The following is a 128,381-nucleotide window of genomic DNA, read 5'->3' as shown; positions in this document are numbered from 1 at the left end:
TCTGGTCTAGGGAAAGCTACCCTGGTGGGGAATAAGATAGTGAGCTACCATCTAAACCTAAGGACAGAAACAGAAGACCAGCAGGAAGCAATGTAAACAAAAATTACATAGACAGAGACCACGGAGTGTTGAAAAAATATCAGCCTCTTGTGCTGAACTAAGTGCAAGGTCAGTGCATTGATTGAATGCTCATGACTTGCCCCCCTCTCCCATGAGGAAGTACTGAGTGGAGATCTGTGAACTTAGGACTTGTATCACAAGTGATTAGACAACACTAACCCTTTGCTGGAGGAGCTTGGCCTCTGTCCAGGACATTCAGACCAATTCTACCGGTCCTACAGAAGTGGAATTTTTAATGTCTATGGTTATAGCAACTGTATGATGGGAGTTCTAGCAATATGCAGGACCAAGTGCACCCTTAGTGTGGTTGTTACAGTCTGTCTAGATGAGTTAGGCAGTGAAACCCCTCAGCCACACAAGCCTGTGCCTCCAGGTTTGTAGGAGGATAGTGGAGATTCTGGGTGAATACACCACGGAGTTATACATGCCCCGGGAATCTGCCTTGTTCTTGGAGGAACACTACCCCATCAGGACCACATGTAGGCCCTCACCATATGATCTAGTGAGCTAGTAAACAGATGGGAGTTATCTCATATGCATTTCTCTCCACTGACTGCATGAAATGTGAAAGATGGAGTAGGGTGGGCAGTTGCAAGTGTATTCTGATACTATTTACACATCTCTTATTATTCCATTGAGTGCAACATAAAACACCTAGGGTATGTCTAGAAGCAGACACACTTCTGTCTGCTGTTTGAGCTGGCTAATGAGAACCAGTCTATTATTCCTGGTTTGATGCGTGTGTATAAGTCCCAAGTCATTATCTCTGTCAAGCACAAACTTTCCACTAAGAAGAGAAAAGAAAAAGCTCTTTACGAATGAAAAGGACTGTTGTTTTGTCCTCAGAAGGTCCTTTAGTGCTGGCAGAACGGCTACGACTGTGCAACAGCAGGAGGAACCCTGCAAGGATATTGTCCTTCACACACAAGTGAACCTTCTCCAGGCAAGGACACTGCAAGGCCTGAGATCTGACCCTACGATATCATGTTGAGTTAGACTAGTTTTCCCTGGGCTGTGGTAACTGAGGCAATCTATGTATGCACTTAAGTTCCTACTTCATCCTTGAAATTTCTTACAGTCATACTCCCCTTCATGCTTTATTTTTATGTAACGTTGAAACTTGCACCAATCAAGTTTTTATACCTTTAGAACAGGGTTTACTTCCCAAGATTAAGTTGTTGACACTAGATTTTTGAGCAGTTTCCAGAACACATTGATCAGATCCTGTTTTTACAGGCTTCATGTGAAAGATTAAAACCTGGTTTTATTGAGTAGCACAAAAGATGGCAACAAATGCAGTATATACACCATTATAAAACACTCTTTTTGAAAGTTTTTTCCCTAGCATTCATTTTAACAAATACTTGAGAAACTGTTACTTAGACCTGGAAGCTTTTGCTTGAAGAGCCGGCAAATAATCTCACCTTGGAGTTGCAGTTACACTTTCCTACTTGGATTTATGGCCAGGAAGAGATATTACTGAGCGTTCTGCAGTCTTGCTTGGATTTTGATGCTACAGAACTACTAAGCACCTGCTAGCACTTTGGAAAACTAAAACTGTGAGGAAGGGCTGATCCCTGTCCAGTAATGCAGACGGTAGAGTTAAACACACAGTTCTGGAAGCCCCATCAGACAGAATCAGCAACAGATGGTTACAGAAAACTCACATTTCAAATATAAAATAACAGTTATCTGTGACATAAAATTATAAAACAGACAAGGGCAGCCCAAAACTTCTATACTTTGTTGGAAATAAATTCAAGCCTGGAAATACCAAATTCTCTGCTGCAATTGTTCAGACTTGCTCACTGATGAAAGAAATAAACTTATATCAAAGCAGCAAAGAAAAAATTTCTTGCTGAATATCCAAAACTGGTTTCTGAACAGGCAGGGCACCACTTCTGGTCAGTTGTGCTTTCCAGGTGTATTTACCACTGCCACCTGAAAAAACAGCGTGCCTTCCACACTCTGGAGGATGTTTAAGGCAAAAGCCCTAAATGAGGGACCTAGGGACACATTTTCAAAGTGGCTGGACTTGACCTTAAGAAACTGGCTTTTATTTGCACCTACAACATGCTAAGTTCTGCTCAGGCAAATACAAATTCTGACTTTTTGTGGCTTGAACAGCCAATACAATATTGTAGGAAATTTCACCTTGAAACTTTAGGGAAACCAGAACTCTTACACTGCTTTTTGACAAACCAAAAAAATTACAAACCACTTTAAAAAGGCAGCCGCAAGCCTCATGGTTGTCTCTGCTAAGAAGCACAAATCATGGGTCAACAGAACTCCCAGCAGTAAAAATCTTCTAAGAGATGATAACTTGCCCCAAAGGAAATTACTTACCATAGGGATAGACTTCATTCAACACAGTGAAAGAGAAGTCAATCACCACTGTCTGTTCTGCACCTTTGCAAAAGCCAAATATTCCACCAGGACTTATCAGATTTGCATCATTTGTGTCATATATGCCACTACAAACCTCACCTCAGAGAGGTATAATTTAAGTTTGTCTTCTAAATAAGCAGGGCAGTGATCTATTTTTTGTGATTTACACACCTATACATTTTCCAGTATATCCCTGCACAGCAAAATCAATACCCTTCATAACAGTTATGCTTTTTTCTTTTCATTTCAAATGCCTGTGACCAGTGCATAGCCATTGATTTGATAAAGACTGCTGTATTCTGATTGTCAGTGTGGGAAAATTTTAAAGCAGAAGGCTACTCAAACAGGTCATCCTAACAAGGTAAATTGTCCTCTCAAGATGTATCTTCCCCTCCTTCTGATGGACTAAAATCTCTCAAGGATCTATACTTAAGTATTTCTAAAAGTATTTTTTATTTTGTGGTTTCACTTCATACTGACAAAACAAGCATGTCTTGATTGCTGGATTTTATTTAACTGCATATTCTGATTCTTCACTTAGGGGCAGTTATTACAACTTTGAAATAAATTTTTACAATCTCTGTCCAAATAGAACTTGTCACTAACTTTTTCAGAGTTAAGAAAGTTGTCCATTAAGCAGGTTCCAATGGCCCTTTTCTGCTGTGCACAAGCCTTTACGGGCAATGAATTGGCAGATTAGGATGTTACAAGTGCTCCTTATTCAAACTTCAGTGAGGCAGGAAATATTTCATCTGAATTCTGTGACAAAATGAATCATTCGAGGCTAACTTTCAGGGTAAGCACACGAACAAGTAACCAGAAATAAGGGGATATAAAGCCTTATCTCATATATACTGACTTTTTGTATATGTTTCTTTTCTGCACTCTGTGCGTGAGGCCATTTGAGCTAGTTCTGCTGTCTCCTACTGCGCAAAGCTATTTTTTTTTGTGTGAGACCTGAATGTTTCACCAAATATACAGTCTTTGTTATGTTGGTGAGGTGGCTGATGTCAGCAAAGAGAGCAGCAGGGGATTTGTTTGTGCAACAAAGTTGCTCCTCTTATGGAAAACACTGGGGTTGTTTTCACTGGCATCACCCTTCCCTCTACAAGCATTTTAAAGGTACAGCTCAAACTGTGCCAGTTGTGGAAAGGAGAGAGTAAAAAAACACCCTTGCGACTTGAGGGAACTTTGCTGTTACATAAAGTGTTTGGCAGCTGCAAGGACAGCCAGAGGTGTTCTGTAGCTCATGATGTGGGGCTATCACATGCTTGCGCACATGCTTTGCAAAGCACACATGCTCCAATTTTCTTGTTTCATTTCATACGGGCTGTCAGTAGCAGCCCTGCTCCATTCAAGAGTGTGCTCTCCTGTAATATGGAAACACAAAAGCTCTGACTAGCATTTCAGCTTTCTCCTGACCGCCCAAAGTTAAGCCTCAGGTCACTCAGTTTGAGAGGAGATGCATGCTCAGGAGAGACATTAGCTGTAAAGACTGCAGAAGGCCATGTTAGGTGACAGCAATAGAGAGAAAGAGAGGCTTTCAGGGTTAAAGCCTCCACCACAAAGAGGTAGCAGCTGACAGCCACAGAGCAAACAGGCAGATTGAGCAAAAGCAGAAAGCAGAAAAGACAGGCAAATCTGGAGGCTAGAGTTTTCTGTGCCTTTTTCCCCTTTGAGGATGAGCTGCTGCTCCTTCCTCTGTCGGCGTGAGGGAACAGCCCTGGTATCCAAATAACAGCTGCAAATGCAGAGAGAGTTCAGTGGAAAGCCCTCTGTGGGAGGATGAAGAGTCTCATACATCTGAAGACATGGCAAATACTCTGAAATAAACCACTGGAGCAGGTATGACTAACAGGCAGGGACACAGGGACCCTTCACTCCATGTTCTGGACGTGCCTGGTTGCTGTGCACTTCTCCATCAAACTGCTACATCAAGACAACCTGCCAGCTGAGGCAGGCATTTCACTCTCAGACAGATCCTTCTTGTGCTTTTGCTGCCATTCTCGCTCGCACAGCAAAGTGATGGTCCTGCTCCTGCTGGAGTTTGTGGCTACTAGTGTGAAATAGGGAATAATAAGTATTTATTCCCATAATTCACAGTTATCAAGCTGAATCCCAGCCATATAGCAGCCTCATACAGTTGTACCAGCTGGACTGTCAGTTGCGGTTGCTTAATAAGACTGTCTTTTGAGCACTGAAGAGTTAATAGTGGTAGTTGCTTCTAATTTGCATTCCTAACTTGCTTCATCTGGTTCTTGGTACTCCCTCCTCAGCTTGGGAGGAGTTTATCTTTCTGGGCAGTGGGTGTTTGCAGGGAGCATATACCACCTAGACACCAAGCCAGGCACTCCTCTTTGGAGTCACTTGAAAGCTTCGATGTACTCCACAGGAAGAGAAGACAGGCCACCCTTCCCCCAGTAGTCAATGGCACGTACTCTGTAAAAGCCGGAGACTGAGCTTCCTGCAAATGGAAAGGTTAGAAATGTTCACTATGAAAGGCTGACACCTGTGGTGCTTGCAGCATGTGGAGCAGGCACTACTCCCATAGAATGTAGGTTTGTGGAACGGGTTGGGGAAACGATGAAATAAGTTTTGCATCCTATGTGAATGTGTCTATGCTTGTCTAACTAAAAACTATTACAAATTCTTTATGGCCAAGTACTGTCTCTTTTTCTCTGTTGCGCCAAGGACCTCATCTTTCCTCGTAAGTATTTGCAAGTACGCTTCTGTCCTAACAGTTGTTTTGGAAGAAGGCTATGACATCTTCTGAATCCACAATTACTAACTTCCTTTTTTCTGACTTTTCTGCCTGAATTGTGTCTTCAGAACAGGTTATGTGGGGAGAGGATCAACAAACAGCAGCACAAGAAGCATGCAGTCTGACTGAAGCCCCTCCACTCAACTCAGGAAGCAGCACCACTTGCTCCAAAGGTGTGTTAGTTGATGTTCTGTGTCTCTCCTGGTGTTCATCCTTGATATAGTTTGAACAACACAGCCTTCGCTAGCAGAGTCCTTACCCTCACAAGTAATATAAATGTTTTTTCTCAACTATCCACTTGAATTTTATGTGTGGTTTTGTTGGTTTTTTTTTTAAACAAATGCCAGAAATAATAAGTGAGAATGAAGTATACAGCAATAAATGCTGCTGAGACAAGATTCCTGAGACTTTTTCAAGCAGTCTTCTTTTTGTTGTTGTTTGTTGAAATAAACAGTTAAATCCGGCAGGTTCCCCACATGTGCAGCACTAGATGGTAACAAATCCTAATTTCAGAGATTTGCCTTAGCCATGATCTATGATCTTCGCTTAACTGTGTAGCCTTTACATTACGATAATAGCTCTGAACCTTACTATGCATCCACTGCTGATGCTAAGCTTTTCCAAGCTAAGATGAGCTTATGCTTCTGGCAAAAACCTCTCTGAACTGTTCTTTATTAGCATTACTCTGAGGCAAGGTCTGTCTGTGTTTTACACAGCTCTGATCAGTGCTTACTAGTAATACTTGTTGGAAGAGTGACATTGCAGATTAGACCACATTTGGCTAAAAAAAACCCAAAGAACAACAAAAAAAAAACACCCAAAGAAAACATTGCTACTTTTTTTCAGCGTTTTTCATCTGAGTACATTTCTATTCCATCTAGGCTGTACTTGAGGAGAAATGACCATAGGCTCTGAAAGAAGCTTTGCCTGTTGACAAAGATAAAACTCAATGCCCTTTCTAAAGCACAGGCAGGTAGTTAGGCTAAAAAGAAAGCTCTAGGAAATGAGAGGAAACAAAAGCCTTTCCTTTCTTAAGTGTTCAGATAGTCAGGAGGAACCATTCTGCAGGAGGACTCTTCTGTTCTGACAAGGGAGAACTCAACAGCTTAAGATTGCCAAGCTATAACAGGGTTGGTCACAGGGACAGACGCTCACAACAACAGTAGAATTGCGACCTTCCCCTAGAACAGCTCAGAACACTATAAATGCAAGACAACCAACCCCTTCATAAAAGATGGATGTGACCTCCCACTTATTTGTGTGTTGGTGCCGCATCCTTAGGCAGTCTAACACCTCAAGATGCAGTAGTACAAACCAAATGTTAACAAGGCAACTTGCTCCTGTTGTCCTACTGCAAAAGCATTGCACAAATTCAGGCCCATACCTATAGGACTGAACCCAGACTGGAGACATGCACTGTGGCAAGTCTACTAGTAAGAGCACAACACCAAGCTCTGGTCACGTGGAGCAATCACCAGCTACAAATAGAGACAAAAGTGCTGCTTTGCCTCTCAGAGAGCTTGCCAGGCCTGCACCTGGGCAACTGGTTTCTGTGGCAAGGAATTTGCTCACGGCAATGAGCAATGAGTACTCATGGCAAACTAATAATGTCCTCATGACTACTTGTCAATCATTGCCTGTCCTTGAGAATAAGGCTTTCACTGAGAATGTGGCCCTAAAGGAAGGGTTGTGCTCTTATTTGTTATGGGAGTGTATGTAACCAGCAAACTGCATATATTTAATAGTTACTAGATGATGTTTCACGCACTCATAGGTGGCACTGTTAACATGACAGGTTAGATACCATCAGTATTCTTGCCTTACCTGGACTGTAGACCCAGAGAGTGAAAATTGTGTCTTTGGCATTAATCCGCTTGTATGCTTTCCCATCTGGTGAGAACTCCACTTCAAATGTCTTTATACATCTGGAAAAGAAAATCAGACAGCTCAGTAAATACAACTGATAATGCAGTGAGCAGTCAAATCCTAATCTAAGTCCTACTTCACAACAAGGCCAAAAATAGGAAATATTCAGTTGACTCATTCCTACCAAATATGGGGTGGCATGAATTTATAGTATTAGGAAGAACCAATGCTCCACCACACTACAGAATAACACCCAGACTGACTTGCTATACTGGGTACGTGCAGCATCTTTTACTCCCCCAACCAGGGTTGTCAAGGCAGAAGAGTCTAGGGAGACTGGCTTGAAAAGGGGCTAAGTTATTGCTTCTTGAGGGAGTCTAGATATACACGGGATTGCCTCTGACAGTTCACCTACAAAGGGTTTCCAGTCTTGTACAACTTGCTGGAGTAAGGAAGTGGAGGTTTTCTCTTCCAGATAAAATTTCTTACAGGGAGAGTCAAAATCCCACCTAGGTACCTGCTGCTAATATAACTTTTACTGTGGATTTTCCTGTCTGCTATGCTGAAGGCAAGTCCCTAAAAATGCCACTGGATGCTGGTAAGCAACAAGCAGATTCCCATGGCCAGACCACAGATCAGTCAGGGTTGCTCTCAATAGTTACTGCATGTAGATCCTACCGTTCCCTTTGTCAGGCAAATACACTGCAGCATCTTGGGGAGCAAGTAACAATCAATTTGCAAATTTGATGACAGGACTGGTGGCAAATTAGGGAGAAATGTGCTGGAAACTTGGTTATATCCATGGTATTTTAAAAGCTACTTACTTTGAATTTACACAGCCATCATCCCAAAACACAATGACCTGCCCCTTTGTGAGAGGGATCAAACGGACACCAGTCACCTGTCCAAAGACACATGCCCATGTAAGAAAACTTACAAACCAGTCAGCAAAGCCGTATTTCTGTATTTATCCTTCATTACTAACCATTTGCTTTGATTCTTTCAATTGACACCAGGAGACAAATTCAAAATTTCTGGCTTTATGCCTTTGTAGCCTATGTCTCCATCCTGCTAACCTTGCAGAAGACCTTTGCAGGTTCTGGGCACAACTATGAATGTGAGTGTGACTGAATAAGGAGATACAGATGTCTAATCTAAATAAGCCATGATTCCATTTTAAGTTTAGTTATCAATTGGAAAGAGCCTTGGGTGACATGGTTTAGTGTGAGGTGTCCCGCCCATGGCAGGGGGGTTGGAACTAGAGGATCTTAAGGTCCTTCCCAACCCTAACTTTTCTATGATTCTATGATTATTAACTGGAGAGCTGCTGTCAAGCTTGGTAGAACATGATGCGATTTTAAAAAAGATACTGTACTTTACAGTACTGCATTATGATTTTCCCACTGTGGATAAATTTGCATTTATCTTGCTGATGGCTCCTATCGCTGTGTAGTGCTTTATCCTGAATCATGCCTTGGAGAGAATTGTTTACTACTTTTAAGAAATAATAGGCTTAGGTGCTTGTCCGGCTCTACTTAGTGAGTTAAAGCAGGAAGCACTTTCTAATTTGGTAAGTCTGACAGAAGAATACAACACATACCTGATCAGGAATAGATCTGGGTCTTGCACAAATATGGATAACAAAGACTGATGGAATGGGAAAGTCTTGCTTCAGTGTCAGGATGCCACCTTCAGGAAATGGGAATGGGCCTGTTACCACTGGATCCTGTGAAGCCAGATCAGTGTTGTGAGTAATCTTTCATTACAGCACCTAAAGGCAAACTGTTAAATCAGTGTGAAATGACTGTGTTTACTTTGGGACTAAATTTCCAACACAGTTGGTGTTGATAACCGGCTTATAGCCACCAAAGTTCCTCTGGCTGGGAGACTTTTCTATCTTGCCTGTTTTCCAGCTCTTCAGGAAACGGAGGCTATGTCCACCTCACAAACTGAGTTGATCGCAAATGCTCTTTAGGCAGGATCTGTCACTTTTAGTAACCTCCCATGGATACATTTCAGGCTAGTGATCTTTATAAACCACATCCCCGTCTCTCAACTAAGGATTCCCAGTGTGCAGTGAAAGCTATTGCTAGCTACAACAGCCACCAAGCTGGTCTCTGAGAATGAGGTTTCACCAGATGACAGGAGTACCTAAAACCCTGCTGCTGCCTTATGGAGGGAAGAGCTGATGGCTTCTATAGTATTGCACAGGCCCTAGCAATAGTAGGTTATGGTGACTGGGAACAGAAGACATAGTACTGGACACCAAACCCAGGACACAATTACTGGCTGTGGGCCCTTCAGGAGATAAAGTTGGCTTTCCTTATTTTTACCCATGGGTCTGAATGCATAAGGAAACTTTGGGAGAAGGAGCTAAAGTGACAGGCTGCTCACATATGGTAAGTAATGTGGGCATGGTTTTTCTCAGTAGAAAGAAGTCCTCAGAGAGGACTTACTCCTCAGTACCCTCTGGGGTCCATTCAGAACCAGAGGATGAGGGGAAAATGCAGGCCCCACTTTCAGTCCCCAAGAGATGCCAAGTGTCTTTTGAACTTGCACGGGGTAATTTCCACCGAGAGCTGCTTGTTTTCTGTTATTGAGGTGGGTCCATTTCAACTCTTTAATGCAGCAATTTGTCCATTCTGTAACATACAGAGGGTCACGTGACTTATTTGGGGATGTTGAACAAAAAAGTCTCAGAGCTCACTGAAGTTCCAGAGAGACGGTAGAACTTGATCTGGAGCAATTCTGCCCCCTTGGTTAACGGAGGAAATAGCAAAGAAGAAGCTGGTCATCTACATTTAGTCTCTTGCATAAAATAAACGTGTACTAGCTACGTTTCTCTGTGTAATTGCAAGTGAATTTTCATTTGTATATACGACACACGTGACTGTGGGCTAACAAAATTACGACTACTTGAGCTGATTTCATGTTCTCTTTAGCTGCAGTTAGCCAATTCATGAGTATTTTACCCATACAACACTTCAAGCAAACACATGGTCATACCTCAGCATCTCTTATTTCCTGGAACTGTTCTGGGAAAGGAAAGTCAGGGCTTCCTAACTTTTTCCACTTCAGGTAGGGATTGGTTTGGTTGTTATCGAGGTAGTACGTCACATACACCAGGTCTTTAGGAACATAAAAAGAACAAACTCTTTACTTGGATTTAAGGATTAACAAGAATAAATTTAGCAGAAGTTGCTTAAGACTACCTTCTCAAAAGCGATTTCAGAACTTCAGAGCCTGGCTTCCACTGGAAAGTCACCAGGCTCAGGCTCCTGCAAAATTCTTTGATTAATTTGCCAAGTTTAGATTTCAAGCTATTACTTCCATAACTAGAATTGAAACCCTTTTATTTTTTACACATCTGCTGCACATATTTGTTGGACAACTGCATCAACTGTGTAATAATGTGGTCATGTTGGCTGTCTTTGAGTCACCTTCAGTAAGGGAATTGCTGCCCAGCAATATCCAGCCAACTGTCCATCAGGACACTGATATTAATAGCTTTCCAAAAAAGGTAGCATTTGTAGCTGCCGTTAAAGATAGGGGCAAAGCACAGGCATTAGGAAATAACCTTTCCTAGAAGAATACCATCACATCTCAGAAAATCTGGGAGTGCCCAAAAGGTGAAAGAGAAAGTTAGCAAATGAAACTCACTCTTGCAAAGAGAGTTTCACTCAACAGAAGTGTTTCAGCTGATGTTCTGTCCTAAAGATCAATTATGTGAGTTGCCTACATGATGTTTATTTACCTCTAAGTTTGGGAAAGTGGATGGCATTCACTGTGACAGTGCTGATGTTGGATGAAGTCCTGTTATCCTCACTTGAATACATCAGTACAGTAGCTTGCCAACTGTCCGAATGTTGCATCTCATTTGGGGTGTGCACAGATGCCAGGACGCCAATTGTGCTGTTTTCAGTGCCTTCCCCTTCACTGTTCTTCACTTCTGCAAGAACCTGTTTTTCTCCTTTAAAAAATGTGACAACTCTTAAGCATCACTGATAGTCAGTCCTGTATCAGCTTCTGATACAGGAAGGGTCAAAACATGGGTATCTATAGATTGAGCTATATTCTAGCTTATTTTACTGGATATAGCATTCAGTCAGGCTTATTTACAACAGCAGATCATGCGCATACTACAGCATTTCTTACACTTAGCAGTTCAGCTAGCAGTACCTAAGCATATAACAGTGAATTAGGATCTATGTTTAGTATGCTACCTATGTCTTCCTGCTGTGAGAAATTCTTAAAGACATTTGCAGCCTGATGTGATGGCACAAGGTGGAAGTACCAGTCAACAAAAAAGGAGTGGTTGGCATACAGAGGGTATAAACAAAGCAGTAAATTAAACCAAATTGACTGTCAGGCAAATCTGCTGCGCTATTAACTTCTCAAGAGGAAATGAAGCTTCATTTTCATAACACAACCGGTAAACAGGGAGTAGGAGCAATCCTGCTTTTACAAATGGTGAGATGGCTGGAATAATCTCTCTTAAAGCAGGAAGCTTCTAGGTAGAAGTGGTTATTGATATGCATTTTCATCAGTGGTTACTTTACCTAGCAGTGCCAGCAAGCCCATGACAGTCAGCACTGGTTTCCGCACCATCTGGACATGAGGTGGTGCAGTATTGTTCATCTGAAAGCGTGCTGTCAGAGTCCGCTGCGTGAAGTAATGGGGGTAGTAGCTCAAGAAGGCATTATCATTACTCAGCAGTGTGTAGTTGATGGTGTTGTTGGCTTTGGAAAAGAGCAGATTTTGATGCTGGATGATTACCTGCAAAGTCATAGAGAAGATGGAACTTCATCCTGAAGAAAATCCAACAAACACACAATGTCTGTATTTTTTCTTTTTTTTTTTTTTAAATCTTTACAGCATATTGAAAAGAGCTGTCAGTCTGCCATATGGAAAAGTCTGAAGAACTAAAATGTTCATCACAGCTCTTGGAGAAACTACTTTTTTGGTGATTAATCACTAGAAAATTTGAAGCATCCACATAGTTTTGCAGGTAAAGAGTCTGTGAAGTAACTATTACTAATACTCTGCATAAATTATATTTTCTTGACTACTACACTACAAATGATGCTTCTCTGTCTTAAATATTAAATCAGTAATCAGGATTTACCATCTGAATTAAATCTAAGTGGTCTTCCAATTCTGGAATTATTTTGTACCCATTACACAAGTGTTTGGGAGCTGCCCCGTATTCTGTTCCTCAATGACTCATTTTACTCACTTGGTGCTAATATGGAATTAGTTCTTCCAGTATTTCACTGGTTGTTGCGCTGCCTTCCTGCAAATGTCAGACCTGCCAAGTTCTTTGTTTACCAGATTGTGCCTGTTGGAACCAAACAGAACTTCAGAAGGCTGACAACTGCAGGCTGAAAAAGTCTCATAATTGTGCTTCTGAAGGAACACAGGGCTCCAGCTCCCATCCACCCAAGTATTAATTTACTGTTGGATATGTCTCTTTTTTTCTCTCTTCATATCACCATGTCATTATAAACACTGATATTTGTGCTCTCAAACTCTCTGCAATGCAGTCATTGAATTGTTGCTTTGGAGAAGACTGCTTTCTGTATGAAGCCTAAAGGAGCTAGGAGCCTTTGTCTCCATTAGAGCAGCTAGTAAGATTTATCTTGTTTCTGGGTGACATACATGCTCTCAGATTTCAGAATTACTACTTTGCACAGGAGCGCTTAGACTCCACATGCTGTATAGGTAGTGGCTCACAGAGCAACAGGCCTTCAGTGGGAACTGCTGCTATGGAGGACCAAAAGCTGTGCTTCCTCTGGGGCCAGGCTACAATGCCTGCAGGGGCAGGAGTACTGAGCATTCTTTTCTCCTTTTGCTTTTCTGATCAGCAGCAGTCTTTACTAGCAGTAATTAATAATTATTCATGTGTATAGATATTGTAAAAAACCAGAGAATGGGCTTAAACTGAGAGTTAAAGGGACTTCTTAATTATAACTCTCTTGATGAGATAAACTTATGAAGGAGCTGGGAAATACTGTCTCACATAAGTGACAGCTAGTGGCAGTGAGATGGTATCAGTAGTATTACATGGAGAAAGGATATGTGGGTATAGTCTTATCAGGCGGATCTGACTGGGAGACAACATAGAATCATAGAATAGTTAGGGCTGGAAAGGACATAAAGTATCTGAGACATTCTCCAGCACATAGAAGGCTAGTTCTTAGTTGTCAGGGGGGTTGCTTGTTTGTTTTTTAAAGGGAAGATGAAAAAAAATAACACCAGCTAAATAAAGTTGCTGAAACCAGACTATTCAGAGAAATAGCAGCTGTATCAACATGGAGCTCTCTTTTTACTGAACCTGTTATTCTGAGGAGCTGTTTAAAAATTGACTATAAGTTTGTTTTTGCAACTGCATTAATGCATCAGGAGACCGTACAAGACTGTCAGTGAAGTGAGTTACCTTTACAACCATAGCTGCATAGGTCACATCAGCTCGCCACAGTTGCGGAATGGACCATCCAACCATTGGATCTGCTTCATCATTGTATATGGCAACAGAAGCAAAATTTGGAAACAATTTCTGAATTTGTTCAACTGCTTCCACTTCTTGTTGCAAGATGTAGAGAGAACTCCCACCTCCCTGCAACAATATTTCATAGCTGCTTAGTGAAAGTGACTGAACACGTAGACATAAACATATTCTGAAAACATGTTCCTAGAGTCCCTGAGAAGCTGTTAGCATTTTTACCTAATCCACTACAGCATATGCTGTTTCCATATAGAATGGAAAAAAGGCCGAGAAGATTATTTCCCTCTGGGAACTAAGCAATGGCAAATTTGCAGCTGAGTATCTTCAGAGATTCAGTAGAATATGTAGCCATGCTTCCTGCTTTATGCTGCACACTCATCTAGAAAACCACTTCATAAATAAGAATAAAATGTAACTTGGATTGACTTGATGAAAAAAAAATAGCCTTAAACTGAAATCTTGGACTGACCTTCTTATGGAGAGAGATGTAGTCCAGCCTTACACCAGTCTCCCCTGTGAAGAAGTTAGTTCCATTGTAGCAATGCCACAGAAGACTCCAGCATATGGGTGACTTGGGTAAGGGGTGGAAAGAATCCCCAGGCCCTCCAAATTTTAGTAGAGGACTGGCTGCTCTTAATCCTTCTGAGCAAGCATCATAATAGTTGAGGAACCCTAAAGGCCAAGCAAATGCATATATCAGAGATGGTAACTCAAATGAAATTCTTGATCTAAAATAACAAATGTTATAACTACTATTGCATTTATTGGCAGGACCTCATAAACTAGGGCTACTCTTTCCTAGGAACTAACAACATGAAAAGATATTGAAACCTCAGCTGTATTCGTGAACAGATGCATACTCTACCTCCTTACCCCAATAACCTTACCTTATATACAAATAACAAACTGTCTTCATGTAATTCCTGTTCTGCTTTCCCTGTTCTGCTATCCCTGTATTTATACTGATGTACAAGCAGGGAAAAAAGCATAGTCAGCAAAACAGACTAACTTTCAGATTCCTTCTCTCTCCCACCTACCTTATTTGTTTGCCAGTATCTCCCCTTTCTCATTGTCACCCTTCCACCCAACTCACAAACCTGTCTCACTTCACTACACCAGTTAAGTGCTCCAAAACATGCTTACCTTTCACTGTCATAGACACATTGTCAAAGTCATGGTGGTCTGGTTCATTCCATGTTTCAAAATTCCATTTCGCAACATGCTCCAATCCATACCTATCTGTAGGAGAGACCCCATTTATCAGTGAGCTGAATATTCAGACAATCCTATTAACTAGTCATTGATCCAGACAATCTTATTGATTAGGGTTGCAGGTGAGGTTCAGCACCCACAGTAACAACAGGATATAAAAATTACCTATTTTCAATAATGGGGGAAATGAGATTTTGGTAGTTTCAAAATGACCTCTCATTTTCAATGAAATGCAGCAATATTTGAAAAAGATGAAAGGTGAGAGGGAGATGATGCAAACTATAGCCTTGTGGTTAGGCCATTTACCTAGCCTGAATTTAAATTGAGGCTTCTGACTCATTATAGAAAGTTGAAGCTGCCATGCAGGAATTATTCAGGTTACCATGTCCTAGCACAAGCCGGTGGTTTGCAAGCACAACATAATGAAGTTAGAAGTCAGTCATCAGAGGCAGGTCAATGTGCTACCCAGAACATACTACTCATTTAGGCAGCTGGTCATGGGTCATCCAAAAAATGGGCTTTTATCCCATTGTCTCCTGTTCTGTGCTGAAATCCAGGATCTTAAAATCAATCACAATACACAGATCACAATACAAACCTTTTGAGCTAGTTAGAATGGATTACAACAGAATAAACAACAGGTCTTTTTGCTTTTTTTTTCTTCTTCCCTTTTTTTTTTTTTAACTTACCTATGTATTTTCTGGCCAGAAGTGTAATTAAGTTTCTCCATCTTATTACTTGTTCTTTATCTTCAAAATCTAAAAAATATCCTGATGGATTCCCCATCAATTCAAATCCTAAAAAAGACAGAAGATTGGTCTCCTTTTTTTTTGGGAATGCCATCTCCTTTTGTTTAACGAAGGGCTTATTGCATTATTTGAAACAAACTTGTTAATAAAGAAATGTCATTAAATGGGCTTTCTTTCCTGTTTCTACATGTCCCAACCAAGAATATTTCAGATTTGAGATTGTACATCCTTGTTATTTGTCAATAGCTATATAATCAATACTAATACTTACCGTCATAAATTCAGGGCTCAGAGAAAAATTTGAATAGCAGATGTTTGCAGAAATTTCTAGGAAGGGAAGCTATAATTTGAGTATCTGCTTCTCTGGCTCTTTTAGGTACATGTTAATGTGTCCAAAGCTTTCTTCTCTTCAAGAGATCTCACTTCTCAATTCATACATCTCAAACTGTTGTGGAAAGCCATGTAAAACCATTTGTGCTGTCTTAATTTCTGTAACAGTATTTTGCTCACACTGTTTACATTTACACAGCCATGAGATAAAGGCAAGTAGAAAAGAATGAATTTTTATAAAAATCAGCTTTGGCAAACCTCTCCACTAATCTTCTGATGATTGCACAATATGGGCAAACAGATGTGACAAGCTGTGTATGTGTGGAGCTGTCCTTACCTGGAATTAGCTTATATTCCCACAGGCGATCCATAAGGTTATCCAAAGCAGTAAAATTGTAGTGAAGTTTTCCATTCATCATTCTAAAGAATACCAGTAACAAAAAGTAAAAATGTAAATATTACAGCAAAGGTGGCACTTGGTTGCAGATGAGCGGTCAGATGGCTGCTGCCTTTTGGCTCTCAATATTTACAGGTAACTAAAGTTCTTGGAATTGCATACAAACTTTCTTCCTCTTAAGTGATCACAAGCAAGTCATGTTTCTTGCATAATTCGTGCCCTTTACCTATTCCAGCAGCAGCAACAGAAGCAATATAATGAGCTTCCTTGCTGGATTTTGTGGTTTTAACATGAAATTAATATGATATTAAGGTTTTTAACTCTTTGCGGAAGTGAAATTTATCCAGATTTAATTTGGCTAAGCTGTTTTTCAATTTCCATTTGATTGCCTATTGTTAGGCCAGCTGGTTTCCACATTATCTCACATGCAGTCTTTCTTAATGTTTTCTTAATTTGCAATACATGATACAGCTTTTTTAGGAATGCTCCTTATGCATTTAGGTCTAGCTGTATGGATTTGTACCTTTCAAAGAATGCTGATTTTATGCACACAATGTCTGTAACTTTTACTTCACCATTATCATTTGCTAACACTGTACTCCCAGGAGCTCAGGCTGCCATCCCGTTATCTAGCTTTGAATACATGTGTTCAAAGACTTAGGAGTAGCCCAATGATGCATCCCTTTGTGTCAGTGAATCTTGCAGGAGCAATGGTAGTAAAATTTGGGCAGGCACCCACATGGGAACACTGAAGTTCTTCTACACAGGGGATGAAAACTGTCATTTGCAATTTATCTGTGATACATTTGAAGATATGCTTTAAATTCCTGAAATGATTCTCTTGCTTCTATCCAGTGAAAACAAACATCATGTACTATGTGGGCTGGTTTATGATTTCCCACAACCTCTGAACTTGTGGCCTGGTTTAACAGAAATCTCCCAGGCCAGAGAATTTTTGCCAGTATGAAGTGCGTAGCAGGAATTAAACATAAACTTCTGTTGGCAATATTCTGGTAGTGTGACTTACTGCGTTTTGGCCAAAGCCACAGCTTTGGCCTGACACCCAAATTCTGACCTCAGTATGCCTTGAGCAAAAGGCTTTGTAAGCACCCTTGGGGTCGGTCCAGCCCTGATCGTATGGGAGAGATGATTAGGGTCTTGCCAGCCTTGCTAGAGTATACACCTAATTTCTCTGTTACAGAGTAGCCTGAGATCTGCTTTGCTGTTTTGCCTACTTCTTCCTAGGCACCTTGCTTCTGCTTGGGTGGAAAGCAAATGCAATGTCCTAGATCTGATGGAAGGGTAGGAAACAATCACAGTTCCTGTAACTGATCAGTGCTAGCAAGGCATGCTGGGCACATGGGATAACAAGTGAGAATGGGGCAGTTAGCAGATCTCTTCAATTAATACTGGGCTTTGCTGTGATTCACAACTTCTTTCTTTCTGTCCTCTCCCATGCACTTCTGAGCCTCTTAGATTGAGGTTTTTCCTCTGTGCTTTCTTGCCAACAAAAGGTTTCAGTGAATTGTAAAAGCAAGTCTGAAGTTCTCAGAGAATTAAGAAAGGCTGACAGAATTGCCTAGTGAATAAAGATGGGAGCTGTGCAACTTAAAGAGGATGGAGTGCCATCAACATCTCTGACTATGACCTAGAAGATGAAAACAGGACAGGCAAAGCAAATGTAAGCGTAAGATATATCCGCTGTACCAGCTCCATCTGTGATGCAGCCAAGCACACAATCTTGGCTCCAGCATGGTCACACTCTTTTACCAAAGACCTGAAGTTAGCTTTTCTCTGTGTCCTACCACCATGACAGAATTGCCATGTCTGCAGCCACTGAGGGGTTTACAATTCCTGCCAGATCAAATGGTGCAACTCTGAAAGAAGAAAGTAGCAGAAAGATATTTACTTTAGTATCCACAAGAGTGTTTTAGAGGTTAGTCTTGAACTCAGCAATGGACATTTGGAACTAAGGGGGGTGGGTTTCTGGCTGAGACAGAGGCTATAAAAACAAACAAATAAAAAAAAATCCTTACAGTCCTATTCCAAAGTTCAAATATTTTGTTGCAAAAGGTAGCTCTGCTCCCTCAGATCCATTAACTATTTCCAGTTGTACCCTGTGTTCTACTGAAATATTTGCTTACATGCACACTTGCAGTCAGGGAGCATAAGAATGATTAACTCTACTGTCTTGTAAAAACTTAATAACCATTTAGGTAATAGCAAATCAACAAGTGTTTTCCAAGTCCAGTCTAAGGTTTATGCAGTACTGCATGAAAATATACAGGTAAATCGGCTTTCTATCTCATGTATGTACACATAAGGTCCCAGCACACACACATTTTTCTTCCTGTATCAATTAAGCAAAACATTTAAACCAGAATGCCACTGATAGCCATGAATGAAGTGATGGTATGTGAGATCCTGTCTTATGTGTGTAGGTGCAGAGGCACTTCTTACATCCTTCGACTGATCTGTCACTTTAAGAGAATTTTTTCTTGCTTGCAAATGGATTAAACAGTGTTGCTTCTACCAATAAGATGATTACTTGACTAACAGGATTTCTGCTTGCTCAGATCTTGATCTCATCCTTACCTAAGCTACCTTTCTGATGTGAAACTCATGGGGTTTTTTATAACCTATACAAGACCACTAGTATTTGGGTTGCTGATTGCTGCACGTGAGGCACAGCAGGACCTTCATAAGCTGGTATTTACAAACATTCTTAATGAGGAAGTCTGGCTCAACTGCTAGGCTGTTACAAGGAGTGCTATAAATGTAATTTTAGGACATGGAAGATTACATCAAAACTCTTACAGGCAGATTTACCTTGACTCAGGATAAATCCACTTGACATTGTCAAAGTTGCTCAAAACAGCTTTGAACACCTGATCTAGGACCTGTTGGTGCAACACTGTGTATTTGCGATAGGGTTCCTCGTAGCAAGCTCACACATATCTATAGCCTTCTACATTGTTTTTTTTTTTTTTGACTGCTTCTCTTGTGATCTCTCTGCACTTAAATCTTGGTTTCTAGACATCACTGTCTTAATTTATGAACATGCAGAAGGCTAGGTCCTTGCCATTCATTTGAGTACTTGCCAGACTGGGACTGCTGTTGGGTATTTCTGATGTGGAGCAGTGATCACTGTCCTGTCTGTGGTTGGCTTTAAAATGTTCCTCACCTGGTGTTTTTCTGGAAGACTTGCCAGAAAAAGTCTTTCTCATCTTCAGTTATAAGAAGCAGCTACACTAAAGCATGTTTACTGGCATTGTGGCACCAATGCTCTTATATGCCCCAGGCTTGAGGCTTCTATACTCCAGAGACTGCTACCTGCTGGTGAAGTCTTTTTCCAGCCTTTGTCATGGCTGTCTCAGTTCCAGACACATTTTTACATGCTGCCTCTTGAGATCAACAACTGTGCTGTGAACATGAAGAGCAGTGATGAGTATGCAAAGGAATCCACTGACCCGTCACAAAATCTTGTTGCTGTCTTCCTTGGAAAGGCTTGCTTCATGGGCATCCTTTGCTGACTCAAAGTCATGTTAATGTTAACATGGTCATGCTAATAGCTTTGCACTGTTTCCCTTTACTGGAGTAAGATTTTTCCAGTATGCAGGGAAATTATTTTCAGGTACAGAGGCAGCTAGTGGACAGCTCGCCAAAGTGTTCTAAGACAGTCATTTTGTACTTATCCATGCCACTTTCAGCCTACTCCCATTCACAAACTTAATCTTTTGTGAGGGCAGGGATAAAGTAGTTTTGGCTACCATCCCCCTGCGTCACAGTCAGATGTGATCCAGTTGGCACACGTGTCTTACATTGTTCCTTAGCCTACAGCTACAGCCTTCTTCCTGTGCCCAGAATCTGCTGTTTTCCTTCCTCCCTCAGTTGATCTTATCCAGGAATATAGTTGCACATCCTGGAAAGCACACACACGCATTTGACCAAATACCTTATCTACAGAGAAGAGAGTAAGAAAAACAGAGACAGGAAGTATCCATTATTATCCATTCTGGGTAATCTTCAGTGAAGTACTGAATCTCCAATTACACTTCAATTTCAGTTTATCAAACCTTATTGTAATGTACTGAACAAAACTGCTCATCCTGACATTCTGACTCAGCTAGAGTGGCCTCCCTTTGCATCTCTGGTAGACACAGGTACCATGCACATCAGAAGCTTGCTGTCACCAGCGTCTGAGAACAGTCTCTCTTCTGGTAGATTGGCCACACTGGCTGGCTAACACGACTCCCAAGGCAGCAGAGCCTGTTTACATCCTCACTGCTGGGAAAGATTGCTCCCCTAGTGCAAATGCAGCCAAGAAACAGGGATAGAAAACTGACTGAAGGTGTTGGCAGAGGAGAGGTTCAAATGACACTTTAAAAGTAAACAACATTTTTCAGCAGGGTATCGGCCAACTTAAGACTTGAAAGGTGCACTCCATGAGGGAGTCACCTAAAAATGACCCTGCTCCATGGGAAGTTTTCTACGTACAGTCTTAGACAGAAGTAAAAGTGTAGTCTAAGATAACTACCCTGCTATGGTGTCTGCTGAGATAATGGTATTAGGTACCACTATCCATTTGACAGGGATGCTTAGCTATGTGCCAGACCATCAGCTGCAGTTTCTGCAAACATATGCTCCCTTGGCCATGGTGCCACAACACAGACCAGTGGTAACACTGACACTGTTATTCTGATAAATAAAAGTATGCATGATCATTAAATTCCCCCTCTCAAGAGTAAATCAAGAGTAAACAGTTCCAGTAGGTGACTGCTACCAGAAGCACTCTTAGATACAGAGTCCCAAGGAACTGCTCACTGCCTTTCTAGAGTCCATAATGCCATTTCAAGGATCATAAAACTCCAGAGCAGACACAAATGCCCACCTAACCTGTAGAGGAGCTCAGTGTCCAAGGCCAAGATGTTCACTGGAAAGATGCAGGAAAAAACACCGACAAACTATACCAGTTCAAATTCATGCTACTACCAGGTCTTCCAGAAGAAGCTGTATTCAGAAGTAACTGTTTTATTTCTTTAGCCAGAAGAGCAGGCCGTTGAAGAGACAACGAAGCACACAAGCTGTGAGCACAGCATTTTCAAAATGAAGGTCAAAAGCTCTGGATAGGATATGTCAGCAAGTTTATCTTCTCCAAGAGGGCAACTTGTTGCCCTGCAATTGTCTCTTACAACACAAAAGGATCCTGTCTCCTTGTTTTTTACTTACTTTTGCAGTTACCAGGAATGAAATTAAGCCAGTTTAAAGTTCAGGCTGTTACAAAGACCTTGTTTGCTCCAAAACCACCGTCTGCATAAGTTTCTTGTTCTGCTGAGTACTTAAAAAACTTCGGGACCTTAAAAGCAGGTCTTAAGGACTGTAAGCACTATGGAAATAATGCCTCAGAGTACAAGAAGGGCAGAATAGGCCTCATTAGCATTCATCTTTCCAGAGGCTACTTTCTCAGCAGTTACTGCTCCAGGTTTCTTCAACCAAAAACCCCCTACATTGCTACTTCAGGTTTAAGCACAAGATCATTAATGAATAACTATGGAATCAGCAGGCTCCTGGGTTATTAATAAACAACACTTCCCCCTTCTGAATTTAGTGGAAACTGACAATACAGAACTCATTCACATCAGAGCTGCTCCTATCACATTCTTGCTGCACTAGCTCTTGTTTTCTCTGATCATTCAGACAGGGTAAATCAGCTCTCTTCCCCATATCCCAAAACAACTACAGTCACTTTAACTTTTGCAGGTTCATGAGCGCTGATTCTTCCTCTCTGTCAGTCCCTAGGCAAAACACAGCCTGTGCTTTTCCACATGCTTTGCAGACCAAAAACCTCATCCAGAAGCTTTTTCAAAGCCGCAAGGCCAAACTACTGCACCCATGCTAAAGAACTAGCATATTTTACCACTTTCAGGCTTATTTGCTAGCATTAATACTCCTCTCCATTTGCCGCTCAGCTATACCATCTGCATAAGCTGAAAATCTGCTTGCTTTATAATTATGGCACAGCTTCTGCATAGAAGCACAATGCTGAAGACTTCAGTCCATGCTGTGCCCAGACGATGCATAATTCACTCACCCTATAGAGTGAATGAGTCTGCCCAGCAGTAATGGGAGAATGCATTACAAAACCACACAGCCAGGCAGCATCCAGCCCTTGCTGATGTCAGAGCTTGTCACAGTTAATCCATCCACACAATCAACTGGCATGATACATGCGCAAAAGGAAGGATGGGTATGAATCTTTGTGGTTTAGGAAAAAACTAGCTTCAAAAATGCAAAATACATAATCTGCGATTTATTGGAAATCACTGACTCTTCTACAAGCCAGCCAGGAGACTGTGCATTCAGCTGAATCTTTTAATTTTTTTAATACATAAAAATAGAATTTACTTTGATTTATACGGCATCTTAATTAGCTTCTTTCCTCTTTGAAATTGGCGTCATTTGACCTTTACCTTTCAAAGCAAGTCACAAAATCCTTGTTGTGATCTGGCTAAATCGCACACCCAGAGAAGTGCAAGCAAACAATGCCTTCAAGCTGATGCGAATCAAGGCCTATGATTTTCCATTTCTTACTCAGCCTGCTTTTGTGAGCACAGTCTCAGTCCTACTCTCAGCAATGAGCATGCTGTGTGTGAAGGGAAGAGAGAGAGGCAGACAAAGCATCAACAGCTTCCTGTGATGAGGTGAGTTAGCTTGCTAGGAAAATATTGTTAAGACTGCTGTGTCTCTTCCCCTCCCCCACTTTCCCCTTTTAAAACAAATTCAAGATGTAAAAGGGTAAACAAGCAAAGAAAACATAGTGATTTAGGAAAAGGCATCAGGCATTTTAGTATCTAGCCTCTCCAGACATGTGCATATATCTGATCAGATCATCTAGGCAGGGATAATTTAGACTGTTGTGAGATCTTGTTGTGATCCCTTGTTGAGACCTGTTGTGTCAACATTAATCCAGGAAGGGAAGTAATCAAATAATGATAAGGTGAATCCAGCAGCAGAAAATGCTTTTGACTGATTCATCACTACAAATTTAAAGGCTCAGTCAGTGACTGAAAGGTAGGCTCACTCACCATGTATGAGCTGGGCTGAGAGAGGACACTTTCATTTCTGACCAAGTTTGATATATGGAAGTGATTTCCTCCTGTTTAACACATGGTTACAAGAAAAATGTCATTGTGTTTTTATGCTGTCCTTCATGATGAAACTCCAAATTATATCATATATAAGCAGAAGTTTTGGCAAGAGAGGATAGGAAGACTAAATCAATAACAAATTTTAAAGGGTAATTTTTCAGATGCACAAGGAAGAGAAATTATGATCAAGTGTTAAAACTAGCTTACTTCAAGCACGTAACTCCTTTTGGCATTGCCTGGGAAAGCTGTCACTGAACTTTTATTTCCAAACAGCTGCAAAACTGTTCTCTGTATGCATCTAGCATTCTAATTCAAGCGCTCAGCCTAATACTGCATCTTCAGTAACAAATCTCCATGGCACACATGTAACTACAGCTCTCAAAACTTGTTTCCATTTGGTGAGATCTGTGTTGAAAAGCATGCAAAGGGGCAACTAACAAACAGTCTAAGAAAAGAAAAATACTGAAAAAGAAAAAGGTGCAAAGATTTGCAGCTAGATTTCTCAGCTGGTGTACTTCCCTGATGTCGAAAGTACAGCTAGCACATGGTGTCTGACCAAGAACAGCTACTCCTGGATCTATATGCATGGCAGATGTATTTTCAGGTGTGTCTTTCCCTATCAGTCCTTGCCTGTCCACTGTATGTCTAAACTTGAATAGATCACTTATTTGAAAATGAAAAATAGAAGTGGTCTTCACTAAATGATACCTAGTTCATTTCCTAATTTACTGATGTTTAACAACTTGCAATGATGAAAAGGCAAAGTCTTACACTGTCCTGCTCTTAATCTTTCAGAATTTTTTGCTGAGTGGTTTCTGAATACTTCAGAACTCCCAAATAAGCACTATAACCCAGTCTGGAAAGAGCAGCTCTTTAAACGGCATTCCAATGTCTGCTCTTGGCTCTTGAATATCAAATATGGCAAAACATCTTTCAATTAAGGAGGTAAAACTACCCAACTGCATTTACAGACAATTTTCAATGGGATGCAAACCTACATGTCTCTCCAAATTGAAAGATGATAATTCTATTCAGAACCTAGTTTTGGCACTACTACTTAGGCTACTGGGGCATTATTAAATATGGCAGTGATAGCTCTTTCACTCCATGATCTTCATGTTCATATATAACCTTTTTTCTTCTTTCTTCCCCCATCCCAAACAACTTCCAGTAACAAGAAAAATAGTGCATTATATTCTCTGCTTACAAACATGAAATTTTACCTCACAATGCAGGACGAAATCCTCGTCTTTTCTTTGCACATAGAAATGGGGTTTGAATGTCTAGTTATGATTACATACGAATGCAAGGAACAGATGAAGAAGCCTCAGAATTCCTGAGGGAATATCCTTGCCACAGTAAACTTGCCTCTAAGATTTACAAATATCAGTAGCAGTGTTCATACTAAACCGATCAACAAGCAGGCTTTGGTTTCACAGTTCTGGCTGTTTAGGGATGAAAAAGCAGGCCGTTTTTTTTACAGGGCAGACAAACTCAACTTCATCACACTCAATTGCAGCTGAAGGTACATGAAGTCTTCCTAGACATTAAGATTCATTAGCCAAGCCCTCTCCATGATGTATTTAAATAAAAATCCTTTTTAAAAGGACATAACTCCATTAATGACAGCTCAACATTGTCTAGGACTGCAATACTATACAGTGGCACCATGTAGTGCCACTAGTTCTATTAAAACAGAATAACAGGGATGAATAAGAAGGCAGAGATTACCAGCCCCTATAATGTAATGATCTTATGTTTATCTTCTACCTATGATTACACTCTACAGGACAAAGATTTTTGCCAGTGCTACTATTTTATTTATGTTATCTCACTGTGAACACCATTGGAGTAATATCATTGGACAGACCCAGACTATATCACAACAGAACTTCTAATCTATACTTGCAGAAAGCTGTACTCCTGAGGAACTGTGCTACTGTGTGCTGATAAGAAATCTGTTGTGGAACTACTGCAGCTACTTTATGCCTCTGGTAAGTGCTAATCAATTGGTTCTATCCTTGTAGTGGAAAACAAGAGGGATTCATAGTAAAGGACAGTTTTACTCAGTTTTGAATATATACATTTGCACTGAACTTTCTCTCCTGCAGCAGGAACAATCAATGTCTCTCCCCTCTCATATACACATTAATTTTTAGGTGCAACGCACACTTGCCACAGCTAGAGAAGAAATGTTAGGTGTAGCACACAGGGGCTTCTAAAAGAGTGGATGCTTATTTTTAGTGCTCCCATCTTTCCTATTAAATAGCAACCAAACGTGTGCTTTTCAGGCACATCACCTGGTCACTATAGTATAAAGGTAAGACTGTAGACTAACTGAGGCTTGAGGGTATTTTAAGTAATGCAGATATTCAGCTTAATTGTTATTTTTGAATTTTTTTGAATTTTTTTTTAATATTTTGAATTTTTGAATTTCAAACATTTGCATAGAAGGAAGAACAAGACTATTACATTTGTACTATGTACTTCTGAAGATTTGATGCTATTGATTGTAACCCAGTATGTAAACACTTTTAGCTATGATTCTGTGATTCTACAATTAATTACCCCTGTGTGACTAATTTAGCATTATTTTTTTAACTATATAATCAGGTTACGTACACATGAATTGTACGTAGTAATGTCATAAATTCTTCTGGAACCTTCTGAAATCCTCAAGTAAACATGACAACAAAGCCAAATGCATTTACTCTCTTTGCAGCATTTATTTCACAAATACCCTCAGGTAGATTCCTTAATCCAGTTAATATGAGGCATCTGTTCATACAGATAAATAGTATGTCACGCAAAGGAAAATAATCTATAAAGTCTCAACTCCTGGTCAATGGTCATCTTCTTTTTTTTAATGTAGTTTCTATTCTTAAAGATAGGTGTTTCGCTTTAGCACGTCTTTGGGTTATTTTGGCCAATTACCATTTTTTCTTAAATACACAGTTGAGCATTTGACATGGAAAGGTGGTCCTTTTAGAAAACAGTACTGCTTTGTTAGTCTCAGTAGAAGTCAGTAAGGATGTCAGAAACCAGAATTGTTGTTGGACTGAAGCCTTGATGAATGGCTTCATGTTACCACGTATGAACTGTTATCTCCATTATTAAAGCACTGAAGAATCTTCTGCTGTCAGTACTTCTGTATATTAAGTAAAGCTTGTTTGTCATAGCATGTAGTTTCCTCAAAATCAGATTATTTCCACAAGTCATAGAGACAGAATAAAAGACAATAAAAGACTACTTCATATCTTTTCCCCGCATGCAATTGTCCCATCCAGAGACCTTTAGCCTCACTTGAATGAAGCTGTGCCTAAACAGTGTTCACATAGTTCAGAATTACAATTTAAAATTTCCTTCTTTTAAAATTTCAGAAAGTGTTATTTTTAGGTTAGCTTGAGGCAAAACAAAATTACAACCAAATCAATATGCTGTGTTCAAGTGATAACCTAAACATCCTGTAGTACTCTTAGGAGCCTGATACTGGGAAAAGCTCTGTTCGAGAGAGATGCAGAGAGGTCTCTTTCAAAAAAATGTTAAGTGAGGCATAACCCAATCATTCTGCAACTTCCAGGATTAAAAATACTGGAAGTTGCAGTTGCCAAATACTGGAAACATGCTGTAAAGGAGAATAGAGTAGGCAAGGTTGCTTTGGTCCTGAAGCAGATGACATGCACATTTTAAGAGGTCATTAGGGAAGATGACTCTTAGTGCTAAGAATTAGGTAGTAAAATGGATGAAAGAGCAAATTTGAGAGACTGTGTTTAAGTCACTTCATTTTCAAGAAAGAAACGCTGCAGGCCTGAAAAGAAATTAACAGAAGCAATAATCTTCTATTCTGTGGCGCACAAGACCAGAGAGACATACTGTCCTACTGCCCCTAGTGTGCACAATTCACACTAGTGGTAACAGCCACTAGTTTTAAGAACCCATGACCATTTTAGCATCACGGAGGTAGGATGTGCTTCCCTTTCTATTCCACCCTCATGCTGGTGTTTTGACATTTAATTTCCGTAATTTTCATGTTTTCTTTTTATTCTTAAAGAGCAGCAAGCAACTTTTTGCAATGGGATAAAAAATGATGCTGGAATATAGCCCTCTGTATACATGCTTGTGCACTGCACCACCCTGCAAGCACTCCTGCTAGTAGGGAAGCTTGAACCATCTCTGTCTATTCAGCAACACAGCCTGTTCTCAGTCCTTGCACTTTCCATCTCAGATTCTTACTACATGCATGTTCATGTCTTCCCTTGGCTGAGAAACATACATATCTCCTAATCCCTTAGTTTGTAGACTAACTGAATGCAGCTCCTCTGAATGCCAGCCACATGCTCTTATCTGTCAATCTACACTGCTTAGTAACCATTAAACATTACCAATCACCTTTGTTGAGAGGACATGGATGATTATTTGTCATTTGAATAGGTCTGCACCTACTCAAAGAATTAAGGTAATAGAGGGGATTAGGTCATTTATATACCTCACAAGAATGCACAGAAAGACAGTCTTTGTCCTGCTGATCTGCCTACATTTTACAGTCTTTGGTTTGTACAAAAGCAACAGATAACTTGAGATTTTAATGCACTGACGTGTAGGAATGGAACTCTGACCTCCAGCAATCCCATCCTATGCGCTGAGCAGAACAGTACTTACTCTATCCTGCAAAATGAACAAATCTCAGGCAAGACTGCAGTTCTATTCTTATATTTTGATTATGTAAAATCAAAACCTAATGCTAGATGAGGATACAAACCAGATCAAACCTCAGATAAGAAGCAGCTTCAAAGGTCAGAGATGTACTAGCCTGAAATCAGCACAGTTTTTGGATCAACGTTAGTTAATTAATAATCTTACACATTATTTAAACTCAAATCCTTAGTCAGTGCTGCATATATATCCAAGTTTTCAGAGCAGTAAAAATGATAACACACTACTGAGCTCAAGATCCCGTAACTCCCTATTATTCCCTTGAGGAATATTTAGCTAATAATTATCCTTTATGTAAATAGTGCAGTGCCTAACTGAAGACTTTCATTCATTCCAACGTTCAAAACCAGAGCTGAACATTCCTGTCAAAAAGCTATCCAGGTAAGAGATTTGTGCGCCCTCCCACACTTCTGAACTCAGGTTTTATTCATTCTTTGTTTTCAAAGGTGAAAACTGCCTCTTTGCAGTTATTTTACACACTGTTGTTTTTTTTAAGTGCTTTCATTATTCTGTTCTTCATAAATATTGCTTATAAAGGTAGATACTGGGCAAAGGTTTGTAAAACATGCAGTCAGCAGCAACTGGTATGGAAGTAATCTTTCTTGAAAACCCTGGTCTGAGAGTTCAAGACAGCCATTTGGCTAGTTTTTATTTGTACTTAAGAAAAGTGGCCTATATAAAGCTTGTCTGGTTCTCAAAGTATTAAATTATTATTAAAATGAGCATTTTCTTAGTGATTAAATTTGAAAGAGGGTTTCCAAAATATTGTCCTAACTTAGTAAACCCAAAATACCAGGAAATTCAACAGAAAAAGACATGAAAATGGGATATCTGTAAGTTTTTCTCTACAACAGCTTGATGTGACTGAAGTCCAGCAAAACAACAGGGCAGACAACAGAGTTTAGTGTTTAGCTTTGTGAATGATGGCTAAGATCTTAGAAAGCTGTCCTGAAAGATTTTTTTTTTTTTTTTAAATAAATAGACCTTCACTTTGGACCAGCTGCCCTTCCAAAAACAAGAAGTGTGATTTTTAGGAACGTTCTTTGATCCCACAGAAAATATCTTTTTAGTGGTCATGCCCTAGGACTCTCCAAAAGAATAACACTGTCTTTCCATCAAGTGGATGCAATATTTTGACCAGCATGTTCTGGAACCCCTGAACAAAACAGGTCCCTGGAAAAACAGTGGAACTACTTGATCATGTATTTCCAGAGTCTGATCATTCCTAAGGATGACCTGATAGGCCAGCCTAACAGCTGCTGGCTGGCTGTGTGAGTTTTGCTGTAGCCTGCTCATCACCCCTGGGATTGTTACATGTCAGTGGCTGTTATTTTACTCACTGAGACACTGGACACAGAATCCTCAGGAAAATATGAATTGAATAACAGCTGGTGGTGAATGCAGGCATTTGGAAAAGAGCCTAACCTGCCTTGGAAATACTAGATCGATTGATAGCTGGAAGTAGAGGTTCTGAATTGGAGATTTTAATTAGACATACATATATCTAAAAGATTGCTTGACTCTCAGGATACCTGCTTAGTATAGTAGTGTTAATTTGTAGAGGATTTAAGACTAATGTTTTGTCTTTCCTGGCTCATAGAAACCTACAATGTTTTTTCCATTTTCACCCTTTTCCTTTTGGATTAACATAAAATTGAAACTCAACAGAAAAATGCTTTGAAGTCAGAATATTTTGCCCACATATAATTAAAAAATATATAAATAATTGAGCCCATCAAGTTTCGTGTCATTTCCTAAAAAAAACCAACCTGTAATATTCTTTATCTACAGCCTAAAAGCTTGCTTGGCCAGTGTTTAAATAAATAGCTTGGGTTGCTGGCACCTTGCTTAAGTCTGCTTCCAAGTACTTCTAGGTCCTGGTGCTATAAAGCTGAAAGGACAGACAGAAACATTCATTTCACTTGTTCTGTTTTCTCACTTAATCCTTTCAAAAACTCAGGTTATGTCAACATTTCTAAGTAATTCTGCATAACAAAAGCAGATTAATAAACCAAAACAGTAGGTACTGAAGAAGTATTATATTATATGCATTTCAAGTATTTTATTTCACACTAGTCATGTCCCAGAGACTAAATGTCCTCATCAGATCTGTTTAAGTCCATCCAAAGAACCAATGGCTGGCTTGGATTTTTATGCCACGATAAAGAATCAGAGTGCCCTGGGGCAGAGCTTCTGGGTACTTCTGAAAAAGTCTGGTTTTGCAAGCATGCCTCTGTACATTGAAACTATGCACCACAAATGAGGCTAATCAGGGATTTTTTTCAAACTCTGTTAACACTCAAAACCAGAACCGTAATGTAGTCGTAGCCATTACAGATCAAGAGAGAGGTTTCTTACATAGCCATTAGAGATCAAGAGAGAGGTTTCTTACAGGCATAAAAGGTTGCTCATATGGAAGATGAGTAACGTGAACAGTTTAACTAAACACCTACAAGTGTTTTAAATCAAATGCTTAACTAAGCATTTGAACTAAAGTTCTCCTGTGATTTATACAACAAAAAATCAATGAAACTTCAGATAAATACAAAACCTGATCTATCTACATTAGGTTTTAGCCGATTTTCCCTAGCTCAAAATAGAGAAAATTGCAAGCACCACTTGGCATGACCTGTATGAAGGTCTTTATCCTAACTCACACTGGAAATCACTATTTCAGCAAAATGAGCAATTCTGCTACAGAATCATGATATACTGTCTGATTTCCACCCTAAATACAGCATTTAAGAGATCTCCTTAGCACAGTGAGGCAGGCTTCCTCAGCCTACACCCTCTTGGGCTTTCTATACATAGAGCTGCAGATTTTCTGGTGGACAATCAGGATGCGGAGACAAAAGACTCATCAGAATAAAGGTTTTTTGGGTTGTTCTGTTTCACAAAGAACAACTCATCCAGCTAGAATGGTTATGTGTGTATTAGCAGAAACTGCTTGCCAAGGAATCTGCAAAGAAGTCCCACTGAACATACTGTGATGAATGTTTCCTCTCCTGCAGAGAGATTTTGTCAGGTCATGGGCATGGTGAAATAACAGGAAGAAAGGTGGGACTAAGGCCAAATGGAAAGTCAGCAATTTTTGGGGCTCAAACGGTCTTTATTTCTCTTTTTCACAGGATAAACTGAGTCACTGCATTTAACTTAAAAGAATGACTGGCTCAGACAGTGGTTCTGCTCAAGTAGGACAAAAAAAAAAAAAAGCAAAACCTTTTTGCTTTTGCTCATATGGTCAAAGGCAACTTCAAAAAACTTAACCATGAAGATTCCAAACATCACAATATAATTAAAAATAACCAAGATTACCTTTCCTTGTAACATTATGGATCATACATACATATATATATATATGAATGTGCACACCAGTAACTTTCACTTGTATTAAACAGTTGAAAAAGTTTCAATATCAAAGTCAAATGCAGTGAGTAGACAGACATATTCTATGCTATACGCTTCTTCATCTGTACATCCTTGCTACAAACAGCTAATTCAGCAATTGACAGGAAGCCTTCACTTGAAGAAAGTGCAAACATTATATTCTGGGAAGCTCTGGGGGATGAGGGGGAGCCTGAAATAGGGCTTGTCCTTTCTAAACCACTTAGTATGGACTAAGCTGAAAATGGGTTAGTTTGGTGAAACAGTAGAGGAATCTATTTGCTGACACCCCCAGGGGTCTTGAATATTGCTGAAGTATTACCATTGTGAAAGGATGGTGGAGTATCTTAGTGCCAGAATCCGAAGGCTGGAGTCTAGTCCTGTGCACAGGAGCAGCCAGATCTGCTCTCCATCCTTCTGTCTTTGGAGCTGGCAAGAGCACTGGAAGCTCACAGCTCACAGCTAAGCTGCACAAATACACAGAGGGTAGTACTCAGCCATGGTGGAATTCTATTTCCTCCAGGTGAAGCAACTAAGTTATTGCTGAGCTCCAGGCATCAAAGCCTGAGAATTCCTGGGTTACACAGAAAAGTGGTTTGCTGGTAACAACGTCCCTTGCACTACTCAGTATGGCTTTACTATGTTATAAAAGCAAAAAACTAAACGCTAACAGTTTCTGGAAACCAACAGCATCTCATTTAGAGCTGAGTGTTTCACAGCTAGCATGATCATTTGACATGGATTCTGAAAATGTATCTAAGAGAACTACTGGTTATTTATAGGAAGGAAGCCCTATTTTCAGGAGAAAAAAAGAATTTAAGAAAATTCCCTCCTGACAGCACTTAGCTGTGTTTTAGCTTGAACATATTTATTCTATCAGGAAAGCTTCTGACCTTTGTCTAAAATGCATCAAACCTAACTAAAAGATACATGCTCTATGTCATGGCTGAACCAAGGACACTTCCTAGTAACTAGCTCTTTTTTTTTTTTCTTTTACAGAAGCTTACCGTTCTGATTTCCCAGTAAGGCAGTACAGCCAAGATATAAATTACTAACTTACAATTTCTACACAATATCTCTTAACAGATTTCCAGAGAAATTATATCCTGATAATTTTATGTAAGAAAAACTATCATCAGCCCTCAGGAAGCTGCACAAACAAGGCAAATATGTGAATATTAATGTTTTAGGGTTGTAGGTTTTTTTTGTAAACACAAATTTATTTGCAAGTAAACTATGTTAATTTAGACAGAGGCAGAAGATAACAACTGTGTAACTAAATATACAAACCTACTGCACAGAAGCCAATGCAGTCTTTTTTATGTAGCCTATTAAAAGCACTCATTGAATACTGAAGTACCCACTAGATTTTAAGTAAGGGGAATACAGGCAAAGTAATTATTTCTTGGCTGTCTAAATACACTTGGATGTTAGAAGTGGGTGGCATTCAAATAGGACTTGCTGTCCTGAAGCACAAGCCTCTTATTCTCCAAACTAAATTAGGTAAGACAGAAGTGTTGCAGTTTTTTCCATCTGAAAAATTAGTGTCTTTATTACAGCTGCTAGCTTTCTGTATTTGATAGACTTTATAATTATAATCTCTTAGATATTTAACTTAGTGTCGTAACTTCTTTTATTTTTTCTCACCTTTGTGTTCTAACAAAGATTAGATCCAACCTATTTCCTGTCCAAACAGATCTTGCCTAGCATAAAAACACAATACATTAGAGTCTAAAGTAAATTTGGCATTGCTGATAACAAATAGGCATCAGTCTTTCTAAATAATAAATTAAATTGTAATTAATTTTCACTTATGATGGAAATAAACCTTACTTATGAAGAAAATTATACTGTGGGAGCTGAAAACTGTTTAATGTAACAGGGATGGATAGAAATCTACTGATTTTAAAAAATATATTTAGACTACTATGCAGTTCATTTTCAACTTGAACAGTCAAGTCTATGCATTTCTAACAAGAAAAGAATCTCTTTTCCGCCTTTTACTAAATTATGAATTATGTACCTGGAACACCTAAACATCCTGTTTCAAGTTGTGGTTAAACTTTGCATGGCCTTAGAAATCATGTTGTGTCATTTACAATAATACCTGCAAACTTGTTGAAGACTTCTGCACTAATTACAGATATGTATCTTCTTATCATTTAAAATTTGCTGGCAAAAGGTATTTGGTAAAATCTTAAAAAAAAAAAATCTCAGCAGGATAGACAGCAGACTTTATAATAAGCCATTTCATATTTGGAGGGCTACAGATCAAAAAACTTGCAGGCTGTTGGACATCTATTCTTTTGCATATCAATTATGTTTCCAGGTGGACTCATAAGACCTTTGTTTTTCCTCAGTTTGGAATTCTACACTTTAAGTGGGTGTTACCAAACATTAACAAATCAAAATACTCTTCTTATCAACAAGAACAACAAAAAAGTATGAAATTTACACAGAGAATGATGACTTCTGTCACTAGAGTCTAAACCTCTTATTGAGTGTTAAAATAATTAAAATAGAATACTGTGCCAGTGAGTATACTTCAAGTTTTAGGAAATGGATAGATATGTCTTCTGTTGTAGATACTAAAAGGAGGAAGAAACAGTTTTTATTTGTAAGTGAAGACAAGCTTTGACATTATACTGGAATGTCACACCTGGCACCAAAATCTTTGTTACAGAGATCCTGGCTGTATGACACTGGGACTTCAGAAGTTCTTTCCTAGAGATTTTGCATACTGTTGTACTAGCACATATTCTCTTCTTCTAGGTCAGCGAGTCTTCCTTATGTCTCAGTGCTTACACATGAGCATCCATGCTTGGAAGTCTCTTCTTTCTTTCCACTGCAAACCAGAAGACACGATTTGCCACTTGGCATAATCTTTTTGACATTTTCCACCTTCCTGCTCCTACTTTTATTTTTAAACTGTTTAAGGTAGGGTACTTGCATGTTACACTGTTTTGCCTCTCAGTCATGTCCCCACCTACCCCTAAATGATTTATGAATACATTAAGCTAATATCAACTTTATTTGACAACTGAGTAAAAATGCAGAGATTGAGTCTGGTGAAAACAGTTGTGTTCATAGAGGCAAGAGACACCAAAACCACCTGCATCTGAAGAACACAATTTTTGCCAGTCTTTATGTATCAGAAAACTGACATGCAGGAGAACCACAGAAAACACTGTTGTGCTTGCTCTGCTGCCCACAGGATTATTTGTTGTATCGTAGATGCTGGAGGCAAAGCTAGGGTAACTATGGGTTTAAACCTGAAAACACTAACACGCAGCACTCTCCTGAGATGGTAACAGATTCCATCATGGTGCATGGTCCATATGCTCCCAAAGTGGTAGCTGTGAGGAGATGCTTACTAATTAGGCACATTATAACAACCTGCAATTCAATAGGTTTGTGTTATGTAGCAGTTTCTAAGAGTACATCAATGGTTGTGTACAAATTTTTGCATAAATCTAAACTATTGCTCTTCAGAAAACTCTGCTTTATAGGTTCTACTAGCAATTTTTTTCTCCTGTGCATTGAGGACACCTGCAGTGATAAATCACTATATCACACATGAGCTCTACATCAATGACTACTAGATGCACTATTAGAAAGGCCATAGCGTACCTCACTAATGTATGTTTATTTCATATCATTAAGTGCTGTCTTTGACCACAGAGACCTCTATAATGGTGCATTTGGAAGAGCCGTTGGAAATACTTGTTGTACAAAGAAATTATTAATTTAACTCAGATTTTTTTGTAGTATAACAAATCGGATTCAATCGAATGCATTCTTAAATGTCTGCAAGAAAGCATCAATCTACAGATTTATTTCTTATGCGTCACTGAAGCCCTGTGGTGGTGTTCCTGTTGGGATGGTGCTTCCTTAAAAGCACAATCAGGTGACAGACTTTTAGCATTAAGCATCTGTGCTAGGAAAGCTTCATGACTTGCAACCTAACACACATTTCCTTCATACTGCAGGAACACATACATGAAGTAAACACTGGGACAATGGAAAGACCACTTGAGGCCACCAGGATGGAAAACACCACTTCTGCCTGTGTTCTCATGGAAAGAAAGACTCATGTCAAGATTAACAGGAAGCAAGTCATGCTAGCTAAACTGAGGAAGAGCTGCTCCTGCACTCCACAGAAACTGAAGAACTTTCTCATGGACTTCCTTCCTGTTTTACAATGGCTTCCCAAATACAAGTGCAAAGAGTACATTTGGGGGGACGTTATGTCTGGCTTAGTGATTGGCATCATTTTGGTGCCCCAAGCAATTGCATACTCACTGCTGGCAGGTCTGAAGCCCATTTATAGTCTGTACACATCATTCTTTGCCAACATCATCTATTTCTTAATGGGCACATCCCGTCATGTCTCAGTTGGCATTTTCAGCTTGATAAGCTTAATGGTAGGACAAGTTGTGGACCGAGAACTTCTCCTGGCTGGGTTTGACTTGAATGATGATGCCTCACCATCCTTGGGGGACGGCTCTCTACAGAATGACACTCAGTCCAACACAACTGCCTTCAACCTCACAATTGCAGGGATGAATGCTGAATGTGGGAAAGAATGCTATGCTATTGGCATCGCTACAGCCTTGACATTTGTAGCTGGAGTGTATCAGGTAAGTTCTTGCTGACATCCAAAGGCAAGGTATGAAGTTCCTAAAGCTTCTTTGCAGGGCTTAAGCTTTGCTTTGACTCTCTTTCAATGAGAGATGCAACACCAGTTCACTTGAATGACCCTGAACTGTTTCCTTCAGGAAGCTTAACCGTAGGCAACTCAGAAAATGCATGAGGTAGGCAGTTTCCTTGGCTATTAGCAGGCACGGGTAAAAAAAAAAAGTCTTCTGCAAGACCATTAATACTGTTTTGATACTCTGCTGCATCTTGGTCTTGCTGCCTTTGTGGGACCATGAATCCAATACAGATCTTACCATGAGGGAAACTCGCAGGTAGCTGTGTACTTCAACAATGGAGAAATAATTCTTGTTTCTAGACACTTTATTAAAGGTGCAGACCCACTCATCTACGTCTACACAGGTTCAGAATGTGCTGCTGTGTTTTGCTAGTGTGTAAGATGTTCTACGGAACTGCTGTCCAAGCTAATTCAGAAGCAGAAAGGACAAGAGAGTAAACAGATTGACTAACCAACCTACTTTTCAGACAATACCTGTGCTGGACTTTTTGAGATTTACCAATATGCTGCCTATCAGAAAGGTAACAAGAGAACACAGAAGAAAGCATGACAAACATACTTACCTAGTAATTGTATATATTTATAGTTATAGATTAATTAAGAAAGAGCTAGCTATCTTCCTTTTTATTAAGGTCACATTTATGAATACCAAAGTGCCCTTGTGAAGCTGTACTTTCCAAAGCAAAGACAAAGCAACTAGTTATGCACAGTATCTTGGGAAAGTTTGTGATTTCTTCTGACACTTCTGACCTTAGGCATGCCACGAAGACTGTCAGTACTTCACTTTCCCTTCTGTTCACAGGGCTAAAATTACAAGCTGTTTTATATAACAGCCACTTCAGTGCCAATAAAGTAGGCACTTAGCTGTTCTTATTCAAGTTGGCACAACCCTTAGCTGTTGTCATTCTAGCTCTCTTTACAAAAGAATGGCCATTAAGGTTTAACTTTATTCACTTTAAGACAGGGAAAATAAAAGGAAAATTGGCTCTGGTATAACAGAAGGATTTTTTGATCCACTGATTTTTACACTGGAAATAAAATTCAGACTAGTCACTTCAGAGGAGTCACTTCAGAAAAATGCTCGACTGACCCTGCCTCAAACTCCTCATTCGCTTCTTGGGTTTGTGGTACCCCACAACAGTAGAAGGAATCACACGTTTTAAAAGCAGACTGGAAACATCAAGAATAATGTTTTGGGACTCACAATTGTCAAATGCTATCTGCCTCCAGCCAGCTCTCTTCCATCTTTATGTAATTATTTGCAGCACCATTTAAGGCTCATCTGTTTTATTAGTTTGTTTGTTTTTTGTGTCTCCTCAGGTTCTAATGGGAATCTTTCGTCTGGGTTTCATATCTATGTACCTATCTGAGGCTGTTCTAGATGGTTTTGCAACTGGTGCTTCCTTAACCATTTTAACAGCTCAAGTGAAGTATCTCATTGGAATAAAAATCCCACGTAGCCAAGGGCATGGGATGCTTGTTATTACCTGGATTAATGTTTTCCGGAACATTTCTCAGGCTAATATTTGTGATGTTATCACAAGTGCTATTTGTATCCTGGTGCTGGTTACTGCTAAGGAACTGGGAGATCGGTATAAGCATAAGCTGAAATTTCCTCTCCCCACAGAGCTAGTAGTTATTGTTGTGGCAACACTGGTGTCACACTATGGGAAGTTAAATGAAGTGTATGCATCCAGTGTTTCTGGAGCTATTCCTACTGGATTTATTCCTCCCAAGGTACCACCTTTCAACTTAATGCTCAGAGTCGCTGTAGATGCTTTGCCTCTTGCCATAGTCAGCTTCGTCTTCACTGTATCCCTTTCTGAAATGTGTGCAAAGAAATATGCTTACTCTATCAAAGCCAATCAGGAAATGTTTGCCGTGGGGTTCTGCAACATCATTCCTTCTTTCTTCCACTCTTTCGCAACCAGTGCAGCTCTGGCAAAAACACTTGTCAAAACATCTACAGGCTGCCAGACTCAAGTCTCTGGAGTAATTAGTGCAATGGTGGTTTTGCTGGTGCTGCTTTTCTTGGCACCTCTCTTCTACTCCTTGCAGAAGTGTGTCCTGGCTTGTATCATCATTGTCAGCCTCCGAGGAGCCCTGAGGAAGTTCCGAGATGTGCCATCCCGGTACCATATGAATAAGGTGGACACATTTGTTTGGATTGTTACTATGTCTGCCTCTGCCTTGATCAGCACAGAAATAGGGCTGTTGGTTGGCATTGTTTTCTCCCTGTTATGCATCATTGTTCGGACACAGAGGCCACGGACAGCCCTGCTTGGTCAGATCCAAGACACCAACTTTTATGAGGATGATTTAGAATATGAAAATCTCTGTTCTGTTCCAAAGATCAAAATATTCCGTTTTGAGGCCCCACTTTACTATGCAAATAAAGACTACTTCCTCAAGTCTCTGTACAGATTGACTAACTTGGATCCTAACCTCGAAGTTGCTAGAAGGAAGAAATATGAGAAGAAGGAAAAGAGGCATCTGAAAAAGGGAGATCACACAACTGCTAATGGACTGGGCACTGGAGAAACCACTCTGCAACTAGTTCCTAAGCAAACTGACTTCCAAGCTCTTGTTGTAGATTGCTCATCCATCTTGTTTTTGGACACCACGGGAGTTAATACTCTAAAGGAAATCCTGAAAGACTACAAGGTCTTAAACATTTCTGTTCTCCTGGCTTGCTGCAATCCCTCAGTGATAGACACTCTGAAAAGAGGAGGTTACTTTGGGAAAGATTTTGGAAGTATGCAGGAAATGCTGTTCTACAGTATACATAATGCTGTACAGTTTGCAAAAGACCAAAAGCTTCCAGAAGATTGCTCAGTTTAATCCTGTGTCTTCCCTAACGACTCACTACAAAAGGGACAGAAAGGGGCAGCTTGCAATAATTAAATTATCAGACACACTGTTCGCTATGTACAGCAATGGGCATGCAAGCCACTCTTCCCTGAAGAGGTCTGCTGTTTGTCAGATGCCACACAGAACAGCCACTGGGGATGCAGTGGAGGACCAGGATGGAACAGGTTGGATTGTATTATCTGCACCTTCACTTTAAAATGCAGGTGGTGTGCAATACGGCAGTTTGGGATTGACTGCCCCCTTGTGCCATGAATGCGTGTGACTCAGCATACACGCCAGGAGGCTCCCGTGCTGGAAGGTCTGCCCAGTGCCAGTTGACAGCATTTCGATGGCTGGCGTGTTTTAGGAGAGCTAAACCATTTCCATGAAAATGCAATTAATCCAGCATCTTGGACACCTAACAGTTTAAATTCCGTCTTGCAAGGTCTTGCCCCTTCCAGCATTCTAGGTGTGCTCCTGAACAACTCCCACTATTTAAATACAAATAAAATGTATAAAATGCTGTGGAATGTAGCATGTCTCGCCACCTTGATTATGTAGGCTTAGACAACCTGCCAAAGAAGAAACCATGATCCGTCACTGGTTCATCTCAAAACCATCATTTCCAAAAATTACTGCTGGAGTCACTTGTGCCATTGGCTTCCATTTGCAGTAATTAGTTACTAAAAGTTGTGAAACCCTCAATGATGCTGGAAGAAGCATGACTCTGCTGCACAATTTTGTAACTTTTTTAACTAGTAAGGGGATAAACAGAAAAATTAATGGTTTTATCTGGCAGTCACACAGTTACCCACGTCGTTGTACCATCCTGTAAAAATAAGTTGCCTTTGGTGGGCACATGCAACTCCAGGGACAAATGAGGACTATCAAACATAAAACCTTAGAACTGTGATTCATCTTAGCATGTTTTTTAACTACCACTGCCTGCCTGGGTGCAAACAGAAACAGGAGAAAAGAGGGTGGGATGGGAAGGTAAATCTGTTATCTGACTAAAAGGGGATTGATGGGTCAGTCAGAACTGCCTGGCTGGTCTTCTCTAACAAAGTGCTAATGAAGATTTACAGTAGCATACCTGGGCCAAGGAAAGAAAAAATTCCACCACTGTTTGTACATAATACAGATATTTATTTTTTTTTCCTTCTATTATATTATTCTCTGATTTGAGGTCCACTAAACCATGTTTTACAGGGCTGGGTTACTTTCTATCATAATTTGCGTTAACTGTTGTTCATTCTGCTTTGTGTCAAATGATACCCCCAGAGTCAGTTGTGCTGTTACATATACATGTTCTCCCTCTACAAATATGCATATATTTAGATTTGGATTGTAACACAGTTAGTACTCAGTGTTACAGCCTACAACATTGGCAGAATATAGTCTCTCTTACTCAAACTTGTAATTACCCGCACAAAAGGTATGACAGCTGCCCTATTTCTCCTTACTCATGGCTGGGTTCATACACAGCAGCAAGAACAGAAGGGAATTCTACCACAGCTGTGCCTCTTACAAACAGCAGATTCTAGAATAGGTTTCATGTATGCAAAAGCCATTTCTCTACTGTGCCATCTAAAATAACAAGTCAGGTCAACATAGCGTGTGACTTGTTTATTCCAACTTTTCAGGTCACTGAATGAAAGAACACTCAAACTGAGGCTCTCCAGGTGCCCTACAGCCTGTCTGGCTCTCAAGAACAAATACTTTGTTAAAGTAAAAGACAAAATAAAAAACCTCTTCACAGGTATTGAGAATAACACAAAATTAGGTAAGTGACTCAATGCTGACACTTTCATGCACCCATTACAAAAAGGCCTATCAATCAGCTGCATGCCATTAGTACTGCCAGAGCAGTAAAACCTGACAGAAATGACTGAAGATGGGCAGCATTTTTCTGCCATAAAAGATTCTAATTCTACTATTCTTTAAATCACTGACATGGTATAACTAGCTTCTCTCTGTTAAACAAGCAAATGGGCAGAGCCCAAGAAAAAGTATGGCTTTGTGTTCACTTCTCTTTGTAACAATTCTTTGATCAGGGAATACCTCTTTTAAGGTCCTGTTAGGGCCTAGCATGAGGAATTGGGTTTCCAGGCGTTACTGCCAGACAATGTCAATATAGACACTCTTAGGCTGTTAAGCCAAAGCAAGCTGTTGTTGGAAGTCAAATAAAATTGTTTCAGTACAAAAAACACATATCCCAGCAATCTAGACTTCTTTTACCTTCATGGATCAAGCAATCACCCTAGAATATAAAGGAAAAAAAGCACAAAAACAGCCTTAACTCTAGATGAATCTCATTTTAAAAGACAGAGGGGAAGAAAAAAAGAGATTCCAGTGCTAATGAATGTGTATCCTTCCAACAGTCTGCACAGAAAAGCGAAGAGAGGCTGCCTTTCTCTTATCCGCAGGCTGACAAATTGAATGTCAGAAGTCTCTTTTTCATCATATTTATTGTAAGAATGGTACCAAAGGATACCCAAGCAGAGAAACTTGGCAATGCATAAGAGTGGGGGTAAGGTTTAAGACTCTTACTAGGAAGACACACTAGACCAGAAGAAACCATAAAAACAATTTTATGTTTCTGTTTCATTGGCAGAGCTGGCTAACAATTAACTTGTTTGTGTAGGACAATGTCAAACACAGTAGGGAACAGCTTTCAGTGCTATGATGTGGTGATGCTGGGAGATTGTAAATTATTTCTAAGGAGTATGTAAAAGGTAACTAAAAAGTCAAGGTTTTTTTTCTAGCACATTTATGTTTGCTATACTGCTTTACACAAAGATTAAGTGTATGAAGACTGAAGATGTTAAAACCTCCTGATTCTCTTCTCTCCTATTTTACCAGGAACTAGGTACTGTGACTTGGAGAGAAGCTGGGGATAGGCTTGTAATTCCAACCAGGTTAATACTAATGTTGAAATAAAATCATTATATGCCTCTTAGGAAAAGTTATATCCATCAGGTAGATTGACTATATTTTTGTTCACTGTGGTGCCTTGTATAAATCATGTATCCAACAAACTTTAGTACTGCTACGTAAGAATAGGAAAGGGTTCTTAACTTGTGGACTGTGTGGGTCCTATGGAGCTGGGCAAAGAGCTGGGCATTTTCACCTCAAACTCTCCTGATGACTAGTGCAGCATGGCCAGAATGTGTGGTCTAGGTGTCAAAATGTCTGTATTTACCAGCACTGGTAGCCAACAACCAGGGAATTGTCCGGTCCATGACACACACTTTGGGCTCCCCCATAACCATGAATGAATGTTCCTGTGTCACATGACCTAGAGGTAAATGTGTAGTTTTGGTTGAAAAATAAAATTAGCAGTTCTTCAAAACAGTTTGCTTTGTGCTATACTTTCACAGGTGGTGAAATAACAGGATAACTTGGAATAAAGAAAAAGGTGTTTGCTTACCTGAGAGCAACTAATTCCAATAACCAATGAATTCGAACTTGTTCAATGCCACCATGTGGAACAGAAGAAATGTAGGCAAGGTTGATCTCTTGGTCTTTGCTCAGGTCAAATAGATCAGCACGGCTGTGAGGTAAAGGAGGGCTTCAGGGAAGGAAGAACAGAAAAGAAACAACACATTGCAACATTAACTAGTACCTCCACTGGGTATCCAAGGACAGCTATACCACCAAAGATCATCCCAGGCTTGAGAAGCACTGTCTAACATAGAATCATAGAATGGTTATGGTTGGAAAGGACCTTAAGATTATCTTAACAGGGACACCTCACACTAGACCATGTTGCCTAAGACTTTGTCCAACCTGGCCTTGAACACTGACAGGGATGGAGCATTCACCAGCTCTCTGGGCAACCAGTTCCAGTGTCTCACCACCCTCACAGTAAAGAACTTTCTCCTCATATCTAACCTGAGCTTCTCCTGTTCAAATTTAAACCCATTACCCCTTGCCCTATCACTACAGTCCCTGATGAAGAGTCCCTCTCTAGCACTCTTGTAGGCCCCCTTCAGATACCAGAAAGCTGGTATGAGGTCTCCACGCAGCTTCTCTTCTACAGGCTGAATAGTGACAAAGCAAAACGGGTTTGCAGGCTATGTGGGGCTAGTTGGCTCTGCATGTAGTTTGGCAAAGCAGAACACAACTCCAGCCCATCTCATTGCCATGCTCAAAGGGAAGTATTACATGCAATCATTCCTACACAGATAGCAACCTTGGGCAGCAGCGGCCTGAAGAAGCCATACAGTGGCAGTCATCTTGTCTCTGAGTAACTAATGATAAAGGACCTCAGGGTTTTTTAGGCTTTGGAGTGCAAGTCATACTTGCTGGAGTCTGTACTAAGACAAATAGGGACTTGATCTTCCTGCTGAAGTCCATGTAACAACTTCAATTCTTGCTCTGCTGTGGAAGCTACACTTGTAAGAAGCAGAATGAGACCCTCACAGCCTACATATTATTTGGCCATGTTCAAGGCACTTAAAAATATCTCCCTGAGATTGCTTCAAGTCACACAAGCGAGACCAAGAAGTTACCAATTCCACTCATACTAAAAATGTATCAGCTATATGGGGTTTTTTAATTGTTCCAGTAAAGACAATGTTAACTGTCAGGTTTTGAGGGAGTGCTACTCTGAGATTCAAATCTGCCTCAGTTCAAGCGGTGGCAAAGACAAAAGTCAAGGCATATTGCATTCACATATTTTTGCTTAGTAGACTCTGAAATTCACTCTAAGCGATAGAGAAATCTAGCTGAAACCAAGATGAGATATAAAAGAAAGCTGGTAGAAGAGTGTGTTTTGTTAGTGGTAGCACCAGCATCTGTCCTTTCCTGTTCTGAGTAGAAATTGCCCATCCCAGAGAACTTGCTCCCACTTGTTTAAGCCTTGCTCACAGATTTTATCAACTACTGATCCATGGCTGTGCCTTTGCTCAACTTTGTGAAACCATGACTAGAAAAGAAGTTTTCACAACTTGCACATAGCTGTGTTACAGTGTGAGCCTTCAAAAGAGCTGGGATCCTACCTTGAGAAATACCAGCGCTGGCCAGGTATCATAACTGAACAGCTGCTGACACATGGAGAGCCCCTGCCTCTGCTGCTCGTCCTCCACCTTCCCCTCACATGCTTTTCATGCTTGCAGTTTTCCAAAGTTTCTTTCACACAATTAAAATCTCAGGTGTTTCTTAGGCTGCAGTTAAAATGGGCAAAACATACTATTCTTTAAGACAGTTTTTCATTAATGTTTCCTAACATTACAAGTATTAAAACAAAAAATGAAACAGCCAAAGGGAAAAAAAAAATGATCCAGACAGCCCAAACATTTCTGTTTTCCCACTGACAGGGAAAACTAATGGAAAAGTTGTCAACTTCTGCTTTGGCTATCTTTATGCATTACACAAAAAAAAGTGCACAGAGTCTTTTTCATCCAAAGCACACACTGCAGATTCCTCTATCCCTGATGTAACTCTTCTTCCTGCAACCGTTATTTTGTCCACTGTATGTCTAAATGAAGGAATTCATCACAGTATCACAGTATGTTAGAGATTGGAAGGGACCTCGAAAGATCATCTAGTCCAATCCCCCTGCCGGAGCAGGAACACCTAGATAATGTTACACAGGAATGCGTCCAGGTGGGTTTTGAATGTCTCCAGGGAAGGAGACTCCACAACCTCCCTAGGCAGCCTGTTCAGTGTTCCGTCACCCTCACTGAGAAGAAGTTTCTTCTCAAGTTTAAGTGGAACCTCTTGTGTTCCAGTTTGTACCCATTACCCCTTGTCCTATTCATGACTAGTTTAGAGTAAGATTTGAACATGGCTGAGGAGGATACCATCTTTTGCTTTTAAGCCTGCCAGAAGCCTTCGTTTATCCCACAAAACTTGAAGCCCGCTCAACCCCAGTTAGATCAGCAAGACAGGGCTTCCTCTGAGACACAAAGCACTACGAGGGTATGAAGTCGTGGAGGCGAGATTTGTGCATGCCCCCTGACTCACTGGCCACATCAGGAAGATGGTGCATGCTTCGAAGTGTCCTGCAAGAACAAACTCCTACAACTGACAGGCAGGGAAGCTTCGCCCTGGCCTACGTAGGGGCTGTGACAGTGGAAACTACGAAAAGGAAAGGGAATGAGTGCCGAGTATCACCACATGTACTGTGCTGGGGAAGGGGAAGGACTTCACATGACCTTGCACTAGAAGCAAGGGCGCAAGTCAGAGGGGGGTTGGCGACCGGCCCTGTCTTGTGGTCTGCTTTGTTTTCACTCTCTGTCCAGTCCCTTGTCCAGCTCCACATATGTAACACAGCACAGGGTGCGCAGCGAAGGGCGGCGAGGTGCCGGACCCCTGACCCCACACCAGAAGGCCGGGAAGGGCCCAGGCTGCTTCAGAGGGGCCTCGTTCGCACTCCCTGGAGACCCTCTGCTGGAGGAGGGCTAGAGGCACCCGGCTCCACCCCGGCTGCTCTGGCCGGCGGCAGGGCTGCGCGCTTACCAGAAGCCAGTGCTCCTCCAGAAGTGCGCCAGGGGCCGCTCGGCTCGCCGAGCATCCACGGACACCACGTACGCCGCAGAGCCGGCGCCAAGCTGCACGGCCAGCCAAAGTACCAGCGCCATGGCGGGCCGGGTCAGGAGACGCCGGCGCCTGCTACCGACGCGCCACGGACGCGACAGGAATAGCGGCTCCCGCCCACGACGGGTCCCGCCCCCAAAGGCAGCGGTGAGGGCGGGGAGCTCGCAGGCGGAAGCGCTGCTCGGGTAGTTCCATAGACCCGCAGAGTCGTAGGGTGGTTTGGGTTGGAAAGGACTTTGGGAATTGTCTGGGTCCAGCCTTCCTGCCATGGGCAGGGACATCTCACACTAGACTGTGTCACCCAAGGCTCTGTCCAACCTGGCCTTGAACACTGCCAGGGATGGAGCACTTATCACTTCTTGAGTAACCTGTTCCAGTGCTTCACTACTCTCACAGTAAAGATCTATTTCGTATATCCAACCTAAACCGATTCTGTCAGCTTAAAGCCATTCTCCCTTGTCCTATCCTATCCTACCCTATCCTATCCTTACCCACTCCTGTAAAAAAGAAAAGGACGTGTAAAAATTAGTAACGTCTTCGCCTGAAGCCCAGGTGTCTGGTCCTTTGGTTGGTTGGTGCGGTGGTGGTGGCCAGTGAGCAGGAGTTACTTCCCTGCAGTTGCGGCACGGCGTGCCGATGTCGCTGATGCGTTTCTCTTGGGTACCACAGGAGGGGAGTATTGTCTTGTCTATTGTCATGTCCTCGTGCTCTAAGTTGACAGGCCTGTAAGAAGTAGCTTCGCACAGTAGTGCGGGTGAACAGCCTTCCCTGAAAAAGCGCTTTAACAGAATTCAGACTATGTCTGCTTCTTCAGTCTAAACACGTTTGTTGATCTTAGTATGGCAAAGGGCTTTAAATGCATCTGATAACAGAGGCGCTGTAGATGGACTTTCTAAATGCTTATTTCTTATGATGTATATCTGAGGACTGAAAGAGCAGCCATTCTGAGTTTCCTAGAGGATTTCATGGTTATGTTTGTCTCTGCTTCTCCACAGCCCACACAAAACTTTAGTTACAATCCATGTCCTGAGGAATAAACAAGTGAAAATGTATAAATCTTGTGCCTTTCTGTTTCTGGAAAGACTTCCAAACCTGTATTTGTTAATTTGTTGAGTTGCATCACTGATATTACACAATCAGCATCGCAGATTTCCAAAACTTGCTGTCAGACCGAATGCGAACAATTTAATTCTAATTCACAAAAAAAAAAAAAAAAAAAAGTGTCTGTTGAATTCTTTTTACCAAGCATTACGACAAATGGTAAGTCAACAGACACATTATAAACAGATATAGAGATAATAAGTATTGCCTCCTGAATCAGGTGCAAAACAGAAGCTGACACAAATCTTGTAGCAGCTGGGAGCATCTGGAATCTGTAACCATAGCTCAAAGATTTGCTTTTGCCCAGCTACAAGTGATTCGACCTTGACCACTTGCTTAGTACCATGCAAACAGTACTAACTGCTGAAGAAGATCCAACAGTCAATGTTCTTTGAATGGCAGCATACAGTACTACTACTGTTAGACCACAGGATCTGAGTTTCCCTTCTGGTCTTTACCTATTCCAACTTAGGCAAAAGAAAGGTGCTGACAGAGCATAAATCAGATTTACCTTTTCAGATTCAGTGCACATACAGAATCAGGCAGTTGCAGACAGTGTGGTTCCCTCCTACAGCTAGATGCAAAACTTCTGATGGGCACTTCTCAGGCCATGCAGCTTCTTCTGCTGGTACATTGCTGCCAAAATTATTTTGTTGCCTAGCACAACATCTCCAATGAAAGCTAACTGAGGAGGGTTCTGCCTGCTCCTTACACAGGCGTGAATCCTTTCTCTTCCATCCTTGTAGGCATGTTTTCCTCCTCATATTCAGAATCAAGCTTCTGACAGTTGGGCTATTCTGAAACCTCATGGCCCTCTATATGGTTTGGGACATTCACACTTTTGCCTATCAAAAGGCATGGGTGATGATAAGAGAAAGTTGTGCTTTTTTCTTTCTAACTTCATGTTTACTCTGTATGAACATTACAAAGTCTTTGTGCATAAGTACAGAATAGGCTTCACTGAGTAAAACAGAAAAGTGAAGTAAAAAGAATAGGCCAGAGTCTTGCTTTCAGCTACATCTTTGTGACATCCAGCAGAGACAGTTTCAGTTATTATAACAAAACTTGTATACCATTTTGGTATCTAGGAAGAGAAAAGCAGAGAAAAGAAGGAAAGCAGAGAAAGAAGAGGAGTGATCACCAGTCCAGGATCCAGTGTTGGTTCTGCCACCTGGAGGGTCTGGAGTCAGCAAGAGACCACCTTTCTTATAGTCCTTTCCTTCTGGCTTACACCCACTATGTAAAATAAGGTGATGGTAACATGCTAATTCTAACATTAGCCTTCTAGAATCTTCCAAAAATTAGTGGGATCATTGGAGTCTGTTGTGGTCTTGAAGCTCCCTCTGTTGGGGTGACATTTTTCTTGGTGCAGATATAAGTTTCAGTTGCACAGCGGCAAGTTGGCTCAGAGAAGTACTGCCCCACCTCCACAGGGCCTCTTTTCCAACCACAACTTCCTTACCATGCAGTGTCAGCCAAATGTTTGAGACAACCAATGCAATCATAGCAGGTCCCTACAAGTGCGTGCCCTGCTCCTCTGTTCAGAGGCAGTAGATGGAGCTGGTCAGGCCGTTGATGGCTGTGTTAGCCCCCTTAGCTCCCGCAGCCTCAGGGAGCAGCTGGCTCTTGCTGTGCTCTCCCACATTCTACCCTTGATGGTATCCACCAAGATAAGCTTAAAAATTGTAGAAAACAGTCACCTGACCACCAAAAAATCATTACCACACCTAAAATCATATCAGCCAAGACAAACCCTAAGACAACACACTGTTAGGTTAATGTAAAGCCCTTGGCCTAATACTGGTAATGACAAAATTATATGTATCAGTTTATATCTGAAGACAAGAGTAGATGTACAGTGCTGAACTGCAGCACAGCAAGGCCCTTTAGTCATGTTGAATCAAGATGGGTTAGGAGGTCACATCTGACTAATAAGAGCCATGCCCTGGAAAAATGGGAATGGATTTACTGAGCAACCCTATCCAATATACACTTGGGTGAAAGCCAGGGTAGAATGACAGATATCACCAATACAGGGAGGTGTCAAATCCTGTCCTTGAATGTATCTAGCTTTGGGATATTAAAGATATGCACACAGTTGGTGTCTAGAATTGCAAGAATACCCACAATACTGGTTAAATTCATTGTATTCTACAGAGGTGATAACAAGACCTCCTAATCACATCTTAGGTAAACTAAGTAATGAGAAGGAAAGCACTTGTGAAGGGCTGAGAAATATTTTAATCAGTCTGAGTCTGGCTGTTTGCGTCTACCCAGACTACACTGTATATTAGCAACAGCATTACCAGAAAGTCTACTGCAAAAGCCGTATAACACTTGTAAAACTTGTCAGCATTGTATCTCTAGACAAAAAGTGAGAGTTGGACAAAAATTATGATGTGGCACCAGAAAAGTAGCAGGCACTGAAAAATCTGAAACCCCTGGGTGGAAATGACACATCCCACCCTACACAGGGGCATAAAGCACCAGATGTTTTCTACTTAACTCACCAACCCTTGCTAATCCAAAATGGGTGACCATGCAACTCTAGGGTATGCCCAGGGTCCTTCAAGATTTCAGCGCCTCAGAGGAGAACACCAATGTACCACATTCCATTTCTAGCTGGGGCTGATAACAGCTGCTTTGTAGAAAAGCAATGGCAATCACCATCAGAGGTTCAGATGCTATGTCTGCAATCTGCACAGCCTGCGGGCAGAAACCTAGTGCTAGAGGTACTGCAGGCCTTGAAGCAAGATAAGACTTGAGAGGAAAGGCAACAATGAGCTGCAGGCTACATCCAGTGTGTAGTCATCCCAAGGGCTGGGAATGAATCAATGAGGAGGAGGAAGCAAATCCCGGGCTCACAAAGCCCACCAGGTCCTGGGGAATAGCTCCAACACTGTCATAAGCTGAGCTTTAAAAACAAGCCTTCCATAAGAAAAGAAGCACTGTGATACATGCTGCATTGCTGGTAAGACTGCAAATGTGAGACACATATGTCTGATCAACAGATACCTTTAGTAAGGTGCCAACAATTGCAAGCATGGCAGCAAGTAGGTGGTGAAGATGAGTGTATATGTCTTGCTGGACTCCTGCAAATGACAGCATCACTGGAGAGCTAGCTTTTTACAAAGGCTGCCCATGCTATAGAAGTTACTAAGATACATGAATTGGAGCACAATTTTGTACTGTGCCTTCTTCATCCTAACAGCAGGCTGTTGAGTCAAGTCTGGTCTCATTCTCTCCCACACCTGTCCCTGTGCTTTCACTGTTGCAAACTACGAGGTGCTAGAACCATAGAGTGCCACATCTCTGCTGCTTGCCAGCCCAGAAGAAAACAAACTGACCCAAAAAAAAAGAGTTGCTTCCCACCCAGCCAGCTGAATTTTCCTCTCTTCAGCTGCCTGGCTGTCAGACATGACACATGGGAAACAGCAGAAGCAGATAAGCAGTGACAGAGAAGAAGAGGAGGACCAGCCCTTGTAGTAGGAGCCCTGGTTAGACTGCATGAGATGTGACTTTAAACAGAGACTGTTCGGTCCATCTGCCCAAAGACCAGCGGCAACCATGTGGGAATGTGCAGTTATCCAAGAAGCAAAGGCTGTCTCAGGCCCTGGAATGCCTCATCATTATTAGGGCTTAGTTATCACCAAAAAAAAAAAAAAAAATCCAGATACCTGTCTGTTGTTTCTTCCCACCTCCAAGAGCAGAATTTATGCTCCCCACCTATTGGCCCCTGGGTTCTCAGATGCCACTTGAGTTTGCACTTCCACTTCCTGCTTAACACCTTCCTTGGGTGTTCTCAGAAAATAGAGTTTGGAGAAAACAAGAATGCTCCTGCAGAAACCTTGGCTGCCAGTGAGGATAAAGGCAATGTCTTCAGTACCATGTATGGAACCCTCTCTAGAACTCAGCTTGAGCCCTGCTGCTCTTCCAGAGCATTAAGGTACTTGAGCTAAGCCACAGTATAAGCAGCCCTGGAGGATTTAGGAAAATCCCCTTTCAGAGACAAGTCACAATGCCAGATTGCCATTCGTACCTGAGCCTCCAGGGTGTAATGCTGTTGCCTGAATTTTGGCTGTGAACTCTTATAGCATACAAAACCAGCAGGGACTGAAGGCATCAAAAGGAAGATAAAGCTGCAGCCAGAGGAATTATGTATCAGCAATCAGAACCAAGCCACTCTGCAGTTTCTTAGAGGTGAGTCCCAGTTTGCCAGTCCTTTGCAACAGGGAACCTCCTGAGTCAGGCAGGATTACACGTGGCGTATACTTACCCTTGCGGTCCTTTCCTAGTTGCAGTATTCTTGAGCTGAGGAGCAAATGTCTGTCTGACTTTCCCTCTGCTAGCTTATTTTGTATAAAAAGTCAACCCAACTGTATTCAAAATTGTATCTCTCTTACAAAGCTATTTGCCACTTTGACACCAAGTATAGCCTTAATTTCTATGTAGCCTTATACCTTCCATGGCTATCACTTGAGCTCATGAGGCAACCTGCTAGAAGATCTTCAGTTAGGAACCCTGTCAATAATAGAGAGCATAAGCACTCTTCTATAATTGTGCTTTATGAAACAGGTAAAGAAAACTAAGAGCATTGGGCCACTACCGCTTGCAAAACAAAGAATAAAGATGTTTGCCATATGATCATCTCACTAATAGGTGTGTCTTGCTCAGAATCAGTCAAAAACCCGAAGGTCAGGAATAAATGCTCTAGCTTTTGTTCTACCAACAAAAAACTACAAACCTGTGGTTTGTCTCTAATCCCTTTGATATCCATCTTGGATAAGCACTACTTAATATTTAATTCCTTAGCAAAGTCTTCCATTAGAGATTCACTTTATTTCTGGGAGGCATAGGGCCATCACAACCAACATGCATCATTTGTTTGACAGTTTTATGGTTCAACTGGAGCAATTTGCAGAGCTGTCCATCAGTATCTTCCCTGCAGCTTTGTAGCGTTTCTATTTTAGTCATGAACTGCAGAACAGAGAAGAGTAACAGGCCATTAAGTGATACTTAGAAACTGAAGGAGTAAAGTTCAGAAAAGCCACTGGAAATACTTTGCGTAATGATTTATTAATTTGTTTTACTTTGTTTTGGGAAGGTTTAAAGCTAGTGCATTAGGAAGGGAGCTGTGCTAAGACATGTCCTGAGCAGTGCAGGACTTGAAACATTTTTGCATCATGGGTCTACACCATTCTCTCCATCAAGCAGTAACACTAACCGTCCCTTCTCTGAAGCTAAGTAGGGGATAACAAACACTTGTAGTGTCTTATTGTGGGCTTGACAGTGCACTATAGAAGGCTAGTAAAAGTCTTTTTGCACTCTCCAAGTGTTTAAGCATCATCTGGTAGGGAAACAGCAGGAGAGAAGGTAAGAGATGTCAACATCTTCAGCTGTTGAGCAGCTTTGCAGGTCTATTGCCTTGCAAAACAGGAACAAGTCTGTGCCCTTCTTCCTCTAGGGTTGAACAAGAGCTGGCTGTGAAGTGGCAGTGCTTCTCCCCTGCGCTCCCCAAAGGTCTCTTAGGTATTTGCGTACAATTCTCAGGCATATCCCCTCTCCTGTGCTGCCTGGATTAGACTCATAGCAGTCCTCGTATCTTCACAGATTTACCTGTGATTACAGCTGTACACAAACCATAAATAAATGGTGACAGTTTGTGATAACCTTCCCATTTCATTGCCATTTGAAATGATAGTGTTGGGATATTCATCTCAGCATTTCATACAGGATCCCCAGGAAGCCCATCTATCTTCTAAAAGAGCAATGACCAAGGCAACAGCCTCTTGCCAGTTGTCCACCATTTTATACACTGCTCTCTAGGGGCTTTTTGTGATGCTATGAGAAGACTGCTGAAACACACAGTGCACTCATCTGAAAAGCTTGGGATTTGCATCTTAGACTTATATTCATGCTTATCCTGGTACAGAATGAGAGAAACAAGTCCTGAAAATTACCTGTACATAGGGGTACCCAGGCTAAAGCAAGAGGTACTTATTAGGTTGCTTGAAAGATTGCTGGTATGCTTGCCCACAGGTTTCAGTACAAGAAGAAGGTGTAGACTGTACTTGTGGGTAGATGATTCATGGGAAAAAAATCCCAGGCAAGGTTTTCCCATTTGTACAATGGTGAAGTGGAAGTGCACAATTTAACTTGAGTACTCATTTTCAAAGAATAGAACTCTTAAAATAATACATGCTAAAACCGGCAATTTTTGAAGATCAAACGATGTATTAAAACACCTTGTGAATTCTTTAGAACGTTTAGACTTCTCGATTTTACTGCTTTCTGAAAACGAACTGGTAAGCTCCTTGAACTGTAGTGCAACTGCTTTCGTCCAAAGCCCAAAGCTGTTAAAGCTCAGTAGACAGGAGTATTGCACACTCAGTTTGGACTTTATGGGCATATGCTTCTGTACCATTACATGCTATAATGCAGATATATCCAATCATACAGGGTCAGAGGATTTAGATTAGCACAGTGCATCAGTTTCAAGTACACCTTGCACTTTTAGGGCCTTCCCAACCTATCAACATGATAAGTAAAAAATTATACACATGCACACACTCAAACACATAGATACATATTCCCCTTGTCAGATGAGTCAACTTTCCTGGCTGTATTTGACTCTATCTGTCAATCAGAGGTTGCTGTCTGCAAACATGTCTCCTTGGAGTGATGACATCCTGTGTTCTCATTTTTCTACATGGTGATTTCATTTAATTTCATAGGATACATTTTGCTGGTTCTAGATTTCAATGTTGCTCCTCACAGTTTCTATCTGACCAAACGAGTGAGAAAGGATCATTTGAGGGGAAGGAAAGGTAATGCAAAGGAGCAGCACTGGAACCTCTATTTTCAGACCTTCTTCTTTGGCAAATAATTCTTATACTAATCAGAATTTCTTCAGAGTCATTGGAATTTTGGCTTAAAAGTGGAAGTATGAAACAAATTGTAGAAACAAGAGAAAAAAAATAGAGCTTGGTAATCTCTTTGACAGTTTTCTATGTGACAAGTAACTAAGTTTTCTGTGGGTACAGGCAACTAAGGCAGTAAAATCTAGAGGTGATTGTCAGACTGGCTTTTAATTTATTTTTTTTCCCCTCCCAAAATAAATAATTTTCTTTTCAAGACAAATCACTTCAAAAAACCCACAAATTAGAATACTTGAAAAATTTCTACTGGCCATAGAGGTGGCCAAGAAAAATGAGGTGTCTTTGCAAAAAAATGTGTCTCTTCTTTTAAACTTCAGCACTGTATGAATTGCAAGGCTTCTGGCCATCTCTAAACAAGGGAGTCCTATTGGTTGATCCAGTCACATTTTAGTTCCAGCAGATGCTAGCTGTCATTGCTGCTCATTCCTCATGGGTCTACGCAGGGAATTTCACCCTTTGCTCTTCCTCATCAAGCTGCAGCTCACTGACAATGCAAATACATTAGACAAGTACTGACGCTTTCTTGCCTGTCTTGGTGCCGATGTTTGGCATGACATCAACCTGCTGTGATGTCCAGCGGATCACAGCTGCTGTTTCTTGTAACTTCTTGCTATTCATCATATTTTCCTTTAATATTTGCATTTGTGGTCCTGGAACTTTACAACTGAATTTGCACCCCTGAAGCCAAGGGATATCCTGCCAATTTATACTTACCTTCTTCACCACTACTGATTCAAAAATGTTACATCTTTTGTAGTATGTATGAATGACAGTTCAAATCTGCTGGTCTGCTCTGCACATTCCAGCTCAACGTATGCTTCAGCTTTGATTATGACTGCATATTTACATTCTTCCTTATGCAGGTAATGCAGACTGATTTAAGATGCTCTTTATGTGCTACGGACTGCTCACAGTTATTAGTTACAGCACTCTGATGCCCAACTTTATTGCTCATTACTATCATATGTTTTGCACCAACTTTATTTCATTAGATATTCATATAGATGAGTCATGAGCTCAAATGCAAATGTACAGTATTATAGCTACAATGCCCTAAAGAATGTAGCAGACAAAGCTAATATAGGACCTGCTGCACAGCCTCTGGAGGCCTGCAAAGGAATTGTTATGTTTTTCCTCACTTCTGTTTCACAGTTTTCTCCTTAAGGAGAAGCAAATTCTTCTCATTATTTCTTCTCATTGTTCATCTAAGTCTGCCCTAATTATTATCCACCTGAACATCTTCCTTGTTACTGGCTACTTTGCAAATTTTAGGACATATCTCATACAGCAGATGGTGAGTCTGTGTCAGTCTCTGAGTCTAGAGGAGATCTAAGAGGCAAAGCATTGTTCTATTGTGTGAAATGAAACAAGAGGAAGAAAAAGCTATCCAGAAGGCAGAGTTAGCTAGTCCCTGCAGAATAGGCTCTGCGGTGTCTCTGTCATAAGTCAATCTCTGCAGCAGCAAAAACTCTTCCAGTCATGACAGAGAAAGCCTTGAAATGGATACCTTATTTCTGGACAGCTAGAGTTAGATGGAATTAATCCCCCAATAAGAAGATTGTTTACTCCTGCCTGAATCAAAGGTAGATATACCTCAGCTCTGTCTAAACCTAAGATGGCATCACAAGGACTGTGGCATTGGAACTGATACTGAACACTCCTGTCTAATCCCAAACCTATGCGCAAAACTTTAAGACTGTCCCCTTCAGACATTGCCTTGCTCATAGTTAATAGTCAGTGGCAACACTTGTGTAACTAAAGCAGATGATGTTTTTAATTAACTTCTCCACTTCCTCCCTCTCCAGGCACAATGCTCATTATGAGGCTGCTGTTACTCTCCTTTCTTCCTTCCAAGTACTCTTTCAGAGCACAGCAGTGTCCTGGGTTCAGCAGTAGCAGTCATTTTTCTCCATCTTGGTAGCTGGTGCAGTGCAGTGTTTTGACTTTCGGCTTGGGAACAGAGATGATAACAATGATGTTTCGGTTTGGCCAAGGACTTTGTGAGCCTCATGCTCTGCCAGGGAGGAGCGGAAGCCGAGAGAAGGCAGAGACAGGACACCTGACCCAAACTGACCAAAGAGGTATTCCATACCACAGCACGTCATGCCCAGGATGTAACGGGGAGTTAGCCGGAAGGGCTGGGAGACTGCAGGGTTGGAGGAGGTATCGGTCGGTGCTTGGTCGGGCTGGGGGGGCAAGTTATCAGACAGCTGGTGGTGAGATGTTGTATTCTCTTCCCTTGTTATTTCCTTTATCATTGTTATTATTGGTGGTAGCGGTAGTGATCTGTGTTATACCTTAGTTACTAAACTGTTCTTATCTCAACCTGCGGGAGTTGCATTCTTTTGATTCTCTCCATCCCTCCGGGAGTAGGGGGAGGGAAGGAAGGGGGGGGAGTGAGTGAATGAGTTGCCTGACTGGGTTTAAACCACGACAAGCAGATAAGAAGGTTTCTGACTATAATGACGCCAGGCTTTCTCCTTACCCTTTTTGGCCAGAGGCACGAGGTATTGATGGCTCAGACTGTCCTAGAAATGTCTGAATTCATAAAGTTCACAAAACCATTCACTAACTGAAGTGTACAGCTCTCTTGTAACTGTCAGTCATATAACAAAAATAAAGCACTGCTACATAAAGAAGAAAGTCAGTCAATTTTGCTGATGGCCTTCACATCTCCCTCACTAATAACAAAGATGTCCATAGGAGAAATGCCAAGTCCAATCCACCAGTCTACCAAAAGCAAGATCCTGCCACTTGGCTCTCATTAGCCTGAATACACCCATTTGTGCTTTCAGTCACAGAGTTACTGTTTTCTTAGTGGAATTGCTCCTCACATGGCAGAGGATAGATATTTTTAAAAAATGCTTTCTGAATTACTGTAAGATTTGGACCTTAATTTGTTACCCATTTAAATGGGAATGACCATAAACGTGAATGGTCTCCTTTGGTAGCCTTGAAGTAATCTCCTTCCAGATACAAACTTAGGCCAGCCCCAAAAGATTAAAAATCATGACTTTGGCATCCCAAAGTTTAAGTTTAAGAACCACTGAAGCTTTGGTCACTTACACTGGAGTGTTTTCATTCTTTGCACCTCTGCAGGGGGACTTAAATTCTGTCAGTCCCACAGGTGTCTTTTTCAGTACACCTTAAGAGCCAATAATTAAGTAATGGCAAAACTTGATTAAAAATATTTTCAGCTGAAGTCAGGATTTTGTCCAAGAGGTTCTGTTCGCAGAAAGATAGAATAATTTTCTAATGGTGGCGGAGCTCTCTTCCTGTCTTTCATATAAATCAACTGAAAACGGAAATATTTTACATAGGAGGCATGTCATGATAAGATTTCGTCAGTGATTCATTTGGCTTTTTGCTTTTCTGAAGCTGCTATATGTCACTACAGTCATGGTGTGCTCCTTTCTCCTTGCCAGGAGCTCTGTCAGGGAGTTTAGTTTACTTCTCTTCCATATTTTCCAGTTTTTACCTAAAAGGAAATTAAAATGTGAAAATGTGCACAGTTTTATGTGAGACACTGGAAATGGCTCAGAAAAACAGCTCTGGGCTATTTAAAACAACATTGGTAAGACTTCTTGACAGAATCTGAATACAGGTTCTACGGCATAGTCCAGACTCAGTATTAGCACTGTGATAACAATTTTCCCTTTCACAAGGTCAAAATTCACCAGAGACTTGCACCAGTTCCTTCTGCAGAAGAAAAATGTCCCCTGGGAAGAATTCTGACTAAGTTCTCAGCTGATGGGAAATCCAAGCATGCTTACTGAGCTTTATTGCACTTCAAGGATCTGACATCAGTGCTGCTCTAAACCTATATACTTCGATGGGCTTTCATAGAGTTAAAAGAAAAAGATAATTGTGATTTTTCAGTTCCACATGGAATTTAACATGGCTATTGAGGTCTGCCTAAATTCCTACCTGTTTAGGTCACTCATTTTGCTCCAAAATTTCTCAAGATTTTGTGTCTAGTTTTTACCAGAAGGGCTTTTGCTGACCAGTTTCCAGTGAAATCTGATGAAAAACATGGATGCCTGATTGTCCAGGAATTATCCTTTTGTGATTAGTTCCCTGAAGTCCACATTTTCCAGTTCAGCTTTTGTTGATTCCCATGACTGCCCAGCACTTTGGCTGTTCCAAGCACTCATGTGACCAATGAGATTTTTTTCCTTCATGCTTTGTCTCCTATTCCAGATCAGATAATTGACTCCTCTCAAGATGGGCTGTCTCTCAGTGTGCTTGTGCTGAGCTCAGGCAAAGCTGATCTTTTTGACAGTGGAATATTTGGCTGACCCTGTGTCACAGCACTGCATCTTCACTGCACAGTGGCTTTGAGAAATTCCAGAATCTTCAGTGACTGGTTGGGAAAATAGGTGGAGAAAGAAATACTGGGTTCCCCCAGACCCAGACATTTTTATTACTACTTATGTTATTCCAGAGTGATGATGCGGTCTTTAGGAGCAGTAGGGGAATAACCCAGGTTCAAAAAAAACCCAAACATTAATGCTTACTAATTAAAAGGGATCAAAACTACTCACAAAACTGAGCACAAATAATCCCAAACAAGACAGTTTCTATAAAAGCCACAGGACTCGAAGATAAGAGAATATCTCACAGACCTGGAAACTGACAGGATTACTTAACCTTCCCAGCTCCCTGGCTCACTTTAACAAAGATGAGAGATTTGAGTTTGTATTTTATTTATACTTTTGCTTAGCTATTTTCCATTCATTGGCACTGAATATGACATATTCCCACACAGACTTTTGAGGGTACGTCTTAAATGTCTTGAGCCCTTACATAATACTGCAGCACCTGTCTTGCTTCCAGAGGATATCTATCTTCAAGAGTCCCCTTTACCATATACAAACACCCTTGCAGTGTCCATTAAAATATCGTAATAAAGAATTTTTAAGAGAAGCATTTGTAAATCATTCCAGCATTCCATAATAAAGAGAAAGGACTGAAGTCTTGACAACTCTCAGTTTATGACCTCTTTATGATCTGTGAAAAAGCTGTGTCCTCCAACATTTTTAGGAAGAGGTGCGATAGGTATTGGGGTTTGGTATAGGTACATTGGTTTTAATTTTATTGCAGGGGAAATCTGAGAAGTGGATGTCAGAATTCCTGCTGACATGGACTTTTAACCTCATGCATTTACGTGTCCTCTCAAAGGGTACTTCTCTTGGTGTAGGCTGGTGTGCCAGCTGGGAGCTAGATTTCCAGAGGATCCAGTGCATTGTCAAGACTTTCCTCTAATATTAGCAAGGCACAAACATTTGCTTAAATGTCCAACCTGGCAACAGCTTTTCCCTCATTCAGCTGTTTTTCAGTTTCTGTCCTCTGACAGAAAATTACAGAGGAAAGTCAAGCAGCCTGGTCTGGATCTGGGGCATTTCTGAGGTTTCTATCCCATGTGGAATCTGATGTTCAAGGAGACATGAATGGATACAGTGTTTATTGCCACGTAGACAAGAGCTGCTGCACTTGGATTTGCCATGGGCAAGAAGCTTCCAGGAGGTACACCAATGTTGAGAAGGCCTAACCTGCATCTCTCTTTTCTGATTGTCCAAGTGGCTGGCATTCTTCCTAAATCAGATTTTGGGTTTTATTTTCTGTGTGTGTTGCTAATGGTTATAGCAGGAATAGAAAAAAATGTTATTTCAGCCCAGCTTCCTTCTCAAATAATATTTATGCCGTCATATTTTATTTTTTTCATTTTTCTATGTTTTCAGTGTCTACTCACTGGTCCCTCCAAAGGCCAATTTATAACGAATTTTAAAGGAAAGGAAGTTTCTGTAAATTTGCTGTGAACCAAAGCTGCACAAAGAGAAGAATCCAAATGAAATTTTCACCTTTCCCCATCTGAAGGAGCAACAGACTATGAATCTCATTTGGAAACAGTCACATGGCCAGTCAGCACATACACATCAGTCCACTGATCAGCATACACATAGCTCCTGCCTGGTTTCTGTGCATGCTGCTTTGTACGCCTTAGGGATCAGAAGGGAACAGGAGGAATGCTTAAAGTTTAGAGATAAAAGATGCTTGGTGTTTGACCCCATATGTGCAATGGAAGGTGCTTTGGAGGTACACCTTATAAAAGATGGATCTTCGTGTTGTACTCTGGTTACTTCTGCTGCTTAGCAGGCAGCATCATGGGAATAGGCATCCTCACTAATGTACTTGGCTATTCAGTGTGTAGTGACTGCCTGACTTACCAGACTTATACAGACCCCCTGGGGCAACGGGGGATGTCTGACAGAGGTATTGTGCTTCAATCTCTTCAAAACAAAAGAAAGGACTGTATCACAGAGGAAGCTACTGAACTAAAGGAATTCTATGCTCAGTATGTGGAAATTCTCTAATCAACGTAAGCTACAAGGCCTCTTTCCACCCATCATTTAAAATCTGACTAACACACACAAAGAAAGCTTTAATATAATTAAATGAACCAAAGCATAAGCATATCACTGTGCACATTTGCACACAGTATCACTGAAGTTCCATCCTTACTCCTCTTTCATATCTCCTGCACCCTAGAAGCCACTGGTCAGTGCCTATCAGGTCAGAGAGCAAATGCTGTTGGCACATGAGACTCCAGAGCAGATCAGCCAAAGCCCAGGGTTTACAAGTGGGTGAGCCACAGGCTTTGCTGTAGGAAGTGCAAGAGATGAACCGGCTGTAGTAGGGAGTGCAGGAGATGAACCAGATGTGTGATTGTACTAACTCAGGTGTGAGACGTGACAAGCTGGACTGTGCTAACACTTAAGCAAAGGGTGATGACCTGGAAATGCACCCGTGATAGCTGGATATCTGCCAATGTGGCAGTGAAAACTGGATTCCTAATATTCTAGTGGTGTATGCTGGTTTATTGTAGTGATATTCAGGAGTCAAACAAAACAGGGCATCCCAACTGCAGTGCTAACAGAGGTTAATAGAAACTTTCTGTGCCCATGAGCCTGTAATTGGCACAGACAAGGCATGTGAAAGGTCAGAGCAAAGAGCAATATCATGTTTTGTTCTTCAGAGCCCCAGGAAGAGCTGTGTTTCTCCACTTCCCTATGGCTTTCACTCCACAGAAGTATAATTAAAGAAAATAATGGAGAAGCACTGCTGTTGGTACTGCTTCTGTGCAGCTGTATGAAATTATACTGGGTCTCTAAAAAATATAGGGTTTGGCAGGCTGGTGTTGCCAGTTGGATTTCCATGTCAAGCATGTATATAGAAGATATGCCAGATTTCACACAGGTGGAAGTGCATGGCTCTGCACACGTGTGCATGTACAGGAGATAGCCTCTGCCTCCCTCCTAGAGTATGCAGTGCCTTGAATAGTTAAAATGTCTCCTTTATTTCTACTGTCAGTGGAGTTATACCTAACAAGGAATAGCAACTTAGCTTGAAAGACCTGGAAGTGACAGTGTCCAAATGCTGTGAATCAGAACAGAGCATTTTAGGGTAAAATGTTAGCGTTCACAAGCAGCTGAGTTCACATGCAGCACAGGCACGAGAAAAGCACTAGTCCCAACAAACTGTGCAGGCTAAGCTAGTCCTTCATCACTTAGATCCTTCAATGCAGCTTTATACTTCTCCTGTTAGAGCTTGTCTTTCATTTTCCTGCTCGAGCAAAGCATCTCCCACTCTCAGAAATCTCCCCCCTGTCTGTGAGATTTACCAAGTTCCCTCATTACTTTAACTTGGCTAATGAAGAAGCTGTTCAAGGCTGACTAGAGAACTGCCAGTAAGATGTGTGATTTGAATGACACTTTCACTCTCCCTTTACAGTTTTCTTGCTCTGGCATAGTTTTTATTAGCAGTAGGTATCCCATGCCCAGGGAAGTGCTGTGTGTGAAAATCCAGGTAAGAGTGAGCTGTAGCTGAATTGATTACTTCCTTAACAGTTGCCTGCTTGCAAAAGCAGTAAGTACAGAGAAGACATAATATGCAATACTGCTGAGATCCATGCCATCTTCACAACTTGGACAGGACACAATAAGCAAGGACACAAAAAGCAAATGTATGGCTAGATGGGAGCAAGAAAACTGTGAGAAGCAGCTCATCCCTTCACAGTGCTTCTAGACCAGCAATGGAAAGTGGAGCAGGCACCCCTAGGTGCAAACTCACTTGCCTAGTGGTAGTTAGCGAGCAATTAGCAGGACCTGTCATTAGGATTGACAGCAGCACTGGGGAGTATACCTTCAGCCGGAGTTACAGGACACACAGGCAACTCTCTAAATGGGTCCTAACAGGGTTTTTTCCACAGTCAACACTGTGAAACTTTTACAGTGTAAAGCTCCAGCGGTAAGGTGCACCCATGTGCTAGAAACCTTTATAGTGGGTAGATTTTGTGCATCCCTGAAAGCTTTTTGTCCTCTTTTGCCTAAGCTACCCCATCTGAAGAAAAGAAGCCAGAGACTTTTTTCCTAGTCAGTGTGTTCCTGGAAAGCAGCTCTGTTCCCCGCTGGCTTTCTTATTGCTGAGGCAGTACTTCATTTGGTCACTCTGGACCCTGTCTGGATGCCTCATCAGCTGCTTGTTATGGCCCGGTCTGAACTCTGCCTTCCCTTTCAATCTGCCCCATAGGCAGCACCCCTTCCAGCAGGGCCCTATAAGCAGGGCAGTTATGACACAATCCCTCCTGCCACCTGTCCACAGAACGACTGATATTGCCTCCTAACTCTGCCTGTTTTCCCAGACCCTTCCTCACATACCAAAGCAGACCTTTACCTCAAGTTGGCCTGCCATTACTCTTTCTCTCTGGATGGGGAACAGACTCGTTACCCTAATCTCTGAAGACCTTACAGTTCAACCCAGGTATGCATTTGCAGGTATGTTAACTTCTCACAACCAATTCCCTGTCCTGACAGTATTTTTGGAAGAATTTTGGAAATACCAAAATACTTTAATTTGGGGTGGGTTTGCTTTCAAATTGCATCTGACTATGTTGTCATATATCATCTTTCTAAAAGCACTGGAATTTTAACAGGAGCGCATATGCCATGACTACAGCTACCACAGGCATCCTGTGATTCTATTAGCCACAGTACACCATGGGCAACAGGAGGAAGAATGAGGTTCATTGGATAATGTGAGAAAACTGTAAGGCTATGGATCTGGACTGTTAACATCATTCTAACGAACACTGCAACTTGGAAAAATCTCACACAAAGCAAAATATTTTTGTGGGTTTTAGATTTTTGCTTGGAAAATGTTGGCAAAATGGAAATTTACAAGAAAAATCACTATGCTGAAATCCACATTCTCATCTTAAAATCATTTGCGAGAGAATGTAAAATTCGGCTTGGAGATGCCTCATACCCATGCATTGTGGAATCCACTTACAAGCATATTTGGTTAGAGGCTTTTGAGAGTGCAAGATGACTCCCAGCCCTTCAGACACTCTTGCAGTTTGATCTTTTTGTTTTCTCATCTCTTTGCTCCAGGCTCCCAGACTCCAGTGAGCTCTGGAGAAGGGCTTCTGTTAGTAATCCTCCAAGACTGCCTTTTCATCCCTCAAAATTTGCCATGGTGACTTTGTCCACTTCAGATACCTTCTCTATGCAGGCAACTCACTCCTAAGTCTTTCTTCCTGACAGACCTCTTTCCTTCTTCCCATATTTTAACAACTCATATACAGATAAATCTTTCTTATCCTGAGCCGCAGCATTGCTTCTGTTCTGCAGTATGAAGGGCATTCTTTTTCTGTTTATAGCTTTTCACTTCTGTCCACATTTACACAGTGTAACTGCCTGGAAACCAGCAGCATTTCTGTTTTGATCAAATCATTCATCCAGCCACCCAGACTTGTTCATGCTGGATTAAGTACGCATAAAGGATATCCCCTGTCCCAGCTGCCACAGGAGTAACCTGTGGTGCCTCCCACCCCTCTGCAGTTAAATGGGGTCAGTTTTTCAGACCCTTTGCCTCTTCAGACCTTCCTGTTGCAAGGATATGTATACTGACCAGTTGAGGAGTGAACACATTAATCTCTTCAGGATCATGATCTCTGGTGTTTTTAACTTCTGTGACAAATACTGACACTCTATCCCACTGAATTTGGCATACTGCGTACTTTTGTAGCACTGCGTGGTGTCTTTCCTTTATTCTACTGCTCCATTTGCACACTCGCAGGATACAGGCACAGGAGTCACTGCTAACGCAATAAATGACTGAAAAATTTATGTTGTGAAATGACTTGTCTGTCAGGAAAGAACTTTGCACGTTTAGTTGTTCATGTCACATGGCAACAAAAAATCCACTTGCCTTAGATTTATTCATACAGAATACTGTCAAGCAAGTCTGTCACATGGTGCTGTGTTTATTTCAAAGTTTAGATGGTTTCTGGTGGAGGTGTTAAAACCATACAGCATCCATTTCTCCTGCTGCAGAATTGGTCCTCAGCCAAGACACTGAAGTTGTTTTGCCTCTTCATATTCTGACAAATTCACTCAGGTGAGCACTAAGCAATAGCCAAAGCAGCTGCTTTTGGATGACTGTTCTTTAACCACGGGGTGAAGGGCTGAGTGAATTCCTCCCCCTCTCCACGCTGGCTACCCTGTGTTTTGCCTTCCCTCTTTCTCCTGCACTCTTATAATTCCCCCAGAGGCAAGGGTGCGGGTGACTGGATATGTTAAAAGTCACCTGATAGGATGCTGCCCAACTCCCTTCTCTCTGCATAGCATAAGCTCTCCTCCCCTGGCGATAGTGGGAGCAATTCTGCAAGGCTCTGCTCAGCAGACTGCAGTTTCGTATAAATGCAAAACTGAAACCCATCTTTGCATGGACTCCTTACTGTGCAGGGGGCTTGTGTGTCTTCTTGCCTTCTGTTTCTTTCCCCAAATCTCTCTTTTCAAAAGGAAGGTCTATTCTGCTGCTAGCAATGCATTCTGAGAGGTGGCTATGTTGCTGTTACCCTGCTTTCTGTGTGTTGGCATTCATGTTCACATCCTTGATTAAAGGTAGGATCTCTTTGATACTAGTCTCTAAAATATTTGCTAGTCACTGTCTTTACTTCTTTTTTCCTGTAATGAATTCAACGTAAAGCTTTTACCAGCTATTTCTAACTTGAAGTCTGTAACAATATTTTAAAAGAACTAAAGCAACACTGGTTTTCACACATAAACCACTGAATTTTGGTTTGATAACTAATTGAGGAACTGTTTCTAGCAAAGAATGAAAATGAAATAGGAATTATAGTAGTTTCATTTGATGCTTAAATTTGCAATTGCTTAAAGACTGCAGGCTAAAGATGTGCATGTTTCGTTCTCGCACCTTCAGAGTTCAGAACATGATATATTTATTTCACCGTTGTTTGTGATCTGTGGTTAAACGAGCTGAAGTGATATACATGCACAAGTCTCAGAGAGGTTCCGCAGGATTTTTGCTTTTAAGACATTACATTGTTTTTTTGGTTTATTTTTAAAGTCTCACTTCTGCTCATGACTGAGACAACTATGAATCACGGTGCCTGTGTTAGCAAGGCAGAAGGCATTGTCTTAAAGCAGCACCAGTGGGATAAGAATCTGTAACTGAAGTATAAAAATGAAAGTCTGAAATAACTTACCTGTCCCTGTTATTTTGTTTTTAAGGCACATGTCTGTTAAAAAGCCAGGAGGAATATTTCAAATGAAAAATGATTTTAGACTTACTGGCTTTAGTCGTGAGACTTTGACAAGAAATTCATGTTCCCATGGTAGGGTAATTCTAATCACAGTGCGATAGATGATGATGGGGAAACTTAAAAAGGAAATCGACATTTCCTTGTTGAATAGCACACTATGTGATACACAGACATCCAGACTTTACAGATGTTCATGTATCTTCTCTAAATGATGCTAAAAGATGAAACAAAAAATCAAGTTACGGAAATTTTACTTGATTTTTCTTTCCATATACGTAAGTCACCGATAGCCAACATTTCAGATTTTGTGATAATCCCCACAATCTGAGCATGCTTTGAGCATACCTTAGAGGCAGAAAAACCTGGGGAAGGACAGCCTAAGCATGAAAACACTGCAGTACACTGAGACTAAGCACCTCCCTGTAGGTCATCTGTGCAACCACAGGCCTTTGTGTTCACTGAAGAAAATGTAAATGTCCCATGCTGTGCTAGAGTCCACACCGCCTGATGCAAACCCCTTCTATGTTTCAAATTTGCAGTCATAAAGGCTTATCATGACTTCTTTACTGATATGTTCTAGCACAATCTGGGCACACAAAAACTTATGACCATTTATCTGAAATACAAATTTTTCCTCAGTTGTATCAGTAATATTGTTGGCATCATCATATAGCTTTGATAACATAGCTGTGCTCAATATGAAGAGCAAGCAGTGAGGCAGCTTAGTGCCTTTCTTATACCTTATTCCTGCTAAGTCACCTGGTCTGTCCTGCGTTGACTGGGGGTTGCAGCTATGATCTGCTTGTTCCCAAAGAATAGGTCTCTATTACAAAGATGCATGCTATTCTAGAGAAATTTTAATAATTCCACTTTTTTCTCATAGAACTTAATAAATGAACCTTTTTTAGAGCAAAAGTTGTGCTATTTGAAGAGCTGAAATAACGAATATGGGGATAAAATGTAGTCGTATTTTTTTAAGACTAGGAGGCATCATTATAACAACCTAAGCAGGGTCTCTGACTTAGATTTAGACCCAGTAGTTGCAGCCTGAAGTTTTTAATTTCTGAGTAAGTAGCTATGCTTTTCACAAACTCTCAGTTTTACCCTAAAAAACCTTCCAAAGATGAAATCCAACACATTTTTACTTTTTCTGCTTCATACCACTTTATTCTACCTTGGTCTGATAGCAGTGGCGTTGGGCCAAAGAGAGGCCCATAGGCTAGATCTAGCATAGGAGACACTTTGAGAAGGAGCAGTGGGCAGTATCCTGTCGAAGAATGCTTTCAACTGGCAGCCCTCTTCTGTCCATACTCCTGTGTCTTGATACATGGTCACAAGCACAGCATCCAGAAATATAGTATGAACCAGTATGTTACCTACCACCTTCTTTCCCTCTTCCTTACCTCTGACATAGCTGTTCTTTATTTCTATCTTACACAGATACCACAGCCTGTGAATCAGAGGAACGGTTGTTTCACAAACTTTTCTCCCAGTACAACCAGTTCATCAGGCCAGTGGAAAATGTGTCTGATCCTGTCACTGTGTATTTTGAAGTGGCCATTACCCAGCTCACAAATGTGGTAAGGCTGCTTACAGAATACTGCTTTGTTTTGGGGGTGGTTGCAAACACACAGTTACTAAAGCAGCAGATGTAATCATAATGGTTGCACCTATAGCTCTTGTATCTGACATTGTCCTGTGCACACTTGTATACATGCTGAGACCTTTGCTGTTCTTTCTGTCAGCTGAGCTATTCCTGTTGCTCAAATGAGCAGTTCAAACTACACAAACTGGTTTGCTTACTCTGTAGCATCAAATCCCTCCACCCTGGGCAGCAGCCTCTGGCACTCGAAGCAGCAGTACTCAAAGTTCAAGTCCACTCTCCGCAGGGCTAGCCCATGCCACAGACACTTGGTTGTGTCTGCATTGTGTAGCATGTGGGCTAGTTCTTTAGTGGAGTCCATGTTGTTTCTCAGTGGTCCTGAGAGATAGAATCTTCTTCTTTTGCAAGTTTTTTCAGTCTGTTTCAAAATAGAATGATTTGTGCTGGAAAGGACCTTAAAGCTTATCTAGCTCCATCCCCCCTGGAACAGGCAGGGACACCTTCTGCTAGACCAAGTTGTCCAAACCCCATCCAACCTGGCCTTGAACACTGTCAGGGATGAGACACCCACAGCCTCTCTGGGGAACCCACTGTGTAGCCTGCAAAGTGCTGTTTCAAAGTGCAAGGATGACAGCTGTGTGCTCTGGGGTTCACTGCATACATGGATGAGTGGGTCTGAGATGGCAGACCTGCTGGGCAGGGCAGAGGGACTGTTAGAAGAAGCAAAACCTGACCTTAACCCTTGCTAAAGTCTGCTCGTTGAAGCAAATTATCCACAGAACAGATGCTGCATTTTTATTAAAAGTTACCTAGTTGGGTTCATAATGAAGTGACAGGCAAACTGTGAGGAGCAACATTCAACACCAGCCAGGGAGCTAAGGATAAATGAAGGCATTGTAAATCAAGATAAAAGTAAGTCAGAAAAAATCTGGTATCAGTTAATGTGAAGTTCTAGTTTCCTTTTTTATCAAACAAGTTGGCCATCTCTGGATACTGTAACTGATTCATGGAGTGAAGATGTACATTCCTGTGTTTCTTTCTAGGATGAAGTCAATCAGATTATGGAAACAAATTTGTGGCTAAGACATGTAAGTGACCCTGCATTCCATTTCTCATACATTTTGCATTGATGTGATCACCTGTGTTACCTTACCTTGAAAGCTACATATACAGAATAAGTGCTTGTTTTCATAACAAGGATTTTAAAGCTATTAATAAGGAGAAGCACTATTAACCAAAGCCATATTTGAAAAAAAAAAATTGATTTATTCTTATTTCCAAGAATTTACATCTCCCATCTTTCCTCTGTGGTATCTTCTCCCCCAATTTCATGATCATTGGTTTATCTGGTAGATCTAGGTGGATGTACATATTAAAGAGGGATTAAATATGCAGCTGTGCAGCACTAGGTCATCTTCATATTGAAGTTTTCAACCAAAACATTTACTGGCAAAAGGAATATGCATCCATTTTTCCTGAGAGATTTAGCATTTACACATAGACAGAGATCCTTAGAGGACCATAAATGCTGAGCAAACCAAGCCAACTTCCACAAAAAAACCTGTTTCCTTCAGGCACTGACTGTGGTCCATGCAAAGCTTTCTGTACAAGATACTGTACTTATGATCAGGACCTTCAGGGTAGTCTGCTAAAGCATGGAGCATGGCCCCCTGGTAGGGCACTGGACAGCAAGACAGGAGAGCTGCTGGGCATCCTTCACTGCCCCTGACTTGGTAATTCACTACCCTTGTGGAATCAATAATGTCTCCTGACAGCAACTGCCTGTTGGTGTGCATACATACCTCCTTCCTCATTAGAATGCTCATCTCCTTTCACGCTGGCCTCCTCTATGCTGCAGGGTGCACTCTCAAGACAGCAACAGCAAGGCCTGTATGTATTTCCTCTCTGCAGTGTGGAGGTAACCTTGCAGAGGTAAGTGTCTATACTGATGTAGCAGGGAGAGAAGAGATCTCAGCATGGCAGCATTCCTCTCACAGACAAGGGAATGCCAAATCAATGGAGCAATATTCACTAAAGTCCAGCGTTTCTCCCAGCCTTGTTGTCTTTCAGACCATTGTCCCCCTCTACATGTGCTGCACTTTCAGGCTTTATCATAGCCTGTCATTTTACAGGAAGATCTGAGAAACAGATATTTGCTGATAATACAAGAGGTTTAAATTCTTTTCTGTTCTTCTTTCAGATCTGGAATGACTATAAGTTGCGGTGGGATCCCAGAGAATATGATGGTATTGAATTTGTTCGGGTACCAGCAGATAAGATTTGGAAACCAGATATTGTCTTGTATAATAAGTATGATGGACACTTTTCCATTTTACCCTTTCTCTCATATGTATCCTCTTGCAGTGTCCATGAAAGACATTCTGTTTTCATGGTATTTTCTTTTATTTGCCTCATTTGCTTTTCTAGTGCTGTGGGAGATTTTCAAGTTGAAGGCAAGACCAAAGCCCTCCTTCGCTATGATGGAATGATCACCTGGACACCACCAGCTATTTTTAAAAGCTCCTGTCCTATGGATATTACCTTTTTCCCATTTGACCATCAGAACTGTTCACTGAAATTTGGATCATGGACCTATGACAAAGCCAAAATTGATCTTCTCATCATCGGATCCAAAGTAGATATGAATGACTTTTGGGAAAATAGTGAATGGGAAATCATTGATGCTTCTGGCTACAAACATGACATCAAATATAACTGCTGTGAAGAGATCTATACAGACATAACATATTCCTTTTATATTCGAAGGTTGCCCATGTTTTATACCATAAATCTGATCATTCCCTGCCTCTTCATCTCATTCTTGACTGTGTTAGTTTTTTATCTGCCATCTGACTGTGGCGAGAAAGTGACTCTCTGCATCTCTGTGCTCCTTTCTCTGACTGTATTTTTACTGGTGATCACAGAAACAATCCCATCCACCTCTTTAGTAATTCCCCTTGTAGGAGAGTATTTACTATTTACTATGATATTTGTGACTCTGTCAATTGTCATCACGGTGTTTGTCCTGAACATACATTACAGGACTCCAACCACACACACAATGCCTAGATGGGTAAAAACAGTCTTTCTTAACCTGCTCCCCAAAGTCCTGTTGGTGCAGAGACCACTAGAACAGCAGAAAAAAAACTTGTCCAGAAAAAACAAGAAAGGATCAGCCCATACACCAGGCAAGTTAAAGCTCAGCAAGCACAAAGATGCCAATTTACACAAGGAGCAGCGGTGCAGTCACTGTGGTAATGCAGCTGAACTCACTACCACCAAAAGAAGACAACTGAGCCATCCATCACTGAAATGGATGGCAGAGCACATGGAATACTCGCCAGAAGTGAAGGACGTCATTAGCAATGTTCAGTTCATCGCGAAGAACATGAGATCCCAAAATGAAACCAAAGAGGTAAGGGAGGGAACCACTTAGCTGGGCATGGGGCCACACTTACAGCAGTGAAAATATGACCTAGGAGGGCAGCCCAGAGGAACTGGAATTGTCGGGTATTGAGAAGAAAATGCTTTGACCTGTGAATGGGTCAAAGTTTCCTACAGAAAGGGAGAAAATAAATCTTCCACTTGGGAGGGGAAAAAACCAGTGATCTCACCTGATCTTCCTCTATCCCTGGTGGATAATTCAGGCAAGACAGTTTTAGATGAGATATAAGGCTCACCCTTCAAAGTAAAAGCAGAAGAATATCAGCCTTTTGTGCCATGAGGAATGCACTCTGATCAGCAGTGATACAGGCAGAGCTGATCTTGCCACAGGGCAGGGGATAGACTAGACAGGATGTTTCAAGCTCTCTTCCAACCCTGCTTCTGTAGATCTTCAGAAGCAACACTCTTCCACTGCTCACTAACTGCTCAGTCCTGGTAAGAAGGGACATCTCAATACAAGGCATGCTTTTTGCTAAGCAGGGTGCTTTTCTGTGTTGGTAATGGAACAAGCAAACTTTGTGAACTGCCTTTTAAAGAACGGGGCTTGTCTAGCAGTGCAGTGGTTGATCTGGAGAACTATTCTCAAACAGTGATAAGTGTCATAAAGGTATTCCTTTCAGAGTGCTATTGTCTGTACTTTGTTTCAGTCTGGTGTGTTCTGATATTTTTAGTAATTTAACTAATTGTGGCTTCAGCAATATAGTATTTTCTGCCATGACAAACATATGCTGAAATGACACTGAGAAGACAGATTAAAAAAGGGGTTTTAAAAATGAAACTTGAAGTTTGAACTAATAGATTTGCTTGTGTGAGGTTACAAATCTTTCATCCTAACTGGGATTACTTTCATAGAAGATGATGCATATTGGAACGTAGAGAATTCCAGGGCCACATCCTCAGTGTAAACACAAGCAGCAAAAAGAACCTCCAAAAAAGAGTATCTGACGTCCCCCACACCCAGGCCATAAAAGGAATAGGAATTATTTGAAACTTCAGTACGTTTTTAAAAAGTGTTTAGAATCTCATGAAACATTTATCGTTGATCTGTCATAAAATGTTTGCTTTTGGTTTTGAAGTTTTTTAGATGCTTTATGATGACAAAAACCATTTCAGAATTAAACGCTACTGTATTTGTATTGAAAAATGCAAATACTTTGTGAGGGAAATGTTGAAAGGTATTCTTTCTATCAGAATATTTAGTTGAAATCAGTAGGAATGCATACAACTTCTGTGCAACAAAAAAAAAATACTTTTTTTTTTGTTGTATGTGTCCTGAAGAGAAAGTTTTTTTCTGTAAAAAAAAGTCCATAACTTTCTGAATAAAATCTACTGTTAAGGCGCGGTGACTGAATTCATAGGATAAGTCAGCCCAAGGCAAAAGACAGTAATCTGTCAGCACAGAGGAGGATGGGGTTTGAGCTAAGCCTTGCTAATACCTATGCTCTTAATGTTTTGCTCTCACTATCACACCAGCTGCATAAAACACATCCATGTACCATATTCAGCTGATTTCTCCCATGCACTCCAAAGAAGAAACTTTGCATGAAGCAGTCCGAATAACATGCCGCCTTGATTACACAGCTCATGATATGTCTTCCATTGACACTTCTGCTGATTTGCATTTTGCAAATCTCTCCTGCCACATGAAATTGTATTCCTAAGTCTCATGTGTGCATCAGCAGTTCTGTATCTTACCTTTCAAAATGTACTGGTGACAGGAAGTGGGATTTTTCATTCAAAATCCTCTCTGGGGAAAAAAAGGAGTGTGTTCTCAGGAAGGCACCAAGGAAATGATTCTGCAGGCTTCTTCTGCTTTGGCCAGGCATACAAAGCCATATGGGCAGCATCACACACTAGACATACATATGGGCAGTATCACACACTAGTCTTGTACAAATAAAAGCCCTTCAAAAATTGTGGTAACGTTTACAGCAGCTGGGGTTCTTGCTGCATTTTCTTTCACAAGAAGTACAGCAGCAGCCTCTTGGAGAAAAGCATCAGGAAACTGGGAAAACAAGCACAGTATCCCCCAACAGAGAGCTCTTAACGAGTCACTAATTTTGTATGTGTGAATGTTCTGATGCAGTGGTCTTTGCATGTAAGTACAATTTAAAGGATAGCAGCTCCATTGAATGTGGTTCTAAGGTGTATCTCAGACATACAAAATCCACTCTGGCCTGCTTAGCACACTACGCTGTTATTTGCTCAGTCAGGACCCTTGCTTTGCTATAGTCCATGTCGCCAGCTCTTCAGTTTGCTGAAGTCAGTGAGGCTTGGTTGCAGTGACAGTGCGCCAAATCAGGCCAGAACAGCAAACTCTTGTGTGTGCTGTCAGAATAGATCTTTGACAAGGTCTAGTAATGAGCAGCTATGGTGCCTGCTGTTAAACTACCCCACTCGGCACTCACCAAATGATCAGGTCCTACGTTAATGTCAGCATCACAGCCATAGCTTGTCAACAGGCTTGAATATTTAGAAAAATTCAGCACACTAGGACTGTGCTGGATGTTCTCAGCCAGAAGGGGTAAATGCTATTAGAAAATCAGCCCCCACTAAAGATATTTAAAACTGCAGCAACTATAAGCACAACAAGCAACATTCTTGACTGTATACATGTTCTTCCTCACATTCAAAAGCAAAAGGGACATATCTATTCCATAATGTCATAGAATCATAGAATAGTCTGGGTTGGAAAGGACCTTAAGATCATCCAGTTCCAACCCCCCCTGACATGGCCAGGGATGCCTCACACTAAACAGTGTCTCCTAAGACTCTGTCCAACCTGGCCTTGAACACCACCAGGGGTGGAGCATTTACCACTTCCATGGGCAAAACTTGCAACTACATGTTACATTACATATAGTTTATCCTTTTCATTTTTTTTTTCTCTTGCAGGTGGAAGATGATTGGAAATACGTAGCTATGGTAATAGACAGAGTATTCCTCTGGGTTTTTATAATCCTCTGTGTGTTTGGGACTGCAGGGCTCTTCATCCAGCCACTAATAGCAGATATGTAACTCGATTCACCGCTTTTTATCCACTTCTGTTCTTGGTTCATTTTCGGTTCAGAACTGTTCCCTGTATATCTGTTCTCTTACATAACCCCTTTCCTTATCACCCCCTCAGCATCCAGCCACAGAGGAAAGGAAAAGGAGAGGGAAGGGTCCACTGGGAAAGCAAACAACCTAAAACAGAATAAGAAGAGGACTGAAAATGGGAGATGGGCATGGGGTCTCTCCCTCAATGAGATCAGCAATAACAATCACACTGATGATCAGAGGAGCAGAATGAATTTATTGAGCTTTTCAGTTGGTTTCAGAATAGGGGGCTACTAGGTCAGCTCTGGCACTTCTGAGTGCATTGCCCAAAGACGATTCTACCCGGCTTAATTTTCCTCTCCTGATTATAACTCTCCCTCAGCTTTGAGTTAATTTACATTTTCTCTCTATTTCTCTCCCTGTACAACAGCTAGTTTTTTTGGCATGGTGCTTAGATGAGCTACCACAGTCCTGACCATGCCAATGCTCTTTCTCCTGTCCTTGTTTGAAGGTAGCAAATAAAAGCACAAAAAAACCTAATCCCCCAACACTGTAACATTTTCAATACAATCTAAAATAAGGGCCCCCCATCTTCCACTATATATGTGCACAAATGAGAGTCCCAGATCAACAAAGCATGCGTTTATATTTATGTTTGCAGTCAGACAGGTCTTATGCAGTTAATCACAGCTGAAGGCAAACTGACATAGTATTAGAATGTGGTTACTCTATAAGGCAACCACATTTGAAAACTACATGTTTCTGTGACATTTGAAATCCTGCGACTTTGCATGTCACCAAAGTGCCCCTTTACTTTGTGATACCAAGTACCAAGAGTTTCATGAGCTTCAGCAAGTTTTCCAAGCCACATTTCTCTCATCAGGTTAGCAGTGACCCCAGTCTATAGGTTCTGCTCTGAAAATCTTTGCATGCTCTAGCTCAGGTATAAGGCCAGCAGGGAAGGTTTTGTCTCTAGGTCGCTACTCATCACAGACAGTATTGGCTTTAGAGCACTGGATTGAGTTGACCAACTTGGATTACACACACCCAGCAGGAGAAGGCTGGTTATCCTGAGCACTATGCAAAGCTGCACATGCTGGGCTGAACAGCTCTGCAGCAATTTTCCATTTGCTGGCTCCTCATGAGTCAGTGCTGTGTGTGCAAACCTGTGACTGCAGGGACGTTTCCTTTGGGGCTGAGGTTGCTGCCGTATAACCAGGTTAGGTTCCCAGTCCTACTGTGTTTAATCCTGAAATACTGTAGATGCACGTTTTATGTGTTTCTATTCTATATGGACAGTTTACCCTCAGATCCCATGTCCATTTAGGATGTCACTGAGTTTGTGCTGAAGGATTCTTCTCTAAAAGACACCATTTCAATTAAAGCCAATGGCTGCAAGAGTAAAAAGCATTGCTTGCTTATAGGAGGCTCTAAATTTAACTGTCTGGTGTCTGTGCAATGTTTTTGGCGTCTGTGCAATGTTTTCAGTGTCTGCCATGTGTCAGTCTCTGCTTCGAACGTCACCAGTCGTTGGAAAGCATAACTCTGTGTTCCTGAAGTCCCTGGCTGGCCTTTTACTCTTTTTTGATGCTCTATAATAAAGAAAATAAAACTGACTAAGTGTACATGTTAGAGATAAAGATGGAATGAAAAGAATATAACTGTCTTAATCCAGTAGTTGAAATATGTAAAGTCATGATTTTCTAGAAGAAAACTGTATTTTCTGTAAACCCCCTTAATGGTGCATAAATGGTGCGACTGATAGCCAGATATACGAACAAGCATGGTTTGCTTCATCAGCCTGTCAATTAAATATCAATCCTGGGATATACTTTCTTGAAGAATTTGTATTTTTAAAAAAACTCCCTGTTTTATGATGTGTTTAGAGATGCTACTAAATGATATTTATGTGGCTCTTTAATCAGAAAGGAGGGGACTGAAAAGAAAAGGGAAGGGCTGCATTCTAAGCCTGAGAGCTGCATTCTAAGCCTGAAAGCTTCATTTTACAGGAAATTCACTGTTGCAGTCTATGACCATCTGAGCAATGAAAGTTCTGTGGCTGAAGGTGTACCGTGTTGGTGTCTTAGGCATGACAGCCACTACCCCACAGCCACTAAGATGACTTTTGCAAAATCCCTGTTTTTTTGTCAAAGCATTCACAATTGCACAGCTCCTTGCCTCCAGTTAGGGGGCCTCAGTGTCTCAGCACCAGCTCCCTGTCTTTGCCATTTACAGTACTACACAGCACCTGGCTTGCCTCTGGACCTCACAGGGTTTAGCTCATCAGCCTAAGAAAGTAAGATTTACAAAGTCACGTTCTGTCTCTCTGAGTGCACTATTTCCTCTTCCTTCAACCCACCCAGTAACTTTTTGATCCTTCTTTTGCCATTTTCAGCTGTGTTTGGCCCATTCCAGTCTTGGATCCTTGCATACTCCTGCCAGCTTTGTGAAAGCAGTTGATTGATTAAAGAGAGTGGGGGTGAGTGACACAATAAGCATCTCACCTTGAGGAAAGCTGTGGTGGAGGCCCATCTCTGAGCAGGCATAGAACCCACACAAAAGTGACATCTTTGCATGTCCCAGCTCTTCCTGGGGGATCTTCTAACTGAAATACTAAGAAAAGTTTCAACAAGAGCTGGTGCCATTCCAAGGAAGACCATTTTTACACTTTCCCCTCACTAAAAGCCCCAAAGGAGTTTGTCATATTTGTCTCACTGTGAATGATGATACACATGGTCCTGCAGAGCAGTGTTAAGGTCGATGCAAACCAGTGTACAGAAATCAAAGCAGCATATGTTGAGGCAGTAGTAAGGCAGAGGGTTGCTTGGAGGGTTTAAGATTTGCAATTTGCAATGTTGTTATCCACAGGCAGATAGAGCACATGGAGCAGAGGAAAGGAGCAGAGGACTATCTGCCCCAGTGTACTCCCTGGTTGTGGTTTTTAGTTGCAGGCCAGGCTGTGGGACGTGCTGAATATATTTGCAGACCAGTGGCACAGAGGCTCAGGGAAGCTCAGAAATAGTCAGCACAAGGAAATAATGAGTAGCAAGACTGCAGGAAAGCCAGAGCCCAAAGGCCATACCTGGGCAGAGTTCATAATATCTCCTACTCCAAGGAAGTCAGCACTGCTGACCTTTAGCAGCAGAAGCAGAAAAAGCAGCCTGGCATCTGACACAACCATGACACACAGCCATGTGTTGCCTGTGATATAAGGAAAACAAGTGCCTGGAAAACATAGGGTTAAAATACTTTTAACTTAACTTAGGTCTAAGATAGAGACCAACGTTTGTGTTGTAAGTCTGTGGTGTGATGACAGAATTTAGTAGTCTTACATGAGTGAATTATTTCTTACCATCCTTCTAATGAGTGAATTATTTCTTACCTTCCTTCTAATTATCAGTTTGTTTGGAGACAGTGACTCCCAAACATCTGCTAACTTGGGATACTCCTTGTCTGCCCATCCTATTTTGCTTGCAATAAATTTTGTACAAAGGTCACACTGTTCTAAATCTTTGCCAGCTATCAGAAACTTACAGATATGGCTGGTTTCAGCTAGTTTTGTGATCACTGGGGCATCCAACTGTGCCAAAGGTGAAAAGTACACCATGAGAAAGACTGCTTACTTCATTTTGAAGACCCCTGCCCACATGAGGAAGACTGCTTACTTTATCTTGAAGACCCCTGCCCACGACCGTCGGAGGGCAGTGCGCAAGTGCTGAAAGGGAGGAGACTTATGGTAATGACTACCTAAACTAATTGCGATAGCCCCACCACTCTCTTGGGAACCTAATGAATATGCATGTTTGTGTGTAATAAATATCTGCTTGCTTAACCCCTCGGTGTGCAAGTTAGCAGGAGTGATCCCCCTTGCACCCAGTGCCGTAATAAACATACCTGCTTTACAACTCTCTCTGAGTTGTAGAGTCTGATTCCATGCTTCACCTGCAGGTGGGCAACCAAAGTGTTGCAAGGTGAGGACAGGACCATCTGCCAGCTAAGCATCCAAAGCACTTGCCCCGGAGAGGTCATGGCTAGCTGGCAGGCTCCTTGCAGGAGTGTTCAGAGTAAAGCCTGTCACTAATGATTCCAAGAGTCTGTAAATGCTGGAAGAAAGAGCTTCCTGTGTGTTTTCCTACAGATGTTTCACAATACTGGCTAGGGGAACAAACTGACTTAATGCAAGAAGAGAGGACCTTACCTGGTGGTAATGTCAGTGTGTAAGAGATTTATGGCAGTGTTGTATATTAAGACATCTATTGCCCATATACACTAAATTAAATGGGCCTGTTCTAGGTTCCTGCAATATAGTAACCAGATCTGAATGCTCCCTCCTCAAACTCACAGACAGAGCTAAAAAGCTATGAGGGTTTTCCAAGAACACTGACAGCCCTCTCTGTTAAAGTCAATTTGAGACAAGTCTTCTAAAATGGGCTACAATCTAGACTTTGTTGACAACAAAACATCAACAAAACCCAGCATATAAGCACTGTCACCCCAAGAATCATTTAATAAATACATCTTTATTAACAGCAATTGCACAAGTGAACAGAACTTTCTGTAGTGACATGACAAGATGGGATTGTATTAACTCACAGAGGTCTGGTGGCAACACATAATCCATGCACCAGAATACCTGTGTGTATTTTTAATACCTTCTAACCTCCACCCCTAGGAAAGTTTCAAGGCTAGCTAAAACTTTAACACCAGATTCACATTTAGATTGTTGAAAATTTGATCTCCATATCCCTTGCTAGCCTTGAAAACTTTTGCAAGTTCTGAATGGGATTTTCTAAAGCACTCCATGTTGGCCTGAACACTGCCACAGCAGAAGGGGTGAGAGAAACCTGTGCATTTTCTGTCAGGTCTCACTTACGCTTTTAAGAACTCTTTCTAATCATGCAGAGGGATCCCATTTAAATGATTCACAGGAAACTCTGGGTTGCCTGGAAACACAAACAAGCTAAACCCAAAAAATGTATTGTCCTGGTAGCCAGCCCACCCCACAGCTCTCAGGAGAAGCTCTACTTCTGCACCAACCACAAGTTTCGTTTGCTGAAAACGGTGTCTGCAACTTCTCTGCAACTGAACTGTTTAGGAAGTTCACTATTGCCTTATAAAGTAGTGCAGTGACCTTTCTACATGTGACGTGCTTCAGGTGATCTTCCACTTGTCCTGTGAACAAGCAGGTGCAGCAATCACAGTTCCTAAATGCAGAGCATGGGGAAAATCCTTACTTGTTCAGCCTTTTGGTATATTATAGAGCAGCAGGCAAAATTGTATCTCTGAAAAGAGGGCAACACCTTGTAGCTTCCTGATGGCCAAGAGGAGAGATGAAGTGTGCATGCCATAAAGGCTGGTAGCAAGTATGCAGAGGGGTAAGTTCTGCCACTGTTGAGTTGATCCTGCAGCAGGGTGAGGCCACAAAGCCAAGATTTTGAACATTCCATCTAAAAGGTGTTTGCACTTTTTCTGATCCACATGCTGTGTAATTGCCAGTTCTGACAGATGCACAAAGCGAGCTGTACGGATGTTGTGTTTTTCACTTGGAGTACTGATCTGTGTTCCTACTCTAACTTCTTTTATAAAGTAGCATTTTAACTGGCAGATCTGCCTTTTAAGTACAATTGTGCCAGAAGTACTATTTGCAATTTTTACTAATAATATTTGCTTTTATTGTAATAAACCAAACTATTAGTAAAATACTTATAACCCAACTGTGCATCCCAGTTCACTTTAGGACTCAGCTGTGCACCGAGCCTTTCTCTGGTCTCAGCCAAATCTGTAACTGGTAGGGTTGTATGAAAATAGAAAGCACTAGCTAATGCCCACTGTTACCATCACCTTCCCTTGATCTTGCTGTTGCTTCCCATCCTGTACAATAGAGATCAAGCTCAAAAGGCCCCACCATCCCTTGGTATTGTGGTTGTTATACGCTGCTGTGTGAGCATTTTCTACAAAGTGCGGTTCAGCCACATCTGTAACGCAGGGGTAAAGATGAGAACTGAACCCATCACTGACACTACCAGAAATAACCACAGGAAAATCTGATCCAGGACTTGAGCTACGAATTTCCAGTCTTGGACAACCTGGGAAGGGGAGAGGGAGAACAAACAGAAACAGTAATCAGCCCAGTACTCTGTTGAAACTGCTACGCATATTTCAGCTCCATAAGTCTGTTTTTAAGTGTGCTGCACCCTCAGACTGGTATGGATTACCTTTTCTGCACCCATAGCTGTGAGTCACTCAAAACCCCAAATAATCCCATTGTTTTACACACATGGTAATCAGACTTCTTTCAGCCTGTCCAAAAGCTAAGTGCCCATGTGAAAGTTTACAGACTTGAGCCTGAAGATGGCTTTAAATCGAACTCAGTTTCTTTTCACAGAACTGCATTTCCCGTGAAGTGCCAGGACTTTGCTCTAGCACTGCATTTTGATGTGAACAGTGCCTCCAGTACAGGTGGTCCCATTGGCTTGTGTTTTCCTAAGTGCTCTCTTGGCTAAGATTGTGTGCATTCAGGAAGGGTATTTTGCATTATGAGTACTGGCACAACCCTGAACATACAAATGAGCTATTTTTAAAGAGCAGTTAGGGGGACTTTTTCATTAAGAATTATTTCAGCTTCAAACAGAAGGCTTTAGGCATGAGCACTATATGCTGGCATACTGCATGTTTGATTTACTGTTCAACTTTCTGCTGAAGTCCTCTCAGCAGAGTTAGAACAAAGCCCCTGCTTTTACTAGGAGAGTGCTAACAGAAGCTTTTCTCTCTCCACATGCCACAAAGTGCACTGCATTGCTGTCCTGCCCTCGCATGAGAAGCATTGTTTATGCACACAGTAATTTGCCATTTTACTGGTCAGCGGGATTGTTAGGAAGAGGAGAAAGATGGTAGTTAGGGACTAATCTGACTAATCTGATACTGGGGGAGGTCGGGAAGACTCCTGCTCAGAACAGGGCAGCTATGCCATGTGTAGTCACTGGGAGACAAGGACTGAGACCTAGCAACTGCTGCAGAGCCTGCCTGTAGGTGTTGATACTTGAGATAGATACTAAGAAAGACACACTTTCAGAGCATGCAAAGTTCCGAGACTGGTATCTATTCCCAGCTCAAGCAGGAAAAAGTTACTCAGATTATCCCCAAACAAGAATTCATCCAGGAAAGGCTGCTCTGGCCTCCTGTGCCTGTGAAGAGCAGGCACTCCCACAGCACAAGTTCTCCTTGAAGCAATGCGCTTTCCTGGAAAACATATGACTTATGAGTCAGGAGAAGATCCCAGGTTATGTCTCAGATGAGAGCAGGAGGAAGAGGCAAAGGGAAAAGAATGCAGAAAAGGTAACGGCTTGGAAGCCATTGCTGTCAAGGAAACTGTGATCCCCTCCTTGCCTTCTCTTCACCTACCTGTCTGATGAAATGCTCCTTTTTAACGTGCCTGGAAATGTATCGGATGGAGTCAGCTGCCTTTTCCAGAAAGGCAATAACAATTTTCTCTCCGTCTTTTGCTTGCTTGTGTTTCTGCTTCCCCGGGAGCTTTGATTTCAAGGTGGTTTCTTTTTCTTCAGTCTCTGAGAAGGAATAACGATCTAAATGGTCCTTCATGCAGAGCAGCCGGGGCAGCTTCTGGAGGAAGAGTCTTTTAACCCAGGGAGCCATGGGATGGTAAGTTGCTGAGGACCGGTGGTGGACATTGATAACAAACACAGTCACAATGATGGATAGGGTCACAAAAATCATGATGAACAGCAGGTACTCACCGATCAGAGGGATGACTTTGGAAGAAGAAGGGATTATTTCCTCAATCACTAAAAGGAAAACAGTGAGGGAGACAAGAACTGATGTAGATAATGAAAGCTTTTCTCCTTCATCTGAAGGCAGGTAAAACACCAGGACAGTTAGAAAAGACAATCCCAGGCAAGGGATTATTAAAAAAAGAGTGTAAAACAGCGGAAGGCGTCTCAGCACAAAGGAGTAAGTGACAAATGGATAAGAGTACAGCCCATCCTTCCTGTTGCCTTTCATACCTTTGGCATTTAAGATCTCCCACTCCCCATTATCAAAGAAGTCTTTCCTGTCTACATTTTCATCCACTAAAATCAAGTCCACCATGCTGCCATCATATGTCCACGACCCAAACTTCATAGAGCAGTTCTGCCTGTCGAAGGGGAAGAAGGTCACATCCATTGTGCAGGAGCTCTTGTAACTGGCTGGTGGTGTCCAGATCACCAATCCATTGTACTTCACTATGGCTTTGGTCATCAGGGATCCTTCAAAACGTCCATCAGCACTAGGAGTTGGACAGGAAGAAACAGCACCAAGTTCAAGACTACATTTGTCCCAGACCTACCACCTCACAGCTCTTGCTTTCAACCCATCACCTGGAGCACAAAGGAAGCCAACATTCATACTGCTTGAAGAAGCAGCCTTCTGACAGCCCACACAAGCTTCACAGTGGCTGACAATGCCTTGCCCAAGCTCTGGCATAAGCCGGAGCCGTGCTACTCACTTTTCAAACAAAACAATGTCAGGAAGCCACAGGGACTCAGAAGGGACGCGGATGGAGGTGATCCCTCCATATTCCTCTGGATTCCAGGAGAGCTTGTGGTCGATCCATTCCTGTAACAAGCCAGCAGAGTCCCATACACAACATTCGTTCACTAATACACAACAGCCTCCTTCCTCCTCCAACCCCCTGCCACAGAGAAACTGCATTGCACAGCACAATGGTCACAGCATGGCTGGGAGATGTTAGTCCCCACAAGCACTGCCCCTCCAGCCACAGCTGGGCTCAAGCACCCCATCCCATTGCAGGCAACCTCAAGGCAGGCACTTCTGCAGAGCACTTGACTCTCACTTCACTCACCACTCTGCCCAGCCCAGCTGAAGGTAGCCCAGAAGGAAGAAGACACTTCCCCTGGGTATGACACCTCTTCTTCCCTCTGAGAACCAACCCGCAGTGGTTTTGGCAGACTGACCATATAGAAGAGCCAGCTGGCATGACTGGTACTACCCAGGTGAGAGAGAGGTGACCTTTAACTACTTTTCAGTGGAGACCTGGCTTCTTTCAGTGAATGGATTACACCTAATATCCGTATGCTGTCCTTGCAAACCAATTAATTGTTCTTTCATCAGACAGACCTGCACACTACTGCAGTGTAAGTAATACTATGCTGTTGTAAAGCATTTGGTTAACAATCCTAAAGAGGTAATACTAAAGAAGCAAAGCAGGGGGAGTCCTGTCCATTTTCACCATGTTGAACTCCAGAATAATTTTTCTTCCCTCTTTTTCTTCTTCAGATGAAAAAAAGAAGAAAGTCACAAAGTGGCTCTAGCAACCTGAAGATTTCCACAGAGATGCAGTGGAAAAGCAGCTCTCTCATCCCAGTTCATTATTGATGCGGGTTTTCACTTGCCCACAGGAATAGCAGAGAGAGGAAGCAAGAGCTATAGACTGCAGTCAATACAAAGAAGCAGAAGATGAACCACTTTCCATTAAGCTTCAGCACTAAGAGCTCCCCAGGGATGTGGAAGCCTCAGTCTTCTCTGGGCAATCTCCTCCATGACTTAAGGATGAACCAAAAAGTGCTATTCTCTGCTTCTTTTCCCACCATATTGCTCCCCTCTTATGTCTCTGATTCCACATTCTTTTCACAGCTATACCTACAAACACTTGTTATTGCGGTCCTTTACAGTGTGACAGCCACCCGGAGCCTCAGTAGAGGCAAGCACCTTCTTCCTCCAGGTGCAGGGGAGGGATGGGGCCCAAGGTCATAGGCAGATAGACCACTCCTAATATCTGGCCCAAGGCACACACAAAGGTTGCAGATGCTAAGGGTGGTGCACTGGAAGGATTAATGGCCCCACAACCTGCACCAGAGGAGACATGGACCCACTCTCTGAACTGCTCAAATGGCTGGCATCAGCTATGAGCGCAGCTCTACACCCCTGGCTCCTCCTGTTGCTGAAGGATTGATGGGAGCTGTTCAAGTATGGAAATAGATGATGGATCTTTGCTGCTCTTAGCTTCACCATTTTTAGCATGAACTGTTCTCTGTGGATGGGTATCTACCAGGTGTTTCCAGCAGCATGGGCTGTTGGATGGGTACAGACTCGCATGTGTCCTGGACACCTCCTGTAATAGATGCAAGGGGGCTTAGGCTGGAAACATATCTGTTACGCAAGGGGATAGCCAGTACTGACAGTAGCAACCAACATAGCCTATACTAACACAACAGACACAAATACTCCTGTGAGCCACCAGGAGATACAATCATCCCTTTGGAACTGAATTGGTGCAGCCCCTCTGCTTGGGTTATTTGCTGCATCTCAAGACTCCTCCCTTCTCCTGCCCTGCACTGAATTTTCTCCCAACTAAAGTGCTCTTTCACGTCTGCAGGGCAAATGGTTGTGTGTCTTCTTACTAGAGCAGAAAATAGATTACGTGCAGACTTCAAAGATGAGCAGTTTAAAATAGGAATCTGCCTATGGGCTATGCTGATGTGAACTGTAGCAGCAGATGCAAAGGGCCATTTCCTTTTTTCTCCCTTTTTTTTCAAGCTGCTCCAGACCCTCTCATTGGTCCTCATTTCCTCCAGTTCTGCCAAATTCCTATCTCCGGGATGTCACTCAAGTGCTTAACCCACGGCAAGTGGACCAAGAAACACTGGACCCAGATTATCAACCCTTGCTAGTAGACCGCATAACTTGCTCAAACCCAGGTACTTTGTCAGCAACCATTAAAAGCTCCTTTGCACCTTGTGTGTCTGCCTGCATGTACATCATGAAATCTCACCACCTTGAGCATATGGACACTTGAGGTGAAAAAAAAAAAAAAAAAAGGAAAAGGAAAAGGAAAAAGAAAAGGAAAAAGAAAGGAAAAGAGAAAAAGGAAGAAAAGAAAAAGAAAAAAGAAAAAGGGAAGAGAGAAAAAGAAGAAAAGAAAAAGAAAAAAAAAAGAAAAAGAAAAATCTTTTCCTAGCTGTTCTGCTTATGCACTAATAACACACACCCCCTCCCCCCCCGCCAAGCATGGACTGCCCATGGGACCAGTTCACACTAAGCTATAAGAATGCATGACTCCCAAAGCAGGAGACCTGGGTCACACCACATCTTTTATCCACAGCATGAGTCAGAAGGATCAGATAAATGAGGCTTCCACCTCATTCTCCCCGACACCAGAGAGGCATGAGTAGATGGTTGCATGTCCCTACCTCCTGCAGCGTCTTTGGAGTAACATGCAGGAGAACCTGTTTTCCCACAGCAAGAGCAGTGACATAGGTTCCAGGCTGTGACTCCGGGCAGGTCTATGCTGCAGTACAGAGAGGGCGTTCAGCATGGATGGGCTAACCTGAAATATCTCCACACATGTTCATGTAGCAGCTGAGAAAGGATCAGGAGGTGTCTGTCTGTATTAACATCTCAGGTCTAATGCCCTCGGGCAGCCTGCCTATGCATTTGGCCTGCTAATGTGAGTCAGTACTTCAGGTCCCTCTTTTCTGCAGTCACTGTAACCTGGGTGAAGATGTCAGCCAGCCAGAGGGATGAAGGCTGCCCAGGACACAGGAGACTTCGCTGTACTGGATAGAGCAAGCAGCCAAGTCTTCCCTAAGAAGAAGGTCAGGCCCAGGAATATTCTGTCAAACAAACTGTTAACAAAACTGAGCTGTATTTCTCCTCCATCAGCCCAGTGACCACTGGGAACCGTTTCCCATGGCACCATTTCAAGTATGGCTTGGGTTTTATGTCCTCTGCCTAGGATCAGCTGACATGTTTACAGATACTCACATGGTTGAGATACTTAAAATAATTATCACAAGGTCAATAAACTGGTGCAATGTAATCGAAACCAAATGCAGTGTTCTTCAGGAGTGAAGAAGAAAGGAGACCTAATTCACAACCTTTCTTGCACCTTTCCCCACTTGTATAAATTGTTGTCACTTCCAGAAGCAATTATATTAGAGAGATCTGATTAATTTGGCATAGATTTTATTTAGGGTAGCATGGGTAGCATGCTGGATTTTTCTTTCCCTTTATTATGCTGAAGAAGAAATCTATCTGAGGCATCAGTCATCGTGAGCAAGAGAGACCGTACTTGTTCGACCTCTGAGTCTGAGACAGGATAGTCCCTCAGGGCACACACAGCATCCCAGGGATAGCCACTGCACTACCAGGACATGTTGCTTCCCTGAAATATAGTTGCCTTGAGCACAAAGCTAGGCTGCAGTCAGGGGGAAGATGGCACCCTACTTCTTCAAGGCCCATTTCCCTGCCTTCTGGCCTCTTCATGTCTTTTTATGAAGTGAGAGGAGTACAGTGAAAACCGCAGGCAAGGTAACACGGTGCTCTTTTTGTCTGGCCGCTCAGTGTCATGACAGGGATGGATGTCACAGTGGGCAGCAGGCTGGGATGGCCACTCGGCTCAACAGCACCACAATGAAAGGGAAGGTTTGATTTGGTCTGATTTACCTGCTTCAGCCACACATTGGTTGTCATCAGCTGATTCTTCTCATCCTAAGGTGACACAAAGTAGAGAGGATTGCAGTTTCAGAACAGTCAGAGGAAACACACCCCATGCCTACTGAGTCCAACCCTGTTCTGAGCAAATGAGATCCCTGTGGTCCTGTTTCCCCATGGGCCTGGGCTCTTCAGTCACTGTTGTGGGGAAGTGAATTGACCCACGAAGTGCTGCCTCTGCTCTTGCTGAGAGCTTCTGAGGCTGGAAACCCAAGGTCTACATTTCACAGCAGCCCCAGGGAATCAGGTGCTGAAGAGCAGGGAGGCAGCAGGGCTCAGTGGGGTCAGAACACGCACGGCTGTGGGCTCACAAGATGGCTCATCTACCCACACTTCTCAGCCTGGAGTGAGCTTGGGAAGATACGAGCTGAAACATCCCCGAATATCCCTGACTGTTCAAGACCAGGTTGGACGAGGCCTTGGGTGACATGATTTAGCATAAGGTGTCCCTGCCCATGGCAGGGGGGTTGGAACTAGATGATCTTAAGGTCCTTTTCAACCCTAACTATTCTATGATTCTATGATTCTATGTAAATAAAGCACAAAATCAGAGTCTGCTCTCCACGGCACAGGGAGACACTGCCAGCGGGCAGGGGAGCTGAGAGGAACACTGCTGTGTGGGTACCTCTGTCTGGCCCTGTTCACATTCTACTGGGATGGAGGGGAAACGGAAGGGAAGCTTTCCACATGGACAAAACCACAGGATTGTTTAGTCTCTAGCATCTTATCTGCATGGCCATCTCGGTCAAGATACAAGTTGCCTTTGGTCTAGATACAAGATTAGTTAGAGTGAGCAATATCCAACCAGTTCTACCCTTCTTTACTGCTTTTTGCAGCTGCATTGTCACTAAACTCCAAATGCAGGCACCAGGGACTTTCTGATTAATACCCGATGAAGGGATGCCTTATTCCCTTAGAACAGCAGGGAAAAAATTACCTTCAGGTTTGCTGCAAAGCAAATGAGGCCCATGCCATGCTTGGGGCAGGAGGTCTTACCACCAGCACCACATCACACCCAGCATTTCGCTGCCTGACCAGCACTTTGCATTTCATATCTCAGTAGGCAGAAGCCAACAGCATCCTCCCAGCCCTCCCAGGTGGATGCACAACTGTCTGTAAAAGAAGGTATGTTACCAAGCCTAACACAATACTTACCACATCCACAAGCTGTGATATCTTTAATCCAAAAAGGACTTTGATGGTGTCATTGGAGTTCCCCACGGGACGGACCCATTTCTGATAGCCTTGAAATAAGTGCTTGAGGAGCGCATCCTCATTCTCAGCGCCTGAACTGAAGGCAGCTACATCTGGAAGGGAGCAACAGGGAGTGGAGGCATGCCGGAAAGCAGATATGGAGAACAGCACAAGCTGAAGAAGTGAGGCAGAGCAGTGATGTGAGACAAATTTGCCTCTGGGCAGCTCTTGTCTTGTACAGTACAATCTGTAGGAATTTAGATGCACAGAGTCTCAGCTAAGCTGGGGTGAGAGGAGGGGAAGGCAAGGCAGCCCAAGCCCAACTCAAAAATAAAATCATCAGAGCAGTGATGACTTTGTACTAGTGTTATCTAGTGTATGGGGTCCTTTTCAAGAGAAAAGGACCCCATACACCAGATATGAAAAGTATGAAAAGATATCACCAGATATGAAAAGTACCTGCTCAGTCTGACTTGGTTGATTTTCCTTTAGAAGATCTACTAGAGCAGTCAGCCTCTCCATCCTTTCCTAAATGCCAGCCCCACTCTTCACAATGCTGAGGTCCTGACATGATCTCCACCGCTTCCCTTCTGAATACAAACAGCAGGAAGTATGAGAAGGATTTCACCTCTCCTCAAAAGCACCATGAACAGAAAAGGAGCTCATGCTGGTCAGCACTGTGCCACAGGGGTCACAGCTGGTGCTGCAGTGCCAGCAGTCAAAGGGGACCTCACTGGGTGCTGCCAGGGTCCATCTTGTCCCCTCACAACCCGTGCCCTGCCAGCTCCAGCACACAGGACATAAGTGCCTGAATTGCCAGCCATTAGGCACAGAGTTATGGCCAAGGGATGGCGCAAGGACTAGGCAATGGGAGAGCCCTGGCAGGGGGCACAGCTGAGGGGCTTACACTTGAGTGCAGCAACATCACAGGCAATGCAACCCCCAGCAGGGTCCCTGTGCCGTGGTACTGAGGAAAGGGCATCTGAGCCCAGCAGTCCCTCCAGAGAGAAAAAACCTGCTGCCACACCAGAGCCTCCCATGGGGCAGAATTGTTCTCTCAGGGTAGCAGAAGGTCCAAGCAGCACTGCCATCCCCCACTTCCAGTAAACGGGCAAATGCCCATTCCTCTTTGAGAAGCTGTGAACTCTGAAGCCTAATGATTACCACTCATAGGGTAACGATTACGGTACTGTCAGATGTTCTAGGGCAGGCTGTTTTTGTCCTCTGTGGCTGGACAAGCAGTTGTGGTGGGGTTACCAGGCCCTGGAGAGGTGGGTGCCAGCCGGTTAGACAGAGCTTTCACACTCCTTTCCCCCTGCTCTGCACCACAGCCAGGGACAGGCTCATGCAGCTGTCAGAACAGTTTATAGCAGCCTTTGCATCCACTCTGTACCTTGCCACTTTCTCACAAGCCTTTGAGGTCTGTTATTACCATCTGGAAAACTACAAATGCCCCTTTTGTTTGCTCCAGGATTTGTTCTCCCCTCAGGGCTAACCTTAGCTCCACCACAGCAAACTGGGACAGAGTCTGGGCTCCGTCCTAGGAAACTGGATTGCCTGCCCAAACATGCTAGACAGGCATTGCATCCACAACCAAAGGAAGAGAAAGAACATATTTCTCCCTCCTCACTACCCACAACCTCAGTGGTCCAATCCCCTGACACATACAGCTTTCTGCAAAGACCCTAGATCCCAGCCCTTTTGCTTTCCCATTTGGAGATTTACAGGGGTGCATGGTTATTGAACACAGGAAATTTAACGGGAAAGATCTTGATTTTAAAAAAGCACAACCCTAAAACATGCAGGAACAAAACCGGCTTTGCCTTAATGCTGGAATACATTGCTCTGGGTGTATTTAAGTATAAGTCCCTGCACGCTCATATGCAACCACACACAGCACAGGCATGCTGTCCGTGGCTATGTATGAACCCACTCATAGGATAACACTGCTGTTTCACAGCCCATACTTCACATGAAGTCTAAGGGCCTAATACTCCAAGAAAGTATAGCAGAGGGGTGGTAAAGCTGGCTTTGGGGCTGGAGGTATTGATTCTCAGCTGCTGGGGAAGCCACAGGAGACAGTGAAAATAGTTGGGAAGTCTCATGAGCAAGAAAGCCAGAAGGAACAAGATTGATGTCCTTATAAGACAGCCTCAGTAGCTGCAGGAAGACAATTTAAAAGCAGAGGATTTTAATGCAAAGGAAGACATATCAAGAGGAAAAACCAGCCTAACAGCTCCTTTTGGTCAAGCCCCGTCTGATGATTAAATTAGATAAAGCCATGGACAAAACACTGATAACAGGAGCACTGCCTTAGACAAAACAGAAGTGCGGCCACAGGACAGACTCATCCCTGAATTTACCCTATGATGAACAGAGAAGGCAGAAGCTTGGAGCTCCCTGGCAGGTTACTGTGTGTGTGAGTAACAGCCTTTTTTGTCATCTCCCCTCTCCCCCAGGTTCCTGTTTGTCTCTCTGGTCTGTGCCAGGAGAAGTTCCCTATAGGCACAGGAGCAGGATTGCTGGGGCAGGGAGTCTGTCAAACAAACATGCAAACCACGCTCAGAAGCACAGACAGGACACTTAGCCTCCCGTCAGCTCTCATGAGGCATTTCAGTTTTCCTCCTGGTGAAGGAGATCCCCTTGTGTAAGTCCCTTTAGCAGTGCTAGCTAAGCTTAGGATTCATTTGTTAACTTCTAGCCAGTGGCCAGCCCCCAGCCCTTGTTGTCAGACTGTCTGTGGCTATAATACAAAGGCAGCAACTGATAGAATCCTCTTTTGCTAGTCAGTGTTCAGAAGATGACCAACAGAAGCGAGCATCTACCTTGTCCCAGCAAGCAATAAAATAAAACCCTTGAACATCTGCAGCTCAGCTTGGAAGAAGAATAAATCACACTTACCTGAATGGGTCAGACACAGCACAAAGAGCGTTAGGCAAAGCATGGGCACCACCGTGGCTTTTCCTTTAAATCTGATCTTTCCTTTTCATAAGCAAATCCGGCTCATCTTAGTAGGGGACTAGAACAATCTGGCTAGAAATCAAGGCGGACAATTGAGTCTGCAAGGCAAGACAGCACATTTCAGAGCCTTATCTTGCCTCATTATGACGCTCTGTAAATCACACTTCATTGATTTTGAGTCAGCTGTCACACCCCGTAAGCCTAAAACAAGGCTCTGGGTCCTAAACTCTGATGTGTTTGTGGCAGTATTTGGGTTACTACAGGCACTGCAGGCTAGGAGTAGAAGTGAGGCTAGGTTTTTAAGGAGGCGAAGTGTCTTTTATTATGCTGCCAGTTACAGATGGAGAAAAAAGAGGCTGCAGATCAGACCGAAAGATAGATCATGTGCCTGAAAGATTGTCTGTTTGTTTCAGCTTGGTCTAATAGCCTCCCTACAGACCTAATTGAACTTATTCATTTTTCATACTGCACTTGCTGGTTTATAGCTATAAAATAGGGGGTAAACGTAAGTAAGATACAGGTGGGAAAACAGGACTTTCCTGGTCCCCCTGCCACCAAGGGATCTCAGGATCGTCTCTGTTTTCTTCCCAAATGGAAGTCACTTTGTCATCTCTCTCTGAAGAAGAGAATTCCCCCTCAGCTTTTGAGTTCAAGAAAGAGTGGTGCAAAATTCTTCTAGTCTGCACCCAGACCTGAAACACTTTCAGCTTTGATTTATTCTTTTGGGTTATTTAATTGCTCGCTGACTTCTAGATGGAAAGCCTGTTCTTCTCAGCAACAGCTGGGCCCATTCCGTGAAGTGGCCCAGATTTTAGTACAGTCATGGGCTGTCTGATTCAGATTTGCCTTATCTAAGTTCCTCACAGAGGAATAACTGGCAGCTGCAACTTTATCAGATAATTCAGCTTCCTTTAATGAAAAAGATGTTGTTTCTGTGTTGTTCAAAGTCACATTGACGCTATTAGTGGCCTTCTCGTAGTGTCCTCCCACCATATTTGTGTTGCAGTGGGCTTGCAACCTGCTTCCTCCAAAGCTCTCAGGCAGGCTCTACCAGCTGCAGCTCACTGGGTTTGCCTATTCTGCTTCTGTACTACACATAGGGAATCTGCAAGAGTCCTCCCTAGCTCCTCATCTCTGCAGGGCTGGAGGAGCAGCTGCCCTTCTCTGCACAGTTCCTCATCCCAGCTGCAGAAAGCAGCTCAAAACCAACAGTGCTATTGACAGACTGTCCTGGACAAAGTGTGTTCTTATCATCAGCTGCTTTCAACTACCAGACTGCTCGGTTTAGCCATTAGATACAGACCAGACGTAAGCACACAACTTGTCAAAGTCCTTTTTTTATGATGGCATAAAAACAACAGTGAACATTTGGCTGGGGTGCTGCAGACAGACAGCACCACAACCCACCAGAATGCGGAGTATGGGATAACTCCATTATCTGTCTGATGCAAATTTTTCTGCAACAAAGCTACCCTTTAAAAATGCTCTGTGCAGGCTACCCTGTGTATTCCAGCATGTTTTGAGTCCCATACAGGGCTCAGCACCCTCAGACATCACCCATCATCTTTGCTGAATCACAGCTTCATGTTTGTGTGCAAGCCCCAGCCTGTGCCCATTGACACCTCTGTAATCACTGCCTGCGATCGCACCCAGGCATTGCTCTGTTAGACAATCCTGAATCTCAGACTGGAGAGAAACTTCTTTTCATAAGGCTTTAACCTGCTGCCTTGAGGTACAAGTAGCCTAAAGGAGTAGGCTTTTTCCTATTACATGGTAGTTGCTTGGAAGGAAATAAGATATATTCTTGCTTTACCATTGCCTCCACCCTCTGCCCAGATTATGACAAGAGGTAAGAACCTACCGTGTGCCTGGTCTTTGGCTTCCAGAGTTATCCATCAGCCAGAGGAGGGTATTGGAGAAATAAACTGTTTGCTAATAATGCTTTCTGTTTACAAGCCTTTATTCAGCCATGCTCCTCAACGTTTTGGGAAGGCAGGTACACACGAATACTCTGTTTTACCAGCCATACCATGGATCACTGGGAGCATCCACCCTGAGACAGCAAATGAATTCCTGGGTAAAACTTGAATATTCTCTGTTGAGAACCTTCCTTTGATTTACCATGGGTTTTGTGGGTTTGTAACTGATGTGAGGCTGCAATTCTAGGCTGAAAAGAGACAAGAGCTACTTGAGCACAAGCAATGCTGGAACCCTCTGGGCAGCTCAGACTTCTGGGGGAAAAACAAACAAACAAACAAGACAGAGAAATCCACCTATAAGCACAAATCCAAAAGTTTGAGCCAATATGGTTAATACTAGGAGCAGCTGAAAACCGGAGTTTATGATGGAGAGTGCCAAGACACGCTACCCAAAGGCACCATGGAGATGACTGTGGAAAATGCATTTTCCAGGAAGAGGTGGCAGTGCTCCTGGTAACCAGAGTGTGGGGAACCCAGAATGAGGGGAAAAGGACATTGGCAGGAGGGATGCGGATGGGAAATGCTGTGAACCAGAACCCATTTCCAGAATCAAGAGCCTGAGACGGGTTTGCAGTTGCAGGGGGCAGAAAAGAGAGGCTGCAGAGGTGAGGCTGTTGCAGCAGCTCTGGGGCAGGAGGCTCCTTCCAGGTGGATGGGCCTTCTCCCTCCCCAGCCTGCCGCCTTGGTCCCTGGGGTTAGTATGCCAGGAGCCACTGGAGACAAACCTCAGGTACCAGCGTTTGGGATGGAGCCAGGCTTCCCTGAGCTCCCAGGAGAGGACTGAGTCACCTTTGTGCCATGTCACATGACACAGGGAGCCAGCAGGCAAACACCAGCCCTGCAGGGAGAAGGGACAGCTTCTGGAGCAGAAGCGGTGTGGGAAAGGGCAGCACTCCTGGAGCCTCAGCTTTGCCCTGGTACTTCCCCACCGATCCTCTCTGCTCTCAGTCCTTGCTCTCCCATCAGCAGCTTCCTAAAATACACACCTTCTCCAGGCAAGGGATGTTTCTAGCCCAGCTTGGCAACTTCTGCAGCACCAGACACTTCCACAGGCCAGAGGGCACAGAGTCTGCAGCCAGCTGTCCACCTGCCCATACGCCCTGAAGCCTCTCCACTCTCCTCCAGCTCCCTGTCCCCACCAGGCACCTTCCTGCTGTCACCTCTCTTGGCTTGCTCCACCAAGCACAACTCAATTCTATCTCTCCCTCTCCGCCGTTTGCCCTCCATCGCTCCTCCTCCACGCACCTTTACCTCACGCACCGCATCCCACTGTCCTTCCTCTCCCCCGCGGTGCCCCAGCACAGCCGCCACTGTCTTCCTCCTCATTTTTGACCTTCTCTCACACAAAGAGAAGGCCCTTTCAGCTTCTCCTAGACTTTTTCCTCCCCAGTCCCCACTGCGGACGTTTCCCTGCCTCGCATTCCGCGCTGTTCCGGCTCCCCCGCCTGGTAGGACCCTGGCAGTGCAGCAGTGCCCAGGGCCCTGCTGTGGTGAGGTCTGTGGATATAAAGGATCCGTCGGACTTGTCCGGGCTGAGATGCTCACGGGCTGCTGTGTGCGCTTTACCTGGGACCCTTGAGGGGGGCTACCAGAACAGAGCTCACTTTCAAGGTACACCCAGACAGTTGCTCCAGCGGTGACCAGGCTCTGCAAGTACAGGGAAAGGTTTTGCAGTACAAGAGCCGTTCCAATTCTGAGTTTCTTGGCGTCTTCCTACCATCATGGACTCTTGCCTGTCCTCCTTTCCATTTCCACCACATTTACATGAATGCGGACTTGAGACAGCTTTGAGCCCCCGTGCTTTCTGACCGTGTACAGTCCATGCAACTGCCTGCCGCCCGCTGCCCTGTAAAAGCCTTCCACTGCTCCGTCGGTACTGAAGACACGCAGGAAGACAGGCCTTCTGGAGGTGCTCAGGCCCTTCACTACTGTATGCACATTAATCTTTCTCAGAGATGGTGCATTGCCCTCTGCATTAGAGTCTTTGTTTTCCTTTCTCAGTTCTAACTTCACAGTGAGGACTTGTCCAGGATGCGGCACTGTGTCTTGGGGCTCTGTGGTCCACTCCTGCATTTTAGTGACACTAGCTAACTCTGAAATTTGGTAATTCTTACAAAAGTTTAGTGTGAATCGATAACTGTAAATGAAGATCTGGCTTAGCTCTGCTATTTTCTCAGCTTGTCTTTCCATTTTATCAAGCTCTTTCCATTTTATTGCTCTTTGGCAAGCTCTTCTCGCAGCCCAAATTTTATCTGCAGCATCATGAACTTGCTGTTGAGATGACAAGGCTTGAAAGACTTCAGGGGTAGCAAGGGCCAAGACTTTACAGGGTGTGACAGAAAACTCTGCTTTGAAGGCAATGGCTCCAGGAGTGACCGAAGTGCCTGGTTCATGTCTATCTCTGCATTGACCTCTCAGCCTCTCATTTTCAGTGGTAACGCCTGGTGCCTGGGAGCCCTTAGCCCAACACACACAGCGCTCCATGACAAGAGGGAGAACTGCTGTCTTTTTTTCTGTTTCCTCCTTTACTATAAGCTTACTGTATGCAGGGCAATCATGAAACCCAAAGGGCACTTCCTGCCGTGTCCTGTAGCCTCGATAAGCTGCTTGAATCCTGGCAGCAGCTTTGGTAATTTTGTCCACTTCTCTTTGGGTGCAATATCCCCGCCACGCAGCCTTGATGATGGTAGCGGACAGAGTTTGTTTTTGGAGCCAATCTGTCTGGTGTGGGAGGGCAGGAGACACCCTTGGAGATATCATAGCAAAATCCAGTGCTTTGTCAGAACCTGGATGAGGTTCTGACCTGAGGTTCCTGCCTGCATTTTTGGGCATTTGCTCTTCTTTATCTTTTCCTGAGCTAGCAGAAGTGGCTGCTTTGTGGGTCCACATCATCCACCCACAATTCACAAGGAGGTTTCTTTTTAGCTTTAGAAAGATATCATGACACAGATAATAATTCTCTAGTGCCCAAAAGATGACAACATAATATATTTGCTAGGAATGGTTGGAGGTCCATATTCTTTTGTCTCTTTCTTCAATACTGGATGTTGTTCTCGTGCTTGTGGCTTTGTTCATGATGTTTCAATAAAAAGAAATGCAGTTGTTATCCATTTTCTTCTGCTGCACTATGCCTCTTGCTGACTGCTTGGATTACAGAAAAGCAGTTATTTCTGCAGTTAACTAGTTCTCCATCATGTGCATTTTCGACATGTGTATTAGGACTCACATTTCTGTAGGAAAAGATTGTATATTATATACTCTAATCTGCAAGTACACAATAGCAGATTGTGCTTCATGAACACAGCCCTCACACTTGACATTTTGCACATCAGGAGTTGTTCTACCATTTTGGAGGGGGCTTTTTTGAAAGTTACTCTTTTAACAGAAAATGCAGCAGCATTGCCAATGTTGTCAGCCACATTCAGCCCCACAAAACTCAGGGGCTGAGAAAGACAGCCCCTCAACACGGGCCACTGAGCTACAGGACAGATGCCTGCACCTTCATCTTTAGCTTTCAGAAAGAAATTGGAAAAGGTCAGGAGTAAATAACAACAATAATTAAAACAAATATCAAAGAATTGTTAATCCCTCCTTGAGTGCTGAAACAGCCACTCTCTGGTTGATTCAGACTTATTCTGACCTCTTCCCTCCATCTTGAGAGCTCTTGAGAAACTTTCTTTCTCCCACCAACCACTCATCAACAGCATGCCTCATCACCCCTTACATGCCTCCTTCTGAAAAACAGAGCCAGGAATGTTAAAAAGCTTCCTTTTTGGCTGATAGACGATGTGAGTGCAGTACAGTCACCTTCTTCAGGCACTGCTTTGCTCAGGAACTGAGATTTTACATGCCTGAATTTCTAGGGGCCCATCAAATGAGAAGATGCTCAAGTCTTGCAAAGGGAAGTGAGCTGGCTCCACTTGGAAGTATTTCATCTCCAAATGGCGGCCAGGTTTGCTGAAGTTAGGAGCCACTGGCAATGCCAAGCATCTTCAGCCACCCAGGATCCAAGCTGTTTAGTCCTCCTGTGAGCAAGGCTCTTGATGTCTGAGATACACCCATCTTTTGCATGATACCAAATGGCTGCAGCACTTGCCCAGGAAGAAGCAGGTCTGGGGCGCTGGGTTGGACCCAGCCTGCACTCATACTTTGGAGGCTGTGGCATGCTAAGAGCAAAATTCCCCCATTCAGCTACATTACAGCCAATAATTTTACAAAGTGGGAACTTTAACACAGCAGCCAGAACACTCACTTGAATGGGGCAGCTCCTATGAAATGCACGCACATTACTTTGGATCATCCCTGGCTAAAACGCAGAAACTGCTTTGGCAGCAGCCAGTCGGCAGACCAGACCTCATCTCTGTCACAGGAGTCACCCTATCCAGTATTGTAAAGCCAACTTGTCTATGGAGAAACAGTTTTGGGGGAGTATGAAAGATGTTCTTCATTTAACACCTCCACTAACTCACTTCTGTCCTTTTAATCATGTCAGCCCACTACTGTCCTGATGACTACCTTCTGATGGCTTGAGCTGGGATGTGAGCCTTCTAGCCAGAGATGCCTGCTTGCCATGCTAAGTCTGTATTGTTTGGGTTAATGTCAAATAATTTATAAATAACAGTATCTATTCCTCCTAGAGATTTCTTAAGATTAGATAGAAACCTTCACAGGTAGGAACCAAAGAGACAGAATGTGTAGGACCATAATTTTGAACATCTGTGGCGTATTTCAGACTTCCATGTTCACTGGCTTATGAACAGATAGTACTCTTAAATGCAGACCTAGAAATCAGCTTTCACATACAATAACTTCTGGAACTCCTATCCATAATAACTTATTACATGAAGACATTACAATCCTCTTGAATGTCTACATATGCGGTTAAAATTCAGTGTGGCCTACCTCCAGGTATTTGATTGTTACAAGTTTTCACAGTTGTGCTCACAACTGTGAAATACAGAATATGTACAAGCAAAATCCAATTATATTTCTGAGTGGCACAAATGAAACGATAGGCATTAGGTGGTTTGTTTGTTTGGGATTTTTTTTAGTGTTTTTCAGTGTTCATACAAAATGTCTCAGGATAATAGTATAGAAGAAAGGAGTTGGACCTGCATGCATAATAGGCTATACATATATAACAGGACAGCTCTGAGTAATATCAATTAGCCTGGGACTATGGAAACACTTGCTGTTAAACATCAGTGTAAACAAAGCACAGTGTATCAGATGCCTTCACAGTTTCTGACTGAAGTCAGAGTACGTTTTTTATGTGACTTGCAATTTTGGGGCAACATATAATCATAACAGAAGAGATGTGAAGTAGAAGTGCTGCAATTATTTGGTGGCATATGTAACCTAATTAAATGGTAGCATATGTAACCAATAGCTGTATCTTGAAACCGTGTGAGTTCATTGAATAAAGCTTTTAACAGCAAACTAGAGAGGCTTTGAGACCCATAAGGCTATCTCTACGGGATGACATCTTTGAAATCTGCCATTTGTCTTGCTTCTGACAAGCCAGAGAAGCTGAATACAAAACCCAAGTGTTTACAACTTAACCTCATGAAAAATGTAATTTGTGTTACTTACAAAAATACGTAGAAACAAGCTTTGCTTTTCCTACCATGCCAGCATATCCTATTTCCTTTAACTGTTTTAATGGCCTGTCTGTGCCTATTCAGATAAATTAACCTAGTTACATTATAGAATCACAGAATGGTTTGGGTTGGAAAGGACCTTAAAGCTCACCCAGTTCCAACCCCCTGCCACAGGCAGAAACACCTTCCACTAGACCAGGTTGCTCCAAGCCTGATCCAGCCTGGCCTTGGACACTGCCAGGGATGGGGCAGGCACAGTTTCTCTGGACACCCTGTGCCAGTGTCTCACCACTTTCTCAGAGTGAAGAATTTTTCTTCTTAGTATCTAATCTAAGTCTACCCTATTTCAGTTAAAAGCTGAAAAGGAGGAAGTGTGCCAGAAGACAACTTGCCACTGTTCTTGTAGAGCTTGTAGAATAAACACCATCCCCTCTAAACTTTATAAAGGCCTCAAAAGACCTTTTGGCTGCCTCAGACAGAATGAAACAAACTGTGCTGCTGTCAGCCTTCCCCACATTATTACCTTGACCTCACTGGGGCAGCTCCTCATGTTCATTTACAATACAGTGTACCTGCCTCAAACGACATTTCAGTCAGCCAACAGACTTTGTTTCACAAGTGTTGCAGTATTTTGAGGCTCTCAGCAAGTGCAGGGAGCATAACACATTAACTCCACATGCATCAGATAATCAGCAAAATCAAAAGGAGTAAAAACACCCCCAAAGATGCAGGAATGCTTCGGAGTTTAATTCCTCAATGGGTAGCGGACCATTTGTTGAGGAATGCTATCAGATGCCTTATTCACTCAGGTTAATAACCATTTATCATTGCAGATGGATTTTACCTTACCGTGATCTCACTGCAGCACAGCAGACCGCCACCCTGCTGTGGAGCCCATTGTGACATCATGAGCAAACATCAGCTGAAGCTTCACGGCATTATGACTTTGTTGCCAAAGAACAATGCTGTTTAGCCTTGTCTGAGAGGATGACACTGCCCCAGTGCCCCCTCTTCTGCATAATGCTGATGGACTTTCCAACAGCAAAACAATATCATTTTCAGCAACACAAAGAAGAAATCCCAGCCCCATGGGACTCGGCAAGGCTCTGCTCAAAATGTTGAGTCAAGCTTTCAGCATTTCAGCACAGGCAGGAGCTTTACTGCTCATTTAAGTGGGATAGAAGTTAAGCCAGTGGTGAAGGCATTGCTCAGAAAGCTCTCAGCTCCCCGGAGAATCACTGAGCTCACTTTTAAACCTCTTACAGATATCATTTTATATACAGGAATCAAGAAGCAAGTAGAATAAGAGTGAAAACTCAGCCTGAATGCACAGAGAGTAAAATCCATTGAAATAATAACCAAACCTCTTCTTTTCACAGGCCAAGCTCATCCATTAACCTGAAGCAGTCTTCAGTTGAGACATGCTTTTCATTCCAATGCTATTTCTAACAACATTTTGCATTTTCATCTCTGTGGCACATTTTATAGCATCAAAGAGTAAAAAGTTACCAATCTACAAAAAAAGGTTACTGACCCATGCTCCAAATACTCCAGCACTCTATTGCTGACAGCCTCTGTAATTGAGCAGATTAGTATATCATTATTACCATGTATCAGATCAGAAAAGGCAAATGCGGTAAGAAACACAGACTTCTAGATTCTGAAAGTATTAATAGAAAAGATAAAATTAATCTTTGGTAAGAGAGAAGAGCAATGCTGCAGAAGGGCAAAGCAAATACAAAAAAGTCAGAGAAAATGAGATAACATTGAAGATTCAAATAGATTTCTAATGGGGAGAAAAGTTCTACTTCTACAGTCCTATCTCATTACAGAGATGGTGGGTTCAGTAGACAGCATGCTTACAAGACTTTGTGATCATCATACTGTGAAAAACAAGAAAGACCAATATCATCTACCACATGTATAAGCTTATGATTTCTTCCCTGACTGAAGGAGTAAAAAGTGTTGAAGGAGGATGTTTTTTGATCTGGTGTAGAGATCTAGCCTGTCAGGTAACACTGGGAACAACACAAGAAAGCACCATTTGTAGATATTAGTTTAATTTAGTTACATCTTATTTCTGAAGTTATATACATGTCAATTAACTGATATACCAGGTATATATTAAGCTGGTATATCACAAAGCAAAAAATGTAAGTCGTAACATTAGTAGACAGAAAAAGAGGTAAATGTCAATATTGATGGAAGAGCTGTTATCAACAGAGTGATATTGTTAGATTAGTTAAAACACCATCATATCCTTGCTTGAACATTCGAGTATAAAGGATATTACATACATATATATGTATTTAGTTATATGAAAAGTTGCCATCAGGTAACGTTAGCTGACAGCAGTATCGAAGAAAGATAACTCAAATGATACTGTGACAGTGGTTTATGTGTGCGTATTTTAAATAGATTACTTGCAAATAACTAGAGTTCCTCAAGCTGAAATAGCCACATGCACATTCACCTGGGGGCATAGACATGTTTCTTATTATCCACAACCAGGAGATTTCCATGCTATAGTACCTGTAGCGCAGAAATTGCCAGTTCTTCGCCATGCTGGACACATAAATAAACTCTGAACAATTTCAGTCCCTTGTCAGTCAAGGAAAATAAAACTAACAAAAAAGATTTTCCTGGACTCAGAAAGAGACAAATGAAGATAAGAACTGAATATACATACTGATTGGAAGCTACTCATAAATGACTTCTTTTTCATACCTTGGGCATAACACCACAAACATTCATTCATCTGCCAGTGACTCCTGGAGTTCCCCAGATAAACTGCCACTACAAAATCACTTGATAAAACACCGTATCAGCTCAGAACACCTATGAGACAAGCCTGCAAGTCTAGCTCAAGCTTCAAATATTAGAAATTGAACCATCTACCAGTAAGGCCAGCCTCTGCAGCCCAAGCTCACGTAGCACATGCTCTAGCTAGGGCAGATGAGTCCACCTTGATGTCTCACAGCCAGCCTGGGAACAGTTCTCTCCGTTTAAATTTTATTTGCATGCAGCTGCCATTCCTCTGGACCTGACAGCACCAGCACCAGCATGATGAATGAAGAGTCTGATCCTATCAATACAAGAAAAGAAGAAGACAAGAAAAACAAACAAAGAAAACACAAGTAACAACAAAGAAGATCAAGAACTCTGGACTGAGCTGTGAAAGTGGTTATTCTGAAGCTTCATTCCCTTCAGAGCCAGCTACTGTGGTTATTATCCTAAAAAGATCCCTTCCTCTTAACACAAGAAAAACCAAAACCTTCCTTTCTGAGCCATGGGTGCAGACTGCAGAGCGCCTGAAGCGAAAAAAAAGTTCAGTTCTTCCTGTAAGAGACATTAGACATCCCTGAAAAGAGATGGTATGGAGATGTGTGACTAATCCCTGCAATGGAGGAAGGCCCAGAGGAGATGGTCAAGAATGATGACCTCAGGGAAGAATGTAAGTGATAACAACAAATTGTCATAAAGAAAGCTGAGATTATCTCAACACCAGGGGGAATAGACAGTAACCTTTGTTTAAGGTATATAGCTAATATATCACTTACTTAGTCAACAGATTGCACGAATAGCCTTCCCTGAAAACAGCTACCCAGACCAGCATGGGAGGAGAAGATGTATGTGACTCAACCCATATAAATAAAAACTGAACCACTCACCAAATCAGCGTGGGAGAGTGGCTTAAGATGAACTTTGCCCACATATTATTTCCTGGCAACTGAGGACACACAGTGTCGTGACAGCAAGCATTTAGAGACCAGTAATGGGAATTTGTACGGTATGCTTGTACTGTGATTCTGATGTATATTGCAGTTGATATACTGTGCTCATGCTGCCATTTCAGTACACTGCTGTATACGGTGTCATTCTGCTAAATCAATGTCCTGGCTCATCTATGAACCTGGCTGGAAAGTACTGGACTCTGGCTGGGGGCTGGTAAATGAGCCCAAGATGAAAGAAGAAACCATTATTGAAGGCAAGACCTCCTTTTTCTGGATTACCAGCCCCAGACACTGAACTGATGCCCCCCCAAAAGCAATTTACATGTCTTTTTTCACAGACTCAGATACTGAAGATTGGGTTCAGCTATAGATGACTAGTATAGTCATAGAACATACACCCTTAATAGTCACATCCAGTGAAACCTGAAAGGAAATGAGAAGCCTGCCTAATTTGCTCAAGTCCTCCCTGAGTTTAAAAAACAAACAAAAAAACCCAAACTAACCCCCCAAAAAACAACCAAACATACAACCCCCAAAACAATTAGCCTCATTGTAGTCTCCCATGTTCCTCTCTAACTAAAGGACCTTTTAACAGTCCACTAGAACCAATTATGACGCAGAAGACAATCATTTTTTCAGAGGTTCCAGGAATGTGTGAGCCCAGGCCTGGCAGTCTCTGTACAATGAGAGGAGGCAGCTACAGGAGGATCACTAGATCATTTTGCACAACAGACAATAAAAGGCTTGATATTCAGTGCTAAATGAATTAATAGTGGCAGGACTTCAGAGAGATTTAATTACTGAAATTATTTAATTATGACAATGCAATGTATACTCAAGAGAGGCTCTTGAAAAATTCCTTCTGACTAACATATTTAAAAGTTTTCTTTAACTTCAGAATATTTAAGTTCCTCGCCAAAGCTTTCCTTTGGGAACTGTTTATTCTTAGTGGATTAAACAACAACTTTCCAATACATTTTATTTTTGCACACTTCTAAACTGCTTCAGTCTGTATAAAATTTTAAGGCCTTCTGCCCAATTTGTGCAATAAAATGCTGTGGTTCCATCCAAATAACTGTAAGAAAATAAAATTTCTGTTGAAAGCATTGAAGAGGAATCTATAATAGCACTTAACTGTCATCATATTTTTAATCATATTTTTTAATTATATTTTTTAATCCTGTTTTTTTTTTCTCCTTTATTAATAAATCTTGGCTAAAATATGGCAAATAACCTCCTATGCTTTAAACAGCAGAAGTTACAGAACTGAACTTGCAGCAGTAATGACAGACAGTAAGCATCAATGTGCTTTGGCAGATTGGGTTTTGATTGTTAAAATTAGACAATAGCTCAAAACACCCCTTTCTACCCTGACACCTGATGAAGGTGTAAGCTGAGAGGAAGCAGATACACCTACAGACTAAAACCTAAAACAGTTCTAAGGAAAGAAACAAAGCAAAAGGGAAACTAGGAATAAGTGCCTGGCTCCAGCAAAGAGCACCATAGGAGAAGTCATCTGAAACGGACTTAAGAAACCGTTCTGGTTTCAGTTTTACCAGAACAACGTCTTTGGTTTCCTTTTTCCTACATTCAAACTGGGATTTGCTTTGGACTTTCCTCAGCTACTACAGAACTCCTTCAAAATTCACACAGGACACCCATACCCTAAACCCTACATAGCACTAAAGGAAAATGAAATTTCAGCAAAGCAGAAGATTACTTGGAAATCTCAGTTTCATTAATTCACTGCCACAGCTGTTAAGACTGCACTAGTAACAGCACAGACAAGAGGCCAACTGGAAGCACAGGAGAAAAAATGGCAGTGACAAAGGACTCCCTCAGCGTGACAAGCAGTAATCCAAATATTTAGCTGTTCATTTTCCCCATAAAACATATCCCTGGGTTTTAAACTGTCCCAGTTAGACAGTGAGATGCAAACACTTTGCAGAGGTGTAAGGAGAAAAGTAAACACTATACAGAGGTCAGATAACCTACCACAGCAAAAAGAGAACTGGGCCAACAGGGGAGGTAAACCAACATTTCTCTTTTTAGAAGCCCTAATTTCTGCCTGCTGCAGCTTCAGCCTGTTTCTGAATAACTCTCTCAAGATTTTAAGAGTGAAACATATTTTTCCCAGTTCTGGTACTTTCTAAATTCCTTGAACTGTCTGCTTTATAAAATTGGCTTCAGTGAAGTACAGCTACATGCATTTAAACAAATGTCAGCTACTTGGTGTGCAACTGGACAATCACATCGTTCTACATTCCCACTTCCACTTTTTAGCTCCAAATCAATTGCTGCTAAGTGCAGGCACTGGTTGTGGCCAATACTAACAGTAAGTGATGCAGCCCTTTTTACAGCTGATGGTGTGAATGTAACAGGTCCCACTTCAAAAAAAAAAAACAGGAAACATTAACAAATGCTTGGGGAACACACTGTGATTATTAATTTTACATGAAAAGCTGGAATTCCTTCCTTAGTCTGGCCAGTAGCAGAGAGCCTTCATCTACTCTTTCTATATTGCTATCAGAGAGATTGCAGTGCAGTGCTGGGTAGGTCCGGTGCAGGAAAAGTCAACTGCTAAAAGGCAATGGGTTATTTCCATGCCAGCCTTTTCTCTCCCTTCATTGCTCTGCGATACTGACAGTCCTCACATCCCTAGCAGAGTCCATACCTAGCCTTAACATACTGCATCAGGAATTAGGGAGGGCTGATTTAAAGAAAGAGGAGTTGCTGCAGGAGAAATTCAAGACCATTCTCAGAACAGACTGCATCTCTTCATAGAAAAATCCTTTGGTAACAGGAAAGGAACAGGGCACCAGCTCTCCCTTCCACCTGCTACTACTGAGATCCTCGAAACAAGCAATAATCACACCTCTCACCAGGAGGAACATTCCCTTGAGTCAGCCACTAAACCAACTTCAACATAAAAAGCTTAAACGCACAAGAACTTCATGCATGAGAAATTTACCAGTGTGCCTTAAATTTATTTTGCTGACTTGCTTCTGTCAGGCTGGAAGGTTGTGAAGCTACAATCCTCAAAAGGATGAGCCCAACAAGCACAGCAGGTTACAGTGTGGGGAGACAGGGATCTTCGGCCAGGGTGGAAGGAAACAGTGCTGAGCGTTAAGAGAATGAAGTTACCACTTTATTTTCAGAAGCAGCTGACACAATGCAACAACTCATTGTGACCAGAGGAGACGACTTATTTCGCTCCATCCTCATCTCCTGCCCCTGCCTTTTTTTGTATCAGGTCTGACACCACTGATCTTCCTCTGCCTCTCCACTACAAGCCAAACCTGGTGCTTCGGTGAGCTGAGTTGCCCACAGAAGGATGCACTCAGCACCAGAACTGGTCCAAGTGAGAAGGGTGGTGACAGCAGTGCACAACAAAATGGTTGGAGGAAGAGTGGAATGGCAACAGCACCCCAGCCACAGGGGTGAAGTATCGCAGCAACCTGCCCTGCTTCAGGAAGTCACACTTTAAAGGCCCAGAGAGTAAGAGGGTATTATTGCATAGAAAACAGAAACAATCTGCTACTCTGGCCACACATGCCAAAATCATAGCAACAGCTGTGTGAACGTCTTTTCCTTGTCAATTTTTTAATTTTAACATTTTCAAGTTTATTTTAAGTATAAAGCATAACAGCAACAAGACTTGGGAATGCTGTGAATAAAACCCAGCATCTAAACCAGGAAGTTACTTTAGAAAAAAAAAACAAACAACAAAATGTGAAGCTAGTTTTGGCAAAGTCCTGGGAAAAGAGGAGAAAGAGTAGTTAAAAATCTAACACACCATTTGCTTTTTATTTTAAATCACGTATCATAAATGTACACAAAAGGACGCATCATCAATTTTTGTTCACTGTAAGTCTATGAAATGGGAAAGTAGACATGTGGCATGAGTGAGGTCAGAAGTATAAAGACTGGTTCAAAACATTTCAAAATGTTGTGCTAACAGGATATTAACGGAAGCTTTTAAAGCCATCATGAATAGGCCTTGATTAGCGTCAGAGCTAGAATCCACACTACACACAAGTATGACATGGACTGAGAAAAGTCATTTTCCTTGTGTCTAATATATCCAGGAATTTCGGCTGTGAAGGCTACAACAGGGTTAGCATGATACCATTTTCTCTGATTTTGAATGAGTTAATTGACTAAATAAACTATCAGACAGTAAGTGCAAACTGCTGCACTACTTTGTCATGCTAAATTCACTTTTACAATGAGTCTTAATAAGGCTGAAGGAGAGGCAGCAGCATTTGAGATATTAAAAACCAGTCTAGCACCAAGCAGCTCCCAAAGACTAATTCCGTTACTGCCCTTCAGTGGACACCTTTTGGGGAGGGACCACTGAGAGAGCAAGGGAAAACCCACAGCATACTGCAATGGAAGTCACAAATGCCTGACACCTCGATAAGATAAAAAAAACTTTTTTCCTGAAGCTACACACAATTGAGATGAGACTCAAGGATGAGGACAACATTCCACCCATTACAGTAGGAATGTCACACTGCAACACCTTGAGGACTGTATATTATCAAGGTACTTTAGAACAGCCACTCCAAAACAGTACACTGCCTTCTTGATCCAGCCAACAGTCCAATAACACATACGTTCAGTGTAGCACTGCACTTCAGGAGTGTTTTTAAGTGCCCTCAAACTAAAGCCTCTTCTACATCAGCTATGCTGCAAATTCTCCTCATGTCCCTCACAACACACACGTGGTGAAAGGTTACTCCAAAATAAGAGGTTCATTTACATACCTCACCAAAGGCATCCAGGAATTAGACTTTTTGCAGTGCTTTGAAGGCATAGCAAACTGAGGCTGGAAGTTTTCCCAGGCTGAAATGTTTATCTTAACTTCCTTTATTTTTCTGCAGCACTTGCAGGTAGTCTTAGCTGCCTTAATCCTGCTCCTTCTGAAATCAGTGAAAACCACTTCCTGGGGATCACCAAAGCCAACATTAAATGCCTTGACAAAGCTTTGAACTAAGTGTATAACCTCAACTTCACTCTCAGCCAGATTCAGTTCCCCAATCCCTGTAAGCATAAGACAGCCGCTGTAAAAAAAAAAAAAAACAAACAAATGAACAAGCCAAACCAAAACGTAAAAACAAAAACAAAACAAAGCAAAAAAACAAATCAAAACCCTGGGTTTAAATGTATTCACCATTGCATCCTTTCCTGCAATTCAGATTTTGTAAACTAAATGCACATTCTAATTCTGAGATGCTTGCACTTTCGAAGTGTATCAAACTGAAATGACCATGAAGAAAAATTGTATTCTCGTTTGTATGACTGCATATTTACTGTCTGAGAACTCTTAGAGAGTCTTGTGCACAGAATTAGAGAGCATTTAGTTTTCAAACTAAATTTCTTGTCCTAGCAAAGTGAAAACCGATGTTCATGACTTCTAGGCAGGTACTTCTACAACTTCAAAATAGTCATTGGGTAGAATCACGTAGCCTTTTCCTGCCAGTATGTCTTTTTCTTTCTGAAACTGAACAACTTCTCTCAGTTTTTCAATTTGTTTTTCTTGACGCCGGCATCGCTGCTGCACTGTCTTGAGTTTCTTCCGCAGTTTTTCAACTTGCTCCTCCAGCTGCTGAATTCGTTTTCGTTGATGAACTGTATCCTCTACGGTATAGTTGTGATCACAAAAAACCGCAAGATTGCTAGGGGTCTGGAGAGGAGGCATCAATAATCCAATACTTGGATCAACTAATCTGGCATCTATCTGAGAGAGATGAAATGAAGGAGTTGACGGAGATGCTGGTAGTACTGGAGCTGCTGGTGGCGGAGGTGGCGGCGGCGGTGGTGGCGGCGGTGGCAGTGGGGGAGGCGGCAGCGGATCTTCTGGCTGTTCTGTAAATTCTTCAGGCTAGGAACAACAAGAAAAACGAAGTACATTTTCATGTTTAACATTGCTCAAAACACAACTCCCTTCCTACAACCCCAGAATAACATAAAACAACCAGGACTGAAATTGAGTAAATTTCAAAGCTTATATTTCCAAAATAGACATACAGTTCTGGGCCTGTTTTGTCTGGCTTCAAAACTGAAGACATTTTTTACGCAGCTTCATTTTCACAGCTCTCAAACTCAAGTCCTTGAAGTCTCAAATAAATGAAGAACTGAAGAATGTAGCAATTACTATCTGAGATATAGTAATATGCACTTGGAAACTTAGGTCAAATACATATCCACGATAAGCTATGAAGCAAGAAAGCAGGCTCCTGTTCCATCAAACGGAGTAACTCATCACTGCCACCCCATCCCCCTCTGTCCCTCCTTCTTTCTGTGGCATCTCACCATTACACCTTGAACATATCGGCTGACTTAAAAGTGCAGCAGCAGCAGATAATCTTCTGCTGAGGTGGAATAAGGATCACCTACTTATGGGGCAGAGCAGAGGGGTATACACAAGGCCTGCTTCTCAACAACTGGAAGGGAACGTGTCACTGGTTTCAGACTGCAGCATAAGGGTTTGGTTTCAAGAGACATGATGAACCAAAATAAACAGCTCTTCAACAGCAAAGCAGCCCTTCCAACCCTCGTAGTCTTTCCTCAAACACAGTAAGTTGCTAAGATGACAGAAAGCTATTTGCTTTTGCACCACCACTGCAAAAATCTCCGGTTCTTTATTAAAAATCAAAACAACGCACCACAAGGTATGACCTAAACCTGCTCTGGTGTATGGAAGGAGTGAGGAACAGGACTGCACGGCTGGCAGATGGGATGGAGAAGGAAGAAGCACGATTCTTCCTTTTGGCAGCAGCGGTGTATCGACTGGCTCAACGCCACACAAAACTGCAGTTTTTATCATACTGCTCTTGATAGGTTCACTTGCATGGCTCAGAACAACACAGATCCCTCACCACTCGAGCACAGGCCAGAGCAGAGAATCAGATTTGTTCTGCCCCAAGGGAATGAATTATAATTCAGAAATGCTTCTGTGCACATCATGATTAAAAAACACCCCACTACTTAAACAAAAGAGCTTGCATACTGCATGTCAAAAGAAAGCCTAAGACATTCTCAGTAAAAGAGGCACCAAACCAATTTTCTAGCTACCCACCTGTTGCCAATATTATTGCTATACATGAAAGCCTAAGGACAGGGAAACGTTCATCACCTAAATATCAAGCTCACCAGATCTGAAGGTCATGACTTGACCTTCCTTGACTTAACATGCAAACAAGATAATACTTGATATGAGGGGTTCTAGATATCCCTCTTGTACAAACTACAATGTTTGGTAGACAGTAACTGAGCAGGCGGTTTTGTGATTGGTGTTGAAGGGAAGTTTCATATGCACTCAAATATTACCTATCACTTTAAAATACAAAACCAGCCAACCATCACTCTTATTTCTCAATTACAAGAAACTGCTGTTAAGAGTGTGCCTGTCTAATTCACACATGAATATTCTAAAGAGTTTGACCCTATCAGCTATCACTTTCAAACTTTTCTACTAAAACAAAAATACAAGGCAAAGATGTAATCGGCAAAGACACACTCACCCTTGATGGAAGCACAAGCAAAAATCAGCTGGACAGCTGAATTCACACAGTGACTTCTGTTTCCAGCTTATCCAGCACATGCTACCTCTATAAATACGTTACTATTGCCACAACGTGTCACGGAGAACAGATCGTTGGTATCACTGACACATCATAAGTGAATTCTAACTAGTCCTTACAGACAGTAAATGGTTCTCCTAAGACATAAGTAAAGAAAAAAAGTATTTCAAATTACATAGTACAAAAGATAAAAAGCTCTATTTCAAAATTTGTGGATTCAATTCCAAAACAGCCACTGTTATTCTTCGTTACTATATTATTTCTTGAAGATATGTGGCAGTTTGTTTAAAAGTGCCATGAGACAAACAGGAATATCACTAAATCCTTGTCCATAATGAAAAGGCACTCTTTTTTGAGTTTTTGTAGATCCATGTATGAGGAACACGGCTCACCGCTAATCCTGATATGCCAATTGCCCTTCTGCAGATCACCCTGTAAACCCATTCAGCTTTCAGTCTCTAAAGTTTTGGAACTATTTTACACACAATACAGAAAATGTCTATCTCACAATAACAGGGAAGCATAACCAAGCAAAAACACAGCCATATTTACCTGGAAATTGTCTGGTTTTCCTTAAATACCTTCTGATTATATTCTCTTCTCTATCATCAGTCATATTTCAAATACATTCCCTTTTTTATTTCTGCATCAAATCTAATATTGTATATAAAGAGAAAAAAATCACACAAGCAAAAGCCCCTATTTCCCTGTGTGCACACCATCCCATTAGCCTTCCACCCCCTAGACCTATCATACCCATTCTCTCCTTTGCCACTTCCCCTACAGGAAAATGGCAAGAGATCTAATATTTTATGTTCTTTATAGCAGCTAAGAACCAAATGTTCCCATTCCTGTTTTGGAGCTATCACATCAAGAAGGAAGAACTCATAACTGACTTGCATCTATTGCAAGTTGCTTTAGCAGCAAAACACGTCACAGAAGACTGCCACCAGAAGTTCAGAGACAGAAGCTAGGGACCAGCCTGGCTTGTGAATTCAAGGTAACTGTTAAGGCAAGGAGGGATGGTTTCAGCACAGACAGGTTTCGGCAGGTGCAGCTACCGTTCTGCCCCTCTGCCCCTCACTTTTTAACTCCATGAAGCCAGAGGACAGAGCCCTTTAGAGAGGACAGTTAAGTTGCAGACCTAAGGCCCATCATCATTTCAGTGTTTGAAGGAGCCACCAGTCAGCATGGAATACTGCAGTACAACCCCATCATCACTTCAGTGTTGGAAGGAGCCACCAGTCAGCACGGAATACTACAGTACAACTTGCCAGTACTACTGAAGGCTCTCTAAAACTCCAAATATGCTACAAATACAGTCGAACAACTGAATTACAGGGCAGTACCCTCTATACTCTGCTGCCGTTCCACTTAATTCAGCACAAGGCTTCTGCATAGGCACAGAAGTGCAGATCAGAGCTACTGGAAGTTAGTGCGGTGCTCTACGTGCTACAGAGCCTCAGACAGCCTACATCTACATGAGAAAAGCGGCTGGATGTGTTCCAGTCACCACAGCCCTCCACGTGCCTCCAGCTGCACACGCTCTGCCGGCATCCTTCACAACCTGCAGTTTCTCCTGGCTGCCCTGCCACTTCGGGCCCTGAATACGCACAACACACAGCATTCCGGTGTCTGTACGAATGCTTCGGGTTTACCTTTTCGCTAGGTTCAGTGTAACAAAATATCGTGGGCACGGCATTTTCTTTCAGAAGCTTGTTGTTGCATTCCCTTTTAAAGCAGTCAGGAGTGAAGTGCTCTGAGCAAATGCTGCTGTACTTGGTCGGTTTGAAGTTTTTCCTTTTTACAGCAGCCTCCCATTTTTTGCAAAGATCAGGTCTCGTAAGAGGAAACCTGCAAATACGAAACACCTTCAGCTTTACGGGAAAGCTTGCTCACGGGGGTCGGGTTACAGCTGTGCGCTGCCGTGACTGACCGCACGACCACTTGGGTTTCCCTCTGACGGGCTCATCCTCGGAGCCGAACCCCTCCCGCCAACCCAGGACCGGGCTGGGGTTGAAAGACGCGGGGGAAGGGGGTGTGGAGAGAGGAGAAGGGCTCCCCCTCCCTCCCCGCGCAGGCAGGAGCCGGCACGCGGCGCGGGGCCGGATGTGGCTCTCCGCTCAGCGCCGGACACGCACAGCACTGACACGCCGGGAGCACGTCCTCCTCCTTCCCCCCGCCTCTCCTCTCCATCCCCCAGCCCAACCCGCCCCGACCCCCCCGCAGACCCCGGGCGCACGACCCCTCCGGAGGGGGGCGCGCGCGCACGGCCGCGGCCCCGCCTCCATGGCACCCCGGCCCTGGCCCGCCTCCCGCGCTCACTTGTGGAAGGAGATGGGCTTCTCTTTGTCGTATCGGTTCCGGCAGCGGTAGGCGGAACAAGACTGCACCATCCTCCCTGCCCCGCGCCGGCCGCCGTGCAGTAGCGGGGGTCGGGCTCACGGGACCGGTTAATTCACCGCCGAACGCACATCCTCCCATCAGCCTTCCCACTGCTCCCCCCCCCTCCCGTGACCCTCCGAGAGGCAGAGAAGGGGACGCGGCCTCTCCCGACTCCAATATGGCGGCGCCGGCTTCAAGGCAACTCTCGCGGTGGTGGCACGCTCGGCGCCCGCCCATTGGCGAGGAGGATCAAAGGGGCGGAGCCGCCCTGGCGAATCCTCCAATCGGGGCGCCACCTGCAAGCCCGCCCTACCACCTCACCCGCCCCCAGCTACCACATCTGGGCAGCGGAGGCTGCTGTGCCCCACGGCTGCTTCCTCCTGACGGGCCCGCCCCTCACCGCCCGGCCCCGCCCGGCCCGACCTCCCGTGTGTCCTGGCGGGGTCGGAGCGCGGCCCGGCGGCTGGCTCTGCAGAGACCCGCCGGCCGCAGCGGGGTGCTGGCGCTGCAGAGGCCGGCTGCGGTCCTGCCCGCGCTCCGGCCCGGTCTCCAGCGGGGAAAGGCCGTGAGGGCGGTCCTCCGCCGGGGCCTCTCCGGGGCTGCTCGCCCCACCCGGCGGGCAGGACAGAGGGCGGGCACACGGGGCTGTCACAGGGTCCTTGTGCCCACCCCGGAGGGTCTCCAGGCTCTGATAGCAAAATAAATAAAAGGGAGAGCGGAGGGGGGGAGGGAGGATAACAACAGAAAGACCACATTGCCATGACGGGCCCTTGCATGAAGGAGGTGTAAAACTGCTCCCTTACAGTCACCGAAATTTGGCTTGCAGGTGTATTAGATAGCAGTGTAAATAAACCGATCTGGCATTATAAGTAAGTTTATTTCAAGCAGTTGCTGCGTTTTCCTGTTCTGCAGGGTCACCTTCGGGCTCTGCATTAGATCAGTGAGTTAAACCATCCTATGTAACTGACCAACAGATCTGTCAGAGCACTGATGAAAGTGTCATCTCTATCATGTATCACACGACACCTAGAATTTCTCTGGCAATGACCCCACAGCCAAGTGAACCTCCCCAGTCTTTTCTCTGGACCTCATTTTCTCCTCAGTCTGTTTTCCCTCAGTTCACTTTGTAAGGGATAGAAGAGAAGTTGTACAGATCTTAGCTGGGAGGCTGCGGTGCCTCTCCCTAGACAGCGATTTGTGCCCGGCTTCAGAGAAGATGCCATTCACTGCCGTTTGCTCACCCAGGAATACGGCAGGAAAAGCCCGTACATTGAGGAGCCGCAGCAACGCAGCCGCTGGCATTCACAGCTCTCAGTATCCAGTGCTGGCTGAGTACAGCTAACTCTGCCCCACTGCTGCTAGGTCAGCCAAGGAAACAAAAATAAGCTACCACCGTCCACACCAAAAAAGACATGCCTACTCCTCCTTTAGCCACCCAAGTGCCTCTGTTTCTGGCTTTTGCCTGGCAGCTTTCTTCTCCCTAGAGTCCTGCTGCCCACAGTTCTTTGGGCAGCGATTCTGCTGCAGCCTTGAGAAGTCAAGCTGGGGGCAGCCACAGCCACGCCTGGCCCTCACCAGCCAGAGCAGAGTCCTGTAGCACGGAGCAGGGCTTGGCTGCGCACACTGACACACCCCGACGAGGCGAGGTGATGAACCAGGTACTAGGTCCACCCCAGGGAGCCCGGGCAGGAGCAGCGGTGGATGATGCCAGGGACAGAACGGGAAACACAGGTCCAAGGTCTACCCAGGAAATGGGGCTGGAGATGGGGCTGGAACACTCGCGACATAGCTGGGCAGGGACTAAAGGGCCTGCACTGAGTTCAAATGGAGCCCCTGCCCTGTGGGCAGGGTGTGTAGCTAGGGGTCCCAAGGTTGGTGAGTCAAGGTCATCAAGGACTCCACTTCTCCTGTGGATTTGAAGAGGCATGCCTGGGGCAAAGTCCTTCCTGACTTGACGACAGCATCTCTGCTTCCTCCCCTGCTCTGGGTTTTGGAGCAAATATGGGCACAGGAAAGGATGGCCATGAATCCAGTGGGGCCACAGCAGAACTCAACAGTGAGCTGCAAAACACATCCTGTGAGAAGAAGCACTTGGTCTTGATGTGCGGGGAGAAAGCATGAGTAGACTGCAGCGGGGTGATGCTTAATTGAGGGGATGCTGGTGGATCCCAGCACTTATGGGAGGAACTGTCAAGAAGCCACTGAAGCCTTCGGTCAGCAACCCAGCTTAAAGGAGAGCTTTTGGCAGCTCTGTCAGGATCACATTAGTATCCCCAGCAGAAGGGATTTTTAATGGACTGGGTGGAAAGCAATTTCCTCATCCTGTAAGAATTTTGGGGACTTGGAAAGGGGCAGAAGGAATTGTCTCCAGTGAAGGTAACAACTAAATACTACCCCCAAACTGAAAAAAAAAAAAAACAAACAAACAGTACTTTCACGGTTCTGTAATGTGGAAGAGACATCTAAGGTTTTTCAAACCCTGTCTCTAAACTTTTTATTTTTTTTTATTTTTTTATTTTTCAGAGGAAAAGCCACACCAGCGCTGTCATCTCCTTCTTGTGAGTGACTTTTCTTGGGCTGGTCGGCATGTTTCCCGACGGCCGAACGTTCTTCACTCCCCAGTGAGTCAGACGCCAGCGGCACAGTCGAGAAGCACGAATCCTCGACACCTGCACCACCACCCCGCGCCCGTCCACCACGGGCACAAACCACGATCACCTTCTCACTGCAGCCCCCACGCATGGGCCTTGCCGCGCTTCCCTCACGGACGAGTGAGCCGTGGCTGGAGCATCCCCGGGGAATGCCCACGGGGAACCCCTCGCCCCCGGCAGCTCCTCTTCTCCCGCTCCGCAGCCTCGGGGCGAGTTTTCAGGGAGTAGAAGGGGGGTGAGCAGCGCGGTTTCCTCGCCGGGGCTGCTGCGGGGGAGCCCGTTCGCGCAAGCCCGGCGGGTGCGGGCAGGAGCGGGGGGGGGGACCGGCGGTGGCGGTGGCGGGGCGGGACGGCGGCGGGGCCGGGGCGTGGCGTGGGGCCGGCGGCGCCGAGAGGCGGCTCAGTTCCCGCTGCCAGCCGAGGGCGGCCGGCCCCGCGGAGCAGGCGCTCAGCCCGGCCCGCCCCGCGCCGAAGCCGCCGCCGCCGGCCGGCGAGGGCGGCAGGATGAGCGGCGGGCGTAGCGGGCGATCCGCTGTGAAGATGGAGGCGCCGTTTTACCCCGAGGAAGGACTGGAGCTGCTACCCGACTTCGTGCCGCTGCCGGGCTTCGGTACCGCCGGCGGCCCCGCGGCTGATGCGGCGGCGGGGCAGAAGCTGTTGCTAGGTGCCGGGAAGAAGCGGGACCTGGCGGCTGCCTCCCCCGCGCCGCTCCCGGGGCCCTTCGCTCTCCGCCCGCCCGCAGGCGCCCGCAGCAGCGCGGCGGCTCTGCGCTTGTTACCGCCGCCGCCGCCAGCCGCCGCCGTTCCGCCGCCGCCCGCCGGCTCCGCGGAGCCGGCGGGCGGCGGCGGAACGGCGGCGGCTCGCGGCGGCGCTGAGGCCGCGCTGGGCTCAGCTGCGGAGCTGCCGCTGCTGAAACTGCCGCCGGCCTCCGACCTGGAGCAGCTGCTGATCCAGGGGGGCGCGGGGCTGGGCACTGGCAGCCCAGGGCCGGCGGCGCCCGGCTCAAGCGGCAGCGGGGCAGCGGGGCCGTTTCTCTACCGACAGCCGGTGACGCAGGAGCAGGAAGGTTTCGCCGACGGTTTCGTCAAGGCCCTGGCCGACCTGCACAAGCAAAACCAGCTCCTGGCGGGGCCGCCGCCGCCACTTTCCACGCCGGGACCCTGCTGCACCTCCCGCCCGGGGCCCCCGGGAGCCGCCGCCGCCGACCCGCCGGCCGTCTACACCAACTTGAGCGGCTTCAACCCCGCGGGGCCGCTGAGCCCTTCGGGCAGCGCCTACTCCGCCGCCTCGGCCCCGCCGCCGGGGCCGCCACCGGGGCCGCCGGGCTTGGCCTTCGGGTCGGCGGGTCTGGGGACCGCTCGGCTGCCGCCCGCGCGGTCCCTGGAAGAGCCGCAGACGGTGCCCGAGGTGCCGCCGTCGGCGGGCGTGGAGGGCGGCAGCAGCGCGCCGACGCCGCCGTCGCTGTCGCCGCTGGACGCGGAGAGCCAGGAGCGGCTGAAGGCGGAGCGCAAGCGGCTGCGGAACCGCATCGCCGCTTCCAAGTGCCGCCGGCGGAAGCTGGAGCGCATCGCCCGGCTGGAAGAGAAGGTGAAGGCGCTTAAGGGGCAGAACGCCGAGCTGGCCGCCACCGCCAACCTCCTCCGCGCGCAGGTCACCCAGCTGCAGGGCCGCGTCCGCAGCCACCTCTCGTCCGGCTGCCACATCAACGCCGCCGGCCATCCTCCACCCGCCGCCGCCCAGCGGGAGGCGCCCCCCGAGGCAGTCGCCCCGCCGGAGACTAGCGCCTGCTAAGGGGGGACCCCGCTGAGGGGGGACTCCGCCACCGACCCGAGCCGGGATCGGGCCCTGAACCGTCCTCGCCCGCCGCCGGGGCGGCGCGGGGGCTCCGCGGGGCTCGCCCGCCGCAGCTCTCCTGTTGTTGTTGTCGTCATTATTATTATTATTAATTATTACTATTTATTTGCGCCCGGAGAAGGCGTTTGCAGGAGCCGGGTGTTGCTAAGCGTTTCCTGAGGACTGTCGATGTTGCTCTCGGGAGCGAGGGTATTCGTGGGTGGTTCTGGGGCAGGTGGTTGGCTGTTCTCTTTCAGTGAAGTACGTGAGGTCTGCAGAGATTTCGGAAATTAAGATAATTCCTGTTTACAGAGAGATTCAACTTTATTTTAATGGGGGATATAAAAAGTGTGTTTCCTAATACACCTTTACTGAACTGTATAGCAATGGATAAGCTTTTCAAACTCAAAAAAAAAAAAAAAAAGCCAGAATCGTACCCTTTTGAGAAGATGTGCGTGTATATATATATATATATATATATATATTTAAAACATGATACGGCTATGTATATTTTCTTGGTATTGATAAAGAACTTTTTTAAAAATGCTGTCTTTCTCTAGAGCTTTAATTTGCCATTGAGAGTTAAGACAACTATGTGGGTGCTCTTGCACTTACATGGCTTCCGTTTTAAAATCAAAGCCTGGAGGGGAATGATTTTTGTTGTAAAATCTGAAGCAGAATGAAATGCATTGCTGACTCAGTCATTTGAAGATACTTTTCTAAACCGTACGCTCCATTTTTCTTGTGCAAGTGCAACCTTGGGGCATTGATAGTTACTTATTGAAACTTGAACACTTTTGGACGTTGCCTAGACCTTATTTTTCTAGATAACATGTTAGTAGAGAAAACCGTTACTTGGGCAAGAAGAGCTTTACTTTTTTTTTCCTTCACTGTGTACATTCCAGTGGTGTTTGCTCTTTACATAGTATAGTAACAGTTCAGTGCTATACAGAAAAGGGCTTAAGTTTGGGGTGGGTTAGCTATAAAGGTGGCAATTCCATTGTATACTGTTTGAATAAATCACAGAATTATTATGGAAAAGTAGATTTATTTTTGAGTAGAAATCTGTGTATCTTGCTTCTTGATCTGTTTTTTTTTTCTGAAGAAACTTTATGCAATACTCTAGATACAGAACAAGTCAACACTAGAGTGTTAAAAGTTTTTCTGGTTGGAAAAACTTGGTGTGATTTATTTCTTTGTCAAGATTTTACCAGTAGAAGAGTAAAGCAAATTAACTATTTCCTCCAATTAGACATAATCCTCAATAACTTTTTGAAAGCTTTAGATCCCTTGCTCGGTGTTGTTGCCTATCTTGCTTCTGCCAGACCTGCGTATTTTGAGCATAGCCGCTATCGCAGCGCTGCTGAGCCCTGTGGCGTGGTGCAGTGGGAAGGGTCTGTCAGAGTGTGATGGTCACCCCACTAGAAGCCCCCCCGTTGCAGGGGCTGGCTGCAGCTGGGGCATGGCAGGGCTGATCCTGCAGATCCAGCTGCAGAGTGGGGCCCGCTCCCTCCTTGGAAACTGTGCCAAATGATCTGCTTGAACTCAGAGGCATAACTTAAATGGGGATAATGTGTCTGTGCCAGCTGGTGAAAATGGGGGATTGTACGAGGAGCCAAGGGGCATAGGCATGTTTATGTGTATGAGCCATTGCTCAGATCTGTTAAAGCCACTCAGGAGCTGTTAAAACATCTCTTGCTTCTTCTGAAGGATACACTTGATGCTTTGAAATTCAAGAGGGTCAGGATAGACTCACAGTTTTTCTTTCTTCTATTGGGGATACGTGAGTGCTATCTGTTCAGAAGGTTGAGCTGTAGCAGTCAAGTGTGTGAGCTTTTTCTTTTAGTGCATAGTCATTCCTGGCACACTCATTAAATGACATGACAATGCGTAGTAATTGTGTTATTGTAGCTGAGATGCTCCGAGGCTATTTCATTACTTAACACATATGCAAATTAGGTAGAAGCCATATTAATCATTGTATAACTGTTTAATCATGTCACCAGAGCCTTTTTCAGTGGTTGAAATGACTGCCTGTAACAATACCTTCTGCTGTTAGAAATACTAATGAACAGATAAAAAAAAAATATTTTGATCTTAACCAGGTTTAAAGACTTTTTAAAGGCATTCTGAACCAGACAGCATACAATCTGTAGCACTGCCTGTTACATAATAACTGGGTGAAAAAGAACTTTTTCTACTGTGTGGCAGGCACCAACCTATCTGCAAAAATGCTGCGAGACTGGAGAAACTGTTAGAGACTTCCCTCCCTCAACCCCTTAACACACTTTTACTAGTGAGAAAGGTAATGCTGCCTAGTAGATTCACTGATTTGATGTGCTCAGCTTTATGTGTAATGAGGTGAGTTTTTTTTAAGGAATCCTTGAAAAATTCTTAAAGATCATATGGATGGACACTGCTGTTTCAGTTCTTGTATTTGAAAATGGGCATAGGTCTAGGTAAAGATCTTACAGTAGGAGACAGGGCAGTGATAACCGCAGCTGTGCAGCACTTGTTCTTTACTTATTTTACCATTTCTGGTCAGAATGAATTAGCAGTGTCCAGGAAGAAGTGGGGGATCCATAGAATATAGGAAATCACTGCAGTCCCGCTTCCCAGCCAAGGACAGGGCTATAATGAGCAATAACCTGGCAGCATTATAATAAGCTCCCCCTTTTCAGCGTGGTAGGTTTAAAGCTGGAAACCACCGCATGTTACCTGTCTCCCATTCAGACTTTCTGCAAGAGCCATTCTGCATCCAGCCTCTCAAAGATCTCATGTGGTAACTTCTCTGATAGCCTGCTGTATGTTCTGCCGACATCTCTTAAGTGGTAGAAGTGCTGAGAGTGCCAGCTCTGTTGCCCTGATGAGTGGAGAGGTTAACTGTGAGGCTGGCTGCTCCAGCCTCTCTCTCTGAGAGGCTACTATTCTGGTAGCAGAGCTGTCCAAAGAAATGCATTTTCTGTAGAGTGACAGGTTATCTTCGTAAATGCCTCTATTTAGCTGGTATTTATTATGAGAATCTAACACTGATGTGACCAAAATCTGAGTATGAGGGGTGGGGTGAGGTTTTTTTCCCTTATTAGTACTGCTCGAGGTTGCTTCATCTGCAGCAGAGATATGAATGGATAGCCTGAGCACTAGTCTGAACAAATACAAGGCTTGGGAGTGCTTGCCTGCTGCAGCCATTAGGCTTGGTTGTTACCATCTTCTAAAACGTATCAGTACTCATTTTACCCCTGCACTCTTCCTAAATCCTTAAATATGGCTTCTCTATTTTATCCTGCCTTTTTTCTTCAGTTTGCTGCAGCATTTTCCACGTCCATTTCTTTTAGGTTTTGATTTTCTGCCTAAAACTTTGGTCACTGTGAGTTGCTAAAACATAGATTCTGAGTAAAACTTTTTCAGACTGTTCATATGATTTGCAGCAGTGTAGCTCCTTTTCAGTAACTGCAGGCAAGTAGTCTGTGTATCACTACTAAAAACACACCCAACCCTGACCCCCCCCCCAAAAAAAAAACAAACAAAAACCTGCAAGCATAACACCAAAAAAACCCAAGTAAAAATAAACAGTAGAAAAGCAACAACAACAAAAAAACTTTTTGTCAGTGGAACCTTAGTGGGTTTTAGCATTTTTCTTCATCCTTCAAAACTGTACTGTGATTTGCTATACTTACTATACCTGCACACACCATTCGCTAGGCCTTAAATGATTCTCACTGTGTAGCTTGATTTGCAGGCTACCCTTATGCCCTTCATGATCTGATTTTGCACACCAGGTGCAAACCCACGACAAATAAACATCCCTCTTTGTTCTTTGCCCTACGTGTGATCTCTGCTCTAGAGATTATGCAGTCCCTTTGTCTAGTTTTGTTGGTGGGTGCTTGCTCATGTGCATATCTCGCTTGCTGCTCATCGGTGTATTTTGAATGTGCTTGAACCAAGGTCTTGACCTAGATGTGAAGTGCCTTCTTATTAAGGTGCTACAGCACAATAGTTTGATTCCTAAAAGGCTTTCATTTCTTTGAACTGTTATCAGATCTTTTCTACCTTGGGGAGGAGGAGTGTTTGTGGTGAGGGAAGTCATGTCCAATCCTTCCCTGGGCAGAGGGAGGAGCTCCCATCTGCTCTGCCCCTGCTTGCTGTGGGTGCAGGGAAGTGCCATGACTAGTTCAAATGATGTCATTACTAGAAAAGCTGATTGGTTTGCTCGCCAGTGTAGAACAGGTAGCGAAATCTGTCAGTATCACAAGGTGTCCAGACAGGCCCATGTGGTTGGTATGTGGTTCTTACAGCTTTCACTGTGAATGCAGGTCGAGCCCATCTGGCAATGGTGGCTTTGAGAGCAATTCCTAAAACAGAAGTGCTTTACATAAATTGAGAAGTGTAGGTGTTTGGGGATGGTAAGTCCTGATTACGAAGAGGGTTGAGTTGGTAGTGGTGGCAGTCATGACATTTTTATCATGAGCCTTTCCTGGTCTCGCAAGAGGTAAATACCTCATAGGATTTGGACTGTTCACTGTATGTTATAAATCACTATTGACTATCTTGCACTGTTCAAGATTAAAGAGTGGCCCTACTATAATTCTCTATTATCTTGGTTTGTGTTTATGTCATTACTGAAGGAAGTCACGAGGCATCCTTTATTTTTCCATTTAGATGTCTGATTGACTGTGTCTGTCTCATCTTTGACATAGGAATGATCTCCCAAAGTTAGGCCCAGAGGCATTCTGCAGTTTGCAGCTGTTAAAGTGGAACTGGTTTCTACTCATTACGTAGCTTGATGATACTGTCCAGATTATTGTGTAGTATTGTTCAGTGGTGTCTGAAGTACAGATGCATGAATTAGTGCATCTGTAGTCTGAATTACCAGTTATGCTGAAAATAGTGACTTGGCTGCCGTAACCTGAGTCTTGGCTATTTGAATCCAGTAGTTTCTTGGAGAAAATTCCTCTGTATCTGAAATTAATATGCAAGAAAAACCCCACCAAAACCATCTTCTTGTAACATAAGTAATTCTTGATTGCATTTTATGTGCCCTTCTGCTTCTGGAGTGCAAGTTAAAAAGAAAAAGTGATGAGTTACATTTTCATTTATTCTTACGTGCAGCTGTAACTGCTGCTGGATAATTTTGCTCATTCTTTACTTGATTCTGTAGGTTTCTATGTTTAGCAAGTAGAAAAATTGGAGTATTGTGTACATATTTGATTTGTACAAAACCGCTTACATTTTCCAAGTATTTTGTTTGAAGTTTTACTTGTAACCAAGGGTGAGCATTGAAGAGTTCGTAGACTTTTTTGTCATTCTTTGGTTGCTTCATCTGGTCAGTTTTGTGTACAGTGACCATGCAAATTCCAGCAGAGGTGGACAGTAAAATCTTTCAGGGATTTGCCTTTTTTAACAATTGGCCCTACCTTTACCAGTAGAAAAAGCTTTGAACAGAAAGCTTTCAGAGTGCATAACAATCCGGCAAATGTTCACTGTTCTTTCTAATGCCACAGTCAGTTGCTGTGGGGCTACATCAGTATTCACTGTACCTGATACAGTATGATAAGTGTTCCTGTGACAAACTGCAGAATCTGAAGTTTTGTATAAACTTGTTAATCCTGCTGCACATGGCAAAACTTTACTGTGAAGGTGATGAACTAAAACTGGATTTATGAAGACTTAAGGTGAGGTGTTGCAGTATGTCATAGGAGACAAGAGGCCATGTTGAAGTGGCTTGCAGCTGTTTGTGCTGTGAAATCTGTCTGTGTAATGGCTCGTGGTAACTCAGAGGTGGGACAGAAGCCACTTCTGCACAAAGTGGTCATGTGTGACAAACTAAATGTAGGTTTCTAGAAAAACACTGCCACAGTGAGTGCGCAGTGGAGAACTTGTAATGTCCATGTGTTGTTAAGTCTAGAGATATATGCACCTAATTCATAACAAGTGCAGCCTTCTGAGACATCATCCTGTTAACTTGCTACTGGCATTGATTCTTGCTGCTTGCTTTACTCCAGAAGAAGTTTTCCTGAGCCTTTGCATACCAGAAGGTTTGCTTTCTGCATCAATATAGTCACAAACGGGTTCTTTGCTTGGATGTTGAAAGATTCCACTGCATGCAAGTCAACCAGACTGTCATGCTCTAGGTCTCTTAGCGTCCTGCTGAGGAGACCGTGGCAGGGAGAGGAAGGAAACCAGTCTGGAATCTGTATCTCACACCAACACTGTGTTTTGAAATGCAACTTTCTGTTAAGTAGTTTTGACATAGGTGACTGATGTAGGAGTGCTGAATCTCAGTCTTGTGCCTGCAGGGAACATGAGTTCTTGTGCTGGAGTTCTGCTTTGGGTGGTATCTTCTCAACTCAGTTTTAGCCACTGATCTGGGAAAAGCCAGAAAATCCAGCCTTTATGAACAAATTCTTCTTCGGAAGAACAGAGATAGATACCTGCAAACATATGTCGAGGTGTTGCGCACAGACACTAGCATGCATAGAGAAGGACAACGCCAAATGGAGGAACTGTGATTTTTTTAGCCACAGCACTAGATGATGGGGCATCTTCATGTGCTTTGTCATGGTCAGGTTCTCCCAGAAGAAAACTAAGCTGCAATTCTGTTTGTGGCAAGTTGATTGCAAGTGATTGCATGTTGATTTTTTAGATTTCCAGTCAAAATTGGAGGACTGTCAAGTTCTGCAATGCTAAATTAACACAAAAATATTATTTAAATTCACATTTACCCTTAATGTAATATTAAGTGCTGCATTTCATGTGTAGCAATTTGCTCTAAAGTGGAGGGAACTATATTATAAATAATGTTTGCAAGGGAGTCACCATAAATAATTACCTACCTGCCATTTGCTTTCTTTGTCTGTTATCAAAAGGTCTGCATCCCTAGTGTAGCTAGCTGTAAATTGAGCTTTGCTCTGAATTTCTAGTACTAGAAACTATCATGAATTGCAGCAGTTTACGGAGTATGTGTGCTGGCTAAATGGCTTTTCTGGAAGTATTATGATATTTGTAGGAACATTTTGGAGTGATTGGTTGACTTTGAAGCCTTGCTAACACACAGAGATAGTAATTACGACCAGTTCACTGTACACTGCTAGATTCTGATGTTTAGCACACTGCTGGTAAGATTTACTACTACTGTTACTTACTGGTTAAGGACTACTTACGGGTGGAATTGTAAGCCACCTAAATAAGTAACACACAGTCCAGAGAGCTGTGTCACTGGAGTTAAGAAACCCTCCATTCCATCCCAGAAAAAAAAAATTTTTGGTTGCAGTCTTTGTTTTGGTTTTACTTCTGCAAGTTTTGTTAAGTCCAATTTTACTCTCCCCTTGAAATTTATTTAAATAAATTTGTAAGCCTTTCTGCTGAGTACCTTGAAGCACCTCTTGCAACTGTTCAGTTACATCAATGAGGTCGCGGTATTACTTCTGTCATAGATGAAGAAAGCTGAAGCTGTTGAAAGTCAGGCTTCTCACTGCATTCCTGTTCTTAGATAGCAGACTGAATATTTGAAAAAGCAGCAGCCTGAACTCTTTGATACCATTTTCTTGTCATCTTCAGAAAGCTTCACACTATCATGAGGCATGTGTGGCCCTCGTGCCCAACATGGAAAATTGACCTTTAAGAATGAATAGTCTTAGAAACAGCCTTATAAAGGTAGTTTTGTGGTTCATGCTGAGCCTTTTGAAGGAGCACATGTTGGGCTTGAAAAATTTTCCTACGCCTCTGTTTCCTAAATCTCCAGATTTTCATGTAATGTAGGACACAAGCAATATGGTGGCACAGAATAAAGTTCATGGCCTCTTCCAGAGAGTGTATTCAGGATACCCTTCTTCTTTTTCCCTCGTGACTGTTAGGGAAAGATACCAGTAGAAGATACTGGTATAAAACTTGCCCTTCTTAATGAGCAGAGACAGTCGTTGAAGTCTTGTTTTTCCAACTTTTACCTGTCTTTCAATAGCCTTCATGGAAGGGTGACAGAAATAGTGGGAAAATACTGACTGCTGGAGAGTTAAATAATCTTGTTATGTATTACATGTCATATATGTTATGGTAATGAGTAACTAGTACACCCATTCTATTTACAGTCTGCAAGATGACACCTTCGGAACAGGGATTCCTAAAATGCTGCCTAATAGTCATTACCAGGCCAAACCTTTTCGTGCCAATTATTAAAATCGAATTGTAAATCTTCGCAGTGTTTGAAAGTCTTTCTGTGCACACTGCAGCTGAAATCACAGCACAAGCTGTTTTGTCTGTTGTATCTTTAGTGGTATGATACCGCTTTCCCAGCAGGCCAATAGTGTGTAATAAGGTCTACTTTTTTATTCCTTTCCCCATGGTGATAGTTAGAGGTGATAGTTGGAGAAATCAGCAAAAGTAAGACAAAACAATGAATCCAAGGAAGAAATAATATTTCTCTCTGATAGAGTATTTAAAGGAAATAGTTATGTTTAAGTGGCAGAGAATTAAGAGTGCTCTTCAGAATCCTTTTTTAACTTACTATGTTTTGTTATTACTACTTAAGTGTCTTCTGAACTTCTCTTTGGAATCTGTGCCACTCCCTGTTTGTCTTGATGATGGGTAGTTTCACACTTACCCTTATTTATTTAAAGCCATGGCAACCACCGTACTGAAATGTCATCAAGTGAAGTCCAGGTCTGAATGCTGTCTGATGATGCAAAGGTCTGCTCTCTAATAAAATGCGGCCCATGAAGGACGGGCTCCAAAAGGCAGCTACGCCCTGTCTTCAAGCGTTTGCTCTAATTTCAAGGCTTTCCCACGTGGTGTTGCTCAACATGTAGCAAAACAAGTTCTTGCGAGCCTCTTGAGCATTCCTCCGTATGAAACAGATTAGATATTCAGGCTTCGCTAATTTTTTCTTCCTCCTCCCTCCCCCCAAACCCGGAACAAAAGACCCAACATAGGCAAAACTCGGAGAATTGTTTCTCTTTGTTACAAAGCGCTATTTGTTAATTACAGAGACACTTAGAGCAGTTCTGACTTGTGAGCCATCAATGTTAACACTTATTGCACCAGTGATTCTGCTTTGTTTGTGCTTAGCTACTTCACAGGAGACAAAGGGAAGAGAATATGTGTTGCAATAGAGTATTGTGCAATTCCTGGGTTTTAAATAGAAAATGATGAGCAAGTCTGCATAGGCCTCTCACCCACCAAAATCTGGCTACTGATTCTTAGCACTCCCACTCTTCTTAATTAGGAATGGGTCTACTGGCTTTTTAAGGTCAAAAGGAGAAAAGAGTAAAGATCTTAAAGAGAAGTAACTATCAGGGCAGTTCTGCTGTGGAAGGCCCAGGGCCTTGTGGACCTTGAGACTCAGTCTGTTAGATGGCCTCTAGTTCATGATGTCTGCAGTAATCCTTAGGCTCCGTATGCAGGGTCTTACCAGGAAAGGTAGCTGCATCTGTGTTGCTGAATAAAGCTCTTTCGTGAAGTTGCTCTTCAGCTTTCCATGCTTTTCAGTCTGTGGAGTTGTAGGACATTCTTCCAGGGCAGTTTCTCTTACTTGGAGTGGCTCATCCAAAGCTGGCTTGTTCTTCCTGCAGTTTCAAATCTCTCTGAGGTTTAGGGGACCATCTTTGCTGTGTGGTGTTTGTGATGGCTAATGCTGTATCACTCAAAGTAGACCTCCTGAGAAAGGAACAGCTCTGGATATGTGCAGACTGGGAAAAACAAAATCCGTCATTCTTCGAGCAATATGTCTTTGCATCAGTTGAAAAGAGCAACTAACTCCCATCAGCTAAAAGGGAGAGAGGTCTGGGGCAATAGGACCCAGCTTTGAAAGCGCTCAGTGGTTTCTGGTGCCTGGTTTTTGCTGAACTTCTGTGATGCAAAACGCACTTAATGCCCTGCAGTATCGTAATTGCAATACCTTGCAATATTGTGGGTTGAGGCTGCTGCCAGCATCATGCAAGTCCTGTGTTCTTCATTGTGTTTACAGTTGGGCCATATGATGATCAATGGGCCAAAAGGGTCTCCTGAAAAAGAGAAGCAGCCCCTCGCCGCTGGGTAGTCACCAGAATCCCCAAGTTCTTTTTGTCCAAAAGGAGAAGTGTGAGCAAAGTGCCACTTCCTGCTACAGCTCTCGAATCCTGAGAGGTTCTTCCCAGGCCTTTGGGCATGGCGCTGACACTTTCTTGTTCAGGATAGCTGTTCAAAACAAAAGGTGGAGACAGAGCAGTTCAGATTTGGCAGCTTACATGCAACTAGTTGGTGGGTGGTTGTCTGCCTACATTCTTTCCCGGGTTCTTGTATGTTGGGTTTTTGTGTACCTTCTTATTCTGCCTTACTAAATTAGCTGGCACAGAGGAAGCCTCTGAGAAACACTTTCAAAGTCTGTGCTTCAGGAAGAATTTTTTAAGAATTACAGTATTTGAAGATTAAAAAAATACTCCAAACAAACAAACAAACAAACAAACCCAAGCAACCAAACAAATTACTTTTTATCAACACAGAAATACTTCCGCTTTTTAAACCAGATTTTTGGGAGGAACTCTTCAAGCAGGTGTGCTGGCAAAGACATTGGACACAGACAGAAGTAATAATAAACAAAATTCAGTAGCTACTTGTTTGCTGGATTTGATCAGGAGAGGTTTACCAAGGATACTTCTGACAGCATTTTTCTTTTGATAAGGTGATATTTTTTTTAATGTAAACAGAAGCTACAGGGCTTTATAATACAGAATTGAGGATTATGTCCATTGTAATTTTTTTACATTACTTTTATAAACTATGTAGTATTATACTCAAAGTACTTATTTCTGAGGCAAAGTGGATTATATTAGTTGGCATCTTGCACTTGATTAAATGTAAAACATTTTCTTAATTTAGTGATGTGTTTAGGAGAATATTGTAACTTAATGAATATACAACAGTGATAACTGTGTTTACAGTAATTTTCCAGTTCCTAATGTTCAGTGGTAGCCAACTTGTTTAAGAATTTAAACCAAGGTATACTGCAATTGGCAATCTTGGAAAAATTAACTCAATGCTGCTACCACTAAATACTGTGGGATGGATACCATGGGTTTAAATGGAAGCAGAACTGTGTTCCAAGTCTCTGTCTTAAGTACTTATGACTAAAAGGCGACTTGCCTTGTGCTCATTTGTATATCCATGTGTGTAGAACATCAGTTAAAGATCTGCTAATGATCGATTTGTAACACTAGGACCCTTCTGGAGATCAAGTGGGGGTTTTGTTTGTTTTTGTTTGTTCATGAACAGACACTTAGACATCTTGGAATGTATAACATTGATCCTTGTGCTGGAATTGTTTACATGCAAAAAGGTATTCATGATTTTTTGCAAACTGCAATGTGCAATTTTGTACGTGTTTTAAACTAAAGAGTTTATAAGGAAGATATTCTATGTACACTACTTGGATATGAGTATTATTTCTTTGATATAAATATCTAGATGAAAATTAAAATTGCTTTATATTCATATTTTTGACTGTATTTTTTTATTATTTAGGAAGAGATTTCAAAGCCAGCTTAAGGCATAGTTGTCATTTTGTTGGAAAATCCAAGAAGAGTTTGTTGATCTGGGCTTCTAAAAAATACTTTAAAATCAAGCTTAATATGCTGCTTTCTTTCAATTTTATCAATATTTTGAAGTGCAGGGAAATAAGAATTTCTTCTTGTAAAGATGCTGCTCTTCAGGATAACTTCCTTATATGCTTGAGCAGATGCAACTGAAAAACTAAGCTTTTAAAAAGAGCAAAACAGAAGAGGAAGAGAAAGCTCTGGTGAGGTCAGATTCCAGGCCACTACTAGGAAAAGCTGGCTGCAGTTGCCAGCACTGTGGGACTCCAGTTGCCCATGACTTGCCTTTTCCATTCCAGCAGAAAAAGCTATGGCAAAACCTTTTTGTCGTTTGAGCTGTTCTGAAGCCACATCTGGAGCAAACCTGTTGAGTAAAGCAATTATTTTTCTTTCCTGTGATTGTTCCTTATGCCCATTGCATAAAGGAGAGCTACTCAGTAAACACTGCCATGCGCTACAAGCACTTCTGAAGTCCCAGCTGAAAGCTCCCCTGCCCTGGCAAGGCTGCCCTGCCTTCTAGATGCATCCTTCCAAAACAAATGATGAGGGGAGGACTGAGTGGCAAGCCCCACCAAGAACGCAATGGTGATGCCAAGTTCAAGCAAGAGCTGAGAAGTGCAGCAGTGCTGGTGGCGTTGGCTGCACACCCCAGTGCGTAGCTGGACCCTGGTTTTCTCTTTAGAGGTGTACAGCTTCTAGATTAGACACTGAAGAACTGGTAGGGGGACTGTCTTCCTCTGGTTTAAGATATGGATACTGGGGCTTCAGAAGCATGTAGAAGTTAAGAGGGGAAAAAAAATAAAGGGAGCTGTGAGCACACTGTAGTTCGAGATGTTGTACATTGGCACTTAGGGTTTATAACCACATAAGCAGTTTGGTGTGGGATTTCTGTGACTTCTAAATGCGAACCATGCCTCCTTCAGTGCTCTGAGAGTTACTTAATACTTTTTAATC

At 43.0% G+C, this 128,381-nt stretch overlaps 7 protein-coding genes and 1 long non-coding RNA gene across 17 annotated transcripts; 3 read left to right on the top strand and 5 right to left on the bottom strand.

Moving 5' to 3' along the window:
* Nucleotides 1-1,358: 1,358 nt before the first annotated feature.
* On the bottom strand, nt 1,359-45,759 carry IDUA (alpha-L-iduronidase). 2 transcript variants are annotated; one of them, XM_061455050.1, is made up of 14 exons: nt 45,603-45,759; nt 42,568-42,708; nt 16,269-16,351; nt 15,542-15,649; nt 14,784-14,879; nt 14,110-14,312; nt 13,572-13,751; nt 11,695-11,911; nt 10,890-11,105; nt 10,142-10,263; nt 8,736-8,861; nt 7,960-8,036; nt 7,094-7,194; nt 1,359-4,972 (listed from the first exon to the last, which is right to left on the bottom strand). In XM_061455050.1, exons 1-14 carry the CDS (start codon nt 45,722-45,724, stop codon nt 4,872-4,874), a joined length of 1,893 nt encoding a protein of 630 aa, XP_061311034.1. In that variant the 5' UTR covers nt 45,725-45,759; the 3' UTR covers nt 1,359-4,871. The 2 variants fall into 2 exon arrangements, 1 of the variants encoding a protein (XP_061311034.1); XR_009743675.1 differs by lacking the exon at nt 7,960-8,036.
* Nucleotides 4,850-40,242, top strand: SLC26A1 (solute carrier family 26 member 1). Of its 7 annotated transcripts, none has more exons than XM_061455044.1 (6): nt 5,375-5,442; nt 22,924-23,029; nt 25,388-25,470; nt 34,346-34,510; nt 35,563-36,213; nt 37,608-40,242. In XM_061455044.1, exons 4-6 carry the CDS (start codon nt 34,391-34,393, stop codon nt 39,126-39,128), a joined length of 2,292 nt encoding a protein of 763 aa, XP_061311028.1. In that variant the 5' UTR covers nt 5,375-5,442; nt 22,924-23,029; nt 25,388-25,470; nt 34,346-34,390; the 3' UTR covers nt 39,129-40,242. The 7 variants fall into 7 exon arrangements, with proteins under 7 accessions (XP_061311026.1, XP_061311028.1, XP_061311029.1 ...); XM_061455045.1 differs by lacking the exon at nt 5,375-5,442 and adding an exon at nt 17,844-18,009; XM_061455042.1 differs by lacking the exons at nt 22,924-23,029; nt 34,346-34,510 and adding an exon at nt 4,850-4,986 and having other exon boundaries at nt 5,343-5,442.
* Nucleotides 45,760-64,450: 18,691 nt separating the features above from the next.
* CHRNA6 (cholinergic receptor nicotinic alpha 6 subunit) lies at nt 64,451-74,899 on the top strand. The gene is made up of 6 exons (XM_061455040.1): nt 64,451-64,683; nt 66,786-66,925; nt 67,992-68,036; nt 69,149-69,258; nt 69,376-70,363; nt 73,288-74,899. The coding sequence occupies exons 1-6, from the start codon at nt 64,605-64,607 to the stop codon at nt 73,408-73,410; spliced, it is 1,485 nt and encodes a 494-aa protein (XP_061311024.1). The 5' UTR covers nt 64,451-64,604; the 3' UTR covers nt 73,411-74,899.
* Nucleotides 74,900-76,784: 1,885 nt separating this feature from the next.
* Nucleotides 76,785-77,368, bottom strand: LOC133270126 (uncharacterized). The gene is made up of 2 exons (XR_009743674.1): nt 77,326-77,368; nt 76,785-77,112 (listed from the first exon to the last, which is right to left on the bottom strand). It is a non-coding gene; the product is annotated as an uncharacterized LOC133270126 (long non-coding RNA).
* Nucleotides 77,369-79,349: 1,981 nt separating this feature from the next.
* Nucleotides 79,350-90,355, bottom strand: CHRNB3 (cholinergic receptor nicotinic beta 3 subunit). The gene is made up of 6 exons (XM_061455041.1): nt 90,037-90,355; nt 87,097-87,248; nt 85,894-85,938; nt 81,935-82,044; nt 80,833-81,715; nt 79,350-79,517 (listed from the first exon to the last, which is right to left on the bottom strand). The coding sequence occupies exons 1-6, from the start codon at nt 90,077-90,079 to the stop codon at nt 79,383-79,385; spliced, it is 1,368 nt and encodes a 455-aa protein (XP_061311025.1). The 5' UTR covers nt 90,080-90,355; the 3' UTR covers nt 79,350-79,382.
* A 1,688-nt stretch (nt 90,356-92,043) lies between these two features.
* Nucleotides 92,044-95,208, bottom strand: LOC133270180 (uncharacterized). Of its 2 annotated transcripts, none has more exons than XM_061455174.1 (2): nt 93,621-95,208; nt 92,044-92,327 (listed from the first exon to the last, which is right to left on the bottom strand). In XM_061455174.1, the coding sequence occupies exon 1, from the start codon at nt 94,965-94,967 to the stop codon at nt 93,795-93,797; it is 1,173 nt and encodes a 390-aa protein (XP_061311158.1). In that variant the 5' UTR covers nt 94,968-95,208; the 3' UTR covers nt 92,044-92,327; nt 93,621-93,794. The 2 variants fall into 2 exon arrangements, with proteins under 2 accessions (XP_061311158.1, XP_061311159.1); XM_061455175.1 differs by having other exon boundaries at nt 93,642-95,208.
* Nucleotides 95,209-105,008: 9,800 nt separating this feature from the next.
* On the bottom strand, nt 105,009-111,698 carry THAP1 (THAP domain containing 1). 2 transcript variants are annotated; one of them, XM_061455061.1, is made up of 3 exons: nt 111,324-111,518; nt 110,657-110,852; nt 105,009-107,296 (listed from the first exon to the last, which is right to left on the bottom strand). In XM_061455061.1, the coding sequence occupies exons 1-3, from the start codon at nt 111,392-111,394 to the stop codon at nt 106,829-106,831; spliced, it is 735 nt and encodes a 244-aa protein (XP_061311045.1). In that variant the 5' UTR covers nt 111,395-111,518; the 3' UTR covers nt 105,009-106,828. The 2 variants fall into 2 exon arrangements, with proteins under 2 accessions (XP_061311045.1, XP_061311044.1); XM_061455060.1 differs by lacking the exon at nt 110,657-110,852 and having other exon boundaries at nt 111,324-111,698.
* Nucleotides 111,699-114,458: 2,760 nt separating this feature from the next.
* LOC133270123 (transcription factor JunD-like) lies at nt 114,459-116,910 on the top strand. Its single transcript, XM_061455039.1, has one exon. It carries the CDS (start codon nt 114,538-114,540, stop codon nt 115,822-115,824), a length of 1,287 nt encoding a protein of 428 aa, XP_061311023.1. The 5' UTR covers nt 114,459-114,537; the 3' UTR covers nt 115,825-116,910.
* The last annotated feature ends 11,471 nt before the right edge of the window (nt 116,911-128,381 follow it).

The sequence above is a fragment of the Pezoporus flaviventris genome, unplaced genomic scaffold (genome assembly GCF_033815535.1).
Source record: "Pezoporus flaviventris isolate CSIRO_AGI_PZ_B2104156 unplaced genomic scaffold, CSIRO_AGI_Pfla_v1 ptg000018l, whole genome shotgun sequence".
Taxonomy (NCBI): Eukaryota; Metazoa; Chordata; class Aves; order Psittaciformes; family Psittacidae; genus Pezoporus; species Pezoporus flaviventris.
This window is presented reverse-complemented; position numbering and strand designations above follow the sequence as displayed.

What these genes read in the sequence shown, in the direction of transcription:
- LOC133270123 (XM_061455039.1), top strand. Translation starts at nt 114,538, where the DNA reads ATGAGCGGCGGGCGTAGCGGGCGATCCGCTGTGAAGATGGAGGCGCCG.
- LOC133270180 (XM_061455174.1), bottom strand. Translation starts at nt 94,967, where the DNA reads ATGATGTGGACCCACAAAGCAGCCACTTCTGCTAGCTCAGGAAAAGAT.
- SLC26A1 (XM_061455042.1), top strand. Translation starts at nt 5,346, where the DNA reads ATGTGGGGAGAGGATCAACAAACAGCAGCACAAGAAGCATGCAGTCTG. An exon ending in GCAGCTACTTTATGCCTCTG is followed by an intron (nt 25,471 to 35,562) that starts GTAAGTGCTAAT and finishes TTCATACTGCAG; the next exon opens with GAACACATACATGAAGTAAA. An exon ending in TTGTAGCTGGAGTGTATCAG is followed by an intron (nt 36,214 to 37,607) that starts GTAAGTTCTTGC and finishes GTGTCTCCTCAG; the next exon opens with GTTCTAATGGGAATCTTTCG.
- CHRNB3 (XM_061455041.1), bottom strand. Translation starts at nt 90,079, where the DNA reads ATGCTTTGCCTAACGCTCTTTGTGCTGTGTCTGACCCATTCAG. An exon ending in CCAATGTGTGGCTGAAGCAG is followed by an intron (nt 82,045 to 85,893) that starts GTAAATCAGACC and finishes GGCTTGTTACAG; the next exon opens with GAATGGATCGACCACAAGCT. An exon ending in GACATTGTTTTGTTTGAAAA is followed by an intron (nt 81,716 to 81,934) that starts GTGAGTAGCACG and finishes TCCAACTCCTAG; the next exon opens with TGCTGATGGACGTTTTGAAG.
- THAP1 (XM_061455060.1), bottom strand. Translation starts at nt 111,620, where the DNA reads ATGGGCGGGCGCCGAGCGTGCCACCACCGCGAGAGTTGCCTTGAAGCC. An exon ending in AAGCCCATCTCCTTCCACAA is followed by an intron (nt 107,297 to 111,323) that starts GTGAGCGCGGGA and finishes TGTTGTTCCTAG; the next exon opens with CCTGAAGAATTTACAGAACA.
- IDUA (XM_061455050.1), bottom strand. Translation starts at nt 45,724, where the DNA reads ATGGCGCTGGTACTTTGGCTGGCCGTGCAGCTTGGCGCCGGCTCTGCG. An exon ending in GGGCTTGCTGGCACTGCTAG is followed by an intron (nt 11,106 to 11,694) that starts GTAAAGTAACCA and finishes CATTTTTTAAAG; the next exon opens with GAGAAAAACAGGTTCTTGCA. An exon ending in GATGGCTGTGTAAATTCAAA is followed by an intron (nt 7,195 to 7,959) that starts GTAAGTAGCTTT and finishes TTTCTTTTCCAG; the next exon opens with ATGTATAAAGACATTTGAAG.
- CHRNA6 (XM_061455040.1), top strand. Translation starts at nt 64,605, where the DNA reads ATGCATTCTGAGAGGTGGCTATGTTGCTGTTACCCTGCTTTCTGTGTG. An exon ending in GTTCACATCCTTGATTAAAG is followed by an intron (nt 64,684 to 66,785) that starts GTAGGATCTCTT and finishes TATCTTACACAG; the next exon opens with ATACCACAGCCTGTGAATCA. An exon ending in CCCAAAATGAAACCAAAGAG is followed by an intron (nt 70,364 to 73,287) that starts GTAAGGGAGGGA and finishes TTTCTCTTGCAG; the next exon opens with GTGGAAGATGATTGGAAATA.